Source organism: Triturus cristatus, chromosome 3_1 (genome assembly GCF_964204655.1).
Source record: "Triturus cristatus chromosome 3_1, aTriCri1.1, whole genome shotgun sequence".
Classification (NCBI taxonomy): domain Eukaryota; kingdom Metazoa; phylum Chordata; class Amphibia; order Caudata; family Salamandridae; genus Triturus; species Triturus cristatus.
Window position 1 is genome coordinate 1,026,598,569 of NC_140583.1, and position 144,179 is coordinate 1,026,742,747.

Sequence of the window (144,179 nt, forward strand, 5' to 3'; positions counted from 1 at the left end):
CGGGGGCAGCAGCGGAGGGGAACATGGGAAGAGGGCACTAAGCCTAAGAGAAAAGAGGAAAACAAAAGAGAAAAGGGTAAAGGAAAAGAGAAAAGAGGCAAAAGAGAACACAGAACAGAGCGGAATAGCAGAAGAGCAGGGTGCTCTTCCACTAGACCACCAGGAATGAGGCACAAGCAGGAGCCTGGAGGTGGAGGAGGGCCTCGAACACCTACCTGGTAAGGAGCTCGGGCTCATGGGCAGAGGGAGAACAGTGACACTGACCAGGAAGGTCAGAGGTCTTGCTTTTCTTGCCGCGCAGCTGCCCCATTGAGTAGGGATCAGGGGAGGGCGATCAGCTGGGAGGCGGGACCGGGGGGGGCACACTGGGAGGGAGGGTCAACGGGTGCAGCAGTGATGAGGAGCGCGGGAAGAGGGCGTGAAGTAGAGGAAAAAAGGGAAAAGAGAAAGAGGCAAGAGCAAGAGAAAAGAGGCAAAAGAAAGAGAAAAGAGGCAAAAGAAAGAGAAAAAAGCAAAGGAAAAGAGAAAAGGGCAAAGGAAAAGAGAAAAGATGCAAAGAGAAAAGAGGAAAACAAGAAAAGAACACTGAACAGAGCAGAATAGCAGGGTGCTTTTCCACCAGACCATCAGGGTTAAGGTACAGGCAGGAGGCTGCGGGTGGAGGAGGGCCTCATACACTTACCTGGTAAGGAGCTCGGGCTCAGGGGTAGACCCTTAACGATGAAGCTGCGCGGGGGGGGGGGGGGGGGGGAGCAGTGACACTGACCAAGAAATTTGGTAACAAAGCAAGTATCAAGACAAATGGTTGAGCAACCATTTGAGGATCAACTAGCAAAGTCGCAGTCTGACCACAGTCAGTGACAAGTACAACAGTGCAGTGATAAGACACCTGCATGAATTAGACCCAGCCCTAGTTTTGTGGAGAGATCTTCATTGACACAAGAGCGAGGTGAAGTTGATCAGGCCCAGGCACAGTCACAAGCCTTACTTGAAACTATCTTGCATGAATTACGAGAGCTGAGAGACATACAAAGTAAAGAAACTGCTGCGAATAATCAGAGGTTGGACAAAATGGAGGGGGTCCCGGGACAGATTCCAGCATGACTGAATGAGTTGGAGTATAAAAATGTCATATCTAGAAGATCATTCCCTAACATAAGATAAAGAGCTGAGTAAAGTCCGGAAAAAGCTCCGGCAATCCCAGAATAAAATTGAAGAAATTAAAAATTATGCTAGGCGGTCAAACCTACGCTTTGTGAAAGTATAGGAAGGGGTGGAGAATGGGTGTAACCTCCAGAACATGTTACAATTTATGGAATCATTGATCAAGACATATTTCTTGGACAAACCACCGGAAGATTTAACAATCATGAGAACCCATCGTATACCCGCTCAAAGGCCGACAAATGCAAAGTATTCTCGTACCATCATTTGAACTTTGCAGAATACAGAATAAAGGGACAGTTCCTTACAAATGCAATTTAAAAAATAGTTTTACCTAACGGAGAATGACCAGTTTTGGGTGCTGTCTGATATGTCTGGGGCATTGGCACATCGGAAGAAAGGCAGGGCAGCGGAGCACAGGCCTCCATTGCACATCAGTCAAAGTGAAAAAAATCCTCTAAAAGTCAATTCTTTCCTTGTTCATCATTTGAAGAGGCCCAGAATCTGTTTATAAAAGAACAGTCCAGTCGTGGATTGGTGGCAATGATGAAATATTTATGAGTTATTTGGGGCCAATTCTGTGGGTGAATATGGTTAAGGAAAATTATAATATGATTAGGAGCAAGGGGTGTATGAAATAGTTGCTCCCCTTTTTGAATGTTCTAGGGTGCTATTCCAGGGCATCAAAACTAGGCAGCAAAGAAGGGTTGGGCACGTTGGTTGGTTGGGGGGTTGACAGGTTTGCACTTGGGGTGAGCGAAAAATTCAAAAGAGCAGATATGCCACAAGGAATTTGTGTAGGTCGCTCTTTGAACTTGAGAAGTGGAGGAACATTATCCAGCCTCAATCAGCATTATATAGGGACGTGGTAAGATTAAGGCAGGGTATGAGGGATGTGTAAGATTGGGGATTGTCATGCAAAATTAATGGCATTCTAAATAGGCAAAAGTATTGGTCCGCAATGAATTGGTTATCTACATTTAATCCAGATGTTATACCTCAGCAGGAGACTCATCTCAAAGAGAACAATCCAAACATTTGCATCATATCCCTAAGAGGTTTTTGCATGCCTTCTTTGTGTCCACAGGGCTGCCTGTTCAGGAAGTAGCAATTTACTTTACCAGTTCAATGGACTGGGAGGTAAGGGAGGTGATAACACATAATCAGGGTAGATGGATCTGAGTTAAAGTGTGAGTTCAAGCAGCTTTATTTAATCTCCTGAATTAGTATGGCCTGGTACAAGATGAAGATGCCCCCTCAGGGGAAATATTTGCCATTGCAATGGTGGGAAAGGAGCCTTTAATATTGGGAGGTGATTTCAATTATATTCAGGACCTCAAACAAGACACTTCAAACTGAACAAAGAAACAGCTGAAGCCGAAATCTGCCCATGTTCTCGAATCAATTCAATAAAATATAAGTATGGTTGACACATGGAGCTTGGACCATCCTGAGCAGGTGCAATTTATGTGTTTTTCCAGTCAATATAATATGGCATCTCGACTGGATTATTTTTTTATCATAAATTCCATGAAATGATATAGAACAGAGATCTGAGTTTGCTATATGGAAATCATTCAAAGCCACTTTTAGAGGCCAGGTAATTGCCTATAAGTCAGCTCAAAGTAGAATTCAGAGAGTACGATTTAAAGAATTGCAAAATGCTCTTGAGCAAACATACAATGCATTAGGCAGGGGGAGGATAGATCTAAGAACAGAATTAAAAGAATAGCTTATCGAGGGCATGGCCTGAGGCGTCAAGATGGGGGTCGCACTCTAAGAGTGCTCCTGGACCCTTCCGTCATCCACCTCTAATCCAGCGTCCATCGGCACTCATCCGGTCTTCATACCTGACCGCTGTGTTTTCCCCGACTGGTGGTGTCCCTCCTCTGGCGTTTTTTGGGCAGATTTGGAGCTCTAGCGGCTTCGTCTGGCCTGGGGCCTGTCGCAGCCTGCTGTTCCTGCATGCGCGACCCCCAAACATCCGGACCGCGGCACCTGGTGAAAGGCGGTGCTGAGGGGGCCGGGCGGTGGCCTGTATCTCAGGAGCTGTGCGGAGCCCGCGGCGCCTGTCATGGCCTTGTGGCTGCCTGCCGCCGGGTACATGGCCGGTGGCTTCCTCTGGTGTGTGGCCTGTTGTGGCCTGCAGTCCCTGCGAGCACAGCCCCTAGTCATCGGGGTCGCGGCACCAGGTGATCGGCGGTGCAGCAGGGGGCCATATTTCAAGAGGCTTTGTGGCACCCACGGCTCAGGTTCTGTCCTGTGGCAAGCCTGCAGCCGAGAACGTGAGCTGCCCTGCAAAACATGGAGTGCCCCAGCCTCGGCTCGGCCAGCATATCGGCTTGCGCTGAGGCGGCGGAAGTGTGGACGGCCTGCGGGACACGTGGCTGTGAACGCTGCGGCAACCTTATAAGGTGAGCGGGGTGGGTATCAGCTGTCGGTCCGGGCAGCGGCGGCAAGGCGTGGGTGCGGATCGCCAGCCCCCCCGCCTCCATGTGCACCTTCGTGGCTGAGTGGCGTGGCTGTTAACTGTCAGCACTGGTGAGACGTGGTTGGTAGTGGCTCCCAGGGGATCCACACGGTGCCCGCACCTCCCGGCCCAGGAAGGGCTTGCGGCTCCTGTGTTGTCCAGTGGGCAGCCTGCCCCCAAGAACGTGCTATGCCCTGCAGGGTGTGGTGTGCCCCAGCTTAGGCTCGGCCAGCATATCGGCTGGCGCCAGGGGCGATGGACGTGAGGGCGGCTTGTGGAAGTGTGGTGGTGAGCCCTGCGGCAATCTCATAAGGTGTGCGGGGGAATTGGCTCTCGATTCGGGCAGCGGCGGCGAAGGTGAGGGATCTGTTCGCCACCCCCGTGTCCCCTGTACAGCCTTGTGGCCTCTTGGGGCTTGCGGCTCATTGCGCCCTATATGTGTGTGTCTGCTTTGCCCTAGTCAGCGAGGCTGCGGGGTTGTCCACTGTTGGTGCGGAGGGGCGTGGAAGGCCGCGGCTCCTGAGGGGTCCGCGCGGCGCCTGTGGCTCCCGGCCCAGGAGGGGCCTGAGATCCTGCGCTAAAGAGTGGCGGGAGGCTCGGGCGGCTGGGCCCCTCAAGTTTCAGAACCACGTCATCATGATATTCCTGAACTACACCAGGGAGGTTCAGGACCTCCGGCTCTCTTACTCGGACGTCAAGAAAAAGTTGCGCACCCTGGGCCTACAATACCAACTTCAGTTCCCGGTGCGCCTTCGAGTCATCTTCCAAGGCAAGACACACTTCTTTGACTCACCCTAGGCAGCTTGGACATGGCTAACTGAAGAACACCCTCTCTGCCAACAACGCGCCTCCTCCCCGGAACGCAGGGAGTCGCGGCCCGAAGGACAGCGATTAACAGGACGCCAGCGCCAGCGTCGGACGCGGTCACGCAGGGGGCGCCAGTCACGAACATCGGTGCTCTGGTCCTTGAGTGCAGCGGCTCCAGACCCTTGGGACTCCTCCAGCCGGTCGGGCTCTCCGCCCTGCAACAGGCATCACTCCTCCGAGCCCTCAACGATCAGGTCTCCACTGATGGCCCAGGCAGACTCAGACCTATCCCGTACACCTACTCTTTAATGGCATCATAATTCAAACTTAACGTATCTCCACCATGAGGGGGGTAGCGGTCGTTAGACCCTTGGTATGTCTTTATGAGTATCTACAATGTTAACGCCGATGTACTGATTATTCGTTCTTTTGGGGGGGTCCTCCATGCAACCAATATGAACGTTTTAGTTTGGTTTTGTTCCAAAGGGGTCGACAGATGCTTCTGTTTCAAAAGTATAGGGTGGGGGGTGGGGGTTTCTTTGTTGTTGTGGGGAGTCTGTAATGTGTGCTCCCAATGTTTAGTATTGTTTTATGTTGTTATGCTGTACCACCGCTCACTCGACACTTGGACTCCTTGGTATATGCGTCCACTCCACATGGTCCTTCCCACCAGCGTGCTTTCATGTCTGCTCCCAGCCTCGCCCTTACCACTGGCTCTCCAAGGCCCAATGAGCCATTGTAACGATCTCCAGCAGTGATATACCATCCCCGAAATCAGCCCTTCATATCTTATCATGGAATGTAAACGGCCTTTTAGACTGCCATAAGCGAACGGCCGTATTACGCTACGCACAACGCCTCAACATAGATGCGCTTCTGCTTCAAGAGACTCATCTAATGGGTAATCACTGCCCGTTTCTTGTGCGTTATGGTTATGATAGGGTTTGGCACTCGGGCTTCGCCCGAGGTTCACAGGGCGTGGCCATAATATTGAAGCGTACCCTTCCGTTTGTGCTGACACAAGTTATTCACGACCCACAAGGCACGTTCGTAATTGTTTGCGGTACTCACAGGTGCACCCCCCTTAACCTTGTATCCATGTACTCACCCCCCTCGATGCTTGCCGCGACTGTAAAACAATCCACTGCCCTGCTACCCACCCTCCCCCTGGGGCTCACCATCATTGGGGGGGACTTTAACGCGTCTCCTCCCCGCTTGTCGATACGACGGGGACCCCATCCACTTCCAGGATGGCCCAGGCGAGACAACTAACAACCTGGGCTGAAACCCTTGGCCTCTGCGACACATGGCGGATCTGGCATCCACGCACTAAACAGTTCACGCACACCTCTGCTGCTCATCCCACGCAAGCGCACATAGACTCAATCTTTATCCCGTCTACGGACTGCTCCATGATCCAGGATGTCCGCATACTTCCGAGAGGTATCTCTGACCATTCCCCGCTGCTCCTCCATACAGGGACTCCTCCCTCCCACTCCCGCCCCATGTGGCGGTTGAATGCCTGGTTTCTTCAAGACAAGGAATTCCATAAGGCGGTGGGAGTGGAGCTGAAGGACTACTTCGCCACTAATGTGGGTTCTGTTTCATCCCCGGGTACTCTGTGGGAGGCGGGTAAGGCCACTTTTCAGGGCTTTGCCAAGGGTCATGTCCAGCGGCAGCGTCGGGCACAATGGTTGCAGATCACTTCACTGGAGGCACAGGTCTTGCGCCTTGAGTGCTCCTCCTCCATTGATGGTGACGCAACTCTGGAGCAGCGCCTCGCGAGTATTCGGAGTGAAATCAAGCAACTCTCACTGGAAGCATCCAAGCTCCTGTGGAAATCTTCTGTAGCCAGGGTCTATGGGTGGGAAGATAAAAACGGGATGATCCTACATAAGCTTGCCACATACCCCAGAGTGAACCACATTATCCCAGAGATATTGGATCAAGGGGGCTTGGTGCGTTTGCCGCCTTCTACCGCCAACTTTATGCCAAACGGATCCCGACTCTGACGCTCTGCAAGCTGTTGGGCGAGACAGGTGCCCTCCTCCCTCAGCTAGACTCTAACGCCCAAGCTGACCTTGACTGCTCTATCGCGCACAACGAGATTAGCAAAGCCATCACGTCCACATCATCGGGTAAGACCCCTGGCCTGGACGGTTTCCCCCAGGAATACTATGCAACGTACATATGCCGAGGCCCTGGAGAGAGGTTCCTTCCCACCCAAAACAGATATGGCCACTATCGTGGTCCTCCCAAAGTCCCAACCACCATCTCCCCACTGTGCTGACTATCGTCCCATCTCCCTTATTAACACGGACGTCAAAGTGTACGCGGCGATTCTCGCCCAACGGCTGAAGCCCTACCTTACCACATTGGTCAATCTGGACCAGTGTGGTTTCATGCCCCAACGAGGCACCAGACACTGCCTCCGATGGCTGCACCTAGCCCTGGCTCATCGACAAGTCCTTTCTCCTTATTTGGCACTCCTTCTCATTGATTTCGAGAAGGCGTTCGATTCCGTAGACTGGACATACTTGGACGATGTGTTGGTGACGATGGGCTTTGGCCCCCGCTTCCGTCAGCTGGTTGGGGTACTGTATACCCGGCCCCAGGCATACGTTCTGGTCAATGGGATTCTCTCTGGCGCCTTCCCCATCCAACGGGGAACGAGACAAGGATGCCCCCTCTCACCCCTTCTCTTCACCTTGGCGATGGAACCCCTAGCGGCCCTGATTCGGTCTGAGAGTCTCGTGTGGGGTTGGGAGTGACCCAACTCTGAAGTGGATAAGATCGCTCTTTATGCAGATTATGTCTTGCTTTTCTTAACCGACCCTGCTCATTCGGGTCCCCGCTGTCTTCAGATTCTGCATTCCTTTGGGCAAACCTGTGGCCTCCACATGAATGCCAATAAGTCGATCCTTGTCCCGCTCCATCTCTCCAGAGAATGATTCGACTGGCAGTCTAGGATACCGCTTCGACGTCAGTCCTGTAAATATCTCAGGATATGGGTCACGCTCCTCCCGGAACTGGGATGGTCTCTCAACATCACCCCGCTTGTGAAGAAGGCTAGGGCGGATCTCCACAGATGGCAGACATTGTCATTGAACCCCTTGGGAAGGGTCGTATTGTTTAAAATGCTGATTCTTCCCAGATTTCTCTACGTCCTTCAAAATACCCCCTTTTGCTTTCCACGGGTGTGGTTTCGTAAGATTGACACTATGGCTACTAAATTCCTGTTCCCAGATGGCGTTGCATACCTGTCAGATTCCAACATTCGATGCGGGCATGGGGATGAAGCATTTATACCTCTACTACCTGGCAACTCGTCTGTTGTGTATTCATGACTGGTTCAATAGGGGGTGGTCAGACCCAGCTTATAGGCTTGAGCTAAGTGAACTCGTCCTGCCCCGAATTCAATCCTTCATGTATGGAGAATCCCTCCCGTCCTCCTTGCCTGACGTCACATGCTCTGTGCTTTTGGCCTGGCGGGCTGCTTTACGGCATACCAAATGGACGCGCAAACTCACTCAGCACACGGCTCTATGGCACGGTACCTGGCTCCGGGAGGTCAGTGGACTGCAGGGGTTCCGACAGTGGGATCTTATCGGGATCTCTCAGCTTGGTGATGTGTGGGCAAACGGCCATACGCGCTCCTTTAAGGACCTCCAATCCAAATATTCCCTCCATTCATCCCAATTTTATAAAGATTTACAATTGCGGCATGCCCTCCACATACATTTGCCTGAGGACACTAGGATCCCTGAGTATAGTCCCCCTGAAGCACAGACCATGTTGGACGACCTGGGGAAGGGGGGGTATTTCCCATATTTACTAGACGCTGGTCAACAACACCCCGACCTCGCTCGACCGACTTCGGGACCAATGGGTGGAGTGGGTGGGCCCCCTGGACGAGGCGGACTGGCGGGATGCTCTCATGTCGCCCAGGACAGTCACTGCATCCGCCAAACTCTGCCTGATTCAATTATACTACATACACACTGTCTACCTAACCCCACAGCGCCTTCATCGAGCCGGCCTCTCCCCATCCGCCTCATGCACATGATGCGGCCTAGACCCAGCCGATTTCTTCCACATGGTATGGGCATGCCCCCGACTGGCACAGGTCTGGGGAGAGATTGAAACTGAGCTGTCCGAGGTCCTCGGGTGGGAGGTTCCCCACGATCCACGCCACTCCATTTTAGGGATTACAGATGGACTTGACGGGTCCAGGAACAAGAAATTATTCTATAATACAGCCATGGTTGTGGCTAAACGGGATATAGTTGCCTCCTGGAAATGTCCTACACCTCCAAGTTCTGATGGATGGAGAAGGGGGGGGACTGGTGTGCGGCACAAGAGAAACCCATGTACGAGGCACGGGGGTGTCCTAAGAAATACCGGAGGGTGGGGGGCAAATGGCTGGGTGTCGTGGAGTAGCTTGTTCCATCCACTCAATATACTGTACTCACTGCAGGAAGGTGGGGCCTGATTGCAATGTATGAGTTCTTCCAAATGTACTGTATCAATATTGGTATTATGCAATGTCGAAGCAATGGTGGTTGCATTCTGTTGAAACAATAATAATGTGTTTATGAAAAAAAAGCCTATCCAGGCCAAGCAAGCATGAGAGATTTCTTTGTTATGGAAGAGATCAATAGCGTAAAACCATTTCAGCAGAAGCAATACAAAGAGAGCCAATTGGTGGGTAAGTTGTTGGCTTGGACAGCACGCCTTAAACAAGATACATCACATATTGGGGAAATTATTTTACGAAAGATGCTGAATGCAAATGCGACCGGCACCAACGGAATTCCAACCGGGGTATATGAAGTATTTCAGAAATAACTATTGCCACACTTAGTGCAATTATTTAATGAAATAGGAGATGAGCTGGACATCCCCCAACTTTTAAAGAGTCAGTGGTCGTAAGCTTTTTAAATAAAGTTAAAGACCCTAAGAGCACCAATTCTTATCACTCAATACGTTTCCCTAATGCAGAGTACAAGTTATTCACAAAAATGTGGACCTCACATATAATCAAGGTCAGGCACTCTCTGGTCCTTAGAGAGCAGAATGGGGTTTTACCAAAGCGTACAATGGCAGCAAATACACAGCACTTAGTCTAGGCTAAAGATTTTTATTATTAGTGGCCAAGATGAGGCTGCAATTGTAATGATCAATGCCGAAAAAGCATTCAACCTCGTCAATTGGGATGCCTTGTTCTTCGCATTATAGAGGTATGGATTTATGACTAGAATCATCACAATGCTTAAGAAGCTATATCAAGGGGCTGAAGCACAGGTAATAATTAACACAAAGTTAGCTGGTACTGTGCATATTAAACATGGCACACGGCAGGGATGCCCAATGAGCCCTGTTCTTTTCTCACTATTTATTGAACCACTAGTGGAGAGAATACGTAGGGCTGTTAATATTGCCCCACCCCACTGCAGGGCATGTGCAAACTTAAACTGTATGCGGGCAATTTGGTCCTATGCTTAGAAGCTCACCAGGTTAATATCAAGGGTTTTCTGAATGCTATACAGGAATATACACATTTTGGGGGTACAAGGTTAATTAAGATAAAACAGAGACTCCGTTTTTTAATGTCCAGCCCTCAGTGGTGCCTGCATACATAAGTACAAATTCTAATAGTAATCGTCCTATACCAACCAATTTAAGTTAAATTATGAGAAGACAATGGAGAAGGTCAAATGCCTTCTGAAAAGATTTTTGTCTATCCTGCCCTTGTTTTTATTCTTATTTGCAAATTTCCAGTCAATATGGCATTTTATAAAGATCTATAGGGCCGATTACAATGACGGTGTGAGACTGCCACTGACAGCCTGTTAGTGGTGGTCTCACCCCCCATCGATAGCATGTTTACTGCCAGCCATATTATAATGGCTGGAGGAAGGATAGCGGTCGGAAAGCCTGGCCGCCACACATCTGACAGGCTCATGGAGCCCGTCGGTGTGTCGGAGGCAGCTATAATCCCTACAATGGTGGGGGTGCCTGCCAGGCACCGCCGTAGGGATTATGATGTCCTTCTCCACCAGCCATTTCATGGCGGTTTACCCACCATGAAAATGCTGTCAGAAAGGGACATTGGGGGCCCCCTTTCCCCCGGCCTTTAGATGTGGGTTTTAGGTGCCCCCCTACATATCCCTGCACCATGTGGCAGGCACCGATTTGTGCCTGCCACCTAGTGCAGGGATATGTGTTCTGTCTATTCTTTGTACTGCAGCGTGTGCTGTAGCATGAGGCCCCCGCTGCAATACAAAAGATAGACATTGCAGCCACCTTAGAGGCGGTCGCATTGTAATTACATTGACAGGACAGCCGACAGCACTTTTGGTCTAAGTTTACCTTTGTGAATCAGGCCCAACAATCGGAACTATTGCAGCTGACATAACCTTTTCCAAACAGCCAATAATGCCTACATCCTTGATCATTGGCTTGCCACCATAGCTAACTCAGGCCTACTGTCTTGAGCTCAATCCCTGCAATGCAAGCACTCTTTTTCAGAGCAAGTACACAACTTCTATCACATTAAATTATGAGCTCCATATAATCAACATTTTGGCAGTGGAGGGAGCCAAAGCTGCCTATTCAGTAGTGCTTCTTAAAACTCTTTTTCTTGTGAACAACACATGAGTGGCCTGATGTACAAAGCATTTTTGAGGACACAAACTATCCGATTCACAGAATCGAGCCATTGGCAACCACAAAAAAGCTTTTACCAATGTACAAAAGGTGAGTTGGTATTCGCTATCTTGTTACAGAATTGCAGTTGCGATTTACTACTAAATACAGATTTGGCATTTGAAGTGGTGTCCCTCCCAAATACTGAATCAGAATGGTATCTATTAATGTTTTGTGAACAAATCCCGGTTGCAAAACAGTAATACTTCACCCTCCTCCCTTGGGGAGCCCATCCCCTTTTGAGAATGTTAAAAAAAAAAGAAATTAAGTGCAGGCAGCCATCCAATGGACCACTGCCTACTCTTAGAAAAAAAAAGATGAAACTGTAGAGTTACATTTTTTCCTTTTAAACGCATTCCATTTTCCTTTATGGAAAATGGTCTGTATTTTAAAAAAATAGATTGCTTTATTAAAAAGCAATCACAGACATGGTGGTCTGCTGACCACTATCCCTGTGATGGCTGCAGTTCCTAATGGGTCGCAAATTGCAACCTACCTGCATGTGGTAAGTTCTATTTGCAACCCACCAGGAATAGCTAATGAATCTCAATAGAGTTTCATACATTACGACTACTGATTTCCTAGTTATGATTCTGAGCGAATCACAATTAGGAAATCAGTACTCCTAATGCTTTCACTTCTGGCCCAAGGCCAGGTAACATCTGTATTCTCAAATGAGACTTCAAAAACAAACATGGGAACTGTTGCAACCCATATTGTCTGAAATAAATGGGATAATTTCCCAATGGTCTGAAGTCCAGTCTGGATATACGACACAATGTCAACACAATATCAAATAGCAAAATATTCCCAAAAGTATGGTTTACCTAAATATCTGCACCCTATGCTTAAAAAATAAATACAGAAATATTGTCAACTAAAATATCACTGTAAAAATATCTAAAATGCCCATTATTGAACACAACATAATAAAGAAACAGAATATTGTCAAGACATTGAACATGTATAAAATAATAAAAATATTAAAGTCAGCATTTTTGACTACAATAACATTGCTAAAACTATTTTAAATAAAATTTACAGAATTTACAATGACATAAGAAAACATAAATTCATAAAACGCAAATAAAATAAATTAACAATTTTTACTTAACATGCAAATCAATAATTGAATATAAACATTAACAAAAACATGTTTACTCACAACACATCTAGAATAATTATGCAACACAATTAACTAATAAAATATTACAATAATATAAAATACTAATATGACATAAATACAAAAAATAATAATAACATCTAAAATAAAAATGCATTTTAAAATAATAATTATCAATAAATGCATATAATATAATAGCTACACATAACTATTAATTAGCCCACACCATATATGCTGCAAAGTTAAAGAAATCAAACTGCATAAAAAGTAACCAACACATATTAATGTGAAGTGAAGAACCTAATGAATCTCTTTAACAAATGAAACTAACACTATAAAAGAGTAAAAGCAGGTACATTGTTCAGCACAAAACACTGCACCTAGAAGAAACCAACACACTACCTCAATCTAGACAGATTACCAAACATGACCATCTACCTGGAAAAGAAAGTGATATAATCCAACAAACTTAGAAGTACCATAAAATAATTATTCATAGTTCAATTTAAAATATAAAACTAAAATCTATCTTTCTATATATATCTCCAAGCATTTGGTAAGATTAGAAAATTACAGAATAGAATGCCATTCTGTTGACCAACAACAACATCTTCCCAAATGCTAAACTCAACAAAGACCTACTTGAAACTCAACAAGGACACTTTAAAAGTAATTAAATGTAACACAATGTCAAACAAACAACAGCCCCTAAACATTTTAATGAAAAGTAACTCACAAACATATCAAAACTAAATAAAACTGCATTTTAAATGTGTAACTAAAACAAATATTTTATATGCAACAGGGAAAGCCCCACCAACAGAATCACATAGCCACTAAATGAAACTGAAGTAAAAAGTTGCCCTTTAAAAGGACAGCAAGTATGGAAGTAGAAAATATTAAAAGTAAACATGTATTTAAAAACTATATTTAAAAATAAAATTGTATTTTTAACACAAAGTAATACATGTATACCTCTAAACGTTTCAGAAAATGGCATTAAGAGCCACTTACAGCACTTCCCAGGAAGGCAAACAATTGCTATTACACATTGGATACACATACAACCAGGAGTGCATGAGCTCTGAGAATATAAATTGCAAATTGACCAACTATTATTCTAAATCTTGTTATGGAAGGGCTTCAACTAAAGATGATATTGTTATTAGCATTAGAGAACACAACCCCCCCCCCCCAAATGTAATATAGATAGAAGTAAGGCATGTTTTGTAGGACATCAGGGAAGAAAGCCCTAGCACCCAGGAAGTCACAGGAACAATTAAAAATAAATAAACATAAACTGCCTCATGTTCCTGAGTATATTACAGGCTAACAGCCTGTAATCCCTAATTCAAAAAGACCAATAGTACAAACAGGAAAAGCCACAATACAAACCCCTGCTGCTCCTAGAAGATACCAGGCCAATCACAGTCCAGAAAACCTATCTACAACACATAATAAAGACCCCTACCTCCTGTACGATAGTAACAATAATAACAGGAGAAAAAATATCTATGCAACAGAAAATAACCTCCTCATATTAATCCTATGCCAAATATGAATGACGGATGCACTTTTAAATTGTGCCTTGCTCCCTTCATACAGATATAAACATAGTAAACACTATACCATACCCCTAATTTACGCAGTCCTACCTAACAAGCAAAACACTACATACTATCAACTACTAAACCAAATCAAAATAAAAACTAACATTTACTATCCCCAAAAGTAAGTATAATCTTTGGACAGGCAAAAATACAATTTGAAAAGTCTACCCACACGCATCCATGCAAGGCTGCTATTACAATTTTTATCAAAGCACTTAAACAGACACCTCCAGAAATCTTCACTATGTGTAGAATATGTAGCAAACAGCCAGTTCACCTTTGAAATAAAAACATTACTAGCCCTACCATATGTACCTGTAGCTAAAGTAGATAACCACTACAACATCCTAAAAGAATCCTCCTACCACCAAAGACACAAACTAAAACTAAGGGGCCGAATACAATGGTGGTCGGTTGGACTGCTGCCTGCTGTTGAGGCAATCAGGAGACCGCCCGACAAGCAGGGGGCTGTCAAACTGCCGCATTACAATGCGGCTACCGTGCTGGCAGTCCAAAAGTGCTCCTTATCATGGCGTGTTGTGCTGATGCCAAGGAAAAAGTCCACAGCACATACTGCCATGATAAAGGGAACCTCCTGCATCTGCATGCACTGTGTGCCATGCACCAAGTGGTCCATGGCACACTGTGCATGTAGGTGACTGGAGACACTAAATGTGCCCCCAGGGCCACTTTATAGTGGCCCACAATAGACTGGGCCCTATTTGAGGCCCCCAAATTCCTTTTCCAACAACCTTTTTATTGCTGATTTCCAGACATGAAAAGGTAGTCAAAAAAAGAAATCATAATCCCAATGGTGGTGTCTGCCTCAGCACTGCTGCCATTCAGGACTACGATTGTGACTGCTACTCTGTCAGGATCACTGATCCTCCTCGGAGGCAGCAGTCTTCCCCCCACCGCTGTGGGTCCGACCTCCATCATGACTATAGTCCGGTGGCAGGACCAAAGAGCTGTAGGCAGTCGGACCACCACCGATTGCCTGTTGGTGTGCGGTCTGACCGCCATTGTAATCGGTCCCTTAGTTTCCTAATGGACTATTTTGAAGACAATTGGGTTAACGAACTGCACAATTCTGGCCACAGATGACAGCTAAAGTTTCAAATACCATTAAGGAACATAATGGTATTTGATAATGGTATGGGAGAGGATGAGGCCTTGAGGCTAGAGCGGTTGACCTCGAATCTGGGGAAGCGGGTTCAAGTCTCAGCAACGACGCTCAACATTCTGTGATTCTGGGCACATCACTTAACCTCCCCGTGCCTAACAAAAATGAATATGTCCATCTGTAACGAAACTGGTGCTCATGTAAAGCGCACTGATACCCGATGTCTCAGGTCTAGTCTGAGCTATATAACATTCTAAATAAAAAACATATCAGACAGCATGGCTCAAAAAGCAAAACTAACACTGATGTGATAGGATGGCGCAATGGCTTCCAAGCCACATTAGGCTGAAGCCAAACTACCATACAAATATTCCTAAAAAAAATCCTCTAAGAAGAACAAACCTACAAAAACTACAAATAGAACGCTCTGTAAACCACATTCAACTTAAAACATATCAAAATACCAAAGAGATTAACAAAATGCTACAATTCAAGTAAAACTCTTTGTATATAACAAACTACTACAGTACAAAGAAACGGTACCAATAACAATACTATTAGCCCCCTAACAATGCAGTAAACAGAAACCAACAAAGACACACAACTTATATACAAAAAGGAAGGCAGTAGAGTTTCTCAAGACTGCACCAGTCAGTGTCATGAATTTTCTTGTCCTTGTGCCAACTCCCAAACCTTTGATTGACTATCATCAACTCCTAAAAAAAAAAAAACTTTGTGGAAGGCCAAGATATTATCGACATTCCTTATGCAAATGTCAATGGCAATTTTGCTTTAATCACTTCTAATCCAAAGAATGTAATCAAAGTCAATTTTTGGTGCAAATAATTGATTCTCCAAGTGCTGGTTCTTTTATTATTAAGTCAATTCCAATCTTTTGTTGTTGTGCAGACCCAGCCAACACGTTTCATCCCTATATGGGACTTTATCAGGGCCTAAAAAATACATACTTACAATAATCAACACCTCCATAATTTACTCCTTAAAACCCTTTTTCACATTTCTTAACATTTTTCTCCTTTCATTTTTAAAATGTGAGATATATTATTCCTAAATTTTTTGAGAGGTATTTTGTTTTTTATATAAAAGGTTACATAAATAGTGTGGGTTTTCTAAGAATATGTCATGCCTGACAGGTGTATGAAGGAAAAAGAGAAAAGAGGAAAAAAGAAGAGTAAATGGAAATACAATTTCTGGGTTTAGAAAATGCCATGTTAAGAAGAGTGTGGATAAAGATAAGCAAGTGTCTGACCATCTACTTTTCTTCATCAATGAATACAGTTGGAGTTGAATTGAAGAGAAAAGGATAGATGGAAGTTTAACTATGAACACTTAGGGCCCGATTATGAGTATGGGGGTCCACAGCCCGCCGGACTCATGGGGGCGCTATGGTGGTAGTCTTCCCACTGTCCTATTACATCCAGGTGGTCAGACCACCACAGACCTGCCACAGCCGCCAAGGAACCACCGTTCCCTGGTGGTGCTGCAGTGGTCAGTAGTATCAGAGAGAAATGATCCTTTGGACTTAATATGAAACTCGTAGTCAGATAGACCGATAATGTCAAACAACATCAAATCCTCACTCATTCATGCCCCTTTCATACAAAAACTGGGGATATAACCATATGCCCAGGTTCTAGTACTACAGACAACTTGTTTATGGAAAAATATACATCAATTCATTTATAAAAATACATTGGTCTCAAAATGTGTGGACCATCAGTTCTGAAATTGTATCAAATAACATTAAAATCGATTCAAATTAAGGCGCATACAATGGACATATTCACAAAAAAAGAAAAAATTCTCATTAAAAACAAATACAGATTAAAAGAAGAAGAGAGTACATACAACAGACTAAAAGATATGTCATTAAATCTATACACATCCGTGATTGCTTAATGTTACTGGCTGACACTAGGTACTGTCATACCGTTGAGTACTCAATGGCCCTAGTCTCTTTACGGATTGCGTATCCCTTAAATGGCGTTGACGCGTTTCGATGTAAAAATTATACTATCATCTTTGTTAAGGCTGAAATTTTGACTCTCCAAAATAGACTGATTCCTACTGGAACCATTTAAAAACACCTGTTGGTTAAAACACAAGAATCAATGTATATATCTCAAGGGCATATTACCATAAAATAAACAGTACAATAAGAGATGTCCATATGACCCTTGCCTATAATCCCCAACATTGTCATTCTAGTTGTGTTATCTTAAAATCGGTCCTAGGATGCTTGTTTCCAGTCCAGGGAGCACCTGGCTTGGCAGTTCGGGCTGGACTGTTCCCATGAGGCACAGGGTCAAGACTGATTTGCATATGGCTGGGTTCAAACTGGAATGGCATGGTGAGCAAAAAAACGATGGATTTAGGCCCAGATCTATGTACTGGGGTGAATGTATGACATTGTTCTGCATTCTGTCCATCAATTGTTGTTTTTGCATCTTAAAATGTATAGCATTTCGAAGACGGTAGGCTACCACAACAAGTGTAGGGTACACTAGTCTCTACATGAACTTAATGATATATATATATATATATCAGGATACAAGTGCTCAGCAAATGAGGGCGCACTCATGAGACTGTAATTCACCAGCAGGCATTATGTAGCAGTTCAACCAAACGAGCCGTGCGTGACGCGTTTCGGGTAGTTCCCTTAATCATAGGCGAGACTCACGATAATTTGCACCACTGCTGAACATTAATTTAAAACATGTGCCCTCCAATGGGTTCCATGGTGACAAACCCCACTGATTGCTGGGAGTTGTAGTGTCCAACAGTCTGCCTCTTGCCCCCGTGGGATCCGGTAAGTTTCCTTCAGCTCTGAATAAGCCGTGAAGTGCCGCATATGCCCGCAACCCATGGAACAGACTCCCCACAGTCTGCCTCTTGCCCCCGTGGGATCTGGTAAGTTTCCTTCAGCTCTGAATAAGCCGTGAAGCGCGGCATATGCCCGCAATCCATGGAACAGTCTCCCCACTGCTGACGTCGCTAAAATAGCGCGTCGTGGCCCCTATGTAGATCCAAGGGTGGTGCGCCCTCCACGCCAGAAGCTGGTGTGAATACATCAGGATACAAGTGCTCAGCAAATGAGGGCACACTCATGAGACCGTAATTCACCAGCAGGCAATATGTAGCAGTTCAACCAAACGAGCCATGCCTGATGCGTTTCGGGTAGTTCCCTTAATCATAGGCGAGACTCACGATAATTGGCGCCACTGCTGAACATTAATTTAAAACATTTGCCCTCCAATGGGCTCCATGGTGACAAAACCCACTGATTGCTGGGAGTTGTAGTGTCCAACAGTCTGCCTCTTGCCCCCGTGGGATCCGGTAAGTTTCCTTCAGCTCTGAATAAGCCGTGAAGTGCCGCATATGCCCGCAACCCATGGAACAGACTCCCCACTGCTGACGTCGCTAAAATAGCGCGTCGTGGCCCCTATGTAGATCCAAGGGTGGTGCGCCCTCCACGCCCGAAGCCGGCGTGAATACATCAGGATACAAGTGCTCAGCAAATGAGGGCGCACTCATGAGACCGTAATTCACCAGCAGGCAATATGTAGCAGTTCAACCAAACGAGCCGTGCCTGACGCGTTTCGGGTAGTTCCCTTAATCATAGGCGAGACTCACGATAATTTGCCCCACTGCTGAACACTAATTTAAAACATTTGCCCTCCAATGGGCTCCATGGTGACAAAACCCACTGATTGCTGGGAGTTGTAGTGTCCAACAGTCTGCCTCTTGCCCCCGTGGGATCCGGTAAGTTTCCTTCAGCTCTGAATAAGCCGTGAAGCGCCGCATATGCTCGCAATCCATGGAACAGTCTCCCCACTGCTGACGTCGCTAAAATAGCGCGTCGTGGCCCCTATGTAGATCCAAGGGTGGTGCCCCCCCCACGCCCGAAGCCGGCGTGAATACATCAGGATACAAGTGCTCAGCAAATGAGGGCGCACTCATGAGACCGTAATTGACCAGCAGGCAATATGTAGCAGTTCAACCAAACGAGCTGTGCCTGACGCGTTTCGGGTAGTTCCCTTAATCATAGGAGAGACTCACGATAATTTGCGCCACTGCTGAACATTAATTTAAAACATTTGCCCTCCAATGGGCTCCATGGTGACAAAACCCACTGATTGCTGGGAGTTGTAGTGTCCAACAGTCTGCCTCTTGCCCCCGTGGGATCCGGTAAGTTTCCTTCAGCTCTGATATATATATATCATATCTCAACACATTGTTACCAATATCCTTGCTCCTGGGAATATCTGTTATGGTTCCCTTTCATTGGTTTGAATTTTGTCATCATTATCTTTATAGGTCTGGACCAGAGTGTTGAGTAGATTTTGATTACGCCTAAAGGCAAACAGAGGTTTGTCTAGAGGTTGTTCGAGTTTTGGAAATATAAAAGAGAAGACTAAACAAACCTTATCCATCCAAACAAGGAGGATACCGGACCTGACTTGACGTTCCCGCACAACAACAAGTAAGTGAAGCTAGTGAAAGGGACTAACTGGACAGGGTGGCGCACTACTGTGCAGAGAGAGAAGGGTTAGATCTTCACCTACGGGTTGTCCATAATACACGAACGAGTTGTCTCTGCCGTTCGTAGCCATGCCTATATACAATTCTTACCAACGGAAGACACGAGATTGTTACGTAACAGTTTTTATGTTTGAGGCAGACGATGTATGAGGCAGAATTTAGTAGAATCTAAATTAACGGAATAGAACCTAGTGAACTTCAATATTAGATGATAATACAGGTTTACACTCATACAGATATTTCCTTTTCCCCTTTTTCCCAGATCCTAATTGAGAAAGGGAGTTTTCTTGGTTGGAAATATCAATCTACAAGCCCAACCTATGCACCATAGCTCCTACAAGGAAGGTATGTGAATTTTTAGCCCGCAGTACAATAAACAGGGCATTAGTAAGTCTTACGATTGACCGACGCCAATTAAGGCTAACTCAGGTATATATATATATACTCTCTTTCAGAACGGTTTCAATTACCAGGCTGGTAACTAGTACACCCACTACCTAGGTCAGCTCCAAGCTTATTATTCAGATTTGGGGCCGCCAAAGGGATTCTACAAGGTGAGATCAAGATAGTTGTGGATATTATGTATACCATTATTGTCACTGACCATTTGAGTTGGGATAACTCATATGTAAATATATTTTAGATTTATTCCTCGACACAATTTCTAACTGGACATTAGTGAGGAGAACGGAGATATCCCAAACTTCCACTAGAAACACATGCCCTGGGAGGCTTTTGTATCCACCTACTACCAATAAGAGGTGAGAAATGACGATGCAGATCTTAATAAATTCAGAAGTCTTAAGAATTATGGATACAGATGTTTAGGACATCTGTCTACTCCCACATGAATGTAGAATGGTATGCGTAAGAGTTGTTGAGTGTTAGTATGTGTATGAGAGGGAACCATAACGGATATGCCCAGGATCAAGGATATTGGAAACAATGTGCTGAGATGTGCCATATATATATATATATATATATATATATATATATATATATATATATATATATATATATATATATATATATATATATATATATATATATATATATTACCTACTGGCGGTCGCCAGTAGGTAGTTATAGTTAGGACCACGTTTCCATAGGAAAACCTCAACATTCTATTTTGAATAACTTTGGCGCCGGTCGACGAATCCTCGCGAATTTCTCAAAATAGGTGGGGCGCTACGCTCCGCTCCTACCCTGAAAGTCTCGGGGGGATCCGTCAAGCGGGGGCTGAGATAAAAGGGGGGTCCCAAAACGCGTTTTTCCCATGCATTTTTCCATAGGACCTTTAGAACGAGCTACAGCCCGAACGGCTGAACAGAATTACTCAAAATTTGGCAGAGAGGTAGTCCCTAGGTCAAGGAAGTGCCTTTTGTAGGTTTGGTGTAAATCTGTTCAGTAGATTCTGAGAAAATAGCCTTTAAATCAATATATATATCTGAGCCCGCTTACGGTACGCTTACCGTACGCTTACGGTAAGCGTACGGTGGCGTGCGCGAGCGCGATTCTGATTGGCTCTTAGATCTTAGTAAACATTCGAATCGGCCGAAACCAGGAAGCGGCGGCCGCCATTTTGTGTATTTCACTCTGAAAAAAAAGAGTGAAAACAAGGAAAGGGGGCAATGAGGAGAGTTACAGACCCCCTAACATTTGTAAGGGGGTCAAAGAAGGACAGAAAAGTACAAAGAAAACATTTATTGATTTTAAAAAAAATCACGGGGTACGCGTACGGTAAGCTTACGGTAAGCGTACGGTAGGAAAAAAAAAAAAAATGAAAATCAGATTTAAGTGTTTAGATATTAGGGGGCTCTAAAAAGAGCCGTTGTGTTTATGAAATGATTTTTTAGTGGTACCTACAAGTAAGTACCGATGCAGAGTCTAAGGTTCAAGAGGAAGACTCTGTTCCCTTCATCATTGAAGTGCACACCATCTCCTCTATAAATGTCTTGCATGTCATAACGCAAGTTGTTGTGGTAAATGGCACCCATACCATAGTCACGGAGGAAAGCAGAAACAGATTTGTTGACGTGCTTTCTTGCTTTGTCATCGCACCGCGTGCCCACCGTGCGTGCACGGCACTAACTGCGTAAAGTGGGCGCGCGGTGCGCGAAGCGCACCGCGTGCTCACTGTGTGCGCACGGTGCGCGAAGCGCACCGTGCGCGCACGGAATGAACTGCGTTAAGTGGGCGCGCACGCCACGAATGGCGTAAAGTAACTTAGCATTTAAAAAAACGTACAAATTCACTGAAAAAACCATAGGTTTCACACACGTTATAGTTAGGAATTAGCATTTAAAAAACCTTGCAAATTCACTGAAAAAACCATAGGTTTCACACATGTTATAGTTAGCGGAAATTTTACTGATAAAAAACCAATGAAATTCCCCCGTTATAGTTAGTGCAGGCAACTATAACTCACGCGACCGCAATCTTCTGCTGATGACATATGTGTCTTTATGAAAAAAAATATTTGTAATATATGTATAGCTAAAAATGTATGGAAGAAGACATGGGCAAATAAGTGTCTAAATACAGTATTAGCATCAGCAGAGGATTGCGGTCGCGTGAGTTATAGTTGCCTGCACTAACTATAACGGGGGAATTTCATTGGTTTTTTATCAGTAAAATTTCCGCTAACTATAACATGTGTGAAACCTATGGTTTTTTCAGTGAATATATATATATATATATATATATCTGCAAAGCGACTCCTTCATGTTGTCTTCTTTCACGAACAGAGAGTCACGGACCCAAGCCTGGTGGCTGAAACTGTTTATTCAACAAGCCGTATGACGCGTTACGAGCATACAAAGTGCCCTTGATTACATGCGGAAACGCAGTCCGCTTTCTATTTTTATATCTTTTAGTAAACTGCACCCGTGATAAACATAAACAAAATACTCTCATTCGCACAGATGGATGAGTCAGCAGTAGTGGTATTTTGACGTTTGTATTGTATCAGGGGCTCTATTTCCTGCTATCTATAGTCTATATATAAATAGTTAAACATACATGCACATAGTGTGAAATGTTTGCACAGTTATTGTGATACAAAACTGTATCTATTTTGCATTGATGCAATAGTCTGTATTTTTTTAGAAATGTAAACATTATTAAAAACTGTTCATAAAATCTTGGTTGCATTAACCCCTTCAGTGCCACGCCCTTTCCCCCTCCTGTGCCGGGCGTTGTATTAGTGGGAGATAGTCTCGTCATGGGCACAGCGCAACCGTGCTCCATGACGAGACTATCTCGTCATGGGCACAGAAGAGGTTAAAACCAAAACTAAATATATATAAATACATATAAATATATATAAATACATATATAAACAGATTTATTAATACATTCATTGCTTTCAATGGTTAAAACACATATTGTGGCGCGTGCCAACCTATTGCTGCATAAATGCTAGAAAGACTGTGGATCATTGCTTCGTGCAAAAATTGCTGTAAACTATTCATTATTCGGCTGACTGATGACACTTTGAATTAAGTGAAAGGCATAGATATCCCAAGACTTATCTACTCTAACCAACTAGACTCTATCGGTACGATTGCGTGTTATAATTAAAGTGCTATGTGCTACCGTTTTTATTTGGAAGTGCTAGTGCATAAATGCATTGAATTAAAGTGCTTGACTGTGAACATAAAAGAAAATAGGGGGAATAGCAGCTGACAGTGAACTGTAATAGACATTGTTAAAAAATGGTTTTTAAATCTTCTAGACACATTTAGATATTAATTGATAATATAGTCATTGAAGAAACCTATATATCATGAATATAGTATTGAGTAGTCTGTTGTTCATACTATATCTTGAAATAGGGGAAGCAAACTGTACTTAGCAGTAATCAAACCAAGATCGATTTAGTTGTCATGTTATTTTGATATTACAGGCATTGTTTAGAGACGTAATTTGGGACCAATCTGCCAGGTTACAGAAAATTATGAAGATCTTCTGTGTTATTGAGTCCATTAGGGTGTTTACTATCTAACTCAATAATGAACCGTGATTCTGATTGTCGTAGAGAACGTTCTCTGTTGCCTCCTCTGCGTGGTTTTGGTATTGAGCTGATGACAAAGTAGCTTAGGCATTTGAGATCATTGTTATGGAATTGTTTGAAATGCCTGGCAACTGGATAGGCATCGTCATTATTGACATTTGCTCGAATATGCTGCAATATCCTGACATGCACCTGCAGCTTTGTGCTACCCACACATCTAAGCCCACAGGTGCATGCCAGGACATATACAGCAAACTCAGTTTTGCAATTGTAGTTGCCTGTGATCAGCTTAGGCTTGACATCGAACGGGGTAACATAGCTGGTTGTGTTAGTGCCAAACTTGCAAGGTCTACAACTCGAACATTTAAAAAAACACTGTTTTGGTTGCAACCTCATTTTGTTATGGCAAACCTCTGGACTGTTTCTGACCAGCTGTGTTCTCATAGATTTACCTTTCCTAAATGTGATTGTAGGGCTGTCCGACAGATGAGGTGCCAATACCGCATCTGTGAGGATTATAGGCCAATTGCGCTTTAGAATAGATTTAATTTTTCTCTCTTGCTGATTACAAGTAATAATCAGTCTAGGTGCAGAATCGTCATTTTTTGTTGTTTGAATGTCATCAAATGTAGGAAGAGTCCTTCTCTGTTTCTCAATTTAACTTTAGCCTGTGCTTCTTGGAGGACAGCCTCACTGTAACCTCTTTCTGTAAATCTTATGATGGCTTCACTTGTACAATTCTCCAAGTCTTGTTCTTGGCTACAGATTCTTTTAATACGAGGTAATTCTCCAAAAGGAATACTTCTTACTAGATGTTTAGGGTGATTGCTGGAGGCATGGAGAGTGGAATTGCCTGCCGTTGCTTTTCTATGCAATGTTGTAGCTATCTGCTCATTCTTGATGTTGACCTCAAGATCCAGAAATTCAATTCTATCTGTATCTATGCTATATATCATTAAGTTCATGTAGAGACTAGTGTACCTTACACTTGTTGTGGTAGACTACCGTCTTCGAAATGCTATACATTTTAAGATAACACAACTAGAATGACATTGTCAGGGATTATAGGCAAGGGTCATATGGACATCTCTTATTGTACTGTTTATTTTATGGTAAAATACCCTTGAGATATATATATTGATTCTTGTGTTTTACCAAACAGGTGTTTTTAAACGGTTCCAGTAGGAATCAGTCTATTTCGGAGAGTCAAAATTTCAGTCCTGACAAAGATAGTAGGATAATTTTTCCATCGAAATACGTCGACGCCATTTAAGAGATACGCAATCCGTGAAGAGACTGGGGCCATTGAGTACTCAACAGTATGACAGTACCAAGTGTCAGCCAGTAACATTAAGCAATCACGGATGTGTGTAGTTTTAATGACATATCTTTTAGTCTGTTGTATGTACTCTCTTCTTTTTTTATCTCTATTTGTTTTTAATGAGAATGTTTTCTTTTTTCGTGAATATGTCCATTGTATGCACCTTACTTTGAATCGATTTTAATGTTATTTGATATAATTGCATAACTGATGGTCAACACATTTTGAGACCAATGTATTTTTGTTAATAAATTGATGCATATTTTTCCATAAACAAGTTGTCTGTAGTACTAGCCTTGGGCATATGGTAATATCCCCAGTTTTTGTATGAAAGGGGCGTGAATGAGTGAGGATTTGGTGTTGTTTGACATGATCGGTCTATCTGACTACCAGTTTTGATATTAAGTCCAAAGGATCATTTCTCTCTTATACAGCTGTATAGTACCCGATTCATTTGGTGTAAAGGGGTCCCTCTCACTTTTTGACAGGCAGTGGTAAGTAGGCCACAATGTGCTTGGCTGACCCGCCGCGGTCCCACCAAGCATATTACGAGTTTCCTCACCACCTGCGGAGTCATGGAGATGCCTACTCAATGAACACCATGGCGGAGAGGAAACAAAGGGGCCCTGCGGGGCCCACAGGTCCTCCTCCGCATGGTTATGCATGTCTATGCCATGCAGAAACAGTTCTTGGCATTCCCTTTGCAGTGCACATTTTCATAGGCACCACGGTGAGAACAGTAAAAACCAGCCTGGCAGACAGGAGGAAACTGACCATGGCATTGGCGGTGTGGTGGTGGGGCGGGCCTGGCGGCGCACTGCCAAAGTCGTAACTAGGCCTTGTTGTAAGTAATGGCTTTGTCCTCCTGGTTTTATGAAATGCATAAACGCTGTTTTGCATAGGGAAATATAATATGTATAAATTGTGCAGTTGTAATCACTTTGATCACTGTTAATCATTTGGGTTTTGAGGTGCATGGGATTAATGTGAGAATAAGAATTTTGAATAACAAATATAGAGTTTGGCAAATTTGGATGAAATGGTAATGTATGTGCATAAAGCACATAATTACGTGACCTTTTATATAAAAAATGAAAAATCTCGCAAACAAATATAAGAATAAAATATATAACATTTTAAAATGAAAAGAGAAAAAAATGTAAAAGTGAAAATGGTTTTAAAGGAGTATATTATGGAGGTGTTGGTTATTGCATGTATGTATTTTTTAGGCCTTGAGGAACCTTTGTATAGGGACAAAACGCGTTGTCTGGGTCTGTCCAACAACAAAAGATTGTAATTGGCATAAGAACAAAAGAACTTTTTTCAAAAATTCCAGCACTTGGACAATCAATTCTTTGCACTAAAAATGGACTTTGATTATAATCTTTGGATTAGAAGTGATTACAGCAAAATTGCCATGGACACTTGCATAGGGAATGTGAAAATATGTTGCCCTCCCACAAAGTGGTCTTTCAAAAAGAACTTACGTTTAATTAAATTTTTTGCTTAAATTATCTTTATAAATCAGTCTATATAACAAATATAAATAGGACTGATAAAAATAATTTAACATAAAGCAATAAAGACATACATGTTCTAAAACAGCAACATAACATATAAATACATTTGAAACTAACAAGCATTTTACAACACATACATAAAAAAAAAATTCATTAGTATACACATACAAATAAATAATTTTCAGAATAACAAATATTAACTGCTAAACGTTTTGCAGCTAAATCCTATGATCTGCCTCCATTCCAGAAAAAACAAATCCACAACAGTTGGAAAAATGAACTCCCTAAAAATGCAAAATTCCAATATCCCAAAAATGAATCAACATAAATAATCCATAATCTGAAGGAACCATAAAAAGCTGAAAAAATGTATTTAAAAAATGCTCTAGGACAACTAAAAAATAAAAAGAATTAAAAAATGAATGCTAAACATATAAAAAACCAAGAAAACATTTAGCTCAACTCAAATCCCTGAAAAATGCATAACATACCCACCCTAACATAGCATGCACTCCAAATAAATACAAACAAATATAACAATGCTTTGCAAACATTATTCATAAATAATAACAATAACTACAATATACAAACTATAGTAAGGCCTACTGCACTACACTACATAACACCAAAAAACAGACTAACACTACAATAGACACCCTGTATAAACTAACACATTACTGTACACTTACTACACCACCCATATCCCTCACCCCAACAGACCTAGTAACTAAAAATTGGACAGATATTATATGTAGAGCAGCAGCACAGAACCATGATCAGCAGAAACCTACATCTCCTAACAGTGATGTAGCTAGAATGCAAATATAGCTAATCACAAAAGAATTGCTGCTAAATGAAAATTAAAAGAAACCAAGGGCCCAATTACGAGTTTAGTGATGAGACCGCCAGACCGTGTACTCTGCGAAGTAGCCGGCCTCACACCCTGCCATATTAGGAGTTTCCCGCTGGACTGGCGGTTTCACGGCAGCAGTGACATGAACCTTGTACGTTTTGCTGTGAGATATAGTGGGAACCTGACCCAAAGGCATTGCAGCGCTTTACAGTTGGACCCTTTTTCATAGAATTTTCTGAATTTACTCTAAGTGTAGCTTCAGATTGAATCAGAAAATGAAAGATACGTAGTTATAGCGTATTTTCTTCTTCAAACCATTTCATCAGAAATGGTAACATGCTGGTAAAATTCCATGGTGGGAAACTGGTAAAAAAAGAGGAAGAGTGGAAGAACTCTGGTATGGAAAATTCAATTCAAACAGTAATCCCTATTTATTGTGACACCCTCTGGGAAAACTTGAGATACCACACATTCATGCATTCTAGAATTAAAGTTGCTGGTGTTATCATTGGTAATTCCAGGTTCTAGAATACCACATTGGTATTCTTCAAGAAGGAAGGCCTTAGAAATGCATTTATTTCTGAGCCTCAATCCTAAGAAGTGTCTTTGCGCTGACTCGCACGTGGTTGTATCCCTGCCAGGAAAAAGTTGTCGGAAAGGCAGGTCATGATGAGCCCTGCAGGAACTCCTCAGCAGGCCACCCCTGACTATCCCGCCTCCTGAGCAGAAGTGTCAGAGGTGGTGGAGGTCTTGTGGCAGAGTCACTACTCAGATTGTAATCGGGTGAATGACCACTGAGAAGGAGGTGGTCAAACCACCAAAAACACAACGGTTTGAGACATCCCACCATTATCGTAATCAGGCCCTAAGTTTCTATATAAATCGATAGGGTGTAAGAATGATTATGAAAAAAATATTAAATGAATATGTTTAAAAAGTGTTTAAAATGTGAATTAACATTAAAAATGTAGCAAACAAATATAAACGTATTCATTAAATGAGCAATAAGTACTATAAAATAGAATCAATCAAAAGTTCTGATTGATATATATTACAAATATATTCTTCACAAAATGTTGATATACAATATACGTTTAAAAAATGAAGATGTAAAAAAACTATGCTATAAAATGTATGAAACAAGATACAAACAGGGGTAGAGCATAATCACGTGTTCTTAAAAACCATCATACAATATGTTTATACTTTTTAAAACAAATATATAAATGCATGTCAATTTACAAAAAAAGTAAAAATGTATTTTACTGTTATATCTGTAAATAAAAGTATTCATTCATAATAAAGTACATAAACCTAAATGCTACAACTATTGAAACACTTCTCAACAAAGATGTGAACCTATTGACATTTATTGTTTATTCTGAAAAAGCAAACATTACTGAACACATAACTGGAAACAATGAGCAATGCAATACTTTTTCTTTAGATCTAGTATACACATTTATGTTCACATTTCCACTAAGGTTGACATTAAAATAATAAAATTAAACTATGAAGACTCTAATGTAATTATATTGGAGAAGGTGTTAGAGAGTAAAATATCAGATTAACTGTTCCCATTACAATCTAAGCCATTTTAGGGATAGTATTGAACAATAAAGAGTTCAATTTACTAGTCCCACTCCAATCTAAGCCATTTTGGGGAAGAGTTTGGACACAAAAGGTGCCGGAGTTAATATTGCAACTCCAATCTAAGCCATTTTGGAGAAGGTGTTGGCCATTAAAGGGTCGGATCTACTATTCCCACTCCAATCAAAGCCATTTTGGGAAACATTTGCTATTCTCACTTTAATTCAAGACATTTTAGCGAAGGTGATGGGTACTAAAGAGTCATATTTACTGTTCCCATTCCAATCTAAGACATTTTGGGGAAGGTGTTTGAAACTAATGGGGCCAGATTTAATATTCCAACTCCAATTCAGGTCATTTTGGAGTAGGTGTGGGACACTAACTGGCCAGATGTACTATTCCCACTTCAATCTAAACATTTTGCGAAGGTGTTGGGCACTAAAATGGACACATTTACTTTTCTAAATTGAGCGTAAGCCATTTTGGGGAAAGTATTGGACACTAAAGGGGCCAGCTTCGCTACTCTCACTCCAATCTAAGCTATTTTGTGAAACATGTTAGACACTAAAAGGATCAGATTTACTATCCCCACTTCAATTTAGGCCATTTTGTGGAAGGTGTTGCACACTAAAGGAGGTCACATTTAATGTTCTCATCCTATTTTTAATTATTTTAGGGATGTTTTGAAAGAATATTAATATTTCATATATTCTAAAACCAACCACATCTACCCAAAATCAAACATGCTTTTAAACTTAACAAAAGGTGCCAACTTTACAAACTATTACCTATACAATATATGTAAAAATAATTTACAAATATTCACAAAAATATATACAAATTTTATATTTAGGTTATTATTATTATATTTTTCTAAAGTAAATATTGTATTTACCTATTTTGAAAAGTTTAAAATAAATCTTTATTTATATTTTAAATAAAATAGTTTAAACTTTCAAAATTGTACATGCATTAAACATATGTAATAGCTTTTTACTAATTACATCTAAAAAAGTTCACATTAAAAAAATTAGACAAAAGGTTTAAATGAAAAATAGAAAGAATTAGGTGCCGATCACGATCCTGTAAAAACCGGGTACGAACCGTCGGACGGAGCATATTCTCCGTCCGACGCTTACCCGGTCGTCAAAACTTACAAACATGGAATTACGATTCGCACGGAAACTCCATTTCCGTACGATTCGTACAAAACCCCGACCGGCGAAAATAAACATACAAATGCGATCCGGAAAAGCGCCGACGTGACGTCGGGACGCACGCAGCCTGCCATTCACGAACCAGGAATCACGATTCGCACCGACGTCATCCCGCACGGTGAATATTTTCCGGCTGCCAAAAACTGCCGGGAAATCAGGACGACGCGAACAAGGAGTTACTTTACGCGATGGACAGACATGGACCCGAACCTACGTGTCATCCCGGCCCTCATAGCAGTCGACCTCCTCTACAGGTTACGACGCAGACGCCGCAGAAGGTCAGAACAACAAAGGGAGGGGGAAAAGGGGGGGGCAGGACCAGGGGCAGGCCACAAAACCCCACCAAAGTCACACAGCACACATGCCCTGGACATACCTGACCCCCAGGCCCTGGTCACTACGAGGGGGTGGGGGTGTGTCCAGCAAAGCCAGCGTCGGCCACAACCGAAGTGCCTGACGACGCGAACCGGCAACACAACAATACAGGTACGTCCCGTACCCACGCCTTAAGAGCGTGGGTGCGAGTCGTACCCCGCCCACACCTACGTCATCCCAACAATGGCGGGACGGCTGTAGCCACGTCGCAAAGGCCTGGGTACGGCCCGCACAAGCATCACATAGCGTGGGGACGCATATGTACGGACCCTACCCCCACCCGCGTACGTATGGAGCGTACCCCCCACGCCAACAGTGTAAGTCCGACCCGTACCCTCACCCGCGTACGTATGGAGCGTACCCCCCACCGCAACAGTGTAAGTACGACCCGTACCCTCACCCGCGTACGTATGGAGCGTACCCCCCACCGCAACAGTGTAAGTCCGACCCATACCCTCACCCGCGTACGTATGGAGCGTACCCCCACCGCAACAGTGTAAGTACGACCCGTACCCTCACCCCGTACGTATGGAGCGTACCCCCACCCCAACAGTGTAGGTCCGACCCGTACCCTCACCCGCGTACATATGGAGCGTACCCCCAACCGCAACAGTGTAAGTACGACCCGTACCCCCACCCGCGTACGTATGGAGCGTACCCCCACCCCAACAGTGTAAGTACGACCCGTACCCTCACCCGCGTATATATGGAGCGTACCCCCAACCGCAACAGTGTAAGTACGACCCGTACCCTCACCCCCGTACGTATGGAGCGTACCCCCCACCCCAACAGTGTAAGTCCGACCCGTACCCTCACCCGCGTACGTATGGAGCGTACCCCCACCGCAACAGTGTAAGTACGACCCGTACCCTCACCCGCGTACGTATGGAGTGTACCCCCCACCGCAACAGTGTAAGTCCGACCCGTACCCTCACCCGCGTACGTATGGAGCGTACCCCCACCGCAACAGTGTAAGTACGACCCGTACCCTCACCCCGTACGTATGGAGCGTACCCCCACCCCAACAGTGTAGGTCCGACCCGTACCCTCACCCGCGTACGTATGGAGCGTACCCCCAACCGCAACAGTGTAAGTACGACCCGTACCCCCACCCGCGTACGTATGGAGCGTACCCCCCACCCCAACAGTGTAAGTACGACCCGTACCCTCACCCGCGTATATATGGAGCATACCCCCAACCGCAACAGTGTAAGTACGACCCGTACCCTCACCCCCGTACGTATGGAGCGTACCCCCCACCCCAACAGTGTAAGTCCGACCCGTACCCTCACCCGCGTACGTATGGAGCGTACCCCCCACCGCAACAGTGTAAGTACGACACGTACCCTCACCCGCGTATGTATGGAGTGTACCCCCCACCGCAACAGTGTAAGTACGACCCGTACCCTCACCCGCATACGTATGGAGCGTACCCCCCACCGCAACAGTGTAAGTACGACCCTTACCCTCACCCGCGTACGTATGGAGCATACCCCCCACCGTAACAGTGTAAGTACGACCCGTACCCTCACCCGCGTACGTATGGAGCGTACCCCCCACCGCAAAAGTGTATGTACGACACGTACCCCCACCTCGTATGCATGGAGCTAACCCACACCCGTGTATGTTCTAAGCGTACATATCGTGAAATAGGAGGGGTGGGTGCAGAGTCCTCCCAGCAGTGCCCAGACATAGGAGGGGTGGGTGCCTATCACTCCCAGCAGTGCCCAGACACAGGAGGGGTGGGTGCAGAGTCCTCCCAGCAGTGCCCAGACACAGGAGGGGTGGGTGCAGAGTCCTCCCAGCAGTGCCCAGACACAGGAGGGGTGGGTGCCTATCACTCCCAGCAGTGCCCAGACACAGGAGGGGTGGGTGCCTATCACTCCTAGCAGTGCCCAGACACAGGAGGGGTGGGTGCAGAGTCCTCCCAGCAGTGCCCAGACACAGGAGGGGTGGGTGCAGAGTCCTCCCAGCAGTGCCCAGACATAGGAGGGCTGGGTGCAGAGTCCTCCCAGCAGTGCCCAGACACAGGAGGGCTGGGTGCAGAGTCCTCCCAGCAATGCCCAGACACAGGAGTGGTGGGTGCAGAGTCCTCCCAGCAGTGCCCAGCCACAGGAGGGGTGGGTGCCTATAACTCCCAGCAGTGCCCAGAGACAGGAGGGGTGGGTGCCTATCACTCCCAGCAGTGCCCAGACACAGGAGGGGTGGGTGCCTATCACTCCCAGCAGTGCCCAGACACAGGAGGGGTGGGTGCAGAGTCCTCCCAGCAGTGCCCAGACACAGGAGGGGTGGGTGCAGAGTCCTCCCAGCTGTGCCGAGACATAGGAGGGGTGGGTGCAGAGTCCTCCCAGCAGTGCCCAGACACAGGAGGGGTGGGTGCAGAGTCCTCCCAGCAGTGCCCAGTCACAAGAGTGGTGGGTGCCTAACACTCACAGCAGTGCCCCTGCAAAGAAAAGGGTGGAGTACCCACAGATCCTATGCCCACAAATGTCAGTCAGGTGCACAAAGATCCTGCAGTACATGTACCATATGTGTGCAAGGCTGGGAGTATACACATGCATACAGCCTAAAAGGGAACATGTCCACATGAAGTCATGTCAACAGACTACATACACAAGTACAGTGATCACCAAGGATGCCACGAATGATGCAGGTGGAGACATCGCTCTGCATGCATTTGCAAAGTTGAAGGAGTCCGTCACACCCCCAGCTGATGCAGACACAGCTCAGCACCACATAGTGGAAACACCCTGCAGGGAAGATGTCAGGGTACACAGAGGAAGGAACACACCTTGGGACAATTTCACCATGCAGTAACTGCTTACATGAACAAAGACACTTAGCTAACACCTTGTGATGGCACACAGATACCAGGGTCCCCACTATGACCAGCACACTACTAAATTTCCCACACACCCAACACATGTTCACCACCCAAAATCATGTAGCAGCCCCACCAACAGCAATACCAGAAAAGCAGTAGTGATCTAAGGAAAAAAAAAATTGCTTTATTCAGCATTACGAAAAAATTTGTGAGTGGATAAAGTTCAATATTTACAAAGCCCATAGGGCAGTCCATGAGTCACAGCTGGATGGGGGACACAGTGGGACGCGTGTCCCCCAGCTTGCCTGCACAGTCAGACTCCTTCGTCTTCCACAGCGGGGAGGGCATCATGTGGGGGGGGAAGTACCAGGCACCGCAGGGACATGAGGGCGAAGGGTAGGTGTCGTGGGTGCAGGGATGGAGAACTCCACCACAGGGGGTGGGGCAGGGCCAAAGGCAAAGGCCAGGATCTCGCTGCACACCTTAGCAAGGTCCTCCAGCGTCTCCCCTGCACCCGAAGGAACCACAAGCCCCAAGGAGGGGGGGGGGGCGGAGGGATGGGTCGCAGCGCCACTGGGGGAGGGTGTGGACAGGGGGGGACACAACCACCCTGACCGGGGACTCCCTTGACCGCTTGCGGGGTGGTGTCACAGTGGGGCTCAGGGACAGAGCGGCCATGAAGGAGTCCTTGCCGGATAGGTGGCCAGGAGAGCTGAGGGGAGGGGATTTGGAGGGAGTGGATTGGGTGGAATGCGGACTCCCACTCTGGCTGCATGACTTGCATTTGCCCCCCGACCCAGTGGGTGTGCCTACTTCACCCTGTGTGTGCGTGCCAGGAGGTGTGCGTATGACCTTCCCTGCTGGTGTGGTGCCTGTGTCTGTTGTGGTGGGTGCATGCGTACGTCTGGGTGTACGTGGGACAGGCATGGGAGTGGGAAGTGTGGATGGGGCAGGGGTAGGGAGAGGGACGTAGCGCTGCAGGAGACCCACTGCTGCAGTCAGTGTTGAGTCTATGGACCTCAGCAACTGGCGTTGGTCAGCCTGCGATGAAAAAATGCCCTCCAAGTATGCCTCCATGTTGTGCAGCACTTGGCTGTGGCCATGGAGGACATTAAGGATCGCAGCCTGACCAACCTGCAACTGCCGCTGGATGTCCACAGACTCAGCATTGGCGGCAGCAGTGGAGACAGGGGCAGGGGGTGCGGTGCCTGGCAGGAAGGAGACATGTGGTGACCGGGCATGCTGGGAAGGGACACGAGCAAGTGGGAGGCGTCTGATGGCAATGGAGGGGGCGGGCTGAGATGTTGTGCCGCTGTCAGCTGCTGGTGCAGCCTCCGCCCACTCGGAGAGATCATCCTTGGACCCGTCAGCTTCATATTCAGTCGTGCCAGTGGACAGGTCCTCGGCCTCACTCTCCTCCGCCTCAGTACCACTCAATGTGCCAGGCACGATGTCAACGCTGGCACTGGTGCTCGGTCCCTCCGCTCCGTCTGTGCTCATGTCTCCCTCCGTGTCCCCCGACGATGCTGTGGGCAAGGTGAAGAGACAGCAATTAATCACACACCTGTATACATATGTCACATGAGTCCAATCTACATAGGTTACAGTGCATAGCCTGCAAAGAAAGATCTGTAACACCTACAAAACAAGGTACAGATGTAGGGCATGCAACACACAGTTGGTTGACCCACCATGCCAATGACAATCCATGGAGAGCATGACACAATAGCAAATGACATTAAATGGAGTTTGACATAGGAGCCAGGCCCTGGGGACAATCCAGCACTGCATCTGCACCACACAGCGTTGCCGAAAAAAGGGATGAGCAGGGACCATATACATGAACTTGAGGCACATGCTGCATAGGTAATACTGAGAACATGCCCACCATGACTGGCTCACTGCACCTTGAGTGTATGTCCAGACAAACATCACACACTGGCCAGACCTAGCAAGGAGAATTCTGGTTTTGACATGTAGGCTTGGCCCGCACCAACCACCCCCTTCATGAGACAATTTGTTGAGACACAGGTGGCACTTACATCTCTTAGTCTGGGTGAAATACACAGGGGCTGCATAAAAGCAAGATTGGACGCCAAATACCCAAGGTGCGCCTGTCCAAATAATCATGTACAAATGGCCACCATCAGATTATTGTAACAAGACACACAGGCACTGGCCACCGTGAGTATGAACAAGGACAATCAGGTCAGGCTGTACAGTGGACACTTGTACTACATTTTACGTCATTAGACATGGCGCCAGGGGACAATGGCACAGAGCACAACCTATGCTGTAGACACTGAGAGTGTCCACGTTTTGTGATGACACACATGACCCCTATGAACATATGCCCCAGGGGACAGCAGTGGCCACACAACTCCCTGGTCCTGAATGGGAATGACTGCAACACACGCCACCATCCCTGCACTATGCGTATCGCACACTCATGCACATCATGTCACAGGCCACAACATAGGACATGCGCGCTGTAAGGCCTGACACTTGAGAGACTAACACCCATGTCTGGACTCAGCATCAGTGCCAACTGACATGGACCCCACATGCACTGAATTGGACAGGGCACAGGCAAGGTCCCCAAACCTGTTAGACACCACCCCCACACATGATGCTACAGGCATAGTTCACGTGGAGAAAGCGCCAGCCTACATTACCTTGTGAAGGAGTAACTACACACAGACCAGGGAACACATTGCAAGGGGGGGAAGGGAGGCAGGAGAGCACAGCTATACTGTGGGTAACTGGATCTGCACAGCACCTTTAAACCCTGGCAGTGTATCCATGCAACTGTGCACTTACAAATGCTGGTGACACACAACAAACACACATGTACCTACCCCCTTCCTGCTGCTGCTTCTCCTGTAAGCGCCTCTCCAAGTCTGGAAATACCACCGCCAGCACACGCTTGTGGATGTGGGTCAGACGACGGCGCTCCCGGTTCTTATGGGTCTCAGGTGAGTCCCCCAGCAGGACCCGTGCGATCCTCCGCGTCCAGCACCGGATATCCTGCCAGCGTTTCCTCACCTGGGCCAGGCGCCGCTTGCGACCATCCGCACTCCTCACGGCACTGACGGCGGTCAGCCATATCTGCTTCTTGGCAGAGGTGCCTACCTGTGAGGATGAACAAGTGACACTACATCAATACACCAGGCACATGTCACAGAGAGACATATTAGAACAAATGTGCTGTTTACAACAAGGCATAGTATGCATCCAACGCATTGCACCTTTGTCATAGGGACATGATCCTCTGGGTAAGGGCAAAAGCAGTACGTGCCATTGAAAGTACACAGGTGGAATGAGGGCAACGACACAATCAATGATCCAGGCTCACACTGTGCATCACAAGCTACACCAGGATAATGTGCAGCACCTCTAAGCAGTCACATGCCACAGGCCACTGACGCTACCGCAGCAGAGTACACAGACACACAGGCACAGGACATTCACCTGCCATTGCCAAATGCTGCGACAAACCTCACTCTGCACATGTGCCACTAGACTGGGGGGGCTCACAGGTGTGGGGCTGGCTCTGCACGTCAGACACACAGCACTGCTCCCTGCTCACATCACATGGGCAGGGTATATCCATCCCTCATGCAGCTGGGGTGCTACACTCCACATATGCACCCACCCACATGACAAGGGACTTACACACACACCGATGTCCAGGGTACAAACACATCATGTGGACACTCTCAGCACAGGTACACAGAACTAACACACATCTGTGGGTACAGTCACCTGTCACACTGGGGTGACCACATAATCACATGAGGACTGCAGAGGCTACATTCCCAGGAGGACAAGACAGGCAGAATGTGGCATGCACCATGCAGTGATTGTCACAGTAAACACAATGCAAGTGAGGACGGCAGACATGCACCACAGCATGCACTGGCTGGGAGACATCAGGCATTCCAGCCCCCGGGACCCACCCTACAGTACATAGCATGTGTGCCACACCTGGACACAATGCCAGAAGTCACACTCACAAAAAAGGGACACAGTCTGTGCTGGTGGACTCTGCACTCACCTGATACCCTGGTCGCCCATACAGCATGGGATACTGTGGGAGGATCACATCCAGCAAAGCCAGGTTCTCCTCCAGGGTGAAGGGCTGTGACCTCTCCACAGACCTTGACATGGTTCCAGGGAATCAGTAGCAGCAGCTGGGTCGTGGAATACAAGGATGTGCAGGCAAGTGCTCCCTCATGGGACCTGGCTGCCTTATATCTGCCTTGCTGGCCTGTGTCATGCACAGGAGTACAGAGTGATTGGTCACTCACATTTGCATCCTATGTTTCCTCCAATCCCTTCAAACCTAGCACAGTCAGTGGGTTCTCATTGTGGTTTTTTTCTTCAGCATGATGTCAACTCCTGAAGCACATTGCAACAAAGTAGATTCATTCAAACTGACTACTGCTGTGCACCTGCTTCCAAATATTCAAACTTTAAACTTGGTCTCCATGACAACCAGCATGCATGTAGGCCTTTATACTTGTCCCTCATGTGTCCCCTATGTAATTTGGAGCTTCATACACAGGTACGGTGCGTTCCGGGGCCCTAGGGCACGCCAAATGCATAGCAACGGCCCGTACAGGCGTGTGTACGCTCCGTATCACTATGGGTGTTCTCGCGTATGCGTACTCATAGTGGTACGGCCCGTACACACGCCTGTACGCTCACTATCACTATGGGTGTTCTCGCGTATGCGTACTCATAGTGATAGTGAGCGTACAGGCGTGTGTACGGTCCGTACCACTATGAGTACGCATACGCGAGAACACCCATAGTGATAGTGAGCGTACAGGCGTGTGTACGGGCCGTACCACTATGAGTACGCATACGCGAGAACACCCATAGTGATAGTGAGCGTACAGGCGTGTGTACGGGCCGTACCACTATGGGTGTTCTCGCGTATGCGTACTCATAGTGGTACGGACCGTACACACGCCTGTCCGCTCACTATCACTATGAGTACGCATACGCGAGAACACCCATAGTGATACTGAGCGTACAGGCGTGTGTACGGGCCGTACCACTATGAGTACGCATACGCGAGAACACCCATAGTGGTACGGCCCGTACACGCCTGCGTACGCTCACTATCACTATGGGTACACATACGGCAGCACTCCCATAGTGATAGGGAATGTACACAGGCCCTCTTAGCGAAAGTACGGTGCCTTTCACACATCACAGTGGTGACAGGCAGCACACAGGAAGGAATAGGGCTGACATACTTGTCCATGGATGGACATCAAGCCATTGTCTGGGCAGTACTACATGTGTGGGGCACAGGTGTGAAAGGCTGTGATGTGGCAACTCACTCCTGAGTCGAGAAGGCACCAGATGTATGATGAGATGTGTACAGATGTTATGTGTGACGGTGCAATGTGTGCCGGGCATGCCCTTGACTCCTTTGACATGTGTGCATGTCGTACTGCACACTTGGGATGAGCGTCACTGGCATGGCACGGTCAACAACACACGCAAGTGTCCCCTGATGCCCGCTACAGGGGTTACCACACCAGACATGTCACTACCCACGGTGCACCATGTGACTATGTCATGTATGTGTGGGGGGTTCACATTGGGTTGATGTTGGTGCTCCCTCAAAAGCATCAGCTGTTGCAGCAACCAACATGTGTCTGTGTGTAGATTGACATGGCACACTGTTCCGCACACCAGGCCACATGTGGTACCCGATGTGAGGTGCGTATGTATGCATGGGACACAGAGTAGCGTAACAAGGACATGTCTCCATCCTCTCTATGAATGTGTGGTGAGTCATCACATGTACACCTTCATGGCAAGGTGTGTGGCCTGTCCTAGTGTAATGTCATGTGACCTGTGGCTCTAGTGTTCCGCTACCAGTCCCTGCAATCGACATCCTACTTCTGCTGATGTGTGGATGTATGTCACTCCTGTCTTGCGTCTGGCTGTTCACTTACACAGGGACACAGCTAGTCCCATGCCATGGCATGTGGAGGTTCACAATCTCTGTGTGTAGCTGGGTCTTGGTAGGAGTGTCACCTGGCAGCCATACGTGTCCAGGGCATGTAGCACATGCCTGACTCTGTATGTAGCATATGTGTATTGACAGATTAACATGTGCTCAGTACATATAAATTGTTGTTGTAGTGCACTCACTCTTCCTTGTCACTTCCAAATTACTGCAGAGCGCCGCCTCTTCCCCGACCAATTCCGGACTTGGCTGCCATGCGGGAGAATGACTGTATCCGGTGCTACCGCTTCCCCCAACGGTTGATTGTGGAGTTGACCGCGAGACTGGCACCACACCTGCAACCGCTGCACAGGTATCCTACGGCACTGACACCCAAGCTGAAGGTAATGGCAGCCCTACATTTTCTGGCCACGGGTACCTTTCAAAATACCATAGCTCATGTTGGTGGCATGTCCCAGAGCATGTTCTGCCGTGTGCTGCATGATTTCTTAGAGGCCATGTTGCTTCACCTGGATGAGTTCATCCATTTCCCAACCCCTGAAATGTTGACTGGGGTCAAGCGTGGATTCTATGCATAACTGATGGTCAACACATTTTGAGACCAATGTATTTTTGTTAATAAATTGATGCATATTTTTCCATAAACAAGTTGTCTGTAGTACTAGCCTTGGGCATATGGTAATATCCCCAGTTTTTGTATGAAAGGGGCGTGAATGAGTGAGGATTTGGTGTTGTTTGACATGATCGGTCTATCTGACTACCAGTTTTGATATTAAGTCCAAAGGATCATTTCTCTCTTATACAGCTGTATAGTACCCGATTCATTTGGTGTAAAGGGGTCCCTCTCACTTTTTGACAGGCAGTGGTAAGTAGGCCACAATGTGCTTGGCTGACCCGCCGCGGTCCCACCAAGCATATTACGAGTTTCCTCACCACCTGCGGAGTCATGGAGATCCCTACTCAATGAACACCATGGCGGAGAGGAAACAAAGGGGCCCTGCGGGGCCCACAGGTCCTCCTCCGCATGGTTATGCATGTCTATGCCATGCAGAAACAGTTCTTGGCATTCCCTTTGCAGTGCACATTTTCATTGGCACCACGGTGATAACAGTAAAAACCAGCCTGGCAGACAGGAGGAAACTGACCATGGCATTGGCGGTGTGGTGGTGGGGCGGGCCTGGCGGCGCACTGCCAAAGTCGTAACTAGGCCTTGTTGTAAGTAATGGCTTTGTCCTCCTGGTTTTATGAAATGCATAAACGCTGTTTTGCATAGGGAAATATAATATGTATAAATTGTGCAGTTGTAATCACTTTGATCACTGTTAATCATTTGGGTTTTGAGGTGCATGGGATTAATGTGAGAATAAGAATTTTGAATAACAAATATAGAGTTTGGCAAATTTGGATGAAATGGTAATGTATGTGCATAAAGCACATAATTACGTGACCTTTTATATAAAAAATGAAAAATCTCGCAAACAAATATAAGAATAAAATATATAACATTTTAAAATGAAAAGAGAAAAAAATGTAAAAGTGAAAATGGTTTTAAAGGAGTATATTATGGAGGTGTTGGTTATTGCATGTATGTATTTTTTAGGCCTTGAGGAACCTTTGTATAGGGACAAAACGCGTTGTCTGGGTCTGTCCAACAACAAAAGATTGTAATTGGCATAAGAACAAAAGAACTTTTTTCAAAAATTCCAGCACTTGGACAATCAATTCTTTGCACTAAAAATGGACTTTGATTATAATCTTTGGATTAGAAGTGATTACAGCAAAATTGCCATGGACACTTGCATAGGGAATGTGAAAATATGTTGCCCTCCCACAAAGTGGTCTTTCAAAAAGAACTTACGTTTAATTACATTTTTTGCTTAAATTATCTTTATAAATCAGTCTATATAACAAATATAAATAGGACTGATAAAAATAATTTAACATAAAGCAATAAAGACATACATGTTCTAAAACAGCAACATAACATATAAATACATTTGAAACTAACAAGCATTTTACAACACATACATAAAAAAAAAATTCATTAGTATACACATACAAATAAATAATTTTCAGAATAACAAATATTAACTGCTAAACGTTTTGCAGCTAAATCCTATGATCTGCCTCCATTCCAGAAAAAACAAATCCACAACAGTTGGAAAAATGAACTCCCTAAAAATGCAAAATTCCAATATCCCAAAAATGAATCAACATAAATAATCCATAATCTGAAGGAACCATAAAAAGCTGAAAAAATGTATTTAAAAAATGCTCTAGGACAACTAAAAAATAAAAAGAATTAAAAAATGAATGCTAAACATATAAAAAACCAAGAAAACATTTAGCTCAACTCAAATCCCTGAAAAATGCATAACATACCCACCCTAACATAGCATGCACTCCAAATAAATACAAACAAATATAACAATGCTTTGCAAACATTATTCATAAATAATAACAATAACTACAATATACAAACTATAGTAAGGCCTACTGCACTACACTACATAACACCAAAAAACAGACTAACACTACAATAGACACCCTGTATAAACTAACACATTACTGTACACTTACTACACCACCCATATCCCTCACCCCAACAGACCTAGTAACTAAAAATTGGACAGATATTATATGTAGAGCAGCAGCACAGAACCATGATCAGCAGAAACCTACATCTCCTAACAGTGATGTAGCTAGAATGCAAATATAGCTAATCACAAAAGAATTGCTGCTAAATGAAAATTAAAAGAAACCAAGGGCCCAATTACGAGTTTAGTGATGAGACCGCCAGACCGTGTACTCTGCGAAGTAGCCGGCCTCACACCCTGCCATATTAGGAGTTTCCCGCTGGACTGGCGGTTTCACGGCAGCAGTGACATGAACCTTGTACGTTTTGCTGTGAGATATAGTGGGAACCTGACCCAAAGGCATTGCAGCGCTTTACAGTTGGACCCTTTTTCATAGAATTTTCTGAATTTACTCTAAGTGTAGCTTCAGATTGAATCAGAAAATGAAAGATACGTAGTTATAGCGTATTTTCTTCTTCAAACCATTTCATCAGAAATGGTAACATGCTGGTAAAATTCCATGGTGGGAAACTGGTAAAAAAAGAGGAAGAGTGGAAGAACTCTGGTATGGAAAATTCAATTCAAACAGTAATCCCTATTTATTGTGACACCCTCTGGGAAAACTTGAGATACCACACATTCATGCATTCTAGAATTAAAGTTGCTGGTGTTATCATTGGTAATTCCAGGTTCTAGAATACCACATTGGTATTCTTCAAGAAGGAAGGCCTTAGAAATGCATTTATTTCTGAGCCTCAATCCTAAGAAGTGTCTTTGCGCTGACTCGCACGTGGTTGTATCCCTGCCAGGAAAAAGTTGTCGGAAAGGCAGGTCATGATGAGCCCTGCAGGAACTCCTCAGCAGGCCACCCCTGACTATCCCGCCTCCTGAGCAGAAGTGTCAGAGGTGGTGGAGGTCTTGTGGCAGAGTCACTACTCAGATTGTAATCGGGTGAATGACCACTGAGAAGGAGGTGGTCAAACCACCAAAAACACAACGGTTTGAGACATCCCACCATTATCGTAATCAGGCCCTAAGTTTCTATATAAATCGATAGGGTGTAAGAATGATTATGAAAAAAATATTAAATGAATATGTTTAAAAAGTGTTTAAAATGTGAATTAACATTAAAAATGTAGCAAACAAATATAAACGTATTCATTAAATGAGCAATAAGTACTATAAAATAGAATCAATCAAAAGTTCTGATTGATATATATTACAAATATATTCTTCACAAAATGTTGATATACAATATACGTTTAAAAAATGAAGATGTAAAAAAACTATGCTATAAAATGTATGAAACAAGATACAAACAGGGGTAGAGCATAATCACGTGTTCTTAAAAACCATCATACAATATGTTTATACTTTTTAAAACAAATATATAAATGCATGTCAATTCACAAAAAAAGTAAAAATGTATTTTACTGTTATATCTGTAAATAAAAGTATTCATTCATAATAAAGTACATACACCTAAATGCTACAACTATTGAAACACTTCTCAACAAAGATGTGAACCTATTGACATTTATTGTTTATTCTGAAAAAGCAAACATTACTGAACACATAACTGGAAACAATGAGCAATGCAATACTTTTTCTTTAGATCTAGTATACACATTTATGTTCACATTTCCACTAAGGTTGACATTAAAATAATAAAATTAAACTATGAAGACTCTAATGTAATTATATTGGAGAAGGTGTTAGAGAGTAAAATATCAGATTAACTGTTCCCATTACAATCTAAGCCATTTTAGGGATAGTATTGAACAATAAAGAGTTCAATTTACTAGTCCCACTCCAATCTAAGCCATTTTGGGGAAGAGTTTGGACACAAAAGGTGCCGGAGTTAATATTGCAACTCCAATCTAAGCCATTTTGGAGAAGGTGTTGGCCATTAAAGGGTCGGATCTACTATTCCCACTCCAATCAAAGCCATTTTGGGAAACATTTGCTATTCTCACTTTAATTCAAGACATTTTAGCGAAGGTGATGGGTACTAAAGAGTCATATTTACTGTTCCCATTCCAATCTAAGACATTTTGGGGAAGGTGTTTGAAACTAATGGGGCCAGATTTATTATTCCAACTCCAATTCAGGTCATTTTGGAGTAGGTGTGGGACACTAACTGGCCAGATGTACTATTCCCACTTCAATCTAAACATTTTGCGAAGGTGTTGGGCACTAAAATGGACACATTTACTTTTCTAAATTGAGCGTAAGCCATTTTGGGGAAGGTATTGGACACTAAAGGGGCCAGCTTCGCTACTCTCACTCCAATCTAAGCTATTTTGTGAAACATGTTAGACACTAAAAGGATCAGATTTACTATCCCCACTTCAATTTAGGCCATTTTGTGGAAGGTGTTGCACACTAAAGGAGGTCACATTTAATGTTCTCATCCTATTTTTAATTATTTTAGGGAGGTTTTGAAAGAATATTAATATTTCATATATTCTAAAACCAACCACATCTACCCAAAATCAAACATGCTTTTAAACTTAACAAAAGGTGCCAACTTTACAAACTATTACCTATACAATATATGTAAAAATAATTTACAAATATTCACAAAAATATATACAAATTTTATATTTAGGTTATTATTATTATATTTTTCTAAAGTAAATATTGTATTTACCTATTTTGAAAAGTTTAAAATAAATCTTTATTTATATTTTAAATAAAATAGTTTAAACTTTCAAAATTGTACATGCATTAAACATATGTAATAGCTTTTTACTAATTACATCTAAAAAAGTTCACATTAAAAAAATTAGACAAAAGGTTTAAATGAAAAATAGAAAGAATTAGGTGCCGATCACGATCCTGTAAAAACCGGGTACGAACCGTCAGACGGAGCATATTCTCCGTCCGACGCTTACCCGGTCGTCAAAACTTACAAACATGGAATTACGATTCGCACGGAAACTCCATTTCCGTACGATTCGTACAAAACCCCGACCGGCGAAAATAAACATACAAATGCGATCCGGAAAAGCGCCGATGTGACGTCGGGACGCACGCAGCCTGCCATTCACGAACCAGGAATCACGATTCGCACCGACGTCATCCCGCACGGTGAATATTTTCCGGCTGCCAAAAACTGCCGGGAAATCAGGACGACGCGAACAAGGAGTTACTTTACGCGATGGACAGACGTGGACCCGAACCTACGTGTCATCCCGGCCCTCATAGCAGTCGACCTCCTCTACAGGTTACGACGCACACGCCGCAGAAGGTCAGAACAACAAAGGGAGGGGGAAAAGGGGGGGGCAGGACCAGGGGCAGGCCACAAAACCCCACCAAAGTCACACAGCACACATGCCCTGGACATACCTGACCCCCAGGTCCTGGTCACTACGAGGGGGTGGGGGTGTGTCCAGCAAAGCCAGCGTCGGCCACAACCGAAGTGCCTGACGACGCGAACCGGCAACACAACAATACAGGTACGTCCCGTACCCACGCCTTAAGAGCGTGGGTGCGAGTCGTAACCCGCCCACACCTACGTCATCCCAACAATGGCGGGACGGCTGTACCCACGTCGCAAAGGCCTGGGTACGGCCCGCACAAGCATCACATAGCGTGGGGACGCATATGTACGGACCCTACCCCCACCCGCGTACGTATGGAGCGTACCCCCCACCCCAACAGTGTAAGTCCGACCCGTACCCTCACCCGCGTACGTATGGAGCGTACCCCCCACCGCAACAGTGTAAGTACGACCCGTACCCTCACCCGCGTACGTATGGAGCGTACCCCCCACCGCAACAGTGTAAGTCCGACCCGTACCCTCACCCGCGTACGTATGGAGCGTACCCCCACCGCAACAGTGTAAGTACGACCCGTACCCTCACCCCGTACGTATGGAGCGTACCCCCACCCCAACAGTGTAGGTCCGACCCGTACCCTCACCCGCGTACATATGGAGCGTACCCCCAACCGCAACAGTGTAAGTACGACCCGTACCCCCACCCGCGTAAGTATGGAGCGTACCCCCACCCCAACAGTGTAAGTACGACCCGTACCCTCACCCGCGTATATATGGAGCGTACCCCCAACCGCAACAGTGTAAGTACGACCCGTACCCTCACCCCCGTACGTATGGAGCGTACCCCCCACCCCAACAGTGTAAGTCCGACCCGTACCCTCACCCGCGTACGTATGGAGCGTACCCCCACCGCAACAGTGTAAGTACGACCCGTACCCTCACCCGCGTACGTATGGAGTGTACCCCCCACCGCAACAGTGTAAGTCCGACCCGTACCCTCACCCGCGTACGTATGGAGCGTACCCCCACCGCAACAGTGTAAGTACGACCCGTACCCTCACCCCGTACGTATGGAGCGTACCCCCACCCCAACAGTGTAGGTCCGACCCGTACCCTCACCCGCGTAAGTATGGAGCGTACCCCCAACCGCAACAGTGTAAGTACGACCCGTACCCCCACCCGCGTACGTATGGAGCGTACCCCCCACCCCAACAGTGTAAGTACGACCCGTACCCTCACCCGCGTATATATGGAGCGTACCCCCAACCGCAACAGTGTAAGTACGACCCGTACCCTCACCCCCGTACTTATGGAGCGTACCCCCCACCCCAACAGTGTAAGTCCGACCCGTACCCTCACCCGCGTACGTATGGAGCGTACCCCCCACCGCAACAGTGTAAGTACGACCCGTACCCTCACCCGCGTATGTATGGAGTGTACCCCCCACCGCAACAGTGTAAGTACGACCCGTACCCTCACCCGCATACGTATGGAGCGTACCCCCCACCGCAACAGTGTAAGTACGACCCTTACCCTCACCCGCGTACGTATGGAGCGTACCCCCCACCGCAACAGTGTAAGTACGACCCGTACCCTCACCCGCGTACGTATGGAGCGTACCCCCCACCGCAAAAGTGTATGTACGACACGTACCCCCACCTCGTATGCATGGAGCTAACCCACACCCGTGTATGTTCTAAGCGTACATATCGTGAAATAGGAGGGGTGGGTGCAGAGTCCTCCCAGCAGTGCCCAGACATAGGAGGGGTGGGTGCCTATCACTCCCAGCAGTGCCCAGACACAGGAGGGGTGGGTGCAGAGTCCTCCCAGCAGTGCCCAGACACAGGAGGGGTGGGTGCAGAGTCCTCCCAGCAGTGCCCAGACACAGGAGGGGTGGGTGCCTATCACTCCCAGCAGTGCCCAGACACAGGAGGGGTGGGTGCCTATCACTCCTAGCAGTGCCCAGACACAGGAGGGGTGGGTGCAGAGTCCTCCCAGCAGTGCCCAGACACAGGAGGGGTGGGTGCAGAGTCCTCCCAGCAGTGCCCAGACATAGGAGGGCCGGGTGCAGAGTCCTCCCAGCAGTGCCCAGACACAGGAGGGGTGGGTGCAGAGTCCTCCCAGCAATGCCCAGACACAGGAGTGGTGGGTGCAGAGTCCTCCCAGCAGTGCCCAGACACAGGAGGGGTGGGTGCCTATAACTCCCAGCAGTGCCCAGAGACAGGAGGGGTGGGTGCCTATCACTCCCAGCAGTGCCCAGACACAGGAGGGGTGGGTGCCTATCACTCCCAGCAGTGCCCAGACACAGGAGGGGTGGGTGCAGAGTCCTCCCAGCAGTGCCCAGACACAGGAGGGGTGGGTGCAGAGTCCTCCCAGCTGTGCCGAGACATAGGAGGGGTGGGTGCAGAGTCCTCCCAGCAGTGCCCAGACACAGGAGGGGTGGGTGCAGAGTCCTCCCAGCAGTGCCCAGTCACAAGAGTGGTGGGTGCCTAACACTCACAGCAGTGCCCCTGCAAAGAAAAGGGTGGAGTACCCACAGATCCTATGCCCACAAATGTCAGTCAGGTGCACAAAGATCCTGCAGTACATGTACCACATGTGTGCAAGGCTGGGAGTATACACATGCATACAGCCTAAAAGGGAACATGTCCACATGAAGTCATGTCAACAGACTACATACACAAGTACAGTGATCACCAAGGATGCCACGAATGATGCAGGTGGAGACATCGCTCTGCATGCATGTGCAAAGTTGAAGGAGTCCGTCACACCCCCAGCTGATGCAGACACAGCTCAGCACCACATAGTGGAAACACCCTGCAGGGAAGATGTCAGGGTACACAGAGGAAGGAACACACCTTGGGACAATTTCACCATGCAGTAACTGCTTACATGAACAAAGACACTTAGCTAACACCTTGTGATGGCACACAGATACCAGGGTCCCCACTATGACCAGCACACTACTAAATTTCCCACACACCCAACACATGTTCACCACCCAAAATCATGTAGCAGCCCCACCAACAGCAATACCAGAAAAGCAGTAGTGATCTAAGGAAAAAAAAAATTGCTTTATTCAGCATTACGAAAAAATGTGTGAGTGGATAAAGTTCAATATTTACAAAGCCCATAGGGCAGTCCATGAGTCACAGCTGGATGGGGGACACAGTGGGACGCGTGTCCCCCAGCTTGCCTGCACAGTCAGACTCCTTCGTCTTCCACAGCGGGGAGGGCATCATGTGGGGGGGAAGTACCAGGCACCGCAGGGACATGAGGGCGAAGGGTAGGTGTCGTGGGTGCAGGGATGGAGAACTCCACCACAGGGGGTGGGGCAGGGCCAAAGGCAAAGGCCAGGATCTCGCTGCACACCTTAGCAAGGTCCTCCAGCGTCTCCCCTGCACCCGAAGGAACCACAGGCCCCAAGGAGGGGGGGGCGGAGGGATGGGTCGCAGCGCCACTGGGGGAGGGTGTGGACAGGGGGGGACACAACCACCCTGACCGGGGACTCCCTTGACCGCTTGCGGGGTGGTGTCACAGTGGGGCTCAGGGACAGAGCGGCCATGAAGGAGTCCTTGCCGGATAGGTGGCCAGGAGAGCTGAGGGGAGGGGATTTGGAGGGAGTGGATTGGGTGGAATGCGGACTCCCACTCTGGCTGCATGACTTGCATTTGCCCCCCGACCCAGTGGGTGTGCCTACTTCACCCTGTGTGTGCGTGCCAGGAGGTGTGCGTATGACCTTCCCTGCTGGTGTGGTGCCTGTGTCTGTTGTGGTGGGTGCATGCGTACGTCTGGGTGTACGTGGGACAGGCATGGGAGTGGGAAGTGTGGATGGGGCAGGGGTAGGGAGAGGGACGTAGCGCTGCAGGAGACCCACTGCTGCAGTCAGTGTTGAGTCTATGGACCTCAGCAACTGGCGTTGGTCAGCCTGCGATGAAAAAATGCCCTCCAAGTATGCCTCCATGTTGTGCAGCACTTGGCTGTGGCCATGGAGGACATTAAGGATCGCAGCCTGACCAACCTGCAACTGCCGCTGGATGTCCACAGACTCAGCATTGGCGGCAGCAGTGGAGACAGGGGCAGGGGGTGCGGTGCCTGGCAGGAAGGAGACATGTGGTGACCGGGCACGCTGGGAAGGGACACGAGCAAGTGGGAGGCGTCTGATGGCAATGGAGGGGGCGGGCTGAGATGTTGTGCCGCTGTCAGCTGCTGGTGCAGCCTCCGCCCACTCGGAGAGATCATCCTTGGACCCGTCAGCTTCATATTCAGTCGTGCCAGTGGACAGGTCCTCGGCCTCACTCTCCTCCGCCTCAGTACCACTCAATGTGCCAGGCACGATGTCAACGCTGGCACTGGTGCTCGGTCCCTCCGCTCCGTCTGTGCTCATGTCTCCCTCCGTGTCCCCCGACGATGCTGTGGGCAAGGTGAAGAGACAGCAATTAATCACACACCTGTATACATATGTCACATGAGTCCAATCTACATAGGTTACAGTGCATAGCCTGCAAAGAAAGATCTGTAACACCTACAAAACAAGGTACAGATGTAGGGCATGCAACACACAGTTGGTTGACCCACCATGCCAATGAAAATCCATGGAGAGCATGACACAATAGCAAATGACATTAAATGGAGTTTGACATAGGAGCCAGGCCCTGGGGACAATCCAGCACTGCATCTGCACCACACAGCGTTGCCGAAAAAAGGGATGAGCAGGGACCATATACATGAACTTGAGGCACATGCTGCATAGGTAATACTGAGAACATGCCCACCATGACTGGCTCACTGCACCTTGAGTGTATGTCCAGACAAACATCACACACTGGCCAGACCTAGCAAGGAGAATTCTGGTTTTGACATGTAGGCTTGGCCCGCACCAACCACCCCCTTCATGAGACAATTTGTTGAGACACAGGTGGCACTTACATCTCTTAGTCTGGGTGAAATACACAGGGGCTGCATAAAAGCAAGATTGGACGCCAAATACCCAAGGTGCGCCTGTCCAAATAATCATGTACAAATGGCCACCATCAGATTATTGTAACAAGACACACAGGCACTGGCCACCGTGAGTATGAACAAGGACAATCAGGTCAGGCTGTACAGTGGACACTTGTACTACATTTTACGTCATTAGACATGGCGCCAGGGGACAATGGCACAGAGCACAACCTATGCTGTAGACACTGAGAGTGTCCACGTTTTGTGATGACACACATGACCCCTATGAACATATGCCCCAGGGGACAGCAGTGGCCACACAACTCCCTGGTCCTGAATGGGAATGACTGCAACACACGCCACCATCCCTGCACTATGCGTATCGCACACTCATGCACATCATGTCACAGGCCACAACATAGGACATGCGCGCTGTAAGGCCTGACACTTGAGAGACTAACACCCATGTCTGGACTCAGCATCAGTGCCAACTGACATGGACCCCACATGCACTGAATTGGACAGGGCACAGGCAAGGTCCCCAAACCTGTTAGACACCACCCCCACACATGATGCTACAGGCATAGTTCACGTGGAGAAAGCGCCAGCCTACATTACCTTGTGAAGGAGTAACTACACACAGACCAGGGAACACATTGCAAGGGGGGGAAGGGAGGCAGGAGAGCACAGCTATACTGTGGGTAACTGGATCTGCACAGCACCTTTAAACCCTGGCAGTGTATCCATGCAACTGTGCACTTACAAATGCTGGTGACACACAACAAACACACATGTACCTACCCCCTTCCTGCTGCTGCTTCTCCTGTAAGCGCCTCTCCAAGTCTGGAAATACCACCGCCAGCACACGCTTGTGGATGTGGGTCAGACGACGGCGCCCCCGGTTCTTATGGGTCTCAGGTGAGTCCCCCAGCAGGACCCGTGCGATCCTCCGCGTCCAGCACCGGATATCCTGCCAGCGTTTCCTCACCTGGGCCAGGCGCCGCTTGCGACCATCCGCACTCCTCACGGCACTGACGGCGGTCAGCCATATCTGCTTCTTGGCAGAGGTGCCTACCTGTGAGGATGAACAAGTGACACTACATCAATACACCAGGCACATGTCACAGAGAGACATATTAGAACAAATGTGCTGTTTACAACAAGGCATAGTATGCATCCAACGCATTGCACCTTTGTCATAGGGACATGATCCTCTGGGTAAGGGCAAAAGCAGTACGTGCCATTGAAAGTACACAGGTGGAATGAGGGCAACGACACAATCAATGATCCAGGCTCACACTGTGCATCACAAGCTACACCAGGATAATGTGCAGCACCTCTAAGCAGTCACATGCCACAGGCCACTGACGCTACCGCAGCAGAGTACACAGACACACACAGGCACAGGACATTCACCTGCCATTGCCAAATGCTGCGACAAACCTCACTCTGCACATGTGCCACTAGACTGGGGGGGCTCACAGGTGTGGGGCTGGCTCTGCACGTCAGACACACAGCACTGCTCCCTGCTCACATCACATGGGCAGGGTATATCCATCCCTCATGCAGCTGGGGTGCTACACTCCACATATGCACCCACCCACATGACAGGGGACTTACACACACACCGATGTCCAGGGTACAAACACATCATGTGGACACTCTCAGCACAGGTACACAGAACTAACACACATCTGTGGGTACAGTCACCTGTCACACTGGGGTGACCACATAATCACATGAGGACTGCAGAGGCTACATTCCCAGGAGGACAAGACAGGCAGAATGTGGCATGCACCATGCAGTGATTGTCACAGTAAACACAATGCAAGTGAGGACGGCAGACATGCACCACAGCATGCACTGGCTGGGAGACATCAGGCATTCCAGCCCCCGGGACCCACCCTACAGTACATAGCATGTGTGCCACACCTGGACACAATGCCAGAAGTCACACTCACAAAAAAGGGACACAGTCTGTGCTGGTGGACTCTGCACTCACCTGATACCCTGGTCGCCCATACAGCATGGGATACTGTGGGAGGATCACATCCAGCAAAGCCAGGTTCTCCTCCAGGGTGAAGGGCTGTGACCTCTCCACAGACCTTGACATGGTTCCAGGGAATCAGTAGCAGCAGCTGGGTCGTGGAATACAAGGATGTGCAGGCAAGTGCTCCCTCATGGGACCTGGCTGCCTTATATCTGCCTTGCTGGCCTGTGTCATGCACAGGAGTACAGAGTGATTGGTCACTCACATTTGCATCCTATGTTTCCTCCAATCCCTTCAAACCTAGCACAGTCAGTGGGTTCTCATTGTGGTTTTTTCTTCAGCATGATGTCAACTCCTGAAGCACATTGCAACAAAGTAGATTCATTCAAACTGACTACTGCTGTGCACCTGCTTCCAAATATTCAAACTTTAAACTTGGTCTCCATGACAACCAGCATGCATGTAGGCCTTTATACTTGTCCCTCATGTGTCCCCTATGTAATTTGGAGCTTCATACACAGGTACGGTGCGTTCCGGGGCCCTAGGGCACGCCAAATGCATAGCAACGGCCCGTACAGGCGTGTGTACGCTCCGTATCACTATGGGTGTTCTCGCGTATGCGTACTCATAGTGGTACGGCCCGTACACACGCCTGTACGCTCACTATCACTATGGGTGTTCTCGCGTATGCGTACTCATAGTGATAGTGAGCGTACAGGCGTGTGTACGGTCCGTACCACTATGAGTACGCATACGCGAGAACACCCATAGTGATAGTGAGCGTACAGGCGTGTGTACGGGCCGTACCACTATGAGTACGCATACGCGAGAACACCCATAGTGATAGTGAGCGTACAGGCGTGTGTACGGGCCGTACCACTATGGGTGTTCTCGCGTATGCGTACTCATAGTGGTACGGACCGTACACACGCCTGTCCGCTCACTATCACTATGAGTACGCATACGCGAGAACACCCATAGTGATACTGAGCATACAGGCGTGTGTACGGGCCGTACCACTATGAGTACGCATACGCGAGAACACCCATAGTGGTACGGCCCGTACACGCCTGCGTACGCTCACTATCACTATGGGTACACATACGGCAGCACTCCCATAGTGATAGGGAATGTACACAGGCCCTCTTAGCGAAAGTATGGTGCCTTTCACACATCACAGTGGTGACAGGCAGCACACAGGAAGGAATAGGGCTGACATACTTGTCCATGGATGGACATCAAGCCATTGTCTGGGCAGTACTACATGTGTGGGGCACAGGTGTGAAAGGCTGTGATGTGGCAACTCACTCCTGAGTCGAGAAGGCACCAGATGTATGATGAGATGTGTACAGATGTTATGTGTGACGGTGCAATGTGTGCCGGGCATGCCCTTGACTCCTTTGACATGTGTGCATGTCGTACTGCACACTTGGGATGAGCGTCACTGGCATGGCACGGTCAACAACACACGCAAGTGTCCCCTGATGCCCGCTACAGGGGTTACCACACCAGACATGTCACTACCCACGGTGCACCATGTGACTATGTCATGTATGTGTGGGGGGTTCACATTGGGTTGATGTTGGTGCTCCCTCAAAAGCATCAGCTGTTGCAGCAACCAACATGTGTCTGTGTGTAGATTGACATGGCACACTGTTCCGCACACCAGGCCACATGTGGTACCCGATGTGAGGTGCGTATGTATGCATGGGACACAGAGTAGCGTAACAAGGACATGTCTCCATCCTCTCTATGAATGTGTGGTGAGTCATCACATGTACACCTTCATGGCAAGGTGTGTGGCCTGTCCTAGTGTAATGTCATGTGACCTGTGGCTCTAGTGTTCCGCTACCAGTCCCTGCAATCGACATCCTACTTCTGCTGATGTGTGGATGTATGTCACTCCTGTCTTGCGTCTGGCTGTTCACTTACACAGGGACACAGCTAGTCCCATGCCATGGCATGTGGAGGTTCACAATCTCTGTGTGTAGCTGGGTCTTGGTAGGAGTGTCACCTGGCAGCCATACGTGTCCAGGGCATGTAGCACATACCTGACTCCGTATGTAGCATATGTGTATTGACAGATTAACATGTGCTCAGTACATATAAATTGTTGTTGTAGTGCACTCACTCTTCCTTGTCACTTCCAAATTACTGCAGAGCGCCGCCTCTTCCCCGACCAATTCCGGACTTGGCTGCCATGCGGGAGAATGACTGTATCCGGTGCTACCGCTTCCCCCAACGGTTGATTGTGGAGTTGACCGCGAGACTGGCACCACACCTGCAACCGCTGCACAGGTATCCTACGGCACTGACACCCAAGCTGAAGGTAATGGCAGCCCTACATTTTCTGGCCACGGGTACCTTTCAAAATACCATAGCTCATGTTGGTGGCATGTCCCAGAGCATGTTCTGCCGTGTGCTGCATGATTTCTTAGAGGCCATGTTGCTTCACCTGGATGAGTTCATCCATTTCCCAACCCCTGAAATGTTGACTGGGGTCAAGCGTGGATTCTATGCCCTGGGAGGGATGCCCCATGTCATTGGGTCCATAGATGGGACACCTGTGGCTTTGGTCCCACCACAGGCACAGGAGGTAGCGTACAGGAATCGCAAGCACTACCACTCCATCAATGCCCTTGTGGTGTGTCTATCCAACATGGTGATTTCACATGTCTGTGCTCGTTTTCCAGGATCAGCACACGATGCTTACATCATAAGGCGTAGCAGGGTGCCTGAAATGATGACGCAGCTGCGCAACGAACGAGCATGTGTTGTTGGTGGGTACACTCTGTCTGTCCTGTATTTTGCGTAGACTTCCAGCACGACCGCTTCTCCTGTCCTACTTATGTCCATGTGCTTTCCATGTAGGGGACGCTGGCTATCCAAACATGCCATGGCTGATCACACCTCTCCGCAACCCCATCACGCCGGCCCAGCTCCGCTACAACACCGCCCATGGCCGGACAAGGCGAGTGATAGAGAGGATATTTGGCCTCCTGAAGAGCCGATTCCGATGCCCCCACAAGACCGGCGGCGCCCTCCCATATGCCCCGGCGAAGGTCTGCAAAATCTTCATGGTCTGCTGCATGCTGCACAACATGGCAGTTGAGAAAGCTGTGCCACTCATCCTGGATCAAGATGATCAGGACCATCCACCCGTGGAGGACGAAGGGCTTGGCAATGGGGCTAGTGATGTGGAGGATGTGGAGCCGCAAGAGGACATCCGGACTCGGCTCATACGCGACTTCTTTGCTTAGTGGTGAGTACCAGTGTCTGTGTGTGAACGCATTGGTCCCCGTGTGGCATGTGTTGCGATGTGTGTGTCCATCTGCATGTATGCCACGTGAGTCAGAGGTGTGTGTGGATGTGTCACTCGAGTGATGGTGCCAGTGATGAGTGTATTTCCCCAGTCATAATTGTGACCTAGCATGTTGTCATCCATACATGTGTCGAGTACATGCACATGCATGTGGCTGTGCTTTTTGTGGCTGACTTATTGTGTGTCTCTCTTCCCCAGGTACTTGCGCATGCCGTCTGCTGCTTGCATTGTTGTGGCACTGCTATTCCTCATGGACACGTCATCGTGTGCTGACTCAGCGTTACACGCACGGACAAGTTTGGAAGTCTCCTTAGGGTAAGGGATGCATCAGGGGTGTATTGGGTGTGGCAGTTGTTCACGATGTATGCACACTGCCCCTGTCGATGTTTGGTTCCTCTGCAGACATGTCGCATCACCATGGTACACATGACATGCAGATGGGTACACCTGAATAGATGGTCAGACTTGTTGACAGTCATCAGTGATGGGATTGTGGAATGTGATGATGGCATCAATGTGTGTTACACTGCCCTCGGACACATACGGTTTGCATTGGCTTGACATGGTGTGGGACTTCCACATCAGCGGATCAATGGTGTATGGCAGGCTCTCCGTGAGCAGCAGGGGGTGTTTAGCTGTTAGCCGACACTTGTGGGCCAGTTCCATGGCTATCACGCATTTGTGCTGCAGAAGGGGGGTGCCAGTGTTGGACCCACATGTTACTCCACATGACCTGTTCATGTGTACTCCAAGTTGCCTCTGCAATCCCGAATACATGACTAATAAAGGTGTCCTTATGCCTCCAAGGTGCCTCTTCTCAGTCAATGCTGGTGTGTTGCCATGGGGCATACGGCATGTCAGGCATGGTTTACCGTGATAGTGGCTATGTGTCTATGTGTAGAGTAGCAAGATGCAAGCTGTTTGGGTGGGATTAGACTGTGTATTGTGCATGATGTCCATGACTGTGTGGGTATTGTGACATGTGCCATCCCCATGCATCCAACGTTGGCCAGGCCACCATTCTCTGCATCCACCTGACTCAAGCTTGCAGGACATGGTTCTGCCACCTGTCCACACATACCTGGGTGCCCCCAGGACACTCCACATGATCCCTGACCTCTGTCACTGTACTCAATATGTCTGTTGGCACGGTTGTGCGGCCCCCCCCTCAGCTGGTTGGACCCCTCACGGGTGTGTATGGTGCTCCATATCTGTCTTGCCTAATACACTGTGACCCATGTGTGTCCTGTGCCAGACTCAGGCCCCAGGGTGTGGATGGTTGAAGTCAAATGAGAACTCAGGCATGGTTAGACTTTACAAGACACATGTAAGGTAATAATGCAACCAGTAGGCATCTTCTCTTCATGGTGTGACTTTTTATTTTGGTTGGGTGGGGGGGGGTTTGACATGAGGAGCTTTCCGGGTGTGTGGAATCCAAAGTTCACTAGGGGAGTTGGTGTCCTTGCCATTTGAAATCCTCAGAGTCCATGCCACAGTCTTTGTCAACATTGGTCAGACAGTGACCAGCAAGTCCATGTGGCAGAGAATGTCTTTTGATGCTGTGCTGCTGTTGCTCCAGTGGGCCAGGTGCCAGGCCAGGTGTCCTGGGAGATGGTGCTGTAGCGCCGACCCTCACGGTCTTTTCCGTGGACGACCCGCCCTCCTGCGGGGACCCTCAGAAGCAGGCCGTGACGATGTTTGGGATGCTCCATCGGATGTTTCCTCCTCCTCCTCCTGATCCCTCCCTGTGGGTGGTGATGTTCTACGCCTGCTGGCACAGGGAGGGTTGCCCATGTTGTCGGCCATCCGACGGAGTGTACTGTGAATTCCCGTGAACACCGTCACGAGCTCAGCCTGTCTGTCCTCCACACCGCCGTTGGTGTTGCTGTAGACAGGCATGTTGCTCCGCATGTTGCTGGGCCTGCTGGGTCTTGATCTCCTCGAGGATGGACACAACCTGGGCCATGCCCGTGGTGTCCTGCCGGTATGTGTCCAGGATGTTTCGGACATGGGAATATACCGGTTCCCCAGCCAACTGGTCAGGCTCGCGGCTCCGCCGTCCTCCACTCCCACCACCCCTGCCCACTTGCACCTGGCATGCCCTTGTGGGCACATCGGGTCTCCGGGACCCCTGAGGGGTGGCATTGGCGTTGTCGCCTGCCTCCTCCTGGGTGCCCGGGACACCGTGTCCCTTCTGGCCAGCCTGGCTGCATTGTGGTGGTGGGGCAGGGATCCTGGGTGTCTCCTGGGATGTGGCAGGAGTGGGGGTGGTGGTTGGCCCAGTTGTACCTGACGCAGGTGCTGCAGGTCGTTGGACACCAGAGGGGCCAGGTTGGTCGGGGTCGGGTTCGTCCACAGAGTGGTGAGAGTCGTCGCTGCCGGTGGCTCCTTCATCCCGCCGAGCCGGGTCCTGTGAGTCTTCCCCCCAGTGTTGGGGGGTGATCCACGACGTTGACCTGTGTGTGAGAGAGACAATGTTAATTTTGTTCCATGCAACATCCATGTTTCATTCGTTTCTAAGTTGGCACATTTCCTCTGGGAATTTGGTTATGTCTTGCATTCCACTCACAGTGCACTTGTGCATGGGTATGTCCCTTGGGCACAGCTTTGGCGACTTTACCTATGTGTGGCACAGTCTTACTTGCTGCGTCAAATGTGACTGCAGTCAGCAGTGGAGTTGGCAGGTGTGGCGAGCCGTGCATTGGCGCCTTCCGTGTAGCACTGTACGTGGGCACATGGAGTTGTTCCACACACTTATATGATGCAGGTAGCTGTTGTTGTGCTCGTGCACAGGTTGTGACATGGCCCTGTGTTTTGCCATGGAGGAGAGGGGGGTTCTGGCACTGGCCACCCTTGTCTACATGCACGCAGTCCACCTGCTGACGAGCAGACATTCCCACACACCACAAGGCTGATTTGCTCTCCCTGTGTGTCCCTTTCTCGCTCCCTCTCTGTCCCCCTCTCCCTCCCTCTGTGTGTCAGCCTCCTCCCTCTGTCCGTGTCCCTGTGTCTCCCTCCCTCTCTGTCCCCCTCTACCTCCCTCTGTGTGTCAGCCTCCTCCCTCTGTCCGTGTCCCTGTGTCTCCCTCCCTCTCTGTCCCCCTCTCCCTGCCTCTGTGTGTCAGCCTCCTCCCTCTGTCCGTGTCCCTGTGTCTCCCTCCCTCTCTGTCCCCCTCTCCCTCCCTCTCTGTGTGTCAGCCTCCTCCCTCTGTCCGTCTCCCTGTGTCTCCCTCCCTCTCTGTCCCCCTCTCCCTCCCTCTGTGTGTCACCCTCTGTCACCTCAGCCCAGCTTCCTGTGCACACACTGTTAGCAGATCTTTGAATGGCCCTTGGATTGTTGATGTGAGTTTGTTTCTGATCTCCAGGCACCCATTGGGTGTAGTGTCTGTGTCTGCACTGCTGCTGTGGTGGTGTGTGCTGCCACTCTTTCACAGTGTTGGCTGTTCATTAGCTGCTGTCATGTGCAAGAACGTGCCGTCACCCCCATGTGTTGATGCAAGGCGTCCGCCATTTGCTGGCAAGTCATTCCTGTGTTGGGACACACTGTTTGTCTGGCTGTGACCTAGGCCATATGGGCAGGGGGCATTGTTGTCTGCTTCTGAGTTGCACTATGTGATTTTTTGGGCCTACCCTCCCGCCATCCGGCTTACCGTGTCATGTGTTGGTGTCTTCTGTGGCCTGTGACTTGACATTGTCCAGCTGGGTGCATGGGGCACGGTGGCGCCAGTGGCATGTGCGTGTTCATGGAGTGTGGTTGAGTCATGCGATAGCTTGGGGTGGTTGCGTGCCTGTTTGTGAGTTTGGTTGTGGATGACGTTCCCCCCATGTGAGGTGAGTTGTTTCTGTACTCACCCGGCTCTCGGAGTCCATCTACTCCGTCCACTGCCACCACCGGCAGTATGGCCATCACCCTCTCCTCCCAGGGATGGTAGTGTACGGGTCTGCGGGCCGGCCCTCCTCCAGTGACGTTGGCCTGGTTGTGTTCATCGGTCATCTTGGCTCGGACCCTCCTCCGCAGATCGTACCACCTGGCTTGGCATTCCTGCTTGTTCCTTCTGGTGTCCGCAGCAGCATTCACAGCATCGACGATCGCCTGCCACATGGCTGTTTTTGCTGAAGTGCTGGTCTGTCTGACCAATGTTCCAAAGAGCTGTGGCTCGACTCTGAGGATTTCATCGACAAGGACCTCCAACTCTCGGCTAGTGAACTTTGGATTCTAGTTAGTGAGCATGGTGAGGGGTGTGGGTGTGGATGGTGGGGGGGGGGTGTGTGGATGGTTGTGGGTGTGTGGGTGTGGTTGTGCAGGTGTGTGTGTGAATGTGATGAGGGGGTGTTTGTGAAGGTGTGTGTGTGAAGGTGTGCAAGTGTAAGGTGTGGTAAAGCTTCTAGTATGGTGCTGTAGGTTGTCTGTGGGGTCTGGCAGCAGTGAGTCTGTTGCAAAGGCTCATGGTTTGTGTGTGTGGGCCCTTTTTATTGGTCCATTGGTGGGTGTGGCTGTGTTTGAACTTTGGGTGGGTGTGTTATAAGGAGTGGTTGTGTTTTGGGCCTCTGTTTTGGTTTTTGGCAGTTGCAGGTCAGTGAATGTGTTGTTTTAGTGGTTGTTAGACATGTTTTGTGGCTTTGTGCCATTCGAATGGTGTATTCTTGTGTTGTTTTGGTTTGTCCTGGTTGTGTACGTGCGTTTTTAGCGTGTGTACGGTGTGTACATGGGCCATTTGTTGTACAGTGCTGTCCTTGTGTGTGGCTTGGTACGATTCGTACATGCGCGATGTTGTGTGAAGGTGGTGATGTTGGGTCCTGGGGTGCGCTCCATACTTAGAATGTTGGGGTGGGGGTAGGCTCCATGCATACGCGGGTGGGGGTATGACTCTAACGTACACGGGTGTACATACACGGGGGGTACGACACGTACACGGGTGTACATACACGGGGGTACGACACGTACACGGGTGTACATACACGGGGGGTACGACACGTACACGGGTGTACATACACAGGGGGTATGACACGTACAGGGGTGTACATACACGGGGGTACGACACGTACACGGGTGTACATACACGTGGGGGGTACGAAACGAACGTACACGGGTGTACGTACACGGGGGGGGTACGACACGTACACGGGTGTACATACAGGGGGGGGTACGACTCTGACGTACACGGGTGTACATACACGGGGGTACGACACGTACACGGGTGTACATACACGGGGGGTACGAACTCTAACGTACACGGGTGTCCATACACGGGGGGTATGACACGTACACGGGTGTACATACAGGGGGGGGTACGACTCTGACGTACACGGGTGTACATACACGGGGGGTACGACACGTACACGGGTGTACATACACGGGGGGTACGACTCTAACGTACACGGGTGTACATACACGGGGGTACGACTCTAACGTACACAGGTGTTCTTACACGGGGGTACGACACGTACACGGGTGTACATACACGGGGGGTACGACACGCACACGGGTGTACATACACGGGGGTACGACACGTACACAGGTGTACATACACGGGTGGGGGTGTACATACACGGGGGTACAACTCGAACATACGGGGGCTGGGGGGAGTGTTGGGCACGTATGCGGGCACATGTCTCCATGGTTGCTATGGGAGTTCGGTGCTGACGGTGTTTTTTCCATACGGTTGTAACATCGGACGCACGGGATGGATCGTGATTCCGCGGTCGGACTTCACTTTTCACATTTGTACGGTAAATCGTCCGAGGACGTGTCGGACACATTTTCCGACACGAGGACGTGTGGGGAATAATTCCCAATGCGATTCGTATGGTCTTTTTCCCATGCGAATCGTAATTGGCAGTTTGTACGGCACTTGTACGATTCGTACGGTAAAAAGACCGGATCGTAATTGGCACCTAAGTAGTGGAAAATATAAATTACAAAACAAGAATATACAATTTTAGATCTTTTTAAACATCCAAAATATTGACTTCATCTTGACAAATGAATAAACAAACCCACAATAGTTTTTCAAAAGTAAAAGAAATTAAAACGTTTTCTTAGCTTTGGGAGAAGAGTTTTGGCACCACCCAAATGTTGATTCTCATGAGCACAGATTTTGATTGAGCAGACGTTCTGTGCATCTGCTAAAAAATAGTGCTTGTATTGCCCTTTCTGTGGGAAAGCTTATGCTGAACATAGCAGGACTGAGCTGGTTATGGTGACAAGCCAGTGATAAAGGTTACAGGCCTGTTTGGGTCATTTAAAAAAAAGTCATAGGTACGATAAAATATTAGGTACTATAATTTTATTAAGAACTTTATGTTAAACACAGTAGTCCTGACTTATTTACTGTGAAAAGCTTTTTTAAGGCACCATGCCCTTAAGGGTAGATGGTCATTACACTGTATTAAAGGTATTACGTTATATGGATCGTCACAGAATACTGTAGTAGGCAATAAGCTTGGTTTTGGTTCCCCCTCTGACAAACCCTAGAGGGATATGACTTGCATTTTGGTCATCTTTATTTACCATCTCAAGAGGGATTGAATATTATTTTACTAACTGCAATTTTGTGTATATTAATAGTCTTCTGACAGTAATCCTGAGGGTTGCCTTTTTGGAAAGCGTATGCGGAACTCAGTAGGCCTTAGTTTATTATGGTGACAAGCCAATGATGAGGTCTAATTGGCTCTTTGAGAAAACGTATGTCAGATGGCATAGAACTGATATGTTTAGTGAATTACTACATTTATTATATTGTGTGACCTCCGATGTCATGGACAACAACCGTAAACTGTCACTGGGAAACTTGGGCAACAGAGTGGCAACTTTCTAAAGTTACTTAAATGCTAAATTAAATTTGACTTGGGCATTGAGTCAAGTTCAATGTAATGATTCTTTTGATACCTTGAAGTACTAACTTTAGTAATCCCATTCAGAAGTTATCCCATCTGAGTTGCCAACATGTAACCCTGGACTCGCCAATAGGGCTACTAGTTCTTCTACTGTAAAAACAGCCATTTGTTTTTTGTTACTGGTAGGATATATAAAAGCGTCGGTGGACCGATGTGCGGAAACTGAAAATTGTGGCGCTTTGGAGTAAGTGTGACTACAAGCCCACATTCCCACAAAGGTACCGGGTTCAGAGAATTTCTTGTGAACTCTTAAAAAGGATCCCTCGCTTCGAATATTGGAGAGTGAGGTATTGGAGATTCTCCACCTTGCAGCTGAGGTGAACACCCTAGTAGGGGCGAAGATTATAAAGGATAAGGTATCAATACCCTGACGAAGGCCATTTGGGACCCGGTTAGGCATGCATACAGGCTGAAACATGTTGGTTTTGCAGTAGGGATATAGGGGCCTTTACCTCCCCTAAATATCCCATCTCTTAAAATATTAATCCTATCAAAGGGACACATAAATAAAGGTATATTGTGATTATCCTCTTAGATAGTTTTAACTATATCTATCTGCACTTTTTTGGTCCCTTCTTGAGAAAATACTTTTTCCTCTGATTTCCTTTTTTTTTCCTTTTCTTTTCTTCCCTCACCACTCATCTTCATACTCAAAAATGTGCGCTCCATCCAGTGCGTTGGTCGGCGCCTGGACGTTTGATGTGGCCCTATGATGAAGCATGACACTGCAAAGTGTGTGAGGGCAGTATTAAGAAAAGCAATGTCTTTTCTTCTTTCCTCTTACGTCTTTTATTAAGTTGTCTATCCATCTCGAGGGAGGGTTTTACAATTATATAACTAATTTCCCCCCTCTTTCCTAGGTGGGCACTATTTTGTTGTTTCAATTCCTTCTCTTTTGAGTGAGTTATCATTTTGGGTAGGGGAGTCAGAGAAGGCTCATTCCCTTGTCTCTTCTAATTGTGGGATAGAGGATATACAAAAGCTCATATTCTACTTCTTAATCTACAGCTCCCTGCCTTAAAGCTCAATAGGCCTACCTTATGGTTACTTATACATATTAAAATGGAAGGTCTGGATGTTGTCAATAATTTAATTGGTAAAGTCAAGTTAGCAGTTCGAAAACTGCTCTGCCAGCCAGCAATGGCAGCTGGGAGTCTTACTTTGCTTCGTCACACTTGTTTGAGCACAATAAGTGTTGCAGTCCACGAGGGACACTTAACTGACAGGCCCTAGTTACCCCCGGTACCATATACAAGGAACTTATAAGTAAGCTACCTTACGTCAATTGTGTGTGAACCACATGTTTTAAGGATAAGAGCACTTGCACGGAGGCCTGTTTTGCGGGACTCAGTGCACGCACATAGTTGAAACAGCAGTAGCATCAGTTCAAAACTTTGGGGGTGATCATGCAAAGGAGGCATTTCCTTACATGTTTATTATGAAAAATTATGACAAATCAGTTAGCCATACCAATTTATTGTGAAAAGTGTTTGTCAAAGCAAATTCACCTTTAAGGGTGGATTGCCATTACACTATAAGGAAGGCTTTCAATTGGTATTTTGTTACATGGAGTCTCATAACTTAATGTACCAAAAAAAGGTCTTGGTGTTGGTTATGCCCTGGGCCAAACCCTTAGAGCAGACGAACTGCACTGTGATAATCCTTGTTAGAGATTCTTGAGATGGGTTGTAAATTGCTTTGCCAACTATCATTTTATACATATTGGTTATTGTTAATCCCATTTGCCTGATTACTGCCTTGTCAGAAAAGATTATGGTCTATTTAATAAGATTGAGTTGATGATGGTGGCAATCCAACAATGAAGACTATAGGCCTGATGGTTTCATTTGCAAATGTTATGCCAGATGCCACAGGGCAGATCTTTACATTATGGAAAGTTATGACAAAGACAGTAGGATTGATGTATTTACTGTGGAAAACATATGTTAAAGCCAATATGCCTTTAATGGTGCATTGTCATTACACTGAGTTAAAAACTGTAGATAAGCACAGTGTTATATGGAAGTTCAGAGTTTTTCCTAGTAGGTTAGGCCTTGGGGTGGATTTGAGATTTGAGAATCCTTGTTAAGCCGTTTTAGGAGGGGTTGTATATTTTTTTTCCAGGTCTAATTTTGTTCATGTTCATAATTTTATGACTGGATACCAGTGGCTGCTTTGTTGCAAAGCCTCTGCTCAATAGAGTACGCTTGACCTTTTTTGTGTGAGATCCAATGTTAAAAAGTGCATGCCTGAATCTGAATCCTGACTTTTTTGAGACGTTAAACGTTATGTCAGATGCTCTAGGTCAGGTCTGATAAATGATGAAAAATTATGAAAAAGCAGAATACTCTGGCCCGCGCTCAAGGTGGATTTAACCTCTTTGCAGGCAATTGGGCAAGCACTGAGAGACATCTGCTCTGAGGATATTGAGACCAATCGTAGACCTCTTTATGCCTGCTCCGTTGCTAAGTTCTTGGGGTGTATGTGGATCATTAAAATTAAGGCTCTGAAATGTCAGGTGAAGAATGCCTAAAAATGTTTGAAATTAATTAAAGTTTAGCTTTACCCCAGACCTGCTGTGATTGCTACGGCATTTTATATATTAGGATTTATGATCATATATTTAGCTTTAAATACCATGCAAGGTGACATTTAAGGTAGATTGAACTGGTGCAGAGACAGGCCTATTTTATTGTTAGCATCTGCAACTGTGAGTGAAGTGTCGGGCTTGTAAACTAGGCTGAATGCTATCTTCTGGTTATGATCCTATGGACACATAACATTTACATGACTGCATGTTTAAAACGCTTTTAATTTTTATTTATTTATTTTTGCACTGTACATATTTGAAAACCCATTTATGGCACTGGTTGCTGGAAAAAAACATTCAAACACAACGAAAAAGCAGTAGACCTGACTTATTTATTGTAAAATGCAAATGTTAAATAAGTTAAAGCCAAAATGCCTTTCAGGATGGATTATCATTATACTGCATTAAAGGTTTTCAACAGGTGTTTTGCTACATGGATTCACATAGATTATCATGGTTAGCAAACGATCAGGTGTTTTTTACTTCTCGGGCAGAAGCTTTGAAGTGCAAGAATATTAGGTACCTGTAAGACGGGTTGTATATTGTTTTTCTAACTCTAACTTTATAGATAATTCTACTTTTCTGAGAGTATACTCTATAGGTACCTTGTAAGAAAGCATATGTTCAATATGGTAGACATAAGTTAGTTATGGTAATGAGGCAATGACAAAGGGTATCGCATGATTGGTTCATTTGGAAACGTTATGTCAGATATAATAGGTCCAATGTCTTTACTATGAAAAATTGCAAAAAAGGGATTAGGATTGTTGTATATATTGTGAAATGCCTATGTTAAAGTCAATGGGCCTTTATGGCTGGATTGATAATAGACAATATTAATGTACAGAGACAAGCATTTTGTTACATGGAATCTCACAGATTACTGTAGAAAGCTAGGACTTTGATGTTGGATACTTCCTTAGACAAATCATGGAGGGATAAGATTTGCACTTTCATACACCTTGCTAATTTGCTCTTAGACGGGCTTGCAAGGTACCACAGTCTGCCATTGTAATAAAGAAACATAAAAACTCTACATACATAGCGAGTCTTTGGGTTGACCCTCTTCTGTGTGTTTGAGTGCCATTAACATTCTGAATCTCCCTATAACAGCACAGCTCATAGGGAAAGGGTTTAGCCCATTTCTGCTGTTGGCTCTGTTGCCCTGTGAGAAATTGCATTTTGCATTGTGACATGGGGGCATCTGCCTGAAAATCAGTGCTCTTCAATGTCTGGGTTGGTGGCCAGTATTCTATATTTACATTTTTCCGTTTATAGATTTCTTTTCTTCCTCCCTTCTACTTTTTCCTTTATGTTTTTTTAAAGCATCCTGTAGCTCCAGAAACAATCTTATCAGGCTGCTTGATTGTCTCTCATTTCATCTGCAGTGTGCTGCATCCTGTGCAGCCATTATTTCTATACTGAGTGGGCATCATTGAATGGTATTCTTAATAGTGGATTACTGTTTTATCATTCTATGATATGCACCATGTTTAGAATAATTATGAGTCAGGTCTGGTGGCTTAATGGACTAATGTGCCAACTGGAGGGGCCTGTGTTTGAACTCATGGTCACATCTTTAAATCTTGGCAGGCCCACTCAGCCTTTCATCCTTCTGGGGTTGATAAAATGAGGACCATTGAGTTGGGTAACAAAAAAATCTGTTATTCAGCGTTAAGATACCCTTCTGGGTGAACGTGCGCTTACAAATATGCATATTATGATGACACATTTAATCGCTACATCGGTTATACCCTTATCACTCAAAGATGGATGCTCAGTGCAATGTTTATTCAGAGGACATGGAATGGTAATGTGCAGAGCGTATCCTGTTTTTTTGCTCCAAGATGTCCAACACTCCTAAATGTGGCAGCTTTAGTGGAAATTTGGAAGAATGACACATTATATAAAAAATGCAAGGTGGATGCTGGCTGCTAAGTTAATTTTATTTTTGTATTTCAAGCATATGCCCACCAAATTGTTGTTGATAAAAAAATAAATGGGTTCCCTCAGGGTAAGCTTATGCCTTTGCTTCCTAGGCTAGAGAAATGCACACGGTCACAAAGTTGCTGGAAATAGACCAACTGTTTGATGCATAGCCACACAGTCTTCCTGTGCAGATGTAGGGTATACACAATTGCATATGGTAAAAATATCGATAACAACTAACAAGCTTTAGGTACTCTTTGTGAGTGGCACAGTGTAAGTGGATGGTGAAATATTCAGTGAACAAGATGTGTGCTTTGAAATATATATATCTCCTAAAAAAGCAAATGTTGACTTAAGGATGCACAAATTCAAGGTATACGAAGCCCTGAGTTTAGGGCTCCAACTATGGTGATTTTTCAGTAAAGTCATCAATAAATACATCAACATTTTGATGCCAATAATTTAATTTAGGAACGGAGTCTTCATCAGGACAAACAAGTACACTACTCTTAGGTATAGAGATTTAAAGGATATAGTAGTTCTGAATCAATCAGTTTCAATGTACCGATCTGCCTTTGTGACAAAATGCAACAATGTACACTTGCATATTCCAATAGTGTTGGAAAGCATGGTCAGCTGACGGTTCTATCCCTTATTTCTCTTATATCTCTATAATCTAAGAGGGGTCTACTTGTATGTCCTTAGAGTCTACTTCTTTGTCCTGGGTACTAGAGAGAGCAGGCCCAGTCCTCCAGGACACCCCTCAGATCACAAACAGGAGGTACAACCCTCTATAGGTCCTCCACAGCTCCAGATATTGTTCTGATGAGGGAGGATGAGGGTGACACATTTACTTCTATCACCAGTGCCCACTAGGAGTGCCAAAAGAGGAATACTTTTCACAGTGGATAGGGTTGCACACTATTCACAAAGTCCAAAACCACAGGTTGGAGTGACTCCTGGGCACTTCCTGATCAATGAGGTAAATGTTCTCAAGTCCAACCCTACCCACTTTTCAGTAGTTCCTGTTTGATTTATAGAAAACAGGTTAAAAATGCCATGTTTCAGGGCATTTTCAAGATGTTGAAATTCCTGGTGACCCACTAAACCTGGACTCTGAGGGCTAGGGGTGTGTGTGAGAAGTTTACTATGGTGATTCCAGTGTCCTCCCACATCACAGTTTGAAGCAGACACTCTGTTCACAATAACCTGGAGACAGAAGTCTGGTAGGACAAAAGCAGAGTCCTTCAGCAACAAGACACAGCCTCTGCCCCATTTTCAAGTATTACACGTGGCACACTATATGGCTCTCCTGAATATAATGGAAATCATATGCAGATGTTTTCTAGATGAGATTCCTTCCATAACGGCCTAAATGGGAATGATAAATTGCTTTACCTACAAAGGTCTGTTCTTCAGAAGCGTGTCCAATTCCAGAACCTTTATCTACGGTTCTGTGTGCAGTACCCATGGACACATTTAGAATAATTTGTCCAGTTCTGTAGACCATAAATCGAGTAATGTGTCTAGTTGTAAAGGCCGCAATTGGAATATTGTGCCTATTTTGGGATGCCATAGCTGGAGTAGATCATTCTGGAGGCAGTGTATGGAGTATTTGCTAGAATTGTCAGGCTTTTAGTGGTCATCCCCCCACCAATGTTTTTTGCCTTACTCCTCCATTTTTGCTGATCTTGTTTTTTTGGCCTTAAGACTCTGTGCACTTTGCCACTGCTAACCAGTGCTAAGGTGCGTGTGCTCACACCCAATTGATACATTTATTTTACTTGTAAGTCCCTATAAAGTGGTGCTAGATGTACCCATGCCCTGTAAATTAAACGATTCTGGTGAGCCTGCAGCATTCATTGTGCCACTCACTCAAGTAACCGTTTCAACATGCCTCAGGCCTGCCATTGTATCTACAGTTGGAAACTGCCATTTTAACCTGGCAAAATACAAATTTTGCTAGGAATACCCTTCCTTTTTAATACACATAAGTCACCCCTAGTGTATGCACTAAACAGCCTAAGGAGCAGAGCGCAGTCTATGTAAAGATTTGATTATGTACCTGTTTTTTTTCAATCTCTCTATTGGAGTTTATATTGGCAACATGCAGTAGAACCGAACAAAGGGGAGTAACCCACTTCACCCACAGTCACAATGTAGAAATTTACACAATGCATACATTTGGTGTCACCAGAATTAAACACATTTGCCCAGCTCTCCAGCTGTATTCCACAAGCATTAATAGGACAGTTCGCCTTCAAGGTGGCCTCCCATCATCCTTCACTTCTAACCTCAGAATGTACCTGTTCCACACTGTGGAGTCTGTTTCCCACCCTCTTGTATCTGTGGAAGATTGTCAATACCGACAGCTCCACTTTGCCACATCGCACCAGGTCTCTGAACCAGTGCCCTACCTCTGGGGCACATTTGGACTATGTCATTGCTTTTGGTCTCATTTAAGAGTATTAGAGAGAGTGCAATAAATCTGCAAGGGTATTTGTCACCCTTGTGAGTGGGTAGAATGCCCTGTAAGCAGTAGTCAGGGGCAAAAGGCACCACCTGTTCAACCACCTCTGATACTGTCTCTGTCACCTCCCTCCATATCACCTGAAGATCAAGGCAAACACACACCATGTGGAAAGTTCTGCAGGCTGTGCGCAGCATCATGGGAACACCGGAGAAGCTCCCAGAAATATCCAGTTTATTCTTTGTGTTGTCAGGTAAGTCTGATGTAGGTAATTAAATTGCATGTTATGGAAATGCAGGATCCTGGAAACCCCCTTGACATGTACCTTAACCCTCTCCCACTGCTTGTCTGTAAATTCAGACCCCAGTGTTGTCATACATTTGGCCCACATTAGCATTTCCGTCCTGCATATCTGGAAGTGCAATGCATCATATATCACTGTGACTGCCCCACGGACATCCTCAGGCATGATCAGAACCCATAGCAGGTGCAAAGTCTCATTTTCCGCTTCCCCACAGTGCATCCACCACCAGTCGAATGGCACTGTAGTCGAGGAAGAGCCCTACTGGGATTCCATAGTCATCATGAATGGCCTGAAAGGGCTGTATCAACCCCTCATAATAAAAATCCTCTACCTGCAGTACCTCTGCCTCCCTCCAAATATCTATTGCGCTCGGGCCAAATGAATCTACTAAGGGTGGCAGCTGCACGATTGGGTCCATAAGGTGGGTGTTCTCTCCTGCCTCTGACATATTTACCCCAACATGTATGTGCCGCGCACATCATTCAGCCCCCAGGGCGGCATCGGCGGATGTCGCACCACAGCCAATTCAGTATAGTTCTCCTGGGAGTGCTCCAGACAGTCTCTCGCTCCGCAGAAGACGCTGTACCCGACCAGTGCATCAGCCACAGCAGTAGGGTCACTGCGTAGAATAATTCTTTATCTGGAACTTCCAGGCCGCCCTTTTCCAGTAGTTACTGTGTCATCAGCAGTGCTGCCTTTCCTATCTTGACCCCAAATCAGGTCCGACACCAGCCCGTTCAGTTCCATGAAGAAGTACACCGGCACCAACAGTGACAGTACATAGAACAGATATAGTAGCCTGGGCAAAACCATCAATTTGTGATCAATCAATCAATCAAACATTTGTAAAGTGTGGCAAATCCCTTGTGAGGGTCCCGTCTTTTACGTCAATACAGGCATTCCTAAACACCTTCAAGGTATAAATATACCTGCCCTTGCCTTGGCAAACAACGGTTCCGGTACGGTCCAGTTCGACTTCCTACTTGCGGTTTGCCACAACAAGTTCGGAAGGAGATCGAGTTCCCGCCTGACGCACTGACCAGACGATGTCATCTTCCTCGCGGAGAATCCAGCTCCAGTGTTTCTGACTCCCCTTGCGGGGTGTTAGATATCGAGTCACACATTCTAAGGTATGGAGCCGACTATGACTTAGAGAAACTTTTGGCAACTCTTTGCAAAACTAAAACTATATCTAGCTATACTTTAGAAAACAGCACCTACTTCTTACCTCGTACTACACTTAGGTTAGGTACCCCGGGGTAGAACTATTTAGAAGCATCAGATGAGTATCCACATTTTAGCCTGTGTATTTATGTATGTATTTTATGAATATATGTCATAGCTACAAACCATGCTATTGCAGTATTATTTTATCTTACTGCTAACCCTGTACGTATTGTACTTCGCATCCTGTCTTAAGATTGTAGCAGTTCATATCTCTTGCATGAGAAATAAGACTGTTCAATAAACCCCTTTTTATTGAAACGCCCATCTCTCTATTTCTGTGCAACTCTGTAGAAACGAAGCATGCACAATTGACTAAGTGAAACTGTTATCTATTGTTTCCATGGTTCTGAGATTGTTCCGACTCTAAGGGAAACAAAGTTGTCATGTTTATGCGGTTGTCAGAAACTAATCACTTCTTGTATATTCGAGAAGTTTCTAGTGACCTCTGAGTTAGCTGGCGCACACAAGTAATTAAGTTTAATGTACTCGATAGAGACATACTGACCTCAGTCCTTTGTCAAAACTGTAGTGTATATTATTCCAATGCGCAGAGCCTATCAGGGGTATAGGAACTACACTACAGGGGGAGTGCAGCAGCAACTGATAGAGGAAGAAAGGACAAGGGGGGGAAGGCTTGGGGACCCATACCCCACAGTGCGTATCTCTTTTTCAGGTCACCCACGCCTCGCTTGTTGGCTGTTTTGTCTTATGCAGCAATTGTTGCATGTTCTACAGCACACAATGGGGAGAGTCACACTGGGGCCTTCAGTCTGTGGTGCAGAGATCTATTGTTAGGGATCTCTGTGTGGGGTGATGACCTACCTAGGTCCCTGTCGTCGGGTAGCCAGGCAGTCCTCTGTGCTCTCTACTTGTTGTGTCTCTCTCGTCCTTGGGGAGGGGCCCACTGGAACCTTCCACTGCAGGTTTCTTGAATCACCAATGAAGGCCTGGGCAGACTGTCAGTTGCGGTGCAGCCCTCACATTAGCTCACGGTCTGGTCCCCGTGTTCTACCATGGAGTGCAGTGGGGGGGGGGGGGGGGGTAGGGATGGTCAAAATTACCCCTGCCATCCCTTTCCTCAACAGGATCTTCATGTCCCATGCAGAACACAGACAAGAATCCCCTGCAGCAAGGCCACTCATCGCGCTCACAGGTGCTTCCCATGGCCGAGCTCTCTACTTTCAATAGGTGCCTTGATTGCTCATCTCCTCCTCCACAACAATAGTAAGGAATGGTCCTCAGCTAACAGTGCCAGCCCTGGGGAGCTTTTGAGGCCCTGGTGAGGCAGGATTGTGTGGGCCTGGTGCAAAGCTTCAGTCAGACACATCTGCACTGGCAGCCATCTTGACCACCCCCCCTAATTTGTACATGTACTTTTAAGTTTTACATGTCCTTGTAGTAAAAAGCTCTGAAATCCTTTTTTCACTACTGTAAGGCCTACTTCTCCCATATGATAACGTTGGGTCTCCTTATTATAATAAGTTCTAACTTTTAATTGGGAGCAATGAGAAATGTCGAGTTTTGTGTCCAATGAATTGTAATTTAGAACCCTTCTTAATTGTAAAGTTGGATTTTAAGTCACAAGTCTGAAAATGCCACTTTTAGAAAGTTTACATTTTCTTGTCATAACCATTTGATGCCTGCTGTCTGTAATCTGGGTCACATCACTAGGTGTACCTGGCAGTTGGTCTTTGTGCATTGCTCCTAGACAGTGAGACAAAAGGGGGAATAGGTGTTGGCAGGATGGGCCATCTCTGACTTGGTAGGGGTGAGGAGCTGTCATCTACCACACTTGCACATCACAAAGACTCTGCCCGAGCATACTCAGAAAGGGTATGACACTAGTCTTTTGTGTCTTCAGATAAGCTGGGGCCAGCACAGGGAGGCAGGAAATTCTAAGCACCTTGGGGGGAGGAAACCTCAAGAACATTCTTCTACTTCAAAGCCGGTGCCAGGTATAAATATTGGAAACTCAGACCCAACTCTCCAGTACACATCTGGATCTCTGGAAGGCTCAGAAGCACTGATGTGGTGCTTTGCCAGAAGGACTGCTACTCTGTTGCCTGCTGCCTTGCTACTTGAATGAAAAGGACCGGACCTGCGTCTTGAACCCAGAACCACCAGAATGACTCCAAGAGCTAGTTGGCTGGCCTCCTGATCAGAGCCTCAGGGACAGTAAAGCTCCAACCACCTTGAACCCACCACCTCAACTCTGACTGATGTGAGTTTTGCCCCTCAAGTGTTGCCACCCCATTCCAGGAGCTTTGAAAGTCGGCCTGAAGGTGCTCCATCCCAGCTGAGGTCCTGTGAGCAAAACGTATACAGCATGATGCATCTCCTTGTAGCCGCATCGGAACTGATGCAGCGCAATGCATCCTCAATGCAGGACCTCGCCTCACAGCCAGCAGCTTCCTCAAAACCACCGCTGTTTGATGCATCCTCCATGCAGACCTTTGTATCGCAAGCCCCTCATCAACGACATCCACAACTATGACAGAGGGCTTCACATCGCCGTAGCTTCTTGGAACCACCGTTGTGTGATGCATCCTCAATGCAGGACTTCACATCGCAAGCCCCTCGCATATGGCATCTTTGATGATGATGCAGGACTCTGCATCGCTGCCCTGCAGCTCCCCAGAACTGAACCGTTGCTGCATGACGAATCCTGCAGCCTGAACCTTGCAACGCTCCGCAACCAGGATTTAAGGTACTTTGTTCAGTTGGCCCAACTTAGTCCCTGTAATTGGCCCACGTTTCATCGCAGTCGTCCAGAACTTGTGACTTTGTCCTGGTCCAGCGCGACAAGTTATCCACAGTTGGTGCTTTTTGCTTGTATGCACTATTTTCACACAAATATTTTGGATTGCATATCTCCTATTCAAATGATTAGAAATCTGATATTTTTGTCTCAAATAACTTATTACATGTACACCATTTTTCTAAATTGGTGTGAGATTTTTCTTGTGTTGTGTTTTTACTTGATTACTGTTTGAAGTGCTGTATAAATACTTAGCACATTGCATCTAAGCTAAGCCTGACTGCATTGTGCCAAGCTACCATGAGGGTTAAGCACAGGTTAATTTGTGGTTTGCTTGTTGTTCACCCTGACAGACATTGTGGTTGGTGCTTGAGTAGGATGTCATCCCCCTCAACCAGTAACCCAGTTTCTTGTAGTATTATTATGATATTTTGAGTTTTTGAATACCAAACTTTCAAATTATGTGGTTACTTCGACTTTTGTGTTCAGTTCTAGAGGCCACACCCAGATTGCTAAGTCAACTGTTGAAGAAAAAATAAAATCAGAAGACATGCAAAAGAGGTGCACTTGAATCAGAACCAGGCTGAAACTACATCTCCAATAGAAAAAATGTACATTGAAAATGGAGGAAAGGGTGAAGTGGAGGTCGTGTTTGGAACTTGTATGGCTTTATGTAAATACATACAGCATAAGAGGCGGCAGTGTTCAGAGACGCCATCCTTGTACAAGAGACTTTTTAATACAGTATTGAATGGGACCTATAGCAAGAGAGTTAGAAAGTGAGGGACATATTCACAAGAAACTATCGCAGAGTCAGCGGCACTTTATTGCAGCCAAAGATGCGATAAAAATACCTCCCCATTCACAAGCTGGTGTAAACAGCCCACAGCACCAGTTTACCCGCGATAGCAGCCACACAAAACATCGCCACAGAGGATCCGCGCAACTATCGCTAATGAGATGCAGAGTGGGCGTTCCCGTGCCAAAAGTCACAACAACATCACACCTCAACATTCTCAACGACCAGACAGAACTGCGATAAAAAACACAAAATAGGCGATAAGGCGCGTTAGCACCAGGAAATCTACACCTGCTCTGACCTGGTGTAAAGTCGGATGGCAGCCTACACCACAAAAGGGAGACCAGCCCAGGGCCACATCGGAAGGGCAACAGATGCCATGGAGCCACCCATCATGCAGCCCGGACACCCACCGACACTACCCCAGGACCACAACCCACACCTGGAACATCCCCCCATCACAGACACAGCGCAGACAAAGACAGCAGACCCCCAGGAAGCGTACCAGCCGCACAGACCCAACCTCTGACAATGTCACCGTCCACTACAGGCTGAAAGGGACGACCACCCCAAGCATCCCGACCATCATCGCCCAACAGGCCTACAGCACCCCCACAGCGGACAACCAACATCCCACCCCACACCAAGCTGCTGGCTTGGCTGCACCTGTTGGCCCCTGGCACCCCCCAACCAACACCCGCCAGAGTCGGAGGAGTCCCACTGCCAGCCACATCCAAGTCCCTCACACCTGTCCTGGACATCACCAACACCCTGGTACCCCAGTCCCCATATGTCCAACACAATGTGCAGACCAAGCAAGGATCATACGCCATAGCAGGATGCATGCACGTGTTGGGGGCAATCCACAGCACACATGTCCCACCTCTGCCCCTGGTGACACAGCACACAATCACCGCAACAGAAAGCACACGTCTCACCCCAATGTGCAGGCAACAATAGAACACCGTGGAACCTCCAACAATGTCGCCTTCAAATACACAGCCAGCGTTCATGATTCCCCCATCCTCCGACAGTCCATCAGCAACCAGCGTTCCCAGGATGGCACCAAGGGAAATGCACAGCCCCATGGCAAGTTCCAAATGATCACCCCACTCACCTCAACTCCACAACCATGCAAATCACAACTCTGACAATGCAGACATCACAAAATCACAACCAACATGCACAACAACATGCCCACTCACCAGACACGACAGTACGACTCACAATGGTCACCTGGCCAAGCCATGAACATGAACCGTCAATGGCATGGCATCTCAGCCACACAACAGCCGAATGAGGGGAGAGGTGGCAAATAGGCATGTGTGAAGGATGCAGTAGTACCATGATTGGGAAAGTACACAATGCCAAGAGTGGCGGAGATGTGCTGGACAGACCACAGTATGCAGCACACACCCATATCCATGGCGACAAACACCTCTGATGTATGGAGTGCAGTGGACAGTAGACGCAACCATGTTACCACAGCCAGTGGGGGATCTCACGGAAATCTTGCATGTTACGCCCCTCCTAAGCGCGACCGGAGTGGGATTGCCCAGCGTAGGCCACGCCAGCGTATGGGTGTGAATAAGTAGCACGTAGCCCTGGGCATGGTCCTCTTCCGTAAATCAATCAATCAATCAGGTGTATGTTAAGCGCGACTACTCACCCGTAAGGGTCTCAAGGTGTTGGGGGGCAGGGGGGTTAGCAAGCTCCAGTCCATCAAGCGGGGGGGTCTATTGAAGGGCCCAAAGTCTCTGCCAGGGAGGCGCCTCTCACCATGCCACAAGGCTGACACCGTCCTTGTGAGCGGAGTTGCCTGCGACGCTGTGCACCTGCCGGACCACGAACCCATCAGGCCCGCCTCTGCGCAGCCAGGCCTCACTGGTCACCTGCCGACACCAGTGTGTGTCAAGGAGGGCCCACCACGTTCCAGCTCAAGCTCCAGGCAAGAGTCCCGCGGCCTCGGCACCCTCCTCAGACCATCACGGCCTCCACGACACGGCCCGCTTTAGTCCTTTTTTTTCGTTGACGTACTCTACTGCCGCCTCAGCCTTACTCCTTGGCCCAGTAGGTCCCATTTGTGAAACTGTGTCCTGAGTCATGAATGGCAGTGACCCCAAAATCCGGGCCACCGGTAACAGCACCAGACTCCCTTTGATCAGTGAGGCATAGTTCCATATTGGCTTCTTGCGACACGTGGTGCCACTAACCCTGTTCAACACCAGCCGGCGATACCTGGTGCTACTAACCCTGTTCAACGCCAGCCGGTGATATGTGGATAAGGGACCAGGACTACCCTGCGGACCAGTAGGTCCCACATCCAGCACCTAGGCGCAAATCACGAATGGCAGAGTCCACACCAGTGGTCGCACTGAGAGGAGTAAGAGGAAGATGCGGCTCAGTCCGGATGAAACCCGGGTCACATACACGGAGGTGTCCCTACACGTGGTGCCACTGACCCTGAACTACGCAGGCCGGTGGGGCCATCCAACCTATGCCGGTGACACTCGGTGAATGGGCTGTGCTGATCGCTGCCTCAGGCCTACACCACGGTCAGGTAGTTCACACATTTGGAACTGAGTCTTGATTACACCATGGCAGTGAACACCATTTAAGGTATAGGACAAGTCACTATACTCACTTCGATGTGGTGCCAACAAGTCTGTGCATGGCATCATAACCACACTGTGCATGAGTGGGTCACAGATTTGGAACTGAACATTGGTTATTCAAAAGGCAGAATACATGTCATTGCACGCACGGAGAGGTGTAAGAGGATGACGCGTTGCAGTCCGGAGGGCACAGGATCATCGTTACGGAGGTGATCTAACACTACCGACAACTGCCCTTGTGTCACTAACTCTGTGCCTCGCCAGCCAACGACACGTGGCTGTGGGCCACTGTGGCCCGCTGCCTCCGGCCTACACTGCGGTCCAGTAGGTCACAGAGTCTTCATTTTGCAATGGCTGAGTTCATATCAGTGTACCGGCATCATCGCAGACAGCATCCCCTCTCAGCCCCGGTGCCACTAAGTCTGTTCCCCAACAATCATGGACACTCTCTGGTCGAACTTTGGTGGCTTCTGAGTCTATGGACTAGGGGGCAGTTTTCATCCTCATGTAGCTGAAACCTAATTGGTGGTGGCAACGAGGCTGTGGCATTCCACTCCTCTATTTGCTTCTTCCGGATAAAATGAAACCTTTTGGCGTCATGCCCTGGAGGACACCTTCCACTGTCCCCCGATACCCTCCGCAACATACACCTCGGACATTGAAGGTGACCCGCTCAGGTCCCATGGCCCATCTGACTGCACCGCAAGACACAGTCTCGTGGCTAGGTACCTGTGCTGCCGCTGTGCATCCGGGGCCACTAACTCTGTGCTGGTCCGGTCCGGGACCCCTTCTTCTGAGATATTGGATGGCCCCTGAAGCGTTGGCCTTGGGGTCATCAACGCCATTTCTCTGTGGCCCTGCGCTGTACGCAGCCTCCGGGCCCAACAGCGTCCCACCAGGGCCCACACACCAAATCAAGTCTTGACCGGCCCAGACGTGGCATCACCACAGGAGGCACAAGCCACCACCGCAAGGACCACCTCCAACAGCCATCTGCCAGAGTCGAAACGGCGGTCCTGACAGACTTACGGAGTTGCTCAGACCTGTCGTGGATGCCATCATCGGCCTGATACCCTGCTCAGCACTCCAGGTGCCAGTGACTCAGTGTATCGCACGCCATTGTCCGTTATTGATTGAGTTTTGAGCTGTGGAGAGGTTGCGCAGCTATGTTACCTCAAACAGTGTGGGGGCCCTAAGACGTTGATGGGGAAGATGATGCAGGTATGACATACCCCACTGCATCTGCATCAGGTGTCTGTCGGAGGGACACAATCCGAGACTTTTTCTTCACATGGGCGCGCTCATCTCTAGTGTCCCATCGCCAGTGCACTGCAACTCACGGACACTTCTGTTTACATGTTGGCTGTCCTCTGGACTTTCTCCGGCTCCCGCCATGTTGCTCAGCAGTTGACTCTTTTATGCATGTGTTTTCTGTTTCCGTTGCGCTGGAGTCTAATGTTCAAGTGGATGCCAGCACCAGACATTCCGTGCATTCTGGCTTACACTCACCCCACACACATCCAGCACAGGCACCACTGCACATGTGGCCTTGCCAATAAAGAGGCTGAGCGCATGTGCCTGTAGCTAGTTCAACATGATATCTGCATGTGTCCCTGTGGTCTTGTTGTATGCATGAGGGCCCTGGACCCAACGCCATTACATTGTGCTGTGTACATTGGATGCAGACGTGTCACCGCAGGCAGCGGGTTGGAGCTTGGAAATGTAGCTTTGTCGTCACCCACTCAATTCGTAAGGGGAGTGGCCAGGGCCGTTGTATGCAGAGCCAACATGGGAGTGTGACTGCAATTTGAGCACCTCTGCCTGTGGTTCTGTACTGTGAATGTGCAACTGCATGTGTCTCTATGGCAGTGTGGGTCTCCTTAGTGGGGTGTTGGTGGCCCCTGAAGCGTGATGGATACTTACGTATGTGTCCTGGGTCGCATTCCATGGGTTCGGCCACCACCCACACCTGTTGGGCCACCTTCTTTTGGCATGCAGGAACATGGCATTGGGGTGCGATGTGTGGGTGGGTGAAGTGTTGTGAGCCAGCTGTGCTTGCGGGTGCTTCCTGATGTGTGGGCTGTTGCAGGCTGGGTGTTCTCCGCTTGGTTGCCCGGGTCCTGGTGGGGGATGCGTGGGATATACATGTGCTGTTGTAGGGCGTCGGTGTCGACGGTGTGGTGGTCCTCTCCGGCATCACTGAATTGTTGTATTCTGTGCTTTGCTGAAGGTGTTGTGTGCCCCACTGCGATGTGAAGGGGAGGTGAATATTGACTTTGCGTTGACATATATGTTGGCTCATTGTGCAGGTTTGCATGCAGACTTTATGGCAATGTACATTGTGACTGTTTGGGGGGTGCTGGATTCTACTGCGGGACAGTGTACATTTGGTCTACATTACGGATGTGATGTTGTTCGCGTACATTTCCATTTCACAGTTTCCGGCTCCGTCAGATGTAGTAAGCATGTTTTTGTGCATGTGCGGAGCCAGTTTTGTCCTCTGTTGCAGTGTCAGCTATGCGCGTTGTTCCTCATTGTCGTCAATGTGGGTGTGCTGTTCGTGCTATGTGTGTGGGCTGCAGTGTGCCAAGGGAATCGGGCCCATTGACCTGGGTGATTGTGGTTGTGCAGTGTGCTACACCTCGTTGTGCATGTATGCCATTGTGCCCACTCCCCTCGTCCCCCCAGTCCCTGTTTGTTGCACTCCCTGTTGATGTTGTGTCAGGTCCTCTCAAGCTGTGTCCGTACACCCTACTCCTTGTGCCGTCTCCACACTGATGACTGTGGCCTGGGTTTCCTTCAGCTCCACCGGTGGCGCTGGAGTGCCACCTCTTGTCGCTGTTGCTGCCTTCCATTTTTGGCAGCGGGTTTGTGCCTGGTTTAGGTAGGCACGTCATGCCGGTGCCTTTTGGCCTCCTGGATTGGCCTCCTCGGCACTTCGACTCAGTTGCTGGTAGTGTTCTGTCACTTCTGTGACGCTGGTCTTGTTTTCCTGCGGTCTGCACCCCATCTTCCTCTCCCTCTTCTCCTTGGCCTTCCACGACCCCGTTGTTCCTTGCTGGTAGTCTGTGGGGGTTATGGGGTTTGAGTTGGCCCCTGCGCTGCGTCAGGGTGCATCCATGTTGCTACGCGCTTTGGATTGTTTTTGGTGTATGTTTTTCTGTGTTTTTTATGGTGCATTGCTCCGCCAGACGCGTGGGATTTGCTGGCCTGTGGTTGGTTTTCGCTACTTTTTGTACCGCGGTTGGCCTCATCACATTTTTTTTGCGTTCAGGAACTGCATTTATGCGGCGTGGCATTGATTTTCACGCGGAGATTTGGCGGGTTATCTGGTAACTATCGCATGGTACCGCCTTGTTGTGAATTCCACGTTGATACGGGGTTATTTTCCCGCGATGGGCTGCAATATTGAAAGTTGTGTTACGCTACTCTTGTGGTAGCTATCACACGTTCTTGTGAATATACCCCTAAATGTTCTAACACAGCCAGGCTCTGTGAATGAGTGGATGTAACACCTCTCACCTAAACTGAGTTAAAACAACCACGACGAATGTTATGTTTTGTTATCCACGTTTATATAGCAGAACACCCTTGTACCTCAGTTACATGTTACTTTTTCTCAATTGTTTATTCTTTGTCACTTTAGGACTGAGCGTCTAAGGGCTTTTCTTTGAACTTGGTGGAAGGGGCACTCGGCTGTAAATTGGAAGTGAAACGTGGTTCTTCTGCTCTATTAGAGGCGGGAAAGTGACAGATTCATCCCACAGAGCATCAGCTGGCAGTACCGGTGTAAACCTCTCACGTGGGCACCCATCTGTCAAGTAGTCGTTATGCCAACGTGACAGTCATCCCACTATATTTAGGGTGGGTCACTGTTTGATTCCGAGCCCACGTCCTCTATAGAAAATTCATAATGGCCCCTGCGTGCAGAGAGTAAGTCCAAACACTTCGAGGCCATTTCTATTTTTTTTTTTGTACCAATACAAACATTTCTCTTAAGGTTTTTTTCTTTCTTAAAACAAAATGGATTTGGGCGCTTTAAGCATGGCACGTGCTCGGCAAACGAGCAATGCTGTGAACGGAACCATTGCCGCGGAGGCTCTCTCCACCGAAGACCATAGATCCTCGCCAGGCAGGCAGGCAGGGAACTCCAAGTGAGGGGGCGGTTCTGTCCCATTGCCTCTCTCCAATGATGGACCTACGGATCCTCCGCCAGGGTCTATATGATCTGTGGAATAAAAGTGGGCCAAGCTAGATACAACGTGGGAATTTGTACTTTGAAAATATGTATGGAAAGTTTTGACTGGATAGACCTTGCTGGCCCTGTTTGCCTCAAAATCATGTCTCACTCTTTTTATTAATCCCTGCTCTGAACCCCTTGTCAGCGAACAGAAAACAAGACTCTGGAGTCATGCAAGTTGATAGAAGTGTGAAAAACTAGCTGACATTGCTCTGTTTTCGTCTGCCTGTCTGCTTATGGAAGAGTTACTGTCTATAAAACTGCTGTCAGCCAGAAATATTTACATCCCTCCAGGCCAGCTCAAGGTAAGCGTATTCATCAATTCCAGCAGGGTGGCACGTCTGATGTAGAGCTAGACAGCAATAAACAGAGTCAGTCCATTGTCAACACACTGGTCATGGATCAGAGTTGCTGCGGGAACATGTTGGTGCAGAAATAACCTCTCAAGAGCTGCTCCGGCAATTACAGGGATCCAATCACAGCCCAGAGATTAAGCCTTTATGAATGTAATAATGAGTAGGTGGGGTTCAGGTAGGTGTCAACACCTGCCGCATGAGGGCGCCAGAGTGAAACTCACAGGATGGACACTGGGTTGCTGAAGTCTGTGTTTGGCAAGCTGCCTATTGGGGAATATGACTTTTGTGATACAAAGACCTTAACCTACTGGGCAAGAGCTTTACTGAATTAGAGTTTGCAATGCTGACGGTCAGGGTATGAAGTGGGGAGATGGACATTATTGTCAGTGTATCAAGTTCAGTGATTTTGTGTTCGTGATAGGGACAGCCATAATACTTACCATAATTAATCCAACAACAATAGTGGTAATGTTACTGAATGCAATGGTGATTGGGGTAGTGTGCCAGGGTAAATGTATTGGATTGGTGGTGTGGATTTGAGAGTGTAGGAAATTGCGTTACTGGTTGTGGGGGACCCTACTCAAGCAGTAGCCACAATTTGTGTCAGGATAAAACACAAGCAACTCCAAATTAACCTATACTTAACACTCTGGTAGCTTGGCACAAAGCAGTCAGTCTTAACTTAGAGACAATGTGTGAAGTACTTATGCAGCACTTCAAACCGTAATACAGTGAAAACAGCCATCCTTGGTGGTGCTTTCCCCTAACATTTTGCTTTCAGCCCTCCTGTTTGCTGACTTGGTTTTTGCTTGCATTAGGATTCTGCTCACTTTACCACTGCTAACCATTGCTAAAGTGCTTATCCTCTCACCTTAAAACATAGTAAAATTCCCCTATGGCAGGGCACATATCTCCGATCTGTATCGACATTAACGGGGTTCAGGGGGTGTGATTGTGTTGGGATTTCGACCCTGGGTGATGTAATGCATGGCGCCACAATGAAATCTTTTCAACAACTAAAGACCGACTTTCATTTACGTAAATCACAATTCTATAAATTCCTCCAATTTCGATACGCACTTCAACCCCAGATCTACACATTAGAATCCCTCCCTGAGTATCAACCCTTGGAGGAACGACTGCTTACAGGAGATCTGGGACCTCACAAGATCAGACAGGTCTATCAGACACTGACGACCCATGCACCCACCACACTGGATAAGACAAGGCTTGCATGGCAGGCAGATATACCTGAAATCACCGATGATGATTGGGCCAAAGCCGTCGCCAGTCCTAGAGGTGTAGCTGTGTCCATGCGCTTTCGGCTTGTTAAATTTAAGTACCTACTCAGCGCATATTACACTAGGGTACGTTTATGGCGGATGGGCGTTAGCCAGTCCCCCATGTGCCTGAGGTGTGATAGGGAGGAGGGGTCAATTTTACGCACAGTTTGGAGCTGCTCGGAATTACAGCCGTTTTGGCGCGGAATTCGTTCGTGCCTCCATGAGGTGTTGTCATGGGATCTCCCGCTCGACCCTCGCCTTTTCTTGTTATACTCCATGGAAGACATAGGGGGGAATAGGTATAAGCAGCACCTCCTGTTCTTAGCACTCGCAGTGGCCAAGTGGGGCATAGCACAAATGTGGAAGGCAACATCACCCCAGACACTGGGCAAATGGAAAACTGAACTAGATAATTGTATGGGGGCTGAGATAGCTGTTGAGGCCCGGGGATGCCCCGCTAAACACCGCAAAATATGGACTCGATGGGCGGACTATCGTGGTATCGACCTCCCCCCTTGCCCTAGGCGGACCCCTAAAGATGTGTCGCTTTGTTTTATGTGTTGGTGTATCACCACCGAGAGTTTTGGGATAAATATGTATATGTATGTATTGAATGTTGCACACTATGACGACTGCACCGCCAGTACGAACATGGAGACCGGAACCTGTCTGTACGTTTTTCGTTTATGCCACCTATGTGTTTGGTGGGTGTTGTTATATATTTGAAATGTAGTTATTGAAAAAAGCTCACAGTGCATCTCTCTGGCCATGGTAGGGCTGCGACCCCTACATATTGCAAAATAACCTAATAACATTTGCTATTAAAAAAATAAAAAAACATAGTAAAATTGGATTATACCCAATTGGCATTCTTAATGTACTTGTAAGTCCCTAGTAAAGTGGCATTACCTGTGACTAGGGCCTGTAAGTTAAATTCTACTTGTGGGCTTGCAGCACCGATTGTGCCACCCACATAAGTAGCATTTTAAAACATCTCAGGCCTGCCATTGCAGCCCGCATGTGCAGTTTTAAACTGTCATTTTGAGCAGGCAAAATAAACTTTTTCCAGGCCCAAACCTTACTTTTTAACAATATATATGTCACCCCTACGTGAGGCCCTGGAAATCCCAGAGGGCAGGCTGCAATGCATTTAAAACGTAGGGCATGCACTGTTAAGTTTAACATGTCCTGGTAGTGAAAACTCTCAAATCTTTTTGTCACTACTGCAAGACCTACCTCTCCCATAGGATAACATATGAGTAGCCACTTTTAGAAATTTGCAAAAAGAACAAATGATGAACGGAATAATGAGCAATGTCAAACACTCACCCACAGTACAGGGATCTAGGCCTAAATCCATCAGGTGTTTTTTTCACCACACCATTCCAGTTTGGACTCAGCCATATGCAAATCAATATTGACCCTGCTTCTCTGGAACAGTCTTGCCCAAACTGCCAGGCCTGGTCCTCCCTTTGAGCAGGACCAATTTTGGGGAATTACCCCTCATCAGCCAGGATAGCTTGACTCTGGTGGCATGGGGAACACGGGACCACGTCTGGGCATACCCATCCCACTATGGGCGACAATTGCACACAAAAAAAACAAATGATGGACAGAATGCTGAATAATGTCAAACACTCACTCCCAGTACAGACATCTGGGCATAAATCCATAATTGTTTTGCTCACCACACCATTCCAGATTAGACCCAGCCTTACGCAAATCTGTCTTGACCATGCTCCCCATTGGAACAGTCCAGACCAAACTGCCAGGCCAGGATCTCCCTGTCCAGAAATAAGCATCCTAGCACCGGTTTCAAGGTAACAACCTTCATCAGCCAGTAAAGCATGACTCTGGTGGCATGGTGAGCATGGGACCCACATCTTGGCATAACCGTACCACTTAGGGTGACAAATGCAAAAAGAACAAATGATGGACTGAATCCTGAACAATGTCAAACACTCACCCCCAGTATGGAGATCTGGGCCTAAATCTATCACTTTTTTTGTGCTCCCCACGCAGGTCCTAGGATGCTTCTTTCCGATCCAGGGTGTAGGAGAGTAGGATCTGCTTCTTATAGTTACCCGCACTTTTTGCTGATGTTTCACAATTTTTCGACTTTAGTCTGGCTGGGGCCCTGATAACCAGGACCCCAGCCTAGCTGCTTCCTCTCTAAATTCATTACCAGTACTTTAGGTACACTCCAGATTGGATTCTGGGGTACCCTTATAAGTCCCTAGTTTATGGTATACTATGTACCCAGGGCCTACCAGGGGCTGCAGCATGAATTATGCCACCCCTGGGAAGCCTTCCAAAATGACACAACAGGACTGCTACTGCAGCCTGTGTAAGGTGATGCATGCACTCCTTTCTGAGATATAGGTTTATTATATCTCTCCATATCACTGCACATGTAAACCTATCAGTCCCCCCTATGGCAGGCCTTAACAATCCTGAAGGCAGGGTGCTGGGTTTCATGTGAAAGGGTGCCCATGCATGAGCAGAGCCCCTCTGCAGCGTTCGGAACCTTTATTCCAGGGTTGTTTGTGATGCATCCAAACCATATACTCTTAAGTGCATTATAACCTCGCGGTAAATGTTAACTTTGGAATGGCTGCATGGAAACATGTTGTGTTTGGTGTCAAACACCTTGGAATCATACCCCCACACCAGTAACTGGTGTGGGAGGTATGATTCCACCCTACTAGAGGGAGAAACATGACAGCACCGGTATACCCGGTACCAGCTTAACAGAACCTGGCATCACAAAATGGATGCTGCCAGCCACAGACACGAGTCTGCCCTCCTGCTGCTGGACGAAACTTCTGGGGGGTGCACTCCAAGAGTGCTTTGATGTCTGCACTGGGGACACATTTGGTGTTCCTGTGCATTGTCCAGCTCAAACCGGTTGCAGGGGCTACCAGCCCCTTTTCTGGCGTGAAACTGGACAAAGGAAATGGGTGTAGCCACCCTTCTTTCCTGACCCTCCCATAGGTGGGTCCCTAGAGCATGTCCCACCCCTTCCTTGGGTATAAGATAGCAACCCCTGGCTACAGGACTTTATATTTACCTGGACTAAACTCTGATACATAATCCTGGAACTTTGACGATCTACAAGGCGCTAGATGACTGAAGAATCTCCCTTGGAGTAAAGGAGTTACTCCCCTGCAAGGTAGGCACCTAAGATGCATCTGACCGGTTTGCATCTCTGAAGCTCCCGCCGGACTCCGAAGAATTTGCAACACAGGAGGTAGATTCTCAGACTTCCCAGAGGCCGACCCGAGCTCCCAGCAAAGCTGAGACCCGTAGCCCTCATGGGGACCATGGAACTGGAACCCCTGGATACAGTGCACATTTGCAAGTGCATATACTTCTTGTCAATCCTTGAGGCTGTGCTTTGGGCTACTTGTAGTCCACACCCCGAGCAGTGTCTCCACCAAAGATTACTGGCCTGCACTCACCGAGTGTCCCGTGGGCTGGTATTGTGTGATTCCTCTCGAGGTCCCTTCGCGATCCCTGGTCCGTCGACTGGTAGGTCCCTGTGAAGGCAACTCTAACTTTAATTGGGCTTCCCTGGTTGCTCCAGAAGTGTCCTGAATCTCCATTGCTTGGGGAGTCCCTAGGACCTTGCTGCTCCGTACCGCAGTATCTTTTCTCTTCCTGCATCGGTTGCTGTTGCTAGGGCTTGTTGGGTTCAATCAGAGCACCGACACTGCAGCACTCAACATCCTTCATGGGACAGCTCAAATCCAGCTCCTGGTTGTCATTGACGCTTCCTGGTCCTCGTGGCTGCAGAGTCATGCTTCACCTCTTCGTACCTGAAACACCCAACATCGGTGGGCATTCGTCTATCATGCCCCTGGTCACTGGCAAGTGACCCAGACTCTGTCCCTTCTGCTTTCAGGTTCTTCTGATCTTTGATCCAGGCTTGGATCACACTGGACACTTTTCTTCCTTCCGGCAGCAGCACTTTGCAGCAGATCACCATTGAAAGCAACGACGATTCCCGACACCATTTGACACCTATGCTCCCAGATTCCCTGGGTGAGGTAACTCGAGTTCTCCGGTGCGCCCGTGGGTGTTGGCCCTAGAACCCCCTAAGTCTAAAGGGGTTTGCTCAAAGTCCTCTCCTACGTGTCCTTAACTTCTAAAATTCCAACCACGTCTTTCCCATAGAATAGTACGGGGCTCGCGACTGGGTTCTCACACTGCATGCGTCCCCCGTGGGTCTCCTGTGTCACTACCTTGGGTGGTTCCTTGGGGTCCCAGCGTTTCTACTTGCTTTAGGCACTGTGTCTAGTCAAGTCGTGGTTCTTATGCCACTTTCTTAGTATATGGTTTGGTCCCCCCCGGGGCCCATTGTATATTGTGCTACTTATTGCTATTTTAGGACTGTATTATTGTGTATCTTGGAATCTAATCTCACAAAGAGATTAGTAGTGAGTGTTTAGAAATAAATACATTCATTTTATATTTACATTGTGTGGTTCTCCTTTCATTTAGTGATTCAAGAGGTTATAATCTCGTAAACCAAGCTGCTTTACACTCCTTCAAGATTTAAACTGAAGGCTGCTCTCCATAGCTACCACTAGGATAGCTTCAATAAAGGTTGTCTTTAAACCTATTCATCAATAAGGGTTGTTTGGACTGGTACAGGGTGCCCACTATAATTAGCAGGCAGCATATACCAGGCTAACTTCTCACATTAGTGTGCAGCGGTTGGATTCAAGCTTGCTATTGCTTTACCAGATAATCTCTTTGAGTGATTAACTGAAAACCACTATAGGTACATAGGTACATATAAATCAAGTCTAGAATAACTACTGAACTTGGAGTTGTGTTAGCAAAGGGACCAGCACACCCCTTTTACCCAACTCAAGAGAGTCTAGTTGCTCCCACTAGGTTAGGTAGATGCAAAACCTCATAACACTAGTATGTCTTCAAGACCTGAAGCCAGTAGCTCCTTGACATCCAGGTATGACCATCTCACATTCGTGGAATTGAGAAATATGTGTACAGCTAGGAAGTTGAAGACAGGGAGGAGTGCAAACACTCAACGCCTCATGGAGGCTCTGCTGTTAGATGATCTCAGAAAGACCCCAGGGTCTGATGAGGCAGGCAGGTTGGGTGGGGCAGCAGAAAAGGAAAGGCCAAGAGGTGACAACACCTATGACCTAGAATCTGAAGCTGACCAGGAGGATCAAGATGATTCTAACTTGGAAAATCCAATCCATCCTGAAGGTGAGGGAGAAGGCCTCAGTGGCCCTCTCTATACCCCACCTGGAAGGGTTGGTGGTGTGCCAAGAAGATCAAGATCTCCTTCTCTGGAGTCTAATCATTCTGGTACATCTATAGGGACCTCTGTCTCTCATAGGACCTCCACTTCTCAGAAAAGGGCGTCCTCTTATGAGAGAAAATGCAGACTGCTTGAGTTTGAGAAAGCTAACCATAGGATCAGTAGAGAGCAGTTGTCATTAGATAAGGAATCCCTGGAGCTCCAGAGAGCTTCACAAAGGTGGGGGCTAGAGCCCCATGGTGGCAGCAACAGTGTCCCTAGAGGTAGAGAACATGCTCATGACCATAGGAACCTGAACAAGATTGTCCCACCCTACCAGAGTGGGGATGACATCCACAAATGGATCACTGAACTGGAAAGGGCCTGTGAAGTACACAGGGTCCCCTCAGGAGCAGTGGGCAGCAATCTTGTGGCTCTCCTTTGCAGACAAAGGAAGAGACACGCTTCTCACTGTTAGGGAAGAGGATGCTGACGATTACAAAGTCTTGAAGAGTGCACTGATAGATGGGTTTGGCCTAACCACTGAACAGTACAGGTTAAAGTTCAGAGATACCCAAAAGGCACAGACTGAAGACTGGGTTGACTTTGTAGATTGTGCTACTAAGGCTCTGGAGGGCTGGTTACTTGGCAGTAAAGTGTGTGATTTTAAAGGATTGTACAATTTGATTATGAGGAAGCAGATCCTTAATAATTGTCAAAATCAGCTGTTGCATCAGTACCTGGTGGACTTTGATCTGACCTCTCCCCAAGAATTGGGTCAGAAGGCAGACAAATGGGTCAGGACCAGGGTGAGGCAGAAGGTTCAGAACCAAGGTGGTGACTCCAAGAAGCAGGATTCCAAAAACTCTGTTAAGGGTGGGGACAAGGGTAAAGACCAGAAGTCTTCTCAAGGGCCCCAAAAATCTGCATCTGGTGGGGAGTCCCAATCTAACAAAAGAAAAGGCCAAAAGAAACCATGGTGTAAAATCTGTAAACAGAAAACCCATTGGACAAGTGATAGTACCAAGTCCAAAGACTCAACTCCAGCCACCATTGCCCCTAAGGCAACTGTTCCCCCAAGTTCAGCTACAAGTGGTGGTACTCAGAATAAGGGTGTAGTAGGGTTAACCCTGGGTTCTAAAGTGGACTCTGCCCTAGTTAGAGTTCCAACTCAGGCTGGACTGATCTGTGATGGAGGCATGGATATGTCCTCCTTTGTGAGTCCCAGTAATCTGGGCAAATACAGACAACAGCCCTTGATTAATGGAAAAGAGGCTTTGGCATTCAGGGACACAGGAGCAAGTGTCACAATGGTGACAACAGATCTTGTGGCTCCTGAGCAGATCATACTTGGTGAGATGTACCAAGTGACCAATGCTAGCAATGTCAGGACAGACCATTCCTTGTCAGTTGTTAATTTCTCCTGGGGAGAGGTAACTTGCCTAAAGAAGGTTGTGGTAAGTGCAGACCTCCCTGTTGAATGTTTGCTTGGCAATGATTTGGAAACTTCAGCTTGGGCTGAAGTGGAGCTCAGGACTCATGCAGAAATGTTGGGAATCCCTGCACATGTGTTTGCTGTGACCAGGTTACAGTACAACATGTCAAAAACTGAACAGGCCCTGGAAGAATGGACCAGGTGCCTCCCAAGAAAAGGAGTAGCAGAGGTAAGGCAGTGTCTCCCCCCTGACTCAGGAAGCAGATCAGTCTCTTGAGAAGATGATCTCAGTCCTGAAGAAGGAACTGTCTAAGATGAGCTTGAACCTGATCAGGTTAGGTTCTTGGGGACAGGGTGCCCTTCCAGGGCAGATCTGAGCCAGGAGCAGCTGAGCTGCCCTTCTCTTGAACCCCTCAGAACGCAAGCTGCTGATGAGGCTGCTGGGAATGCTGGTGGAACCCATAAGATATATTGGGGCGATGGACTCCTGTACTCAGAGTGTAAAGTCCCCAATCCTGGTGCCTCCAGGAGGTTGGTTATACCTCTGAAGTTCAGGGGCTTCCTATTAACACTAGCCCATGATATTCCCTTAGCAGGACACCTAGGCCAAAACAAGACTTGGGACAGAATTGTCCCTCACTTTCATTGGCCACACATGTCTGAAGACACCAAGGAGTTTTGTCGCTCCTGTGTCACCTGTCAAGCCAGTGGTAAGGCAGGCGGTATAACAAAGGCCCCCCCTGATACCACTACATGTGGTGGGGGTTCCCTTTGAGAGGGTTGGGATTGACATAGTTGGTCCCATGGATCCTCAGATAGCATCTGGGCACAGATTTATACTGGTGGTGGTGGACCATGCCACTAGGTACCCAGAAGCCAGTCCCCTTAGGATCACTACAGCTCCTGTGGTGGCAAGGGTCCTACCTGGAATCTTTTCCAGAGTGGGTTTCCCTAAGGAGGTAGTATCAGACAGAGGCACAAACTTTATGTCTAGTTACCTAACTGCTATGTAGAAGGAGTGTGGAGTAAATTACAAATTTACCACCCCTTATCACCTACAATGCAATGGGTTAGTTGAAAGGTTCAACAAAACCCTAATGGGCATGATTAAAGGTCTCCCAGAAAAGCTTAGGCGCAGATGAGACATACTTTTGCCCTGCCTTCTCTTTGCCTACACAGAGGTTCCACAGAAGGGGGTTGGTTACAGCCCATTTGAGCTTTTGTTTGGACATCCAGTTAGGGGTCCATTGTGTCTAGTGAAAGAGGGATGGGAGTTACCTCTCAAACCCCCCAAACAGGATATTGTGGATTATGCACTTGGTCTCCGCTCCAGGATGGCTGAGTACATGAAAAAGGCAACTAAAAACCTTGAGGCTAGCCAAGAATTACAAAAGGCCTGGCATGACCAAAAGGCTGTGCTGACTGTTTACCAGCCAGGGCAGAAAGTATGGGTGTTGGAGCCTGTGGCCCCAGCATTCCTCTAAGATAAGTGGAGTGGCCCCCATAAAATAGTTGAACAAAAGGGAGAGGTTACCTACTTGGTAGACCTTGGAACTCACAGGAGCCCCCACAGGATGCTCCATGTCAACAGACTAAAACCATATGTTGACAGGGCTGACATGGGCTTGCTCATGGCTACTGATGAGAAACAGGAGGAAGAGAGTGATCCACTCCCTGACCTGCTCTCTCAGAACCCTGACAATGGATCAGTAGATGGTGTAGCCTTGGCAGGCAGCCTCACTGTCCAGCAACAAACTGACTGCAGAAAAGTTCTCAGCCAGTTTAGACATATGTTTTCTCTGACTCCAAGTCAGACCATATGGTGCACTCATGAAGTGGACACTGGGAACAGTCTGCCTGTTAAAAATAAGATTTATAGGCAACCTGACCATGTCAGGGACTGTATCAGGACTGAAGTTCAGAAGATGTTGGATTTGGGAGTCATTGAACCCTCAGATAGCCCTTAGGCTAGTCCAGTAGTCTTAGTGTCCAAACCTCACACCAAAGATGATAAGAGAGAGATTAGGTTCTGTGTAGACTACAGGGGTCTCAATGCAGTCACTAGGACTGATGCCCATCCAATCCCTAGGGCAGATGAGTTTATAGACACTTTGACCTCAGCCAAGTTTCTGAGCACATTTGACCTGACAGCAGGCTACTGGCAGATCAGACTAGCTGATGATGCAAAGCCAAAGACAGCATTTTCTACCCCTAGTGGGCACTACCAATCTCTGGTGGTGCCCTTTGGTTTGAAAAATGCACCTGCCACTTTTCAAAGGTTGGTGAATAAAGTCTTTACAGGCCTGGAAGCATATAGTGCAGCATATCAGGATGATATTGCTGTCTTTAGCTCCACCTGGGAGGATCACATGGTCCACCTGAGAAATGTTTTGGAGGTCCTGCAAAAGGCAGGCCTAACTATAAAGACCACCAAGTGCCAGGTAGGGCAGAGTCAGGTTGTGTACCTGGGCCACCTTGTGGGTGGAGGCCAGGTTCAACCATTGCAGAGCAAAATCTAGACCATAATGGACTGGGTTGCTCCAACCAACCAGACTCAGGTCAGAGCTTTCTTGGGCCTGACTGGGTACTATAGAAGATTTATCAAAGGTTATGGATCTATAGTGACCCCTTTGAATGACTCAACGTCTAAGAAAATGCCCAAGAAAGTTCAGTGGACAGTCAGCTGTCAAAAGGCATTTAATGACCTGAAGCAGGCCATGTGCACTGCTCCCATTCTGCAAAGTCATAACTACTCCAAAGAATTCATTTTTCAAACAGATGCATCTGAGTTGGGGGTTGGGGCTGTGTTATCACAATTGAATGATGAAGGTCAGGATCAGCCAGTAGCTTTTATTAGCAGAAGGCTGACCCCCAGAGAGAAACGTTGGTCAGCTATTGAAAGGGAGGCATTTGCTGTGGTTTGGGCTCTGAAGAAGTTGAGGCCATACTTGTTTGCCACTCACTTCATTGTTCAGACAGACCATAAGCCCCTCTTATGGCTAAAACAGATGAAGAGTGAAAACCCCAAACTTTTGAGGTGGTCCATTTCCCTACGGGAGATGGACTATACAGTGGAACATAGACCTGGGAGTAACCATGCCAATGAAGATGGACTCTCCAGATATTTCCACTTAGAACATGAAGACTCAACTGGTCAAGGTTAGTTTAATGTCCTTACGTTTGTGGGGGGGGGGGGTTGTGTAGGTGAGTAGGATCTTCTTCTTATAGTTACCACCACTTTTTGCTGATGTTTCACAGTTTTTCGACTTTAGTCTGGCTGGGGCCCTGCTAACCAGGACCCCAGCCTAGCTGCTTCCTCTCTAAATTTTACTTTAGGTACACTCCAGATTGCATTCTGGGGTACCCTTATAAGTCCCTAGTATATGGTATACTATGTACCCAGGGCATAGGTACCCCAGAGGCCTACCAGGGGCTGCAGCATGTATTATGCCACCCCTGGGAAGCCTTCCAAAATGACACAACAGGACTGCTACTGCAGCCTGTGTAAGGTGGTGCATGCACCCCTTACTGAGATATAGGTTCACTATATCTCTCCATATCACTGCACATGTAAACCTATCAGTCCCCCCTATGGCAGGCCTTAACAATCCTGAAGACAGGGTGTTGGGTTTCATGTGAGAGGGTGCCCATGCATGAGCAGAGCCCCTCTGCAGCTTTCAGAACCTTTATTTCAGGGTTGTTTGTGGTGCAGCCAAACCATATACTCTTAGGTGCATTATAACTTCTCTGTAAATGCTAACTTTGGAATGGCTGCATGGAAACATGTCGTGTTTGGTGTCAAAAACCTTGGAATCATACGTGTGGGAGGTATGATTCCACCCTACTAGAGGGAGAAACATGACAGCACCTGTATTCCCGGTACCAGCTTAACAGACCCTGGCATCACAAAATAGATGCTGCCAGCCACAGACACGAGTCTGCCCTCCTGTTGCCGGATGAAACTCCGGCAGGGCAGGCCTGGACAATAGGTTTCCTGTCACAGGGAGGTGTAACCACCTCCCAGACAGCCTTTAGTTTATTGGGGCTGGGTGGGTGCACTTCAAGAGTGCTTTGATGTCTGCACTGGGGGCACATTTGGTGTCCCTGTGCATAGTCCAGCTCAAACCGGTTGCAGGTGCTACCAGCCTCTGTTCTGGCATGAAACTGGAAAAGGGAAATGGGTGTAGGCACCCTTCTTTCCTGACCCTCCCATAGGTGGGTCCCTAGAGCTTGTCCCACCCGTTCCTTGGGTATAAGATAGGAACCCCTGGCTACAGGACTTTAGATTTACCTTGACTAAACTCTGATACATAATCCTGGAACTTTGACGATCACAAGGCGCTAGATGACTGAATAATCTCTCTTGGAGTAAAGCAGTTACTCCCCTGCAAGGCAGGCACCTAAGACGCATCTGACCGGTTTGCATCTCTGAAGCTCCTGCCGGACTCCGAAGAATTTGCAACACAGGAGGTGGGTTACAAGACTTCCCAGAGGCTGACCCGAGCTCCCAGCAAAGCTGAGACCCGTAGCCCTCGTGGGGACCGTGGAACTGGAACCCCTGGATACCGTGCACATTTGCAAATGCATATGCTTCTTGTCGATCCTTGAGGCTGTGCTTTGGGCTACTTGTAGTCCACACCCGAGCAGTGTCTCCACCGAAGATTACTGGCCTGCACTCCCGAGTGTCCCGTGGGCTGGTATTGTGTGATTCCTCTCGAGGTCCCTTTGCGATCCCTGGTCCGTCAACTGGTGGGTCCCTCTGAAGGCAACTCTAACTTTAATTGGGCTTTCCTGGTTACACCAGATGTGCCCTGACTCTCCATCGCTTGGGTAGTCCCCAGGACCTTACTGGTCCGCACGGAACCATCTTTTCTCTTCCTGCATGGGTTGCTGTTGCCAAGGCTGGTTGGGTTGAATCCGAGCACCGACACCGCAGCATTTGACATCCTTCGTGGGACAGCTCGATTCCAGCTCCTGGTTGCGGTCAACGCCTCCTGGTCCTCGAGTCAAGCTTCACCTCTTCGCACCTGAAACACCCGACATTGGTGGGCATTCGTCTATCGTGCCCCTGGTCACTGACAAGTGACCCAGACTCTGTCCCCTCTGCTTTCAGGTTCTTCTGATCTTTGATCCAGGCTTGGATCACACCGGACACTTTCTCTTCTTCCCGGCAACAGCACTTTGCAGCAGATCGCCATTGAAAGCAACAACGATTCCCGACACCATTTGACACCTATGCACCCGGCTTCCCTGGGTGAGGTAACTCAAGTACTCCGGTGCTCCCATGGGTGTTGATCCTAGAAGCCCCTAAGTCTAAAGGGGTTTGCTCAAAGTCCTCTCCTAAGTGTCCTTAACTTCTAAAATTCCAGCCGCGACTTTCCCATAGAATAGTACGGGGTTCGTGACTGTGTTCTCACACTGCACGCGTCCCCCGTGGGTCTCCTGTGTCACTACCTTGGGTGGTTCCGTGGGTTCCCAGCAATTCTACATGCTCTAGGCACTATGTCTAGTCAAGTCGTGGTTCTTATACCACTCCCTTAGTATATGGTTTGGTCCGCCCCTGGGGCCCATTGAATATTGTGCTACTTATTGCTTTTTAAGAACTGTATTTTGGACTCTAATCTCATAAAGAGATTAGTAGTGAGTGTTTAGAAATAAATACATTCACTTTATATATACCTTGTGTGGTTCTCCTTTCATTTAGTGATTCAACAGGTTATAATCTGGTAAACCAAGCTGCTTTACACTCCTTCAGGACTTAGCTTGAAGGCTGCTCTCCATCGCTACCACTAGGATAGCTTTCAATAAAGGTTGTCTTTAAACTTATTCATCAATAAGGGTTTTTTGGACTGGTACAAGGTTCCCACTATAACTAGTGGACAACATATACCAGGCCAACTTCTCACACAGGGAGGACCTGGCCTGGCAGTATGGGCTGACTGGTTCCAGGGGGAGCAGGGGCAAGACTGATTTGCATATGGCTGGGTCCAAACTGGTTTGGCTTGGTGAGCAAAAAAAATGAATTTACCCTCAGACTGAAGGTGAGTGTTTGACATTGTTCAGCATTCCATCCATCAACTGTTCTTTTTGCATTACTTTTAGAAAGTTGGCATTTTCCTGCCTTAGCCATTTGGTGTTTGCAGCCAGTCTCTAGGTAACAACACTGGGTGTAGTTGACAGTGGGCTTTGTGTATTTCTGCTAGACAGTCAATATGCCCAATTGGGAGTCAGAGCACCTATGCACCTGTCGACTTTAAAGACATACCTCTAGAAGGTTCTTCCAGAACTGGGCATAAATATTGGACCTCAGACACCAACTCTTCAGTACACCTCTGGACCTGTGGTTACTCTGTCAGGAAAAGGACTGCTGCAGTGCTGAAAGGACTTCCATTCTGCTGGACTGCTGCTCTGAAGGACTTCTGTTGACCTGCTGCCTGCTGCCCTCTTACCTGGATGAGGAAGCCATTGACCCGCATCTATTGCACCCAGGACCCCGGTTTGACTCCAAGGGATAGTTTACTGACCTCGTGACTTGAACCTCAGGGACAAAAGGCTCCAACAACCTCAACTCCAAAACCTTGTGTGTGCCATCTGTGAGTCTGCCCTGCCCAGTCGTGCCACCCTAGCCCTGAACCCTTGGAAGTAGACCTAAGGTGCTCTTGCAGCCTCTGTGGATCCTGTAGACCAGACACATCTTCTCTACTGCGCCGCACAACCCTGAGCAGACCTGATGCATTGTTCACCGTTAAGTGGGTCTCCCTCATCTCAAAGACCTGTATTGCATTGCTGCCTACTGTCTCATCGGAACAGGTTCCGATGAGACAGTAGGCTGAAATGCAATCACTTTGTCCCGGTCCCACGCAACCTGATATCCACAGATGGTGCTTTGTGCTTTTTGGCACCATTTTCACTGAAATCTTTCAAATTGCATATCTCCGGTTTTACTAATTGGATTTTTGATGTTTTGGTCTTGTTTGATTCAATCAATCAGAGTACTTGTAAAGCGCGCTACTTACCCGGGAGGGTCTCAAGGTGCTGATGGGAGGGGGGCGGTGCCGCTACTGCTCGAAGAGCCAGGTCTTGAGGAGTCTTCTGAAGGCGAGTAGGTCTTGGGTCTGTCGTAGGTGGGTAGGGAGGGTGTTCCAGGTCTTGGCAGCGAGGTAGGATAAGGATCTGCCGCCGGAGGTCGTTCGTTGGATGCGGGGGACAGCGGCGAGGGCGAGGCTGGCGGAGCGGAGCTGGTGAGGGGGGGTGTAGAAGCTGAGTCTGCTGTTCAGGTAGGCTGGTCCGGTGTTGTGGAGTGCTTTGTGTGCATCGGTGAGGAGCTTGAAGGTGATCCTCTTGTCGACGGGGAGCCAGTTTAGGTCTCTCAGGTGGTGGGTGATGTGGCTGCGGCAGGGGACGTTGACGATCAGTCGAGCGGAGGCGTTTTGGATGTGTTGTAGTCGTCATAGGTGTTTGGCTGGGATTCCTGTGTAGAGTGCGTTGCCGTAGTCCATTCTGCTGCTGACGAGGGTCTGTGTCACCGTTCTTCTTGTTTCGGTCAGGATCCACTTGTAGATCCTGCGGAGCATGCGGAGGGTGTTGTAGCAGGAGGAGGAGACGGCATGGACCTGTTTAGACGTGGAGAGGGAGGAGTCGAGGATGAATCCCAGGTTGCGTGCATGGTCGGTGGGTGTCGGTGCTGTTCCCAGTGTGGTCGGCCACCAGGAGTCGTCCCAGGCTGAGGGGCTGGGTCCGAGGATGAGGGCCTCCGTCTTGTCCGAGTTCAGCTTCAGACGGCTGCTCCACATCCAGTCGGCGGCGGCCTTCATTCCCTCGTGGAGGTTGGTTTTGGCGGTGTGTGGGTCCTTGGTGAGGGAGAGGATGAGCTGGGTGTCGTCGGCATAGGAGATGATGTTGAGGTCGTGGTGGTGGGCCACTTGTGCGAGTGGGGCCATGTAGACGTTGAACAGCGTCGGACTGAGGGATGAGCCCTGGGGGACGCCGCAGATGAAGTCGGTGGCTTCGAATCGGAAGGGTGGGAGGCGGACACTCTGGGTTCTGCCGGAGAGGAAGGACGTGGTCCAGTCAAGGGCCTTCTCTTGGATTCCGGCTTCTTGGAAGCGTGTCTTTAGAGTGCGATGGCAGACCATGTCGGAGGCGGCTGACAGGTCCAGGAGGATGAGGGCTGATGTTTCGCCGTTGTCTAGTTGGTGCCTTATATCGTCTGTGGTGGCGATGAGGGCTGTCTCGGTGCTGTGGTTTCGTCTGAATCCGGACTGGGACGGGTCCAAGATGTTGTTGTCTTCGAGGTGGCGGGCCAGTTGCATGTTGACGATTTTCTCGATGACCTTCGCTGGGAACGGGAGCAGGGAGATGGGCCGGAAGTTCTTGAGGTCCGCCTTGGGCTTCTTGAGGATGGCGTTGATTTCGGCGTGCTTCCAGTCTTCTGGGAATGTCGCTGTATCGAAGGAGATGTTGATGACCTTCCATAGTTGGGGTGCGATGGCTGCATCTGCTTTGTTGAATACGTGGTGTGGGCATGGGTCTGACGGAGATCCTGAGTGCATGGAGTTCATGACGTTGCGTGTCTCTTCGTCGTTGAAGTTGGACCAGGAGAACAGGCGGTTGGTGCTGCTCGCAAGGGAGGTGGACTCTGGCGTAGTCGGGCGGTCGTGGTGTTGAAGCTGTCATGGATGTCAGCGATCTTGCGGTGGAAGAAGATGGCTAGTGAGTTGCACAGTTCTTGTGAGGGTGGGATGTCGTTGGCGCTGGCGCTGGGGTTAGAGAGTTCTTTTACAGTGCTGAAGAGCTCTTTGCTGTCGTGTGCGTTGTTATCCAGGCAGTCTTTGAAGGAGGATTTCTTGGCTGATCTGATGAGATGGTGATGTCTGCCGGTGGCGTCCTTGTGGGCTGGGTGGTTGTCCAGTGTGCGTTCATGGAGCCATATCTTCTCCAGTTTCCGGCATGCGCGTTTGGAGGTCTGGAGTACGTCGGTGAACCAGGTGGCTCTCTTGCTGGTGTGGCTGTTGGAGGGTTTCTTGAGCGGGGTGAGGGTGTTGGCGCAGTCAACGATCCACTGTCTGAGGTTGCGGGCTGAGGCGTCTGGGCTGGTGGGGTCAGTGGGTGGGTTCTGGGCAAGGGTGGTGATCAGATGGTCTTCGGTGACTTTGCTCCGGCCGCGGCGAGGCAGCTGTTGGGTGCAGTGGAGCATGGTTGGTTTCTTGAAGGTGAAATGGATGCAGCGGTGTTCGGTCCAGTGGAGTTCGGTGGTGTGGTCGAAGGCGACGTGGGTGCCTGTGGAGAAGATGGGGTCCAGCGTATGGCCGATGGCGTGGGTGGGTGCGGTGATGAGTTGTCTAAGGCCAAGGTTGGCGAGGTTGTCGATCAGGGTGGCGGATTTGGCGTCGTTGTTGTTCTCGAGGTGGAAGTTCAGGTCCCCGAGGAGGATGTAGTCCGTGGATGCGAGTGCGTGGGTGCTGGCGAGGTCGGCGATGGAGTCGCTGAACTGAGCCCGGGGTCCGGGGGGTCTGTAGATGAGTGTTCCTCTGAGGGTGGTGTTGGGGTCGGTGTGGATCTGGAAGTGCAGGTGTTCGGCGGTGTTGAGGGTGTCGTCTGCGTAGGTGGCGACCTTGAGGGTTGACTTGTGGATAATAGCTATTCCTCCTCCGATTCTGTTGGCGCGATCCCTGCGGGTGATCTTGTAGCCGTCCGGGATGGCTATGGCAATGTCGGGCGCCGAGGAGTCGTTCCACCTGGTCTCGGTCAGGAAGGCTACGTCTGGGGCGGAGGTGTCGAGCAGATCCCAGAGCTCGTTGGCGTGTTTGTGTGCGGAGCGGGTGTTGTATTCATTATATTAAGTATTATATTAAGTAACTCCATTGTTTTAATCTGGCGTGGAAACTTTAGGTGGTGATTTTCACTTTATTACTGTTTGAAGTGTTGCGCAAGTTCTTTACACTTTGCTTCCAGATTAAGCCTGGCTGCACAGTGCCGAGCTACCAGAGAGTTGCACACAGGTTAATTTGGAGTTGACTTGTGCCTCGCCCTTATAAGGTTTGTGGTTGCTGCTTGACCAGGGCTCACACCCCAGGAAACCAAAAAACGCAATTTGTTACACCTGCATTGAGGATGCTTCGTGCAGCAGTGGCTCTGAGGAAGCTGCGGGCTGCAATGTGATGTCCTTCATCAGGGCTGTATTGCGCTGCAGTGGTTCCTAAGTGGCTGCGAGGAGATGCATTGCACTGCATTGGTTCTGCTCACATGACCACAGCGGGGCTGGCAGAGCACCTTTCAAACCCACTTCTAAGGTTCCAGGACTGGGGTGGCACCAGTTGGGGGCCAATATTCACAGCAGGTAGAGCCTAGGTGCTGGGTTCAAGTTGGTTGGAGCATTTTCTGTCCCTGAGGCTGTGATCAGGAGTCCAGCCAATTAGCCCTTGGTAGTGGTCCTGGGAGCAAGATGCAGGTCCAGTCCTTCTCACTTAGATAGCAGGGTAGCTGGATGACAGATTAGCAGTCCTTCTTACAGAGTAGCACAACACTCCTTCTGAGTCTTCCACAAGTCCAGAGATGTACTGAAGAGTTGGATTGGAGGGTCCATTATTTATACCAGAGTCCCAGTTTGAAATAGGAGAAGGGTCTGGAGGTTTCCACCCCCACAGATGTTTGGAATTACCTGCTTCGGCGGCCTGGCCACAGCTTGTCTGGGGTCACAAAATGTTACCATCAAAACGTTTTGTACGTGTGCTGGCAGAGTCTTTGTGATATGCAAGTGTGGTGGGTGACAGCTCCTGCCCTCATCAAGTCAGAGATGGCCAATCCTGCCAACACCTATTTCCCCCTTTTGCCTTACTGTATTGGAGCAATACACAAAGACTAACTGCCAGCTACAGCTAGTCATGTGACCCAGGATACAGGCTGCAGTCATCAAATGGTTGGGGTAAGAAAATGCCAACTTTCCAGAAATGGTACTTTCAGAATTCTGACTTTAAAAAATCTGACTTTCCAGTTGAAGAGGGCTCTAAATTACAATTCTTTAGACACCAGACTCAATATTCCTACCTGGTCCTAATTGGAAGTTATCACTTATTAACCATAATAGCCCAAAGTTTTATCCTGGAGAGGCAGGCCTTGCAGTAGTGAAAAACAAATGTAAGAGTTTTTCCCTACCATGACATGTAAAGTTACATATCCAACTTTTTTAATACACTGCACCTTGCCCTGTGGGCTGATTAGGGCCTACACTAGGGGTGACCTATATGCATTAAAAAAGAAGTTATAGAGTACTTAAGTGGGTGCCACAGTGTTGAAGGCCCACTAGTAGCAATTAACTTACAGGCCCTAGGCCCTGGGCACAGGTGGTTTCACTTTGCTAGGGTCTTACAAGTAGACTGTGCTAATCAGGTGTAATCCAATTACACCATGTTTAGAGGAGAGAGCACATGCACTGGGTATTAGTGATAAAAGGCACAGAGTTCTAAGGGCTACAAAAACAAAATTAGCAAACATGTAGGAGTTAGGCAAAAGGTTTAGGGAGGCCCCCTAAGGCTAATAAGTCTAACAGACAGAGATTGTGATATATTTGGTAAATACAATGCTTCTTTGAATAGTATTGATACATAGGATTGGGATTTGGGTAGTCTTGTAAATACAATGGGGAGACGAACAGTATTGGTGAATAGGAGGTAGACTTACTGCAGTAGCACTGCTGATCGATATAGCATGGGCGCAGATGACGGAGCATGATGCATCTCTAGAGAACAGGATTAGTGACTATTATATTGGGGCAGGGCCACTAAACCCTTTTTATGGACTCAAATCGAGCAGTTCACAAAATGACAATATTTGTGGCAGCAAAAGGGCTTTTTACATAACGCACAAAAGTCTTTTATGGGTTGGAAAAGTATTTTCTCCCTAAAAAGGAGTTTTGCAAACCTTTCTGAATTGTTACTAGGAGATGGCATGAAAGGGGCGTTTACCTCCTATTTCTGATTCAGAAAAGGACGTATCAGTATAAGCCGCGATCGGTAGTAGGAGTAACTGCAGGGCGGTGACGTGGGGAGGGGGAGGGGCAGGGTGGGGGGTAGTAAACTATGGATTACGGAGGTTTACAGGTAAATTAACATATAAATTAATAAAACGAATTTCGTTGCGTGCACTGCATCCCCAAATACGATGCAGTGCATGCAACGAAATTCGTTTTATTAATTTATATGTTAACTTACCTGTAAACCTTTGTAATCCATAGTTTACTACCCCCCACCCTGCCCCTCCCCCTCCCCACGTCACCGCCCTGCAGTTACTCCTACTACCGACCGCGGCTGACTCAGTATGCAGTATTTTTGTGAGCAAAATAACAATCACACACTGTTGATTATTTACGGATTTGCAAAGGAGAATCATGTTGGCAGTCCTAAAAAGACCAGGTAGTCCAGAGGACCACTGCCCTCTTCAATGTCTTTCAAAAAATTTTCTTTTAAAAGCAGCACCTGGGCCTTTAATGGATGCAAGCTTGCAAAACAAGTTGAGCCCTGCCTAATTTATATGTATTAGGGAGGTTGTTTTGTGACCATCAGCAAATGTACTATGTGCCACCTAGTCAAGCGGCAAATAACAAACTTCTAGATTATAAATGGCAATAGTGCATCTGGCTCGTAGTGAATAAGATGCTGGGTGAGAAATGAGTGGTCATTCATATAATGTTGGTGAATTTTATTGAATATGATAGTGAAGAAATAATATTGATGAGCACAATGGATGTATTGGGAAATGAAGGTGCAGGCGATGCTACTGATAGATATATTGAGACTTTAGAGCAGAATGGGTAATAGGCTGGATCTTTGGAGCACACTGGTGAATACAATAATAACCAGGGCAGTATTGGTGATTAAAAAGGTGGTTGTGGTAATATTGATGAAAATAAAGATTATAGGAATACTTTTAAATATTTGAAATATCACTTGCATACTTTTGTGGAACAGAAGGTGATTGGAACGATATTGGTGGGTAAGGTGTGTTTAAGACAATACTGAAGAATGCAAAGAGATTTGGCTAGCATTGGCATGGAGTGGTTTAATATAGGTGAACTTGATATTGTGTGGGCTAACAATGGTGAACTAATTGGTAAGTTTCTAAGTACCTTTCCGAGACGATTCAAATGATTTGATAGGATGAGTTACCTGACAATTTCAGGTAATCCTAGGTGTCCGCCTAGTCCCCTGAGCAAGAGGTTCCATCTTACAGATCCTTTTCATTAGAAAGAAAACTACTGAGGAAGAGGGAAGTGCTCTCTGGTTTCAAATACAGGAGTTTCTTTTTGTAGTGGGAATCTGGTGTTGCCACATAAAGCAGCATAGAAATAGGAGGCACTCTAGAAACAAGTTTACTAACTAATTTTAGCACAATCTGTAAGGATCATGGTGTTCATTACAGAGACGCTGGCTACTGGAAGTCCACATGCCAATCAGGAAATAAGAAAGCAAATAGAGAGAAGGCAGGCAGGAGGAAGCAAAAAGAACAAGGGTTTCCAGTCAGTGCTCAGTCAAATTCCTTCAGCCGCCCTTAGAAGCTTGTGGTGACGAGCTGATGGCAGCATCTGTTGTCTAAAGTGTAGTAAGCTAGTGTAGGAAGACTGACATGTCTTACATTTCTCAAGAGAGACCACAGAAAAACAGGCTTCCAGAAGCTACCTTATGCAATGGTGTGCTGAACTGTAAGTTCTGTGCTGCCAGGTTTCACACATGATTTAATTCCTGCAGATGATGGTGTGATTGACGAATGGGCAGTGTGATCTTTCTTTCTCCTCTTTTTGATGGTTCAGAGATAAAAACCTTCTTAAAAGTACGCGGATTGTCCTGCTCATAATTCAGTATACAGGATAGTCTCAGGAAAAAACGTACCAGACTGCCCCTGATCGAACATGTCAAGGGGTATAAGAAAACCATTGAATATGCAAGATTGAGATTAAAGAACTATACATGACAGAACAGTATGGCTCAAGAAGATTTCTAGATAAATGTTGTCTATGGTGTCACTGCTCCAGGTGTATTTATATATGCTGACAATATTACACAAATCCCTCGAAGAGGTTAAGAGTTTAGAAAGCCATGAGAGATTGGCATGAGTTTGCAGCCTTGTGTGAGAAATAGCCATCTTAAAAAGGAGAAACAAACTTTCCTTGGTCTTAAGCTGTATCTTAAACCGTGTACAGTTTAGAAGAAAATGTTTAAATACCTTCTCTAGAGATTGGCCTTTGGTTAGAAATAATGCTTGAGCTCTGTTTTGTACCAGTGCTCACAATGTGCCTAGATGCTGCCAGCAGGATTTTATTTAACAATCAGCATGTAAATTTGTTGAATGTGAAATCTACTAATTGAAGAACTACACATGGAAGAACTGAACATAAGCGTTTGAGTGCTCAAATGGCAGGCCTGAAAGTTGTGACATGATCTATTTATTTATAATCTAGGCTATTATATGATCTAGGTTATTATACACCTGATCCAAATGGTTTAGCTGTGTAGTAGGCCATGATGGATCTGTGTGAATTAGTGGATTAGTATGATCAGTGTCCATCAAGAAAGGGTGACACAACTTGCTACAGGACTGCACTCAATTGACCTAGCCAATCTTGGATCAAGTTTAAACAATTCTTTGCAGATTCTTTTTTGGTTATTAAAAATATTTGAGCTCCATTAGATGCCATTGCTCACTTCACCCTTAGAAAATGTCATCAGGATGCATTAATAAACAGCATTTAAATATGTTTTAACATTACTGAAGAGTATAGGCAGGTATCAGAATCACACACGGTAAATTCACTTAGCTACAAAAGCAAAAATTGCCTTTTACTGAGAAAAAAGAGGGCTGGCATGTGTCTCTCATCCCCTTTCAGTGAGGTATGCTCTCTCTGATAATGAGTGTTAGAAGTAAGACAGACCTGTCAGGAAGACTAGTATCCCAAATTAATACCCACACAATGATTGATATTTCACAATTGTATGATTATTTATTATACAGTATTTGTCGATATAAATGAGTGTCTTAGTGTGATGACTATTATTATTACCAACTCAGCATATAATATGCAAATTAGGGCAACGTTTAGGAAAGTCCTGATCTTATTTCACTAAATATCCCTATCCTATTAACCATTCCCTAGTAAATGTACATATTATGGTTAACCTAAATACCTCTATCAGTTCACTAAGCTTTATTGCACCAAGTTATGAATAGTTTTCTGCATACCTTAAATTGTAATCGGATAATCAGTTGGAATACAGCTCATTAGCGTCTCTCCTTAGTAATCAGTTCATGTGTAAAGCCTGCCCCTGGACCAGTGCCTTATACACTTTTATTGATCATTGTGTTTTATGGAGTGAGGAAGGGTCTCTTCTGTTAAGCTTCTGTTTAGCTACAAATTTGCAAACCATGCCCCTTTGACTAATCATATGGAAAATAATGCTACTTTTTCTTCTTGCACCCAAGATGGATCTCTAGAAGGTCATCTTCTCCAGCAGCTGTGATTACAACAGGTGCATCAGAGAAATGGAAAGTTTCCCTGCTCTGGCCTCTTAGTCTGAAAAATGACAAAAAAGTGAACTGTTTCTAAACTGAAAAAATTACAATCGAGCTCAAATGTGTTTGCTTTCCCATTCAACGGTTAATCAATTTCTCTAAACCCTATCCATTTATCTATGTTTTCTAGGTTATATTTACAAGCAATCAGGTCTGTCACACAGAGGTGCTGGAACAATTTTCAGAGTGGGGGTGCTGCCATCAATGTTACACCTCTGAAGCCATAGGGATTGTACAAACTACAAGTGCCAACACAAAGAACATGTTTAGCAAATGTGCCATGCTCATTCAGGAGAGAAGTGGTAAGGGTGTGGTGTGTAGCCGGTGGTGAATTCTGGGGAACACTGTTGCAAATACACTACTAAAGCATGGTGTGGTGGCACACTCATTTACAGACAGTACATTCCATTGAAATGGCCACAAAATTCAGTTTGTCTGATAAAATTATGTAGCACACACATAATTTGTGGACATTTCACCAAATATGTATCATTTAAATATCACCAAGTAAAGTGTCTTGATTTGTTTTTGTCCTAATAAAACCATGGTTTCAATTACACTTCAGATTACAAATAAAAGTTTCATTTGTCCTGTTGCAGCTGCTAATATATTTTGAACTTTTTGTACGTTTTGTTTACATGTATTTAAATGTTGATGTGTGTTACTAACATCCTACAGTTTTCCTTTTACACTCCCTGTACCTCAGTAGGATTGTCTGTTCACTTTACAAAATCCTTTAAGGTTGCAGAGAGAGAAAAGTCAATACCAATCTCCATGATAAAAGAATTAGTAGCAATTTGTGAGAAGACATAGCCTTACATCTGACCTCTGTCTTTGAATGGCTGGCAAATAGGACACGATAAAAACAAAATTGCAAGGCATCATTACTGCTCCTTCACCTTATGAACTCCAGCCTGGGTATTTTGCAGGTGCTACAGCAACAGCCGCCTCCCTATTTCCAGAACCAACGCTTACATATAACACGTATTATTAGCATACAAAAGTCGTTCACAAATGACAGGAAGAAAGCTGTCATATTGATAATTCTGCTAAAGACGCCAAGGTATACATATGTGAGGAAAAGAAGAAACACGGTCTGCAATGAGATTTGCCACACCCCTATCTGCAGACAGACAAGGCTCAGAACCCGTGGAAACTATTCTGTAGCTCTCACCCAAGGCAGTATCAGCTTCTTCCACCCACACCAAACATTTGGCAATGAAGGGTGTTGACAATGATGGTGCAAGTTTTAATGTGATTGGTTTGGTGGTTAGGGGGTCGCGTTTTGATTGATGATGATCAAGGCAGCTTGTTTAATCGTCATGACTAGGAGGATTGGGTTGATTCTAAGAAAGATATCAACAGGGTTTGTGCTAAAATGAAGATAATGATAAGGTTGCAATGATCCTGACAGGGCTGGTGCTGAAGAAGATGGCGGCCAACTCGTTGCTGATGATGGTGACAGAGCACAAATTGCTCTGTCAGTTGTAGGGGTGAATTATAATCATGGGTGGTCCACACCCGCACATAATCTTTTATTGTGTTAATGTTTGTGCCATTAGCACGTACAATGTAATAACGCGTAAGGTGAAGTGATAGGCATGTTTCTGCATAATGTGGAGAAATCAGCATTTCAATTACGTATGATTAGATGAAAACTTTAATGTGGAGAATTATACATGTGACTAATGAACGCTATAATTTGCATGCCTACGTACCGCATTAACTTAAATGTGCTCAGTAACAATGATCATGTATATGCGTGTTTTATGAAATTGTGTGCTGTTTCTTAATTTGGCCGAATTCTGTAGGCCTATTGTGTATTCCAACCTGCTGCTCTCGTGATAGGTTTGCTAGTAGAATTCCTGTGCATGCAGAACTTGTTCTTTCTCACGTTTCTTGTTGCAGGTGGAGAATTGCATCTTTGTCAGTTAGAATAATGTCTTTGTTTTAGGAGTTAGGCTTAGGGAGGAGAAGATACATTGATACATGGTGATAATGTAGGATGGTGCTCTTTCTCACCGAAGAGAGCCTGGGAATCAAGGTCAGCGAGCAAAGGCCTGGGAGCATCACTGCCACATGAAAAGTCTTGAGTGGATGGGGTGATGTTGTACAGCATTGTGAGAAGTCTTGTATCAATTCTTGTATTGGAGTTAGAGACAGAGCCCAGGGACTTCTGCCTTGTCTTGAGAGAAGACGGCATCTTAGAACGAGCTCTGTAGCTTTATGCTACTTGACCCATTCGAAGTGAATGGCCTTCTTAGGAAGCCTTCACCAGCTGACACCTCTTCAGACCTTGCCTTGGGGAAAGCTAATTACGGATGTCACGTTAGTGATAGTGTAGGGGACTCTTGATATCGATGCCGTTATACTCTGTGTCCTGATCCTGGAAATGGTTATTTTGTGTATACTGCACCATCTTAACTTCACCAATAGGTTTGGCTTTGTATTAGTTCCAATGTATTTCTACACCCTCGTCTTGAGGTGTTTGTATGTCCAGCTGTTCTTGGCCTTGTAATAAACTAACTAAACTTTGAATCGAGAGTCTGTTATTCTTCGGAGTCACTGTTCGTTGGAACTGTAATGCATAATTGGTTAATAATATTTTTTCTCCCCTCTACACTTTCAAACTGACAACAAGAGACATCGGCCAAGGGTTTCCAGAGTAAGTCTATGTAGTCCTTCAATGGTAAACAAGTTAACGCTAATTAAGATGGTGATTATTTAGGTAAGGCCGGTGCTTATGTTGATAGTAATGAGGACAGCGATTGGGTTGATGTTAATGAGTATGGAATTCGTGTTTGTGTTGGGAATAATTTGGTTGGTGAAAAATATGTTTGTGGTGTTGTTGTGGACAAGATGTTGTTGGTGCTAATGACAGTCACGTCGCTGCTGTCAATAAGGGTGGAACTTGGTTTGGTTAACAGTACCATAAGGTTGGTTTTGAAGACAATGTTGATTGATGGGATGGTGATGTAGGGCATCAGATGGCGCTGATGATGCTGAATATAGTTAGTAGGTGATACAGCTAGTGATTTTGCTTGTCATAAAGATGCCACTCTTAAATCAAAGGTTGTCATTGAAATATGTAAAATATTGACAAAAGTAGCCATTGAAAGTAATAGTGTCATTAACACATGAACGTAGTTATCCAACGGCTGTGCAGCATGATTGAGATGTCTTTCAGAGATGGCAGAGGCAGATCTCAGCACAGTGCTTCATGCATAAACACACCTGTCACTCACAGGCCAAGGTTCTCTTTGTATGAAGGTAAGTATTGTAATTTTGCATCATTTTGACTCTTTTTTCATGAAAAAAAAAGAAATGAGATTTCCGTTTGTTTAGTCCCACTCATTTCATGCGAAAATGTATACCACATACTGCAACTGCAATCTTTGTGCTGTAAGTGATCAAATAGTGCAAATTCAATTTATGGTACTTTTTGTTATCCTGTGGAGGATTTATAGGACGGCACCCCAGGGTCTGATTAAAAGTGACAGCTTACACGGCCCCAAAATAACTCAAAATTCCAGCTCGAGCCTTGTTTTTCCTGTATTTCTGCGTCCAATCTGCAAAGAAAACGGACAGCCCAGGTCGAAAATTAACTGTTATCACACACAGCTCAGAAAAAGGCTTTGTTCGGAGCTTTCATGTTTGAACAGAAATCCTGCAAAGTGAGATTCCCGCCAGGGCTGATTCTGACAGACAGATATATGCCCACGTCCTGCAGATTACAACAATAGAGAAAAAAATCCATTTGAAATTTGATGAGAACTCTGCTGTTAAAGCTTCTCTCCCCTTTCCACCGCCCTGAAATAAATATCTCGACGCCTTGCATTGAAATTGGTAGCAATACACCTTTCAAGTGTTGATAAAAAATATTTTTTTCGGACAAATAAAAACGAAAATGATTATTTCTCTGAAAATGACTGTCCTCCCAGGAAGATAATATGTTTCAGCCCATCCAGGCATGAGAGCTGGCCCTTCAAAGAGCATGAATTCTGCGGCAAAGTATAGTCATTGTTATGAAAAATACTGCCAGGTTAATAGGTTGGTAGGAACACTGTGGTTTAAGTAATAAAGTTTTGAATTATAGTCTTTAGATGAAATGGGCCGTGTGCATTGTGCATGCGTAGCCCGAGAAACCACTGGTGTGCCTATGGAACCCGCGTCAACGATGCGCCTGACCATGCTGAGTTTTCTTGGATTGCGCCTTTACAAATTGGCGGATTGGCCTAGCAGTAAGAAGGTAGAAACCATGGATCTACCTGAGAAGTCAACAACAATGTGTTCTGCGGTGTATGTTATCATTCTATTTATCCATATGCTTTGCAGTTCAATCCAGATCTGATCTGACTATATTGCAAAATGTATGGGATAAAATGCGCTTAATTTGTAACAAAATAAGAGCCAAGGCCCTAGTCAGGAAGTTACTGCAGCTTGCACCACCGCTTGCCACTGCCAGCGCTGTCAGTGACAGTACCAACACACCTACTAACCATCACACTCGTACAAGTGTGACAATTCAGACTATTTCAGGTCCCAAAAGCTATAAGAATTGCTTAGAAGGCAAGTATTATTATTTTTTTTAATGTATATTGAATTAATAAACTATTGTCGTTCTTATCTCTAAATTAGACAAACAGCGCCACCATATGCCAGACTTTCATAAGTGCCAGTGTTGACACTTAAGTGCCAGTGTCAAGCACCAGAAACCACTGGCTCAAATTAAGTAATGATACTAACGAACCAGTCCTGGAAGTTAACAAATTCTAATGGGCAAAAGGAAAAAGTTAGTCAAACAAGGGCAACGTCATCAAGGAATGCTCCATTTAAGAGAAAGAAAGCATGGTTGTATATGTTTGCCTTCCGGTCATTTTAAATTGGATGTTTTAGGTACACAAATGGGAACCCACCCATGCATAGTGTCAGACCTGTACTCATGTTGTATGTACTTTCAGCATTCAAAATGCTTAATGTCAAGATCCAAAAGTCAGGCCAGGACAGAAAACCTTTTCATCACACTGAGAAATTAGAATTGCAGCTCATGGCATTAATACCCTGCACGTATGTACTGTTTTTAAAGTCCCAAGAAAGATGCTGTCTTCCATTTCAGTCCCCACTAAGAGAGTCATTAGAGTAATACCTTTCACATTGGGTAGAGCTGCACACTTTTCACAAAGGACAAACCCATGCGCTCCTTAGTGCAAAAGTCATTCATTTAATATTGTCTTCATCATGTACAATTTTTCAGAACATTGCATTGAAATTGCAAGCAGCTAAAGGGACTCCCAAGTGCCGAGAAAAAAGGAAGGAACACAGTATAATGCCCAAGCATTGGTGTCAGGATAACTTTAGAGACAGGTTTGATGCATTAAAATGGCCAAACTCTTAAAATAATCTTTATTGCACACACTGCAGTCTCAACATTTTCTGATTCTTCTCCTTAGTGTTTGCTCAAATTTTTGGTTGAGTTAAGAGAAGAGAAATAATAAATTTGCGGAAAAAGAAGCAGAATGCAAATTCTGAGAGAAATAAACAAAGTTGGCAAATGTAAGGTGTAATATGGAGGCGACTTTGAAGATTGTGGTACTTAGTCCAAGCCTCCCAATGTCAAGATGGCCCATTTCCACTACTAAAAGGAATCAAGCGCATGCAGGGCTCTGAAAAGAGATAACAGTTGACCATCATTCTGTGCTAAAACCAGACAAATGAGCTAAAAGAAAGAGACAAGACTGCAGACAACTATTTACTGCATGCTTCATCTTTCATTTTTGATGGTAAGATTCTATGAATAACTATTAAAATAAAGTCATGAAATGTGGACGTCCAACAGTGGTTTACTATCCCTACAGCTGGCAGCTGTTTGTTGGTCCAGTCCTGTTAGCTAACTCTTTGAGTTAGAGACTGATGGCAGAGCTGCTACTTAAATCCACTTTATAAATATAGAAAAAACACACAATCACAGACCAGCGGCCGCCGCCACAAACAGAGGGTGGTGGGTGGGGTCGTGGGGGAAGTGTTGTGCAGGGACTCCAGTGCCGCATCTCTAGCGTCACGTCTCCAGCGTCGCGTCTCATTGAGCTGCCTCTCCTTTTCTTCCTGGCCTCAGCAGCCCCTGGGACAGACTCCCTGTTCAATCTCCGTGCTGCAGAGCAGCGCATGTATTGGTCTGAGCAGGCAGGAAAAATGTCTTGCACAGACCAGGGAGTCTATGGTGTTTCTCCAGCCCAGCTGCTCAGTGCAGCTGGTTTGGAGAAAACCTCAGTGTGCATGTGTGTTTTGGTCGGCCTGAGACGGCTGGCCAAACACACATGCGTTACAACAAACAAATGATGGACGGAATGCTGACAATGCAGACATTCTCCCCCAGTCAAGAGATCTGGGTTAAATCCATCGTTCTTTTGCCCACTACGCCACCCCAGTTCAGACATGGCCATATGCAAATCAGTCTTGACCCTGTGCCTCATGGGAACAGTCCAGCCCGAACTGCAAAGCCGTGTCTTCCCTGGACCGGAATCAAGCATTCTAGGACCGGTTTCTGGCTATCAGCCGTCATCAGCCAGGATAGCTTGACTCCAGTGGCGTAGTGAGCACGGGTCCCACGTCTGGGAATACCCATCCCACTTAGGGCGAAAAGCGTTACAACAAACAAATGATGGACGGAATGCTGACAATGCAGACATTCTCCCCCAGTCAAGAGATCTGGGTTAAATCCATCGTTCTTTTGCCCACTACGCCACCCCAGTTCAGACATGGCCATATGCAAATCAGTCTTGACCCTGTGTCTCATGGGAACAGTCCAGACCGAACTGCCAAGCGATGTCTTCCCTGGACCGGAATCAAGCATCCTAGGACCGGTTTCTGGCTATCAGCCGTCATCAACCAGGATAGCTTGACTCCAGTGGCGTAGTGAGCACGGGTCCCACGTCTGGGAATACCCATCCCACTTAGGGCGAAAAGCGTTACAACAAACAAATGATGGACGGAATGCTGACAATGCAGACATTCTCCCCCAGTCAAGAGATCTGGGTTAAATCCATCGTTCTTTTGCCCACTACGCCACCCCAGTTCAGACATGGCCATATGCAAATCAGTCTTGACCCTGTGCCTCATGGGAACAGTCCAGCCCGAACTGCCAAGCCATGTCTTCCCTGGACCGGAATGAAGCATCCTAGGACCGGTTTCTGGCTATCAGCCGTCATCAGCCAGGATAGCTTGACTCCAGTGGCGTAGTGAGCACGGGTCCCACGTCTGGGAATACCCATCCCACTTAGGGCGAAAAGCGTTAATTATTATTATTGAGTCTTGTATCGCGCGTGGTTACCCTTGGGCATCCCAGCGCTCGTCCAGAGTACAAACCAAACCAGCAGAGCACTAAGCAGGGAACAGATGAGTCTTTAAAAGTTTGCGAAATCGCAAGGTGCCAGTTTCGGAGCGGAGGGCATGCGGAAGGGAGTTCCATAATGCTGCCACGTTGACGGAAAATCTTCTACCGCCAGTCCTGGCTTTTTTTACTTTCGCGACTTGTAAGAGATGTTGGTGGTCTGAGCGGAGGGCGCGAGAGGCCTTATAAGGTTGGACCATACTCCGCAGGATAGGGGGCCCTTTTCCCTGCAAGATTTTGTGAGCCATGCAGAGTGCTTTAAACTTCACCCTCTCTCTCACAGGGAGCCAGTGGAGCGCCTTCAGCGCAGGTCGGGCTGACTGCCGCCTGGGAAGGTCCGTCAAAAGCCTGGCGGCAGCATTTTGCACTTGTTGCAATTTGTTTAGAGTTGATGGCTGATAGCCAGAAACCGGTCCTAGGATGCTTGATTCCGGTCCAGGGAAGACACGGCTGGACTGTTCCCATGAGGCACAGGGTCAAGACTGATTTGCATATGGCCATGTCTGAACTGGGGTGGTGTAGTGGGCAAAAGAACGATGGATTTAACCCAGATCTCTTGACTGGGGGAGAATGTATGCATTGTCAGCATTCCGTCCATCATTTGTTTGTTGTAACGCTTTTCGCCCTAAGTGGGATGGGTATTCCCAGACGTGGGACCCGTGCTCACTACGCCACTGGAGTCAAGCTATCCTGGCTGATGACGGCTGATAGCCAGAAACTAGTCCTAGGATGCTTCATTCCAGTCCAGGGAAGACATGGCTTGTCAGTTTGGGCTGGACTGTTCCCATGAGGCACAGGGTCACGACTGATTTGCATATGGCCATGTCTGAACTGGGGTGGTGTAGTGGGCAAAAGAATGATGGATTTAACCCAGATCTCTTGACTGGGGGAGAATGTATGCATTGTCAGCATTCCGTCCATCATTTGTTTGTTGTAACGCTTTTCGCCCTAAGTGGGATGGGTATTCCCAGACGTGGGACCCGTGCTCACTACGCCACTCGAGTCAAGCTATCCTGGCTGATGACGGCTGATAGCCAGAAACTAGTCCTAGGATGCTTGATTCCGGTCCAGGGAAGACATGGCTTGGCAGTTCGGGCTGGACTGTTCCCATGAGGCACAGGGTCAAGACTGATTTGCATATGGCCATGTCTGAACTGGGGTGGTGTAGTGGGCAAAAGAACGATGGGGCAGATTTATGACGACTGGCGCATCTCTGCATATCAGCAGGGATGCGCCAGTTATTATGCGCCACAGCTGCGCCACCATGGATGCGCCGCATTTATAATGCGGCGCACCATGGGGCAAAAACGGCACAGATGCGTGACGCATCTGTGCCGAAAAGTGGCGCATTGCTGGAGTTGCGTCGCAAGCGCGACGCAGCTCCAGCAATGATCTGGGGGGCCCTATCTTTAAAATGCTGCGCCAATCCTTACGCCTGCTTCAAGCAGGCGCAGGGTTTTGACGCAGCATGGGCCTAAAAGTGACTGAGTGAAATCTTGTAGATTTCACTCAGCCACTTTTAGGAGGCGTTCCTGCGCCAGAACGCCCCCACCTGCCCTGGAACGCCTACATGTGGCGCAGGGCTTTACAACGTGACGCATCTCCCAGATGCGTCACGTTGTAAATACCCCGCACCATGGCGCAGGATTTGCGCCGCTGCTGCATCACAAAAGTGACGCAACGGCGGCGCAAAAGTGGCGCAAGTGCAACATAAATCTGCCCCGATGGATTTAACCCAGATCTCTTGACTGGGGGAGAATGTATGCATTGTCAGCATTCCGTCCATCATTTGTTTGTTGTAACGCTTTTCGCCCTAAGTGGGATGGGTATTCCCAGACGTGGGACCCGTGCTCACTACGCCACTGGAGTCAAGCTATCCTGGCTGCTGACGGCTGATAGCCAGAAACTGGTCCTAGGATGCTTGATTCGGTCCAGGGAAGACATGGCTTTGTGGAAATTTAGCTTGCAAACTGAACATTATCTGCGCCATCTTGCCTCTCCCCAGCGCCACGCACAGCGAGCACGCGGCAGCCATTTTTAGGCACCCCACTCTCTCCCCCACTCATTGTCAATCGCCAGCGCGTTCCCCTGACACTGCAAGCATCCCCCGCGCGCCGGCCACCCCCGCTCTCTCATACAGGCCGTAAACCCTCTCCTTCTGCGCGACCCTGCTACGGAACCACATCCGACCGACATCCCATACATGGTCATGCCTCTCCTTTGATAAACCCCCCTTCCTCTGCGCCCCATTGTCCGACCCGATCCCAGGCCATCACCTAGCCCTGCGGATGCAGTTTATTGCCCCTACTGTAAGGGAAACACCTCACATCAAAGGGATTACAGTAGATCAAAGCCCCTACCCCCTGAGACCCGACCGGTTGCACACACCCCCGGGAATTGGCGGAATACCCTGCTGCGCGATAGCCCTCTCCTACTGCGGGTGAGGTGGGAACTTCTACTGTAGCTATGTGTGGGATCGGATCTGAGCCGGGGCTTCAGGGGATGTTCTCTCATGCATCAAGGGAATCTCAAGAATGTACTATGTGTAATAAAGCAATAAACCTGTGTATAAGAGACCAGGTCTCAGAGATGCAGTTAGAGCACCTCGTGACGATACCTTGCTGTCTGATCTGATGTGTTCTGCTACGACGGAATAAAACTTTGTTTCCTGCCTTCCAGTCTCCGGCGCCTGCCTCTTTCATTGGTAAACTATCGAGTGGTATGAGAGGCGATTACCGGCGGGCAAATACTTGAAAGGTTATCGATTGAAACTGCCGCTACCATTTAACAATTGGCGTCCCAAACGTGGGGCCCATCAGCGACACGTGGATCCAGTGGGAGAGGTCCCGACGACAGAGTGAACGACTGCAATGATCGGGAGAGCTCCTGCCCAATAGACCCTCGTCTGGCAGCCGATCATCCGAACTTCACTGGTTCCGAGCAGACCTCTCTCGAGTGATCTACGGTCCTGACTGGGAACCATCAGGAGTGCCGCGGCAAATACGGAGAGTAGAGGACGATCGGGCGCTGGAGGCGGAAGACGAGAAACTGTCCACGCGGTCCGGGTAAGGTCGTGATACACGACAAATTGCGAAATAATTGATTGATTGTTTGAAGTTTTGGAAATACTAGTATTGCTCATTGATTGTTCTCTTTGAGATATTCGCTGTCTACAAACGGGGAGGAGTAGAAATACTCTCTCTCTCTCCCTTTGCAGATAGTGAAGGGTAGGTAACGCAGACTTTTGTCCCCGTTGTAACCCGTCGTGCCTATCTTTATCTCCCCACTGATTGATTGTCCGAACATTGATTGTTTTGAAGAATAGTGCTCTTTGAGATATTCTCTGTTTGCAAATAACGTAGAATAGAAATATTCTGTCTAGTCTTTGCAAATAGTGAAGGGTAGGTAACGCAGACTTTTGTCCCCGTTGAAACCCGTCGTGCCTATCTTTATCTCCCCATTGATTGATTGATTGATTGTCCGAACACTAGTTGTTCGATATTGGTTCTTTGGAGGTATTCTCTGCTTACAAATAACGAGGAATAGAGATATTCTGTCTAGTCTTTGCAAGCAGTGAAAAGATAGGTAGTGCTGACTTTTGTCCCCGTTGAAACCCGTCATGCCTATCTTCTCCCCACTGATTGGTAGTTGGTTCTGCCCGGACCGCTTATTAGAGGTGAACCATCCGGCTCCACTGGAGGGCCCCCCTAATAAGGACATGTTCACTAAATATGGACTAGTCGCCGTAGCTTATAGCAAGCTGTGGCATAAATATACCAAGAAGGACCCCGAGAGTCAGTGGCCACTGATGGGATCCTTCGACGACCATAAGATAGAAGCGCTAGAAATAGCTCTGCATAGCAATAAGACGACGCCTACTATGCTTGACAGTATCGGCATGTGGCGCAAAGAAGCAACGCAACGGAAAAAGAGGGAAGAAGTAAAAGCAGAAAAGGAATTACGAAAGGCAGCCCACCTTGCCGCTAGAAGACTAGAAGAAGAAATAAAGGAGAGAAGGGAAACTAAACTAAGGCAGGAGCCCGAAACATCAGGCCAGTACGCTGTTAGGACCCCTTCTTTGCTCTACCCTGAGTTGTCCTCCAAGCAGCGAACGAATGACGAATTACTGTTAGGTCCCCCGATCATTTACATGCCCCCTCCATATGCACCCTCCCAATCAGTAGTGCAACACCCACAACCCCCGAACACGAGTGAAAGCAGTACAGGGGCCTCGGTCCTCACGGCCTCCGCGCCGGCTGAGCCTCTTGTACTGAACCCGACGTCGGCTATAACGCTAGATGACCATGAGATGGGAAAGAAAGATTCCACCAGAATGAATCGATTAACAAAGGATGAACGAGCAGGAATTGATAAGATAGTAGGGACACTGGTGGAGCGAAAAGAAAGTGAGGAGTATATAACAGACGTGTATAACTCGTATGCCGACAACCGCAGACGACACTTTGTCGTACGGCTCTGTTATCACACCCTGAATGCATATGAGGATAGATACCACGATAAAGGTCCCGAAGGCTTAGCGGCCCTATATAGGAAGGTAGACATCGGAGAAGAAAGAGAGGGCGACGTGACGAACCTCTTCACTCGTACACTCGAGGTCTACCGACACCTTAAAGAACATAGACAGACCACCAAAGCAGAAACCCCCATAGCGACTAAGCCCCAGGAAGGAAGGGCTGATGCCATGATGCCCATCAAAGAAGCTGCCCCCTACTGGGTCCCCCCACGAGGTCAGGGAACACATGACGACATCAACCACCAAGATGCGAAGGGAAGGGTTGTATATAACTGGGTCTACCAGCCGTGGGACCGGCAAGATATTTTGACCTTTAGAAAAACTCTACCCGACTTGAGAAAGAACCCGACTGCCTTCTACACTGAATTGGGTACAGCCTTAGGCTCAACGATAATGACTTTAGCAGATATCGACTTGTTCTTTGGGCTATGTCTGCCGGCTGATGTGTGGAAACAAATCCGGAAAGTTGACCACGCTGAGCCGTTCGGATATACCTGGGTACAACTCGATACCATAGATAAACAACGAGAACCAGGACAGAAACCCCCGAAAGCCATATTAGAGCTCCCAGACAAGATTGTACAAAAGCTGAAGACTCTAATCCCAGAAAGAAAGGTAGACTGGTCGATAGTGACGGCTTGCCGCCAGAAACCACAGGAGGATGTGTCTGAATACTTCTCCCGATTCGAGACTGTGTTTTCCGATTACAGTGGCCAAGACATGACCACCGCAACCGGACATCACCTCTTTGTCCAGAATTATGTGAAGGGTCTGTCACAAGAAGTTTCCCAGAAACTACAGACCAGCGAGAGTAGTTGGGCAGCCTCCAAACCCGCAGCAATTCTCCAGATGGCCCAATACTACGAAAACCAGAAGAACGAGAACGATAGGGCGTCAGAGAAGAAGAAAAAGGAACTAAAGGAGAGGGTAATGATAGCACAGTTGCAAGGGGTGACCATAGGAAGGGAACCCCCGAAAGAGAATTACCAACCAACCGCCCCTAGAAAGCTACCCCCTAGAGACCATACACCTACATCCTACAACGGACGGAGAGACTTAGATGGGAACCAATGTGCGTTCTGTAGAGGGTTCGGACACTGGAAATCCCAGTGCCCGGTCCTTCTGGAACTTAACAAAAATAGGGATCCCAGAAACACAGCATATGACCCCAGAAATAGAGGACAGGGACGAGGGCACACGAACGACGCCATCAACGACAGGCCAGGCAGACCAAACACCTTTGATCGCCCCCGACAAAACCAGTGCCAGCAGTCCGACTACGAAAGCACTCATGACTTCGCATAGGACCGCCAGGGGCAAGGGAGGGATCCAGTCGAACTCCGTGTTGACCAGCAAGGTCCTTACGTCACCGCTAAGGTCCTGGGCACGCAATCTCCATTCCTGGTAGATACTGGGGCGACACGTAGCGCGTTATCTAAACGACTGATTCCTAGGGCACCCTTGTCTGGCTCACACGTAACCTCAATAGGCTTCGATTGAACGCCCTCCACTAACCCCTTATCAGCACCAATCTCCTTTGACTTAGACGATAACGTTACTGACACGACCTTTCTGCTCTCCTCCAACACCCCCGATGCTATTATGGGACTTGACTTACTAAAACATTTTCGAGCTACCATCAGATGCTCCCCAGACGGAGTTCGGGTCATCTTGCACGATAACCCAGATCTGTCCAGACCCTGTCACACACGACGTATGCTCTCTATAACTGATGCTGACCTGTCCCTACTCGACACATTACCTTCACATCTATGGGCTAAAACCGACTCAGATGTAGGGCGCATGGTGATTGACCCAGTACACCTAACCGTCCGACCGGACGCAGTGCTCCCAAAGCTTCCACAGTATCGGATATCGCCTGAAGGCGAGAAGGCGTTGGTGGAAATCATTGAGTCCCTAGTTGATGCAGGAGTGGTAGAAGAAGTAGTCAGTAATGTTTGCAACAGCCCTATCCTACCCATTGTTAAGAAGCAGGGCGAGGGAGATGAGAAAGCATACCGCTTTATTGTTGACTTACGAGAAGTTAACAAAATAGTCATACCTCAGTACCCCGTGGTCTCAGACATCACCACCATCCTCACCCTGATTCCGTCCACTGCCACTACCTTTACCGTTATTGATCTCAAGAACGCATTCTTTTCCATCCCCATCCACCCGGACAGCCGTTACCTCTTCGGCTTCACCCTAAAAGCCCGTTCATACAGATTCTGTAGGGCACCCCAAGGCTACACTGAGAGTCCCAGCATTTATAGCCAAGCCCTCAAGAGACAACTAGATGCAGTCCAACTACCCGATGGAGTAGTGTTAATACAGTACGTCGATGACATCCTTTTGGCGGCCGACACCACTCCACTTGCAGTCACAGCCACCATTCACCTTCTCCGCTTCCTCGCGGAGAATGGTCACAAGGTCTCCAGGAAGAAATTACAATTCTGCCAACCCCAAGTAACATATTTAGGCCACCTACTATCCAAAGACGGGAGAAAACTTACCCCTGACCGAATTCAGACCATCCTAGAAACCCCTGTTCCCAAAACTCAGAAGCAAGTACGGTCCCTAGTAGGCCTCACCTCCTTTTGTCGACAATGGTTGCCAAACTTCAGTCTTATCGTAAAACCCCTGCTTTCCCTGCTGGCTAAAGATGTCCCCTTCCCCCTCCCTTGGACACCCGAATGTCAATCCTCCTTCAAAGAATTACGAGACGCCCTCTGCTCAGCCCCAGTCCTAGGAACCCCAGACTACACTAAACCTTTTTCCCTCTACACCCACGAAAGGGAGGGGTGTGCGTTGTCTGTCCTAACCCAGTCCATAGGCCCTAAACAACGCCCTTGTGCCTACTTCTCTGCCACTCTCGACCCCGTAGCCAGAGCTTTGCCCGCCTGCCTTCGAGCAGTGGCCGCCGCCGCTGTCTCTATCCGGCAAAGCGAGGGGATTGTGCTCTCGAACTCCCTCACTGTATTGGTACCCCATGCGGTTGACACCCTCCTGAACCAAACCAAGACTCAACACCTGACTAGCGCACGATTGACCGGTTACGAACTGACTCTGCTTGCACCCCACATCACATTGAAACGATGCACCACTCTGAATCCAGCTACTCTACTACCTCTCCCTGACGCTGACCCCAATGCGTTCCCTATACATGACTGCGTTACCCTCACCGACGAACAGACCAAGAGTAGGGTTGACCTCCGAGATACTGCCTTCCCGAACCCTGACGGAGAACTGTGGGTGGATGGCTCATGTATCAAGCTCCCCGATGGCACCACCTCAGCTGCCTATGCAGTCACCACGGCCCGAACAGTTGTTGAGACAGCCCGCATCACACAGCGATCCGCACAGGCGGCGGAACTAATAGCTCTCACACGAGCATGCATTCTGGCAGCAGGGACAACCGCAAACATTTACACAGACAGTCAGTATGCCTTCGGGGTAGTTCACCACTTTGGGCTCTTATGGAAAGAGAGGGGATTCCTGACCTCTCATGGCACACCCATCCTGCATGGAGATCTAGTCTCTGCCCTGACCGAAGCAGTCCTCCTACCCACACGGCTGGCCGTGATCAAATGCCAGGCACACAAGAAGGTGACAGACATTATAGGACAGGGAAATGCACTAGCTGACATTACTGCCCGAACCACAGCCGAGAATAGGTCCACGACCCGTATATACGTGACCAGGTCACAAACTGAGAGATGGAAGGATGCTAGGGAAACGATTAGGGATATCCAACTAGCCAGCACACCTCACGAATTAGCTGAATGGGCCCGGGTGGGATTGAAGGACGATGACAGTTGCTGGCGAACTAAAGACTTGAACAAATGGTTGCTACCAGACTCATACTTGATCCCCATGCTGACCATGGCACACTCCCCCGCACACATAGGGTCTGCCCCCATGATCGAACTCGTCTCCAAAGTCTGGCACAACGACAAGATCCCAGACTCAGCCAAACGTCTGGTCCAACAATGCCTAGTATGCCTCCAACACAACCCTGGGAAAGGAACTGCTGTACCCCGGGGAGGGTTTGGGGTCCCCAATCACCCTTTTGAAGTCCTACAAATGGACTATGTCCAGTTAGAAAGGTGCCAGGGTTTGAAGTACGTACTTGTTGTTGTATGTGCCTTCAGCAAGTGGGTGGAAGCCTATCCAACCCACGACAACACCGCTATGACTACTGCAAAAGTACTACTGAAGGAATTCTTCCCCCGATACGGCCTTTGTCGAATTTTGTGGAGCGACAACGGCCCCCACTTCGTAGCCGAAGTTATCCAACTCATCTTAAAAGGGTTGGGTGTAAAACAGAAATTCCATGCGGTCTTCCATCCCCAATCTGCAGGCCTGGTTGAGCGACACAATGCCACATTGAAGCTTAAGATAGCAAAAATAGTCGCCACCACAGGACTAAGATGGCCAGACGCTCTCCCACTAGCATTGCTATCAATGCGTTCCACCCCCACCAAACACCACTTAACCCCCTACGAGGTCGTCTTCGGGCGGCCCATGAACCTTTGGACTGCACCAAAACCAACATCCATCCACGACGTCCCGGACGTCCTCATGTCTGATTATCTGTACAATCTAACTAAAACGTTGTCTGTTATCCATCAGCAGGTGCTGCACGCCATTCCCGATGTTTCCAGGGGCCCCGGACACGACATCCAACCCGGTGACTTCGTCTTAGTGCGTAACTTCCAGCGCACCAAGAGTCTGGAGCCCCGGTGGACGGGCCCCCTGCAAGTCCTGATCACCACCCGAACAGCTCTTCGAGTGGAGGGGAAACGCAATTGGCTGCATGCACACCACTGCAAGAAGGTATCACCGACCCTGACAACCACGGACAACATCACCGCCCAAGAGGAACTTCTGGACAAAGACCGACCATCCCTGAGCCGCTGCCCGGATACAGAGACACTTGAATTGACTGAATATCCCGATCCCACTGTGCCATCCAAAGAAGGGTATAACTTGCGACGAAAGGAGAGAACTTCGGCTAAGCAGACCACAAACTAAGTTAAAATCTCAGAGCGGTTGCCTAGTCCCCTCAAAGGCCATCAGGAGAGAAACTAAACAAAGTCTGTGGTTCTGCCCGCTACCGAGTTCCTTGAAGGTGATGGAAGCGCCCGACATGAAGATGATGGAAGCAACCGGACGTCCGAAGACCTACTACAAAAACCCAAAGACTGACAGAATACACAGCTCGAAGATTATTATACTTTTCGTCACCCTTCTCTTTTGCCTTCTCCTCATGGTCACCTTCTGGATCATGGAGGAGAGCACCCCTGCTCATAGGACATTGCTGACCACCGCCCAACCTACCACCATGAAAGAACACCATCTGATCTCACTTTCACCCCAACTCCGAGAAAGACGTAAGGAGTTCTGGAATAACTCTTTTGTGCAGTTGCTCCACCAACACAATCTTGCCGCCAACGCCACTAACTGCTGGATCTGTGGATTGCTACCACATGCCACTGGGCACTCAATCCCTTTCATCCCTTCACCTTTTTCTGTCCATGGTTCCTGCCTCGCCTGGCTGATCCTCCTGCAGGAGAGCTACAAGGACAATGCCACTTCCGACAAAACTGTGTCACACTTCTACCATGGGTTCTGGCTGAACAAAACTGGAAAAACCTCTGCCCTCTTCTGCCCTCTGAAGTCAAACACTTCCTTCCACCTGGACATCCCTGCCAAAGAACGAGTTGAAATGCAAGTGTTCAACAACCCAGCCAGACCTACCTTCTCTTACCTCCGGAAACGAACGGCCGCCACCCTGACAGTGGCCCTAACCGTCGTCAACATCACTGGATTTGTGTGCCTCGAAGGCCTAGGGGCGCAGCTGGTGGGCCACAGCTCCTGCCTCATCACCCGAACATTGGACTCAGTCGATCCACCCTCCTTTGTTGCCTCCCCGAATATGTACTTCATCTGTGGTACTAAGGCCTACACCTGGCTCCCGAAAGGTTGGGGAGGCACCTGCTACATCGCTTTTGTCCTTCCCCCGACATTTGTGGCTCCAGCAAACCATCACCGACAGAAACGTGCCAAAGACATTGTACAAGCCGACTCCACCGGAGCACAGTTCCTGGATGCAGTAAAGGGACTTGTTCCACTCTGGGGTCCAATGGTAAACAGCCGTGCCATCCGCCACTTAACCCAGGCAGTCGAAACAGCAATGAACATTACAGCTGGCGCCCTCGCCAACAACACCGCTGAGCTTCAGGCCGTCCGCCTGGTGGCTCTTCAGAACCGCCTTGTTCTAGATGTGGTTCTGGCTGATCGTGGAGGAGCATGCCGCATCATTGGGTCCAGCTGTTGTACCTACGTACCGGATAACTCACCCTCAGTCTACAAAGCAATTGAACACCTCCACAGACTTTCCGCAGAGGTCCATCAGGAGCAAGAAGGGTGGTCACTTGGGAGCTGGTTTTGGGACACTATTAAAAGTTGGGGATGGAGGCTGTTTTCATTTATCCTAATACCGGTTATGATACTATGTGGATGTTGCTTGGGGATTCAGTGTCTGCCACCTTTATGTTCGCTTTTTATGAACTGCATCTGCCCTAAGACTTTGAACTTTGAAACAGAGCGGATGAAAGCCCTTTATGAGGTGGAAGTCCGTAGTATTATGGGGATAAACCCGAACTAGACAAGCTGGCGAGATATGTTAAAAGGGAGGACTGTGGAAATTTAGCTTGCAAACTGAACATTATCTGCGCCATCTTGCCTCTCCCCAGCGCCACGCACAGCGAGCACGTGGCAGCCATTTTTAGGCACCCCACTCTCTCCCCCACTCATTGTCAATCGCCAGCGCGTTCCCCTGACACTGCAAGCATCCCCCGCGCGCCGGCCACCCCCGCTCTCTCATACAGGCCGTAAACCCTCTCCTTCTGCGCGACCCTGCTACGGAACCACATCCGACCGACATCCCATACATAGTCATGCCTCTCCTTTGATAAACCCCCCTTCCTCTGCGCCCCATTGTCCGACCCGATCCCAGGCCATCACCTAGCCCTGCGGATGTAGTTTATTGCCCCTACTGTAAGGGAAACACCCCACATCAAAGGGATTACAGTAGATCAAAGCCCCTACCCCCTGAGACCCGACCGGTTGCACACACCCCCGGGAATTGGCGGAATACCCTGCTGCGCGATAGCCCTCTCCTACTGCGGGTGAGGTGGGAACTTCTACTGTAGCTATGTGTGGGATCGGATCTGAGCCGGGGCTTCAGGGGATGTTCTCTCATGCATCAAGGGAATCTCAAGTATGTACTATGTGTAATAAAGCAATAAACCTGTGTATAAGAGACCAGGTCTCAGAGATGCAGTTAGAGCACCTCGTAACAATACCTTGCTGTCTGATCTGATGTGTTCTGCTCCGACGGAATAAAACTTTGTTTCCTGCCTTCCAGTCTCCGGCGCCTGCCTCTTTCATTGGTAAATTATCGAGTGGTATGAGAGGCGATTACCGCCGGGCAAATACTTGAAAGGTTATCGATTGAAACTGCCGCTACCATTTAACAGCTTGGCAGTTCGGGCTGGACTGTTCCCATGAGGCACAGGGTCAAGACTGATTTGCATATGGCCATGTCTGAACTGGGGTGGTATAGTGGGCAAAAGAACGATGGATTTAAGCCAGATCTCTTGACTGGGGGAGAATGTATGCATTGTCAGCATTCCGTCCATCATTTGTTTGTTCAAACACACATGAGCACTTACGGAGTGGAGTGCACTAGCACTCCCCCTCCCATGCTTTGGCCCGCCCCTCCCAACACCACTGGCTAAGAGCCGGCAAATGTAAAATAAAACAATGCAAGAACATTGTTTTATTTTACATTTGCTGGCTCTGAGCCAGGCAGTGGGGCGACGCTCTTCCGCCATTGTGGAGGAGCCACCACTGCCACAGACTCTCCTACACACCAAAAACCCCAGTAAAATTAGCGAATTGCCTGGCTCTAAAAAGAATTTGCGATAAAATTATCGCCGCTTTAGCGGCAGAAAGCTGCCGCTAAAACGGCGATAATGGGTCTTGAAAATATGCTCTATGGAATTCCAATTGAAGCCCATGTTAGATGTGAAGGACATCTAACCTGAGCTACAATTGGAATTCCATAGAATATATTATCAAGCCCATTATCGCCGTTTTAGCGGCAGTTTTCTGCTGCTAAAGCGGCGATAATTTTATCGCCAGTCTCGATAATATGCCCCTTCGGCATTTGGGCTGTGGGCAGCTCCATGAAAGAGGTTAGGCAACGAACATGAGCACAGCTGGTAGGAAAAGGTTAGGTGTTGAAGCTGTGCGCAGATTTGCAAAATAGGCATGGTAGTTGTGCACTGCTCTAAAAAATAAAATAAGCATTGGAGCTTTGCACAGCTCTAAAAAAGAGGTTAGACACTAGGGCTGTGCACATCTCTGAGAAAGATGTTAGGCATTAGAGCTGCGACAGCTCTGAGAAAGAGGTTAAACTTTAGAGCTGTGCACATCATAGCTCTGAGAAAGAGGTTAGGCAGTGCAGCTATAAGCAGCTCTACGAATGATGTTAGGCATGATGCTGTGCGCTGCTCAAAGAAAACAGGTAATGCTGCTGGGTGTCACTTTTAGAAAAGTACTTAGGTACTGATGAAAGCATCTCTCTAAGAGGTTAGGCATTAGTGCAGGTGTCTCTCTAAGAGATTATATATAGGTGCAGGCGTCTCACTATAAATGAGGTATTGGTGACGGCATCTCTAAGAGATTGTATATAGGTGCAGGAGTCTCTCTAAGAGGTTAGGTATTGGTGCAGGATTCTCTCTAAGAGATTAAGCAATGGTGCAGGCGTCTCTCTATAAGCTCAGGTATTGTTGCAGGCGTCTCTCTAAGAGGTGAGGTATTGGTGCAGACATCTCACTGAGAGGTCAGGCATTGGTGCAGGCGTCTCTGCAAGGGTTAGGCATTGGTGCAGGTGTCTCTCTAAGAGGTTAGGTATTGGTGCAGGCATCTCTCTAAGAGGTTAGACATTGGTGTTGGCATCTCTCTAAGAGGTTAGGTATTGGTGCAGGCATATCTCTAAGAGGTTAGGTATTGGTGCAGGCATCTCTCTAAGAGGTTAGAAATTGGTGCAGGTGTCTCTTTAAGAGGTTAGGCATTGGTGCAGGCATATCTCTAAAAGGTTAGGTATTGGTGCAGGTGTCTCTTTAAGAGGTTAGGCATTGGTGTTGGCCTCTCTCTAAAAGGTTAGGTATTGGTGCATGTGTCTCTCTAAGAGGTTAGGCATTGGTGCTGGATGTTGCATATGGCCCTTTTTAGGGCATTTCCCGAAACCATTTTCCTTTTTGTCCTCCTGGTTTTTGCTGACTCTCTGTTCGTGGCCTTAGGACTCTGGGCACTTTCCCACTGTACTACAGTGGGAAAGAGCATGGGCCCTTCCTACACATGCCAAGAAGGGATGACTACTTGATTGGGGCCTATGTGTTGTACCTGTGCGTGTCCTATAAAAAGTACACCCCATACCCAGGGTGGGTACTGCCCTGGCAAATAGTGAGACTTAGCACTGATTGTGCCACCCCCCCAGAATAGCCTGACAAGCGTGTATCATGCCCAGATTGGCCTTTCTCACTAATTAGCCAACCTTAAGTGGGCCTATCACTATCACCAGAGCACCCCTAGGGTATGCCCAGAGGGGTGCAGCACATAGAAGGTGAGCACCGGGGAGGTATGAATGCATGTTCTCTGCCCGAGTAGAGAAGAACCCCATGTGGGTTTTCCCTACCTAGGAGGTCGGCTCTTCCCATGGGACACCTCCTGGGTTTTGATGATTCTCTTGTTCTGGGTTTAGGGCTTTAGGCATTTTCCAACTATAAATGCATTATAAAAGAGCACACGCCCCTCCTACGCATGTTAGGAAGTGGTGCATACCTGATGTTTTTAAACATGTCGCAAGCCTGCTGTTGCAGGCCGGTGTGCGCGCTTGCATCAACTATGTGCTCAAACAGGTGTGCAGCCTGCCATTGTAGGCTAGTGTGTGCACTTTCACCTATTGTCTTTGGAAATGTGTGTCCAGCTTGCATTGCAGGCCGGTGTGCTCAGTTGCACCTATGGTGTTTCTAAACATGTGTCCAGCCTTCCATTGCAGGTTTGAAGGGCACATTGTGCTTATGCTCAGGCTGGTCTTCCTAAATCATAAGCCATCCTGAGAGGACCTTTCACTACCACTAGAGCTCTCCTAGGGTACGCTGTAAGCGTTGAAGCAAGTGGTAGGTGACAGGCCTGGCAGAACATGTGTCCCTTGCCCAGGTACTGAGGAATACCCATTTGTGGTTTCACTGCCTATGAGGTCCTCTCTTCTCATAGACTAACATGGGGAAATGGTTGAAATGTCTTCAGGCTGCAATAGTAGATTGCAGTGGAGCATGTTTCCTATCATTAGATAGACAATGAAAAACTCTTTCCTGAGGTAAAGGTGGTTTTGTCATTACTAGCTTCAAGATGCCACTACTAGAAAGGGGGCATTTCTCTGCTCTAAAATTCTTTGTGTGCCTTTTAGCTTGTCTCCAGTCCAAACTGGAGGCTGGGGGGAATACATCTGGGCATTCCCCAGCAACAGCTATAAAACATTGAGCATGCAACTGGAACGACAGACCTCTGCCTATTGAGGGCCTGGCTGGATAGATTGGAGGGAGAGGTTTTGACACTTGGACTCTGAGAGCCAGATCATGGCCCCACTAAAGATTAAGATCTGTATTCTGCAGCCTCATGGCAGAACAGGCCGAAATTTATGTGAGACATCTGTGGTTAAAAGAGAGACGGTCTGAACCACCTCGACTTCAAAGGCATTCTACAGTATGACTTCTGGTGTCAAACTTCAGCGGGGCAGAGATACATATATGAGGACGTGGGACTGGGACCTGGAACTGCATGGTGACACTGCCAGAGGAATCTGTTGTGCACAAGGAGGATTACTGCCATTGAAACGACTGTGTGCCCTTCCTGAATAGTGGCTGGCTTGGGCTGACTACCTACTGCTGTGCAGCACCCTTAAATGTGCTCTCCAAGGGCTTCTTGGCTTGCCCCCTCTTCTTTTGGAGGTCTCAGGGACATCAAAGCACTCCTACCGTCTACTTGTGACACCTGGAGAGCAGTGCCCTCTTAAGTGCCCACATCATCTGCTGAATCCCAATTGGTAGTCCGGCATGAGAGTGGAACTAAGAATTGTGCCTGGAGACCAGATTGCCTTGTGTGGAGCCCCAGAAGTCTTGCTTGCATCTAAGGTCTGTGGCCACTGCATCGTGGGGACCTCGACATGCATAAGCGTCTTGTTAGTGGCGAGCGGATTCACCGGTTGTGGGATTCAGCGTGGCCCTCTTCATCGATCATGCCGGATCACTCTTGTGCGGCATGCCGAATGCATGCTCATTGCATGTGGTGTCTGATTCACAGGTTGCGACAATCGGAGGTGGGGGCGTAACTATAGTAGTGCCTCATTCTACCTCGTGTGGCATTGCTAAACCTGCATCTGTGTGTGGGACCAAAATTGTCTGGTGTGACCAGTATCAACAGGCAACAGGCTCTGTGCCTCATTTCCAGGTAAGTACAGACTTTGCGACTTTTTATTGTGTGTGACCAGAATTGTCTGGTGTGGCCATTATCAACGTGCACCAGGCATTGTGCCTCCTCTCTAGGGAGGTACTGAGAGTGCAACTCTTCATTTTGGGAAGCCGAAATTGTCTGGTGTGACTCATATCAACCCGCACCAAACGCTGTGCCCAGATTGACTGGGTGAGACTCTGATTGACGTATACCTGACTGGGTGCCGCTTTCTTCCAAGAGGCTCGACTGCTTCATTCCCCATTCATCTGTTGTTCCCTTTTTGGTCCTCAGTGCAGCAAACCAACTGCCCTCTCCTCACCCAGCCTCTGACGACATCGTGTTGCCAGGTGGTATTGTCCAGCTTGGGCTTTCGTAGTGAGACTGGACAAGAGATTACGTGACCCCCCCTTTGCTTCGCAGAACCGGGCTGGTGCCGGAAGACCCTTGTGGAACCCTTTTTTAGGTACCGACTATTACCCTCAGCCCACTTCTGCTCTGCATCCTGTGGGTGAACTTCTCAAGTGGGTGCCAAACCCCTATTTGACAGCTGCCTCCTAATTAGTCCTGCTACCTATCCCATCTACTTCCCTGGGCCCCTTGGCCCCTGGCTAAGTATGACTTTGGCCACGTGTGGTCTAATATTTGGGGGGAGGGCTGGTTATCACAAACCTGTGGGTGTAGGGTAGTTGGGGTGAGTTAGAGAGTGGATTGAGGCTTGGGCCATGGGGTCTGCAGTGTGCTATCAATTGACCTGCTGGGTATCAGTTCACCACATTTCGTTGCTGTGTGAGTATGTGTGTGAGAGAGTTCCGTACAGACCTGCCAGATATCCATTCCACCACATATCGGTGCTGAGTGAGTATGTGTATGGGGGTGACAGTCTGTGGACCGCCTGGGATTCATGACACTGACCCGTGGATTTGCCTCACAAACTGATTTCTGTCCAGAAGAACACTACATTTGACATTGGTTTTACCCGTGCGGCCTCGACCCACAGTGCTGCTAAAAAGTGTTCTAATTTTTTTATGTACATATTTTTGGTATCATTGTGACCTGGGGTGCACCCTATAACTATGTGGTAATGAATTATAAGATTTGCTAGGGTGGGCCTAGGTTTGAGAACGTGTTGCACCACATAAGGCTGCTGGGTGGTGGTTAGAATAGGATCTGTCCCAAGTGTGCATACTACTAGTGTCATTGCTGGTAATATTTTCCAAGTGTGATTTATGCCCAGGACTACATGATGTTCATGTTGTGTTGACTACTGTGTGTGTTGAATGCAAATGTTATTTACACACATTACATGTGAAGTCTCCTTTGTGACGCTCAGTGTATTTATTGTACCAATGCTTTACACATTGCCTATGTGATAATCCTGACTGCTCAGTGCCAGGCTACCCAAGGGTGAGAGCAGGTTATATAATGAGTGTAATCACCCACCCCTGAGGGGAGTGGTAGGTTCTGCCTGGCTAGGGCAAGTGCCTGTTCCAACGCTGGTCATCTCTCTAAAGAAGAGGTGAGACCAAAAGAGAAAAGATAGCACATTCAGCAAACATACCCCTTCAAGTGGCTAGACGATTCGTAAAATAACTCCATCCATCTATATCTCACCTCACATTTCTTGGGACCGGCAAAGGCTAAGTAGCTTAAACTTAAACCTGAGCTAGTGTAAGATTTTAGGAGCTGCTGCCACTATGTCATCAACGTAGTCAAAAAATATATATTTTCAAGGTTATTTCATATTTTTGTGGTATCTCACCTCCATAATGATTGAACGACTGAAAGCTATACAAAGGAAGATAGTAGATTTTGTCTGGGTGGGTGCAGAGCCTAGGTACTAAAAACAAATTATTCTCATAGCCCCTTGGGAAAAGAGAGGGCTAATCTGCCTAGAAATCATCAGACATTACCACGCTGCACACAAATTATTGTTGATTGAACAGCAAGTGGAAGAGACAAGAAATGGGTATTCACGAACAAACAAATAGCAGGCAGACCCCTTTAAGACCTAGCCTTGTTACAGATATTGACTAGGCCAATGAATGTGAACCTGTCCTCCCCGCTAAGACAGTTCAGGAGACATGTGATTCATTGATTACCCCTATGTAGAAACACATTAGAACGCATCTAGGGTTGAAAGGTCTGATCTCAGACACATATATAATCTTGAGTGAATATTGAAAAGCTATTAAATGGCATTACCCAGTCAAATAGTACACAGTCCGACAAAAGTCTGACAAGGAGTTATAAGCATTGTGGCGGGATATCTTTAAACACTATAGTGCTATACTATAGAGGGAAACTGCATTACAATTTCTTCTGCACTGGTGTATGACACCCAAGACACTAAAACATATGTACCCTAAAGTATGTTATAAATCCTGGAGATGTAATAGAGAATTAGAGGTTGAGGAAACAAAATTGGTGGGATTGCTCTACAGTGAAAATCTAGTGGGAGGAAATACTTAGCCACCTAACAGAAATTCTGTGCTATCAAATTTCTGTGGATCAGGGGTTGATCTTGCAGGGTTTGAGGGGAGAAGCTGAGAATGACACTTGTATAACACATAATCATTAGTTCCAACTCACAGGTGCAGCAGAAGTCCTAGTAGCACTACATTGAAAGTAAAGAGATTCTCCTCCTATAACATAATGCCGTGGTTACATAACGGTAATCTTCATCACTCCACATGCTGGTCTTCCTGGATGCAGTCCTGAGTCCCGCCCTCCCATCAGGGCCTGGCGGTTGACTAGTTCCTGTTTTACTGTTCTTTTGGCGTAGTATGTTTTAGGAAGTGCTTTGATAGTTCCTTCCCTTTTGTGGTGGCTCCTGGGTAATGGGGGCTATCTTGGGGGAACTTATTGGGTTTCAGCTAGGGAATTGGTTCTGCCAGAAAGGAGAAGTATCTCATTCATAAGGACTGCATTCAGGAAGACAGACGAGAAGGTAATCGTTCAATAAGCTATGGCAATTAAAGGACTCATGAAAAATGTGTTATAGTCTAAGGTGGAAAGAGAGGCTTTTAAAAAATTATAGAAACTGCTAATTGCATTTTTACTCTAAACTAAACATTTACACTACCCGCCAGTTAGATTAAGTGATCTGCAATTATTTGAATACCAATACCATGTTAGTAGACATATTGGTCAATTGTATAAGGACATTTAAGTGAGGATACATTGACTTTTCACGCAAATGAAGGAACCAATCTTTCTATTTGGGTGGCTGGTGGGATTGGCAGGGGACGGTTCGATGTTTGGTGTCTTCGTGGTATTTGAGGGTTTGATTCTGTAATCCTGAAAGTAGAATAAAAGGTTTTAAGATAAGAAAGAGATTAGGCTTTGAGCATCCCGCACAGAAAGAGGTTCGTATTTTTCCCCACAAGTTGCTCTTTAAAAGATTATAATTCGTGGTTCTACATGTCGCTGTATGAAAGAGATTGGGTATTGGAAATGCACAACACTCTCAAAAATGGATAATTGACGATGTGCATGGCTCCAAAAAGACATTAGGCATTGATGCTGCTCTCTGATACTCTAAGAAAGAAGTTAGACATTGGTGCTATGTGCAGTTTTAAGAAAGATTTTCGGCATTGTGTTGAGATCAGTGCTTTAAATTGAAAAATAGAAGTGCAGGTACTCTGTACCACAGTACCTACTTGTTTCTGAGAAGAGTGGTATGCTCCAATTAAAAGTATTACTCACTACCGGGCCATTTAAAGCACTGGTTGAGATCAACTCTAAGAAAGAGGTTAGGCATTGAAGCTGAGCGCAACCCTAAGAGATTTAGCGTTGGAGCAGAGCATAGCTCTAAAAAACTGGTTAAGCATGGTGCTAGGTGCAGCTGCAAGAAAGAGGGTAAGCATTGGAGGTGAGCACAGCTCGAAGAATGACGCTAGTAATTGGTTCTGTGTGTCACTCTATTAAAGAAGTTAGCCATTGGGGGCGCCGTACCCATCTAAAAAGAGGATAATTGGCGAGATGCGTGGCTGTAAAAAAAGGTTAGGCGTTGGAGTTGGGCGGTGATCTAAGACAGAGAGTATGCGTTGACGCCGTGTACAGAGCTTCAAAAGATGTCAAGCTTTAGAGCTGTGAGCAGCTCTATGATAGAATTTCGACATTGGTCTATGAGGTTCGCAAACACTTTATGACTTGGACTTTCCACCAAACGTTTGCAGCCTAAAGATCAAAACTGCCAAGGGAACAGAGCCTCCTGGGCTTAACGACACGTTCCGCCACTTCGGAAACGCAAGGCTGCACCATATTTATAAAAATGTGGTGTAGCCTTGCGTTTCCCCCTGAGATGGCGTTAAGTTTAACAATTTAGCGCCAACGCATGCACCCTTGCACCTGAGTGCAAGGGTGTCTGTGTGCAGGGGAGGATTGGTTATGTGTGGGAATGTGTCCCTTACTGCACATAAACAATCCTAAAATGCCATTTTGTAACTTTCATGTGTGCTGCTTCATACAGCACACATGAAAGTTACAAAATGGCATTTTTGTTTAAGGTTTGTTTATGTACAGGAATGGACACCTGCCTGTACATAAACAAACCATAGCATTTTACTTTTTCCATGTGTGCTGCATGGAAAAAGCAAAAACGAGGAGAAATAATACGTTGCTCCTCGTTTCGCCAACTTAAGACCAGGATTCTCCTGGTCTTAATTTTGGCACTGCCTCCTATGGACGCCACCCTTGTACATAGGGAGCAGCGTCATATACAATGGGTGTTGCGGTGGAATACCCACCACAACACCCACTGCACGCCCCTTTCACACTACACATAGCGTGAAAGGGTGCCTTATATGCAAGGCAGCATTAAGCCACGTTAAGTGGCTTAACGCTGCCTTGTACATAAGGCAAGGCTCCTATCGCCAAGGTAACATCAGAAAAAGTGATGTTCCCATGGCATTAGGGGCTTGTACATATGCCCCTATGCAGGCGGGCAACTAGAGCCAAATTTCGGGGGGGCTGAAAAAGATTTCGGGGGGGCTAAGTCTTCCAGCCATAGGCAGAGGGGCTGTAAGAAGGGGTGAAAACACAACAAAAGCCTCATTAACGAGTAAATGGTCTTTTAAAGACCTGTGAAGTACTCGGGTGCGGCTGCAAGTAGACGGATGCCAGCTCGCAAGGCTGTCTCAGCCGGGCTGACAAACATGACGGGGGGGCTGAAGCCCGGTGAGCCCAATGGGTGTTGCGTGCCTGCCCCTATGTGCCTAAAGGCAGAGCTTGAAATGGAAAAATAAAAGTGTAGGTACTCTGTACTAGAGTACCTGCTTGTTTCTGAGAAGTGCCGATACTCCCTATCCTCTGGTCCCCAGCATGGTGGCCTAGTGAAATAGGCAACACCCCCCAACCCCCTCGTTGAAAGTTAGGAACCTGGGGGTGATCATGGACAACTCACTCACTTTTGGAAACCAGGTCAGTGGGGTGGTATCAACACGTTTTTTCATCCTGAGAACCCTGAGGAAAATAAACTTCCTCACCAAAGAAAGTTTCAGAACAGTTGTCTCTGCCCTCATTTTGTCCCGTCTGGACTATTATAACAGCTTGTACCTGACGATTTATAAGAAACACCTTAACAGATTACAGATGGTGCAGAATGCGGCGACCAGGTTGCTTACGGGCACTCCTAGGTTCATGTTGGTTAGAATCGGCTTACTTTCCCTTCATTGGCTGCAGATAAAACAAAGAGCCCAATTTAAAGCTCTCTGTACGGTTTTTAAGTCCCTGATGGGGATCGGCCCAGAAGACCTAAATAAGAGCATTCAATGGTATGTCCCGGGGAGAATGCTTCGCTCAATGGATGCAAAGCTGGTGATTGTTCCCAGAGCTAAAAAGGCAAATTGGGGCGGAAGGAACTATGTCCAAGGAGCCACCAGGGACTGGAACGACCTTCCTTTACATCTAAGGACTGCAGCAGAACTCCTCACGTTCAGGAAAGGTCTGACGACTTGGTTGTTTTCGGTTTGGTCTTAGTCTGTGTTCAGGGGGTGGGTCCAGTTAGACAGTGCTCAGCGCCAGCACACCCTTGGGTAACAGCACGCTTTACAAGCCTATATGACATAACATAACATAACATAACATAACATAACATAACATAACATAACATACTCTCCGATTAAAAGAATTACGTTTTTCTTGAGAAGTGTAGGCACTGGTACTCAGTACAGGACAGTACAGGCCCATTTAAAGCACTGCCTAAAGGCCTAACAACACATAACATAACATAGCACAGAGGTTAGTCATTGGTGTTTCGCGTTGGCCCTGCCTGACGCTCTCGCCGTAGAGTCGGGACTGGAGCTCTGCGTCACTCTGAGAGGTGAGGCAGTCGAGCGGCGCATCACTCGCAGGTGAAGCAATTAACGTCTCTCTGCTGGGACTTCATGTCTCATTGGGCTCAGACACTCGTGGGTTTTCCATCCGTGGCCTGAAGAATAACGTTCTCCAGCAACTTTAAATTACATTTTACATTTTCACAGGAGAGCCTCTGGTTAGCTGAGAATCTCTGTGATGTCTTAAATGCTAATCCCTGCCATGCGGTCCCGAAATGAGCCCCCGAGTGTTCATTCCGCACAAATCAATAGTTATCTTCAGCGCCTTACTGTCTCTTCGCCAAGAATGAATTGTGTCACAGGGGAGAAGCGACAGGTCAGCCTGCGAAGGGCGACGCACTCCTCCAGGACAGCAAATTGATAGCGCTTGGCGAGGCGCACAGCTGAAGAGCCCTGTCTCATATTTTATTTGATTTTTGAATTGCAAAATTAATGTTAACGTGATGCAGCTGAAAACAGATGTGCAGTACAGAACAGGTATGGTGTTGAAACAGTAGCGCAGGCGTTGACTTCACCTGCCAGGTACGGTATACAGGCAGCAACTAGGGTGACCAACTGGCATGGGTGCAAATTCAGGAGGGTGAGTGTAAACATTCAGGACAAAGGGTCAAAATTTAGGACAAAAATTCAGGACAGGTGGTCAAAATTCAGGGGAAAACTTCGGGACAAAAGGTAAGTATTACAGACACATCAGAGGAGGTCGAGCAATAGTATATAAGTAAGTAAATAGACAACCATTTAAGTACAAGTCAAAATAAGTTTATATTAGGTTCAGACAATCGTGCCCTTCACGTTTTTTCAGTATGTGCACAGCTTTGAGCAACTGTGCAGGTCTTTTTGTGGTATTTAATGTGATAATAACCTATTTATATGGTTGCTGCACTTGGTTGTCCAGTGTGATATTTTGTTTACAATTCATGGTCCTGAGCAGGCATGTTTGGTGAGAGTAAAGGTCAGGAAGACCTGCTCAGATTGACATTGTGAAATGTAAAGCGGCACACATAGGATGCAGCTAATTGGGACTTGCAGTGCTGGACTAGAGTACATTCCACTTCTGCTCAGCTAGTGATGACTGGTATAGGGGCTGGTATAGTACTGAGTGATGGATAGCACCCATAGCGGAGAGATCTTGTATGAGGGTAAGAGCATTGATCAGGAAAAGAGAGAAATTAACCAGACTGCATGAGCCATAATTAGCTGCACACTGCTGAGTCTTATGGTATTATTGTGGGTCAGAACGGTTAGATAGGAGTTGACAATACTATATAATTCCCTGGCTAGCAATATATGAGCCCTCTTTATTTTAGCAGTATATTGGACATAGTATACTGATTGGGCTGTTTCATTTCTGTGAGCTTTAAACCGCAGAATCTCATTGATGAACAAACATGTGCTACAGACTAGAAACTGTATACGCTGTTGAGGCATTATTGAAGGGCAGAAGGAGGCACTGTCTTTTACATACAGAACATTTTCAGTGAAATGGAAGCAAAATGCCACCATCTGTTTTAATGATAAATCTATTTAGCGCACAAATAATAATGTGTGGAAATGGGGTTTCAGAAAATATGAATCATTTGAACATCACCAAGTAAAGTGTCTTGATTGTTTTGATCCTATTAAAACTCTGTTTCGAGCACACTTCTCAATTAGAAACATGTAGTCCATTTGTGGTTTCCAAACTGTCGATATGTTTTAAAACATTTGCACTGTTAATTTTCAGATAATTAAATGTTGTTGTGTGTTACAAACAAACTGACAGCTTACAGATTTGTTTTCGCACCCCCAAGAAAATATGGGAAAACATGTTGCATTCTACAACACATTTGTAATTATATATCAATTGTATTAGCTTCTAAAGCATAGTAAATAATGACTTTACTGTGCACCAAGATACAACAATCTTTGATGGGGCTCTTTAATGATTGCCTCCCGATCACCAGCAGTGCCTCTCATCTCTACACAGCCCCTCTCTCACGTGTATGTCATTTCCTTTGTAGCCCTTCTCGTACCAGTATAAGATGTTGGTGCTCTGTACTTCACACACACATACAGAGAAAAAAACTCATACATGTGTAAATGAGTGTATAGAACATGTTACATAAGGCAAAAGGTACTACAAGGTGTAGGATGCACATATCATCTATACTTGTAAGCATTTTTTAAGAGTGCTTGGTCGAAGAAGCACAAACTCAGGATTCAGAACATAACAACGTGGTTAGGGTAAACTTCAATGATGAGAATTTATTCCTACCCTAACAAACCATTTTTAGCAACATCAGGATAATGAAAGACTGGGAAGAAAACATAACTTTGTAAACTGTACCATGTAGCTTGCATGGCAGTTCATTGCTCACTGTGCTAGATTACATATGTAATTTATGTACTGCACAGTACCAAAAGAATATCAGTGACAAAAGTAGTAACCCACTGAGATCTGCACATAAAATACTATTCTTTGATATGCATGGTACACATTCCTTGCAGCAGGCATATTAACCCTTTGTGCTACCTTAGATGATTCCAAACAACTGTCTCACTCCAGCAGGTACATTAGCCACCAGACACTAGTGAACCACACCCGAATATAAGTGAGTCCGCTTTTAATTGTTGCCTGAAAACCGCTGGATATAAAAGGAACTTTGCAGTGCCAGAACCCAGAAACATCCCGCCCCTACTTTTCCAGCCTCCCAGAGAAAAACATGATGTCCAGTCTGGCCAGTCCGGCCTTGCTACCACCATCCAATGGTGCACCTCATCTTCACATAGACCCTCTTTCTTGTGTATTTCATCTCCTTTATAGTGCTACTCATCCCAAGTATGTAGGGCAGGATGTCGGATGTTACGCCCCAGGCTTCCTGTACCTTGTCTTTGCTTCCAACAATAGCACTACCACTCCCAAAATGAATTGGTCTGGGGGATAGATTTGTGTACCATGACAAATCATGGGAGGAGGAATATGATCAGGTGACCTATGCCCTTGAAAGAGGCCCGCCCACAAACACAGGTGCTTGGCTTACTCTTCCTGTGTGGACCTCGCCCCTTTACCTGGATCCGTTTGTGTTGAAATGTCCTGTTTCATTCCTGAACACTGTCTTGAATTCCTTTCCTGAGCCTAGATTGCCTATTTTCCCTCCTGCTCCAGTTTTGGGCTCTTGTTGTACTAATCTTTACTGGAACTGCGTCCAGACTGATTATTGGATTTCCGTTTTGTTACGGCTCGGCGTGGTGCGGCTCTCTTTTCTCATTTGTCCCTCGCTGGAGCTCCGGCCCCGCCCACCAGCTGCTGATCAACCGCAGTCTCCAGAACGCCTTCTTTTGATGTTAGAGGTTCAGCTCTTCAGGCTGCTTTGTGAACCTCATCTCGCTACGGACCTACCTTAAAGTTATAAAGGACTGTGTGACGACTCGCTGTGCACTCTGATTGACCGCAACCTCCTCGTGGTTGGAACACTCCTTGGATACATTTCCTGACGCGAGGCTTATCACCTAAGTTTGCGCTCAACTTGAAGTTACTGCCTGCATGGTCATTGTGTTCTTGTCAACACTGCGCTTCGTGGTCATTTCGAGAACGCATGTGGAACAAAATAGGAAACCAACAAATACCTGGATAAAAGACTGTGTATTTTTTTGGTTGGCTGTTCCTTTTTTGAAATACAATACTTTATTGAGACTCACCAGGACACTCTTCTGGGAGTCAGCGCTGACTGTGTTTTCAACAGCCTTTATTTAATCAACTCACAGGCAGACGTATGCCTTTGAATGGTTGCTTTTTGCCACATTCTAAGCTCTTCATATAGATAGAGCTATTCTTTGTTTTTACCAGAAGAGACTTCTTATTGAGCTGGACACTTCCCCACGTATTGTGAGTATGATATGGTACACAGGTCATGTTCCTTCACTCTTTCTTTCCTAGTACTTCTTTCTCACTGTTGTTCAGGGTTAGCCTTATCTAACACACGCCTTTTCTTCTTCGCTCCTTTTTTTGTTTTCTTGTTGCTACAGTTCGGGGATAAGGCTCTTGGCTTTTCCATTCTGCTGGCCCAGCTGGAGGTCTTCCCTGGTGGTCCTTTTTGTTGTCTCTTCTCTCCTTGGGGGTGCTAGTCATTTCCAGTTCCACTTACTAGACTTGAGGTGGCTGCACCTTAGGGGAGAGTTGAGGCCCCTTCTTCGCTCCCGCGGATACAGGGTCTTCTGCCTATTTGACGACATCGAAGTGTGTTACACCACACACATTATATAGAGACAATGAATCATATAAATGTGAAAGTCAATGTATAGGAAATGTAGATAATGGGGGCTACAAGGTTATTCATTCTTTCATCTATCATTCAGACTTTCACCATTCATTCAGTCCTTCCATCTGTGTGCCCATCCATATCCAAACATATTCAACCATTTGCAAACTTATCCATCATTTCACTAATAAATCCCCCCATCCACCCTTTCACTCATCCATCTATTCATCAACCCTTTTCACCCTATCCATCTGTACACTCATCCATCATCCATCCATCCATCTATTTACTCATCCAGCCAACCATTTACCCTTTCACCACTCCAGCTATCCTTTCAATTACTCATCCATCTAGTCACTCATCCTTCCACCCGTTCTTGCTTTCAGTCAACCATCCATCCATCCTCCCTTTCTCTCTCCATCCCCCTTTCACTTAGCCATCCATCCATCCTTCCATCCACCCACCCAGCCATCTACTCATTGTATTGTATTGTATTAGGGATTTATAACGCGCACAGCTACTCGGAGGAGTGTCCCGGCACGGTACCAGCAAGAGAAATGAAGAGGGAAAAAGAAAAACGAATAGAATAAGAAGGTTTTGAGTTGTTTCCTGAATAGGATGGGATTTTGAAGGCTGCGGAGTTCCAAAGGAAGGGAGTTCCAAGACTTAGCCGCCAGATAAGATAAGGAGCTACCACCTTTTCTTGTCAAACGGATTTTGGGCACAGACATCAAACACACATTCGAGGATCGAAGGTGTCTGCCCGGAACGTAAAACGAAAAACGTTTCCTCAGGTACTGAGGGCCGTGTTCGTAGAGTGCTGCATGGGCTGTCACCAAGGCCTTGAAAAGAACTCTAGCTTTTAGTGGCAGCCAATGTAACCTACGAAGATGGTGTCTGTCGCTGGTGTGCTCGGGTAAATCCAACAGCATCCGCGCTGCGGCATTCTGCACCACCTGCAATTTATCAATAAGATAACCAGGGAGACCAACATATAAGGCATTGGGGTAGTCAAGGCGGGAGGTGACCAAGGCCCGGATTACCGTTTCTTTAGTGGCAAGGGGCAGCAAGGGCAAACATTTCTTGAGCATCTTTAAAATGCCAAAGCAAGTACCCGTCAGTTTACTGATTTGATTATGAAAACTAAGTTTTTCATCAAACCAGATCCCCAGATTCTTCACAGGGAGACCCGATGGAAAAGGAGGTGAAACGTCGACTGGCCAACAGGTATGGAGGAACCCAGGAGGGAAGTCCCCGAAAAACAATATCTCTGTTTTATTTTCATTACATTTCAACTGGGCTGAATTGAACCAGTTGAACACCGCAGACAAACAAGATCTAACGTGGTCAGTACAGGACTCATGCTTTTTCCAAGTAAACAAAAGCTGGGTGTCATCAGCGTACGCTACCACTTTAGCACCAAAGTCCTCTGCAAGCTGAATAAGCATGGGGGACGGTATCAAAAGCGGCAGAGAGGTCCAAAAGGACCAACATTGCCCTGCCCCCAGCATCTAATGACTCCCGGATGGCCTCAGAGATTTCAACTAAGGCAGACTCAGTGCTATAAGAGGCACGAAAACCCGATTGCGATGAGTGTAATAGGCCGTGTTGTTCGATATAGGCCGTGAGTTGTTTGTTCATAAGTTTTTCACAAACTTTGTAAACACCAGGCAATAATGAAATGGGACGGTAGCTAGAAAGGGTATGAGGATCAAGCGTAGGTTTTTTCATAAGAGGGACCAGCATGGCCTGCTTCCATGAAGAAGGAACCGTGGCCGACCCTAAAGAGGTGTTGATCAGCTGGTTCACCAGGGGATTAATGATATGGGCCGTGCAAGCCAAAGTTTTTGCAGGGCAAGGGTCTAACGGGGAACCAGATTTTAGAGTAGCCAAGGCAGCCAAAGACTCCTCACAAGATATAGCAGAAAAGGAGGCGAAAGAAATTTCAGATCAAGAGGGAGAATAGGAGTCAACAGACGGATGCAAGGTCTGAACTGCTCGAGGGTCAAAAAGCAGTTGAAGAGATCTAACTTTGGACATAAAAAAATCCGAAAGCTCTTCACACCAACTAGACGAGGGTGTGTGCATGTTAGTCAGAGCTTTAGGGGAGACAAAACTTGTTACAATATTAAACAATGCCTTGGCATTATTGCCAGACAAAGCAATACGGTCCGAATAGTAACATCTTTTAGCCGCGGTAATAGCCGCATAATAACGTTTTTTAGCTCATCCACTGAAACCATCCATTTACCCCATCACTTATCCATCCTTTTACTCATCCATCCATCCTCTTATCCGTCCACCCTTTCACTTCTTCACTCATCTATATAACCTTTTGTCCATCTACCCTCTCTTTCACTCACTCATCCATTCTTACATCCACCCTTTCACTCATCCTTCCATCCATTCACCCTTTCACTTACCAATTCATCAAGCCATCCATCATTTTACTCATCCATCCACCCATTCACTCCCCCATCTTCTACCCTTTCAGTCTTCCATCCATCCTTTCACTCATTCATCTACCTTTTTAACCATCCGTCCACCCTTCCACCCATACATCCATTTATTTTTTCTCTCATCCATTCCTCCACTCACTCATCCATTCATCGTTTCTCTCATTATCCATCCATTCACCCTTCCACTCAGCCATTCATCCATTCACCCTTTCACTAATCCATCCAGCCATCTGCCCATCCCTTCACTTACTCACTCATCCACCTTTTCATATGAATTATGAGCTGAGCCTTTGTCTGCAGAGTTGCAGACAGAAGAGACCCATCAAGAACTACACCCTGCTGTAGTTCCTAAAGCAAGGGGTGGGGTGGAGAAGGGGAGGGTTCACTATGCCCCTGCACAAAGGCAATCTGAAAAAGTGGAAGTCATGAGGCATGGATAATGCACAGTGCAAGGACATGAGGTGACTGTGACACAGTCTCGTTTCCAGGGATTCAAGTAGGATAAAAAAACTGGGGGGTCTTTCCAAAGGAGGTGTTCGATGTAATAAGGGCGTGGCTTAAAACACCCAAGCTAAAAATCTGGGCAGTGTGCTGCCCGACTGGTATGTTGCTGTTTCTGTCATTGCATCCAGATATATAGTACAACAAGTAACGTTACACCTACAACAAGCCAGAACTATTGGCTTTGTTAGTGGTTGTTAGCTGCATACGATAAAAAAGAAGCAACTATGGCTTAGTTGAATATGATCTTGTAAATGCCTTAGTTCTAAAATGATGAGACTGTGAGAGAACTATAACCCCTTCTTTTGAACTTGTTTCCTTGCCTTTTTTTCATTAACTGGATTCTCACATAGCAGCATGGGCATTTTTATACATTTCCTTCATCTGACAGAATGCCCTGCCCTAGACCAAGGCTAGAGTAGGCCCACCACATCTTTTAACATCTCAGACTGGCCCAATGTCATTCTGTATGCGAGAATCATCAGTCCCCATGCAGAATGACAGTGGGCGTGGTGGGACTGCTCTTGTGCTCAGAGGAGGAGTATGAGGCGGCCCCATTAGGAAGCTGAGGCTTCTCGCAAGGGAACAGAGCTGCTCCCTGTAATGCCCAAACTTACAGACAAACAGCGTCCGTAAAAGTGATCATCACGGACAACGGACATGAGATCCAAATTCCAGACGGCCCGTGAAATTTACGGACGGTTGGTCACCCTAGCAGCAACAGTAGACTAGTTCCGCAGTACATGAGATAGGCGAAAAACAGGTAACGTGCACACACACGCGCGCACACACATACACAACCCAAGTGAAGCTCAGGCAGGAGCAATGAATACAAACTTCCCACATACAATGAAAATATTCACGCAGCAAGATTAAGAGCTCCCTCCAGCCACACACAGAACTAGTGTTGGGCAAGTAAATGTAGTGCTGCCTTCCCACAAACAGAGAATGTATGTGGTGAGGCAGCAGTAGTGCAAAGAACAGGTGCACCAGGGGCCGAATTACGAGTGCCTTGGCGGTGCAACAGGCATGTCCACCGATTTGTATGCTCCTAGGATGCTTTGGTATTACCAGGGCCACTGGAATAATGAGGCAGGAGAGGGCCAAATTATGCAGTAGGTTGGAGTAAATAATGGGGCAAATTACACAGCCTAATTCAGCTCGTTTATTAACAGCATTACGTTTTTATTTTGTCGTTCTTAAACTTGGTGGCACAGTCTGAGTATTGGTTGCACCTCATTAATGCCCAGGGCTAGACCAAGACTGCAAACCGTCGCTGGCAATTCAGTTCGGGCCAGCTGCGCGGGGGGGCTGCTTTTGTTACAGGGGGCGACATTGCAGCAATGCTGCAAAACAGACCCAGTAACAAAAACGGCCCCCCAGGGGTCCAAAACCGGTCCCCACCGTGGCGGGCCACCGGGGAAACACCCGGTGCCCACAACAGCCAGTCTGGCCCTGTTGATACCATTTTAACGCCCAAATATAGCAATAAGCATCAAAAAGGTGACCAGTCCAGCTTAGCAAAGAGCCTTTCACTGTGTGGCAACATGTGTTGCTGTATTTTTAGTAACTTTTGAACCATTTGAGCTTGAAATACATTTTGTCTGTTAAAATCAGCAGCTTATGTGGCAGTGGATGGATTATGCAGCAAATGCGGGCATTGCCCCATGTAAATGAGGGAATCTCTTTACCTCTGAACCCAAGCCGTATTATGGACAAGGGCGCAAAGGCATAGAAGCTGTCAGGTGGCACATTGAAAGTGTTCCACTAAAAGGTCGCGATCTGTCAGTGATTCCCCTAATGGCAGCCCTCAAGAGGGGGTAAGGTGTACCATGGACCCCCTATACATCCCCTTACCGGCGGGTGCCGTCACTTGCTGCACCAGCCTGCAAGGGGATCTCTAATCCCTCTTAAAAGTGCAGACTAATTGCCGCCTGTACTGATAAACACGGAGCAGCTAAGAAACAGCCGCTCCATATTTCACTTAAATGCACTGCCTCCAGGGAAGCAT